Source organism: Sprattus sprattus, assembly GCF_963457725.1.
Source record: "Sprattus sprattus genome assembly, chromosome: 19".
Classification (NCBI taxonomy): domain Eukaryota; kingdom Metazoa; phylum Chordata; class Actinopteri; order Clupeiformes; family Clupeidae; genus Sprattus; species Sprattus sprattus.
The window spans coordinates 3,957,537-4,101,715 of NC_137917.1; the positions used below are offsets into that span (position 1 = coordinate 3,957,537).

Here is a 144,179-nt window from a genome sequence, read left to right on the forward strand (position 1 = left end):
AGCCCGACTCATTCATCAGAGATGGAAATTATTAGAGAAGGCCAGGCTTTATCTCTCGTGGGTTCTTCAAACTCAGAAAACTCAACATGACAAGCCAAACACAGTGGTTTCTGTGGCGCAGATCAATCAGATCCCATTCAACGACCAGCGAATGACTAATATATTTTTTGGGAAGATAGTTTGGTTCCAGTAAAAAACTTCAAACACTTATTTACTGTAATAAACAGATTTAAATCACTGGGTGAAAGATGGAGGTTGGTGACTCTTCACACACACAGCTCTGAAACATCCTAAACCACTATTAATCTCTGTGGGATAAATGGGCTGAATGGGATGTGACTGGGGTGGATCCCACAGTGTCAGGTGTTTTTTATGTCCCAGACTCCACACACACACACACACTGACTCACACGCTGCTGGAAGACTAGACTGGGCCACAGCGGAAGGAATACTGGCAGGGTTTGGGCGAAGTGGACTTAGTGTGGAAAGGGATAAAGCTCCTCAGAAATGAACATCCTAAATCATGACCTGAATGTTGAATGCAGAGTGTACGTGTGTGTGTGTGTGTGTGTGTGTGTGTGTGTGTGTGTGTGAGTGTGTGTATTGGTGTGTGCGTGTGTGTGTGTGTGTGTGTATGTGTGTGTGTGTGCAAGTGTGAGTGTGAGTGTGAAGTACTGTAAGCTAGTCCAGTAAGCTCTGGCTATCTATCCATGAGTCAGAATGCTTCCCAGAAGTCAAATAAAGACCTCCAGTTGCACAGGAAAATGTAATGCTAGGCTAACGCAGGCTAAAATACAGTGCTCCAAGGGCTGTTTGATAAAGAGAGAGGGAAAGACAGAGAGACAGAGAGAAGAGGGAGAGAATAGAGCGATAGCAAAAGTCAGCAGAGAAAAGAAATCAAAATCAATAATGAACATCTTCACAGCACTAGAATAATCAGAACAGCAGGCCAATATATTACTCAGGACTAATACACGCACCGCGGTGGGGTCGATTCAATTTACTCCCAAAACGGAAAAATAATAAATAAAACATGGAAAATAAATGGAGACGCTCATTCAGATTCATTAGAACCTGTCCCGCTGCGACGATATAATATTCCCCTTAAAACACAAACACACAACAACTTCATATTATTCACCTGTGCAGGAGGCAGACCCCAGCCGTGCTCTAACTCACACCAGATGAACCCCACGTGCCGCTGCCCCCCTCCCCTCCCCCAACACACACACACTCACACATGCTTCTCTGGCGCTGGGAGTCAACCGTTGAATGAACATATTAATCAAAATGATGATAATAACGTGGAAAAAAAATCAAATCAATGAAAAGCAGTGTTGTGTGAAACCACGAGCAATGACGCCTGCGTCCCGCAATGGTGTTTTTTTTATATATTTTGCGTAAGCTGGCTCGTGTAGTGAATTGATGTTGTAATAGGTGCAATTCTTCTCCCTCTTCTACACCTCTCCCAGTCTCCCTCTCCCCACCCTCTCTCTCTTTATTTCTCTCTTTCCCTCGCTTGCTTTTTCTGTGTAGATTACTTCATAATGCACGTGCCATTTTAGCGCTGGTGTTAATTGAAAGATGAATGAGTTTGTTGGGGTTTAATCCATCACGGTGGCACTGACGGCAGGAGGGAGAGGCGCGGGCAATCACCCTAGTGCCTTCCTGCCAGATCCACCGAGCGCCACGCCAGCTCCACTAAAGTGAACACTACAGTATGGTCAATGAACTAAGCATGGGCACAAACCCAGATGAACACACACATGACGCCGGTGTAAAGCCCTGGTAGTAAAGCCCTTGAAAATCAAACATTTGTGTGATTGATTTGTTGCATTCTGCTTTTATGGTTGTGTACGTAATCTCACTGGCTCACTCAAACTACTCGAACTTTTTTTGGTTCCATTGACATCATTTGCATGCAATGTCAAATAAATGTGCTGAAAAAGCTTGCACAAGGGCCTGTTATGAGTGTTTGTGTACACAAGGCCTGTTTCTGTGCAAACGGGAGCAGGTGCGCGTGGGTACATGTGTATATCAGTGTGTATCTGTGAGTATATGGGTGTGTGTGTGTGTATGTGTATGTGTATGCTTGCATACTTGTGTGTGTGTGTTTGTGTGTGTGTGTGCACGTTTTGAGTGCATGGGTGTATAAGTATGTCTGTGTGCTCACTGAAGGAAGTCGTGAGTAGTCTCACGACAGTCTCTGTGTGTGTGTGTCTCTGTTGAGCTCCCTTCAGCCCGCACTGACCGGCCAACTCCAGCAGCCAAGCGCATGCTCTACAGCAAATCATTTACTCACATTATCTCATCCCTCTCCTAGCAACGAGCCATAAAAAACACAAAGGCATATTGCCGGGCTGGTGCCAGAGCCAGACAGATATACAGGCCGACACACACTATGCTTCGCTCGCACACAGATAGAGACCAACTTCCCAGCACCGGCTTGCTAATTCGATTATTGAACCCCAGACAAGCATGAAAGCTTTAATCATGGAGAGCAGAGAGGAGAGACGGATGCACTCAGATAAGGTCTGAGGTTGGCGGAGGGTTGAAGGTGTGCTCCCCTCTGCTGAGATTCACAGACAATGGGGCATTATTCTCCTTTTGAAAATGGGGCATTAATTGAGGAGGGGATGGAAGAGCTCAGTGAAAAGAGCGAGTTCATGTGTGTCTTAAAAAAGTGAGTTAATTTGTGTGTGTGTGTGTGTGTGTGTGTGTGTGTGTGTGTGTGAGTGTGTGTATGTGTGTGTGTGTCGTGTGGTGTGTGTGTTTGTGTGTTAGTATGAGCCTGTGTACAGTCACCCGTTCCTCAAGCGTTACTTGACCTGCATCTCAGACAGCAGTGGTGCTGGATGGGTCCAACTCAGACAGAGTTCACATTTTCCACTCCACTCACACCCACTCATTAACAAGCATGCAGCACACTGTCTGCCTCCAGAGAGGCCCGCATTACTCACTGGGACTGCACCTGCCAGAGAATGTGACTGTGTGTGTGTGTGTGTGTGTGTGTGTGTGTGCGTGTGTGTGTGTGTGTGGAGGTGGTGGGCAGGGGGGATGCATGAGCATGCATTTGCCCAAAGACAGACACATTTATGTGTGTGTGTTTGTGTGTGTGCAAGAGAGAGAGAGACAGAAATGTGTGGGTGTGTGAGTAATAAAAAGATAATAAATAAAAAAGGGGTGTACAGTTTAAAGAATCCAGCAAGCAAAGTTATCCTGCAGAGACACAATGACTGCAGAATGTAATGAAGCAGAAAGTCAACCTGTTGAAGTCACTCACAGATTGCTCTGCTCTGCCAGGTCTTTGAGGTATCATTGCTGTGGAAATACTCTATAAGCTCACATTCAGACCCTGACTGGCAACCCACTGAGCCTTCACACGTCCTAAAATTCCCAGACGCTTGGCTCCACTGTGATTTTTTTCATACAGTCACAGATAAGAACGAATAAGCTGAGCAAGTCCATCCTCTTTTTTTTTTTTTTTTTTTTGATTTGTCAACAAGCTGTGTGAACATCACCCCACTCGTATTATTTTTGTGTCGGATAAACCAAGCTTGGATCTATGCGGTCCCCGAGCAACTGTCCTATTTGCACCGTGGCTACCCTGCATCTGACGGAGCCATTCCTGGACATTGGATTTTAATTGGTTTCCGACCGGCACGCTGAGGCATAAGCCTCCCTGATAGAACTGTTGCGTGAGTTTTATACCAAAACCACCGCCCATCCCCCAGACTAATTAACTTTTGTATTTCTTGTCTTCCCTTTCTCCCCTCCACACATCTTCCTCCCTTTTTGAATTCCCTTTAAAACATCTGATCTACTCCGACTTCCTTTAGCCCAGGGTTATTTCGTCCCTAACCCCCTTTTTTTAATCTAAATCCTTATCTGCCTCTCTAAAGACGTTGGATTTCTGGCGGAGTCACGGAGTGTGCAGGTGTTAAGCGCGTCTTCCCTGCTCCTCCCCCGTCCCCCGTCCCCCGGCAGCAACAAAAGAAAGGCGCTTCTTTAACTTAATTGCAATCAGGATATCAAAGAAAAGACCCGACGCGCTGCACTATATTTAATGTAGTTCGAAAATGGAGATCGAGAGGCTCTCCGAAAAAGAACGTGCTTTGTAATTATATCCAGTGACTGAAGAGATTGTGAAATCTGCTGTGGTCTGTAATTGCTCTCAATTAGACGGTGCCCGCGGGCTACCACTCTGCACGGTGACTGAAAGCTCCTTCACTGACAATCAACGCGGAGAGTGCGCCCATTCTGATTTTCCATTTCCTCTTGGCTTTTCTGACAGCTGTGCGTAGTGTGTGCCTGTCTGACATGAATAGGCATCACGGAACGTGTTAAATGGCTTTGTCATGTCAAACAGTGGAGTTAACAGCGGCTGAAAGGCATGAGGATGGGAATCGATGGAGCTGTGGTGTTTTGGTGGATGGGAATCGGTTGAGCTGTGGTGTATTGTATAGACTTTTCCACCTGAGGTTTGTGTGGCGAGGGTATCTAAGATGTTTAGACAGAGAAACAATGAGGTCCCCTATCCAAAAATTCCCCCATTGTTTTTTAAACTCCACCCCCTTCTGGGGGCCACAGGGTTGGAGGCTAGTTGACAGAGGTACTGGTCCTGCTGGCCTAAATGACCCAGAACTGTCACTGCAGATGGCCCGTACCAACACAAATAAATAAAATAAACAAGGCCAAATTATCTAATTCAGTGGTTGAGTTGTGGCGCAATGCCTGAGGTCCTTGGTACCCCATCCGTTTGCAGCGCCATCATCTATCTATTCAAACCCACAGTTGGCTCCTCGCTGTGCATTTGTGTCAGCACAGACAGACCTCACGCTCATAAACATGAACCCAGCCCAACATAAAGTGAACAGCCAGCCCAATTTGCCTGGGAGCCCTTAGCCCATGATTGTAACAATACACATTATAGACCGCATGATCCTATGCCACACTCATGAGTCAACATCCCATTTAAACAAAAACAAATGTCTGGCTAACACTCACTTCCTGAGTGTATAACAATCACTCTGCGTGTTAACCACTACCTTCTGCAGTGTAAGAGGCCGCTAATAGCATTGCTAATAGCAGTCAGCTAAGGTCCTGGCTGCCTGTTAGCCAACACAAGGCTAGCCACACCCTGCCTAAGAGAGCTAGGAAGATTTTATTGTACACATCATCGTCTTCTCACAATAGCACTTTCCATATGAAAGGCATTCCTGAGACGATTAGGCACATTGTACAGTCACCACAAGCGTTACTTGACCTGCATCTCAGACAGCAGAGGTGCTGGATGGGTCCAACTCAGAAAGAGTTCACATTTTCCACTCAACTCACACCCACTCATTAACAAGCATGCAGCACTAATGTCAAAATAAAACGCACTCATAACTTGCCCAGAAGCAGACGGCAATTAAAGTTCACCATAGATGACAGCTTCTCCTAGATGTCTGATAGACTTGCTTATGAGGATAGGAAAGCATAGATAAGAACGAGCATTAGAAGGATGCATAAGAGAGAGAGAGAGAGAAGCTAGAGACGAAAACTGGAATGAACTCTTGCTAAGGTGAACCTCGGTATTCCAAAATAAATAGGAGAAAAGGTCAGTCGAAGGAAACACATGGAAAGGAGTGGAATGTCGATGAAAACACTATTTAGGCGAAATTTGAGAGAAAAAAAAAACAATCAGAGGAGAGGAGGAAAGGGAGACTAATGAGAGAAAGGGTGGGAGAATAATGAACAGATGAGAGGGAGAAGAGAGGAAACTTCTGATAGAAAACAGACAGCTCGTGTTTCAACCAGGGGAAGGTTTGTCACAATGAGTGATCAGCACTGAGTTAATTAAATTTACACACATTGATACATGCCAGGAGTCACGGACACACACGTGTGCTCACACAGACACACAAAGGTTAACTGACACACGCACACACACAAAGGTTGACTGACTCCAGACACACACACACACACACACACACACACACACACACACACACACACACACACACACACACACACACACCCACACACACACACACACACACACACACAAACACACACACACACACACACACACACACACACACACACACACACACACACACACACACACACACAAACCCACACAAAGGTTGACTGACTCCAGAACAGTGTCTCACACACACACACACACACACACACAGTCTGCACTCTTACATACTATACCAACACATAGACACACACAGGTAGACTGACTCACAGACCGGCATATACACTCACACACACATGCAAATGCAACCACACACACACATGCACACATCAGTATATGCAAACATAAAACTCCAAAAACTGAAGTAAATAGACAGATACAGTATATGCATGAGCAGATCTTGTACACACACACACACACACACACACACACACACAGGTTGCGCTGAGAGCAGAGTCCTGTTAAGCAGCTGTTGAGTGTTTGTGCTGAGCTGGGTTCCACTGATGAAGTAACTGTGAGGGGCAGTTAAGAGACAGAAAGGCTCTCCAGAGGATCTGGGCTGCAATGGAGTCCATAGTGCTGCACATTTCACAATTATCAGAATGAGGTGAACATTCACTCACACACACAAACATTCACTCACACACTCACACATTCACTCACACACACAAACATTCACTCACACACTCACACATTCACTTACACACATTCACTCACACACACATATTCACAAGGGTCTCTTCCTGCTCCATTTGCCCGTTGAAAGAAAACAACCCTCAGCATTTCTGTAATGGAAGGAGTGTGTGTGTGTGTGTGTGTGTGTGTGTGTGTGTGTGTGTGTGTGTGTGTGTGTGTGTGTGTGTGTGTGTGAGAGCCTGTGTGTGTATGCCTGAGTGTGTGTGTGTGTGTGTGTGTGTGTGTGTGTGTGTGTGTGTGTGTAGGAGGAGGAGGAGGGGAAGGGATCTCCAGCTGGTCTTCAGAAACTAAACAAATGTACGCAATCACTGCATTGTTTCACCACACATAAACTCCTTACAACGAACACACACACGAACACGAACACACACACACACACACACACACACAATAGATTCACAACCCAAGATGCGCACATGCACATAGTCACATACATACACCCTCTGTTCCCTCTCTCTCCGCTAAGGGTCATCACATTCTAATGGTATTCTATCCTTTCCAATGAAATATGTCTCCTGTTCTATAAAATCCTTCTTGACCATTACACTGTGTCAGTGTTGTCTCTCCACTTTTTATTACAGTGTGCACAGACAAAGGTCACTGCTTTTATTACACAGGCCCTTGTTTTTTTGTTTTTTTTTACACTTAGTTGTAGAGTTATTGATTGGTCTGGACACTTTTAAAGGGCATATCTTGGTTATACCTACAGCCGCCCAGGTTGGACGTGACAGATGTCTGTGGAACAAGACAGGCACTGCTCTGAAAGCGAGTCCAGAATAGCTTCTGGAAAAACAGAGCTATCAGTTTAGTGACTTTGAAGACAGTGAAGTTGTGTGGTTAAAAGAGGGAAAGAATTCTGGGTCAATTGAAGAAATGAATATGTTGAGCGAAAGTACCCGAGAAATACAGCTGAATTTCTCCATTGAGATGGATGTGTTTCCCGGGGGCGACCCTGGCTGAGAGGGAGTATTCTCACCGGACGCAATCATCAGCATCAATAAATGTCAAGCATTAAACTCATATGAATGGCTTTTCTGCGCTCAGGGTATGAACAAATGTCACCATGCTTTCAGATTTCTCTTCCTAATTAACAAAGGCACAGAATCAGACTGAGTGAGGGGTGTGAAAGGAATTAATCCCCACGGCCTATCTCTGTCTCTCTCCTTCTGTCTCTCCCTTTCTTTCTCTCTCTCTCTCTCTCTCTCTCTCTCACTCAGAGGTTCTGATATGCACATCATTGAGTGAGGAGGGAAGAGAGAGACACTCTCCCACACAGCATAACAACTTCTCACTTGGGTGGAGAGCCCGTCTGACAATCTGCCTGGGATGGGGATGGAAATGGCTCTGTCAAAACCCTGCAACCCCCCCCCAACCTTTCTCTCTCTCCCCGCCTACACACACACACATACACACACACACCCAAGAGCAGCTCCAGAAATGCAAATCCTCCCGCTTAACAGTGTCTAATTGAAAATGCCTAAATGAAATATTTATGAAAGGAGAACACTCAGGGGGCATGCGTTTACTGTACGCTGTCAAAACACTTTGGTGCAAACTCATTTTCTTTCATACATTCACCCGATGTGACTTTGTTACATCACATTACCATCACGTGAAGACGCATTGCAGTTATGAGTGCAGGGCCCTCTGATTGCATTCTGAAGATTAAGGTGGCTTTGACAAGACTTTATCAAATTAACACTCTCACCACCAGCAGATTTCTCCTAGGGTTAGGTTTTTTTTTCATATGATGGTGTAAGGCCAACGTCTATGAGCTGCTCTATAGGCTTCTTTATGCAAACGCAAGCCATTCCTGGGCTCTTTTTCTACTGTATAAATGTGAGCGCCCTTGAAATAACCCAGGTCTCTATCCCTCAGCTTATTGAAGATGGCATGTGTGTGCCCGTGTCTAGTGTTGTGACCATGCAATCAAGCTGTGCATGACACCAGAGCACATCTACAGATTAATGCGCTCTACAATACGCATGAGCACACACACACACACACACACACGAACACACCTGCGCACACACACACCCCTTCAGACACACTGACCAAACTTCAGTGTTGGCAGACACCCAATTTAAAGAAATACCTTGACAGCCTTCTGGGTAGAGACTGAAAATTCAGAGGGGCTCATAAAAATGCAAATGGAGAAAATGCCTGATCATTGTGCTGTAGCCCCCATCTCATGAACTATCATAGACCTGAGAGTTGACAAAGTTAGAAATACGCATAAAAAGGCATGACACCATGCCTACAGTAAGTGTGCAAAATGTGACAATGTATAACACAGAGACACAGAACATACAGGGAAGAGATAGAGAACGAGAGAGAGAGAGTGATAGAGAATGAGAGAGAGAGGGTGAGAGAGAGAGAGAAACACACATATGGAAACAGTTGTGGCAACACCAGAAAAAAAAGGAAACATTTTTACCCCAAGCACAGCCTCAGGTCTGTGCTCCTGAATTGCCTCTGTGCTCATGGATTGGCAAATAATTCTCCTGCCTTGCGGATCTGCTGGATGGTGTGCAGTCGGCGGCTGTGGAGCGTCTGTCCGCAGTGAGGCCGTTATGGCCAAACACAGGCTCCTTGCAGGCTCAAGGGAACATTTCCTGCTCCTCATAACCGTCCTCTCCCAACAGCCCAGCAGCCATATCCACTAACATTACTCTTCATTAAGCCAGAGAGAGGGAGGAAGAGGTGGAAAGAAAGAGGAAAGGATGGATGGAAAGAGAATGAAATGGAAAAAGAAAACACCATCCGTCACAAAGGGTGTTTTCACAATAGAGCGTTTGGTTGGAGCAGTCCATCTAACCCTCAGTAGTTTGGTTCTTTTTGCTAGTGTGAAAGCTGTTCCTGACCTCGGAAGTAGACTCTGGTATATGTCTCGAGACTTGGACACCTGGAGGAGGTGGTCTTAGTCCGCTTGCAATTGAACTCAAGTGAGATCGCAGACCACACCCTGGCGTGGGCACATTCACACTTGAGGGTATGCATGTGTGCTCTGAAAGAAAAGGTGCAAATTCATCTCGTATTGTTGCCTATCGCTGAAAAAAAAAAAAAACGTATCTGAGCATCTCACATAATTTATCGCAGAGCGAAAATGCCCAAATTTCGGCAAAAAGTTTGGCTTTCCATTTTTTCTCCCTTTCTTTCCGTCGTTGCCTAGCGACATTGTAAATAAAAGCTAGTATAATGGAAAGTGCAAAAGACACCAGCAGGGGCAGAGGGAGGGGGCAATCGTCGCAATGAAGTTCGGACCAGCAGAACGGGCCGAGTGTGAAAACCGCCTAAAATGAGTCCCTTAAAAACAAACTCATGTAATAAATGTTCAAAACTCTACTAGTACTGTTAAAGCAGCAATAAGGAGTTCTGTTCCAAAACTAGCAAGCTAACTACCTAAAAGGTATGCAAATAAATTGCAAACACCACCAACAGCCTGGTTGACACTGGTAGAAGCAAAACTGGTGTCTTTTGGCAGTATAGCCTATAGTACAGCCTTACGTCCTGCTGTGAAAGCTTTTCTTCAATTTTTGCAGGGTATTCCAGCCTAGTATACAGAACTCAATAGGGAATATCCTGGATGACTAGTGGGAAAGACACAGGTGTTTATCTGTCCTTCAAAAGACCATATGCTATTCAAGTGTATTTTAAGTACCATTCTAGTACCAAAACTAGTTGCCTATAAAACCTTACCTCAAAAAGTGTCAAATTGTTGAAGTGTCACTTTAAGGTGAAGTCCATTTCTAAGTAGTCATGTAATGCTTTCATGCCGTCATACACACATAGATAAACAATTCAGTCTCAAGGGTTTTCAAGAGATAGCAAAGGATTAATAGGGAGCTGAAAGGGACGCCTCCAGGTCAGATATCTAGTTTTGCACTAAACTAATTTCAAAGTTAATGATGACGACAGTTTCCCTGACACACTCTGATGTATTGAAACAATAAGGCCTGCTCTCTGCTTTTTACGATGAGGAGGAAGGGGAGGTGGGTCGCGACTCAGGTGCTGGGCAGGGTAATCCCCCCCGACACTCACTCAGCCCTGGGAAATTCCACCACAACTAAAGCCAGTGATTCCTGTCTACACATTCCGTATTGATTCACCTTAATCCCTCACCATATTTCCCCCTGAGGGATTGTAATTAGCTGTAAACAAAAGCTTAAACAGGCACGCTGCTCGTAAATGTTTCTTGTGTCTGTGTGTATAAAAGTCCCTCGCGCATTACATGGCCATGACGTAGCTGACCTCAAACCAGACCACCTCACTGTCTTTGGAGTCATCTTTCAGCCAATCACTAGATGGAATTACTTCTTGTTAACAATATACAACAATGTCTCCAATATGTCACTAATCCTTACAACGAGGCCCAGTCACCAAAAATGAATCTTCCAATAATATGTCATAATTTGTTAGTTATCTGGTAGTAATTGAAGGTTGCAGTAATGTGCTGGTTACATGAAAGGTTCCACAGATTACAACACTCATGTCTCACCTAATTAGCTCTCCTGGTTGTCAGTCAGCATGTCGCCATTATAAAGCATCATATTGTGCATATTTAAATGCTATTAACATTGACAAAGACATTCATATCACCTCTCTGCGAAAGGCTTCCTCATATAAGCATAACAATGTGGTTTCGGAGAAGCTGCAGTTTCTCAGTCACTATATATGCACACACACACACACACACAAAATAGAGGAAGAGACTGAGAGAGAGAAATCATACTTTTTATCGCATTGCAGAAAGCCCCCTTTAAAATCCTCATTAAAAGATTGATTGATATTAGCATTCCAGTGATGGTAAACCTCAGAGCTGTATGCTGCCAGAAGCCTGAGCCATCTCCGTTTCTCTCTCCCTCCCTCTCTTTCTCTCACTCTCTCTCTCTCTCAGTCTTTCTCTTGCCCACTGACATCTCCCCCTGCATGCTAAGTCCACACTCCTTTACTGTCAGGCTCTGAAACACTGGGGGGAGAGGCAGAGAGGCCGTAAAGACAAGTCACACAGACACAACAACAGAGGGCAGGAGAAAAAACACAGGACTTGACAAGCAAAGGCACGCGGGATATCTAAGATCTGCAGAGTTCCGGGTTGATCCTCTGGTTTCTCTTCCTCCCAACCAACCGCCCCCCCCCCCCGAGCCTTCCACTGGGTCAGAGAGTTTAGAGGGTTGCCAAGAGATGACTTGCCTCCGGGCCCATATTTATTCCAGCATTGTCACAACATGATGCTTTGGGTACCCCTTGTTCCATTGCTAGCCAGATGCACTTGCCACTTTCAGAAGTGCTCTGTTCAGTGTGTATGTGAGATGATGTACTATATGTGTGAGGTGTGTGTCTATGTGAGGTTATGTACTGTATGTGGGTGTGCATCTATGCGTGTTATAGGAATGAACACAGTAAATCTCAAAATGTGGTTTGGGTACAAATGTTGTGGAGTATTGTTGCTATGTGGCGTGGTTTACCTCAGGATGGTTCTGTGGTAGATTTAGGAGTCTATGTGTGTTTGTGCAAGTTCAAGTGATGTGTGATCTCTCTCTGAGTGAGTGAGTGTGTGTGTGTGTGCATGTTCAAGTGATGTGTGATGTCTCTCTGAGCGAGTGTGTGTGTGTGTGCATGTTCAAGTGATGTGTGATGTCTCTCTGAGCGAGTGTGTGTTCAAAGAAGTTCAAGTATTTAGGATACAAAGATGCTCTAAAATGGGATCGCTAGATTTGCACATTTCAGGCCACACAGAGGTGGTGTGTTTGATCTCTGGCTGGTGCAGGTGTGGTGTGTGTGTGTGTGTGTGTGTGTATTTGTGCGTGTGTGTGTGTGTGTGTGTGTGTGTGTGAGTGTGAGAGAGAGAGAGAGAGGTGTTTCCTGTCAGCTCTGGGCAGCTGCATTCACCCGGTGGAGCCACGGCACCAAATGACGGCTCTTTTAATGAGTACTGATTCATGATGAATGTGGCCATATGGTTCGACAACCTGCTCAAGCCAGCAACATACTTATCTTTTAGCATTTGCCCAGCTAAGGGAATGATAAAAAAACTCCAAAGTTTTACAGCTGTGAGGAAAGGCCGTGTCCTTCAGGCTGTGATAGAAGCTTCCGGACTATGAGACGGGTTCTCCTGAGGGTCATAAACGCAAAATGAGATACTAACAAGATCCCCACTTCTGGGCACGCACAAATTATGGCTTAAGCTGCCAGAAACGCATTGATGTGGTCTATTGTTGCAGAGCCGATTCGGTTTCACAACTTTGGAATTTCACAACCAGTTTGGACAGCTACCGCCCATGGATCACTTCTACGCTCCATGTGGCCATCTGTTACTAGGATTAACTTTATAGTTAAACATGCTGCAATTTTTTTTTTCCAGAAGTACAGTTAGCATCCTCACAGATGTATATCAAACGCACCAGTCATAGATGAGCACTCAAAACCGCTCATTAGGAGCAGAATGACCTGACCCGACTTCACAGGACAGCATCCAAATCCTAACGGCTTGGAACGAGCAGCTCGTTCTTTTAGGGAGTGATTTGTTCACTCAGCCACAGCTGACCACACTAGCATGGCTAGCGGTGGCGGAGTGAGCCAGGGTATTTACCTTTTTCATTCATTCTGTGATTGATGGGCAAATTAGTGAAGTGATGAAATTAGCTGGCCAGATGCATGTGTTGAAAACGGCGCCTCTGAGGGCCACCGGATTGAAGGCTGAGTGATGACTGACAGGAGGGCCACGGAGCGGGGACACGGGGATGCTGGTACTCTCTTACCCACGAAGGCCGATTCAGCGAAATGTGACGCCCAAACGCAGACAGCAATTTGTTTGGTCCAGGGTCTTATTTTAAAGGCCTTGCTCTTATTTTCATACTTATTCTTAATACGTAAGTAAACAAAACAGTGGCCTGGGGCTGTCAGAAAAATACTGTGAATCTGTGAAATGTAGTGTGATGTACTAAAAAGAAGTCTGTCTTTTTACATGTGCAGCACATTACACCTGTTTCGTCAGTCCTCAGTGGCTAGTGCAGAGCACTACAGCAAACACTGACTGTACCACTGGAAGGTACACTAGCTGTGCATTTCACAATAATATCCAAGAGCTGACAAATGTGGCAACAAAGGTACACACACACCTATGTGTTTGTGTTTGTGTGTGTGTGTGAGCCTAAACTGCTTAACTTGTATCCACACGAATGGAGCCATATGCCATCCAAGCTTGTGTTTCACTGTATGCTTGCTCTGCTTCCCTCTGATTCAGGTGGAGAGAGACTACAAACACTCCGGGGATGTGAATGGAGCCGCATTGTCATCTCATACCAGATGTTATCGCACTCGCTAATTGGCTCAGCAAAAACAAAGGAAGGTCCTTAGATGCCCCTACCTTGTGCTGCAGGGGGAGCAGTGCACTTTACTGGACAAACACCATAACCTCTCTCCCTCTCTCACACACACACACAAACACACACATACACGCACACACACGCAAGCCGCTCTCTGTTTCTCTGTCTCCTTCCTTGTCTCACACTCAGAGCCAACACTTGTCATCGTCTTTGGTTTCGGAGCAAGCCCACTGTCCTGCGTGTGTTATTGCTGTCTGCCCGGAGCAGAGAGAGAGAGAGAGAGAGAGAGAGAGAGAGAGAAAGGTCCCGTACTGACAGGTCCTTCCAGTCCTGGAGAGAGCCGGATATACCGAGGCTGGGCTTTCTTTTCTCTCTCACATGTGCGCACACTTGACTACTGTTGTTTTTCCTTAATCAGGGCCACATTTTCACAGCCATCCTTTTTAGACTGACCTGTCAGGGCAATTAGTGACTTTAAAAAAAGGGTGAGGCGGGAGAGAGACAGAGGTGAACCTGTAATAAAAGATCATTTGCCAGTGGATCCACTTAACTTTCACACACAGAGCAAACATAAAGATCTGGACAATTTCTCAGCAATTACTGGCCATGGCTCTTTCATCACTCCAAAGTGCTTTCCTTTGCGCTATAGGTCTAGCAGCAGTCCATGTAGCAGCGGGAGATATATGGTTTCTCCTGCCCGTGTTTGGATAAGGAATAATTAGAACTTCAAAGGGTTCTTGGTATTTTGTCAGACGTGCACAGTACCTACCTTTCAGCACTGAGTGTTCCCAGATGTCAAGTTCAGTATGGTCCGCTTTAATTATAGCTATGTGAGGTCTGCCATAAGGCTGGTCACACCGACATTTTTAGTGGAGGATTCATGTTTGATTTAAAACGCATTAAAAAGAAGAGACAGCTATTCTCTGGCAAGAAGTGTGTGGATTATGAACCTGGAGCAGATTTATTGCTTATCATAACAGAGCAAACAGACTCCACTGATCTCACTCATCACTGTTTGGGCACGTGGCATCTCTGCCTATCCTGTGTTTTAGTATGATAGGGTGCAGGGGAATGTCTGGATTACAAGTACAGAGAAACCAGCAATAAAAGCAAAAACAAATGAACAATTTTGGATCAGGACAGTTTTTCCTCCGCAAGTGCTGGGAATGAATAGGTGAATGTGCTGATAAACAGGTTCATCAAGTGATACATTTCTCAATCACTTCTTTTTACCTCCAATTTCACATCTTATCAGGTGCAGTCCCTGGTGTCCCAAAGTCGATGAGTCATTACATCTTTAAAACATCACGATATATGTTTTCTTGCAGTTTAAAATCTCCAAAATATCATTATGCTGTCGTTTCAACCCCTTTCATGGGCTGGATACCAGAAGTGTGGATCAGAGCCAAACTAATTTCTGCACACACACACACACACACACACACACACACACACACACACACACACACACACACACACACACACACACCTCTTCCATTACTCCCCACCAATGACTTAACACACCAAACCCCCAAACATGGAAACACGTTAAAAAACATTACCCGACATAAAAAGCACCCATTAAAAAAAAAAGTTTCTCACGGTTCCCTTTAGCTCACTTTTGAGTGAGTGCTTATAGTTATGGCTAATTTTACATGGGACTTTTATATGACAGCAAGGCAGCGATGACAGGCAAGAGAGGGATGGTCATCACTCTTAAACACGGCGATCTCTGGCGGCGGGGTAATAAAGCTCGAGCAGCTGCCTGCAAGGGGCGGCCATTGATTTCCCCAGCATGCATAATGGACCAGGGGCACCCATGGGGACATTCATAAACACAGCTGTTGGGAGGGCTATTGATTAGTGAATATAGGAAAGACAGACAGAAAGACAGGGCCCCCTTGCTGGGCGTAATGTACATGCCGCTGGTGTGGGCGCCAAGGGGGGGATGAAAGGGACACTGATCGGGATGTAAAGACAGCCTGCAGATTGAGATAACAAAACGTGTGGGAATGACAGGAGGATAATCTAGAGAGAGAGAGACGGGAGAGAGGAGGAAGTGACACGCACAGAACAGAAATGCTGCGGTACTTAACACGCTTCAATAAAGTACATCTGCCACAAAATTGAATTGTGTGCGTGTTTGTGTGTGTGTCTTTCTGTCAATATGTTTCTTTGTCTATCTGTGTTTCTGTGTTCATGCGCATATGCATGTGAGAGGATATGACAGAACATGAGTGTGGAGTATGTTGGGGTGGTGGTATCAAAACAGATGGTATTACAATGTGGCGAAGCCGAAAGGAAGACCTGGCAGCTAATACAGAGAAAGTGGGGTGCACCGGCCAAGTCAAAGAAGGATGTTTTGTGAGGAGAGAGGGAGAGATGGAGAATGAATGACAGAGACAGCTGGACATGCCATGGAGGCAAGAAGAGGGCTTCTTGCCTAAAGTATCTGATCTCTTGTTTCTCACAAGTCAGGAATACAAAAACAGCACCACCACTACCAACCCCCACCCCCACCCCACCCACATACACACAAGAAAGAAAACACAGACTTGTTACAGGGTAACCATGACCCCTTTGCAGATTTGTACTTTTGAACTGAACAGAAGCCATTTTTTATGTGGGTGACATTTTCTTTAAGACACATGTGCTCTCTTGAAAATGAACACACGCAGCATGGCAAACTAGTAGTTTAGCGACAACTAAGAAATGCCTGAAAAACATTACCCCCATGAAGGCAGCAGATGACTCAGTCTTTCAATATAAGGGAGACAATTATGAAATGATGCACCCATGGTGAGAAGGACAAGCTGCTGAGCAAAGCACACATTTGGTGAGAACAACAACAACAGATTGAGCTGAAGTCTGACGAAGCGTGGAACGGGTGCAACAGACTGCGCTTCCATTGAAAAGCCAAACTTGCTCTTGGTATTGGTTGAAGTCACACACTTTTATTATGCATCACATGCTCATAAAGACTTGATGTATGGCCCACATTCATTAGAAGACCACGAGAGGCAAACAGAAGGACTCCAGGATTGCAGTACCTGTGCTTGACAGTACCACTTGGGACTACGGCGCCTCGACATCACTAGGGAAATACTGCCACCCTGTGGTACGTGGTGGGCAAGGGCCACTTATGTCAAAACCACAAGCTGTATTGATTGCAGTCATTTGTTTAAGCACAGAAAGCATGAAAAGAAAATTGTATATGGTGTGATTTCACATACTTAGTGTGACAGTGTGTATGCAAAAGAAAGGTTGGGGTAATGTAAAACTGCTGACATATGAGTAGACCACATGCTTATCAGATCCAAATCGATACCACTAAATGCAGCTTTAATGCCCTTATTAGGAAAACAGATACAGTGAGTCGGAGAACTCCAAAACAATGATGGTCTGATTCATTCCATTGCTTAACGCTTTCATCCCAAATGAACCAGAGGCCATCGAAATTAGAAACTGATTTTTTTCCAATACACCTCAACAAAGATAAGCAATATGTTTGGAGACCGAGGGAAACTGATTAAGGGCTGATTATTTCTGTGCCGGTGCCGTGTTCTCCAGAGCCTCCTAGGTGTTTTCCCCCCAGCTTCCTCCATTTTAATCAGCGGGGTCTGTTTACAAAGCCTGCGACGCATGAATTATTCAAAGAGCACTTCAGGTCAAAATCACCGAAAAATACTGCACTTCATCTTCGTTTGAGCGGGAGGCAGTGATTCGCCCTGATTTGACATGAGATGACTTTGTGATCACAAGGACATGTGATCCGCATGCAAGTCTTCCTTCATCATACTGTCCTGTGTTGTTTACAAGTGACTGATGAAATCGAGGTGCAGTACCGACAATCACGGGTATGTTTACGAATCCATAATACATACTTATTCTTCTGAAGGGCCTCTTCAAAAGGCTGAAGATTCAACACAGAAACACAAGAAGGCCTATCTGTTGACAAAAGGTTGTCTTTGCCTGACAAATGTGCCCTTTGTCAACATACACCTAAAGCTTCACAGCTGAAAATGCTTTGACAAAGCTGGTAGCCAAAATAAAAAAACTTTAAAAAAAGGTTACCTCTTTCATAGTGGTTTTACGTGCCACCTTTTGTGTATCTGTTGCCAATAGCCTGAGCCGCAACTTGGCTCTTTAGCGATGGCTTACACTGAGCCACTATTTGAGGACATTCACAGGAATGTAGTATTTGTAGTCATTAGTCATGCACACTTCTTGCAGGCTAATTTTAACATTCTCAGACAGCCACATACTCTGGTGTTAGGGAGGCATGTCAGAGCTAAACAGCACTGGGGAGATTATAAGTCCTCTCGTATTGTGTCTGCAAATTGCTGATTGCCATGTAAATTATTTTCTAATTTGTGTAGTAAACAGTACATAGATGGGCACGGAAAATAAATGGATGTTTAATCATTATTATTTTGGTAATTTGTAGTAATGAATGTCAGGGCTGCTACGACTGCCAGTGGTGCAAATGAGCACTTCATTTTGGGACTAAACAGGAAAGTGCATACTAATGACATAATTTGCATATTTTATGTCACTTAATTTAGCATCCTAACAAGTTGGCCATCCCTGAATAAATGGCTTAGGCTGACCTGTTCAACGGAAGTGTTCCAAATACGATTCCACTGAGACGTCTCATCATTCTTGACCAGAGCTCCTTAACCCTTGCTGACTGCTCTTCGTGACTTTATGAGTTTCCCATAACATCGGGGGAACAGGGGGTAAAAAAGGGACTGGTGTAATGAGGAGGGTCAATTACTTTCACACAATTATTTAATTTGCTTACTGGAGATATTTTAAATGGCTATTTTGGTAAATGTTTTGTTTGTTTGTTTTAAATAATAAATTACTATACTGAAACCTTACCATAAAATGTTAAAACTGTTTACCAGACAGAATGGTATGTCTGTTAGTGCTGAGGGAGCAAGGTGCTAGAGTAAAACGACTAAAATATAAAATGTGTGTCTCACTGTGTTGTGATTTGTTTGAGATAAAGTTGTATGCTGTAGGTAGATGTATGTAAGTATTATGCGTAATACATTTGTTGTTCAGTGAAAAATATGTACACTGCTTAGGTATGCTTCATATCCTGTACAATTTCCCTTGCAATCAGAAGCACAAAAAATATAATCTATGTTGAAATCAGATATGCGCCTCTGTATGCATGCTTCATTTGGCCTATAAAGGCACATTCGCATAATTTTCTAACTTACCATTACAGTTCCCGGCTGAAAAACCTCTCTGTGTCTCCCTCTGTCCCAAGGGTCCCTAAAAGAATGACCCGGGCTTACATTATTTACAAGACCAAGAAGAGAAACATGAACTCCAACCGCTAATGGCCTGGCCTCTAAGCATGGACATGCCAGATACCAAAAACACAACCTTAACTTGCCTTAAGAGGGCCTAAGGAAAGATGTAAAAGGCCCCAACACAGTTGAGGTTCACGCAAGTTTAAATGCTCAGTTATGAATGTAATTTCTAATTTGTGCTAGCATCTTCATCTATCATTTTCAGTGACAAACAATAGCAGGGAAATTAGCTGGAATTTGGAATTTCCACTGTGATGGCAGGGTAAACGTACCTATTAAGCCAAATAAGAGGCACAGTGAACAGATTGTTATCTGCCTTAATCTTAAAGGCAAAGGGGTTTGAATATGAGCAAGCAGTATATTTCAGTTTTTAATTTATTTATTTGTAATGTGAGTAGACAAATTCAATATATTGCCTTAATATATACTTAAAATATACTAGACCATAAATGTTCAAAATACAAATACTGATTAGGAAAAATGTGTGTAAGTATCTTCTGTAATTGTGAAAATGGTGATGATTTTGGATGAATGAATACTTTTGCAAGACACTGTATTTAAACAGCTTGTTACTTGATTTTGGTGGTTTGGTATTTGTTATTAACAACTTGTGATACAACAATGATTTCTAAATATGTTTTTGACACAAACAATTACTTTTAAAAAAAAAATATTGTTGTGAGCATATTTGGAACAGGGGTGTGCTTAAAGGGTACAAAATGTATCCATTAGGCACAGCCAGATTTTTAGTATTTAAAGACAAAAGCATTTTTTTTTAATAAAGTACAATATTGTATGTCTTTTTAACATCACTTCCTGCTGAAATCAATGTCTTGTGCTCTAAAATTGTCTCAAAGTAGATTTTGGTGAGCTTATTAGGTGCGTTAACCATAATCACACAGTTTACAGTAACTGATTAAAATACTGCACTTTATCCTCATATTAACTAACCCTGACCACTACATTTACCTTTTTATTCCCCTCTGTCTTTTTCTCTGTGTGTGTGTGTGTGTGTTTGTGTGTGTTTGTGTGTGTGTGTGTGTGTGTGTGTGTGTGTGTGGGTGGTATGAAGTTGTGTACAAGGCAGATGTCTAATCTGCATAATTACAACTGCCTCATAACGCAACACTTCCACATCAAATATAAACCATACCCAAATAAAGAGCAGCTTTAGGAAGAAATAACAACCACGGGAGGGATGCAAAATAATAATTCCCCAAAGGCTTTTAAACGTGCTCACTGAATAAAAATGTTTAATAGATCTACAGAAGGCCACAATAACTAAAAACGCCAGGCCCCAAGCTATGCTAGCATAAGCATACAACACTTCTCTTTGTCGTCACATTGTCATTAAAGTCAAAGCTGAAAAGCTCTTCTGCACAACCATGACTATGTTTTAAGTTAAAATAAATTCAACAGACTCCTACTTCATACAATATAATTTCTTTATGGATTCAAGCTACAGGCACTGACATCAATTGTTTTCATTTGACCCTCCAGTTACCACAATGAAACAAGAGCCTAGACAAACATTTCTCTGACTTGACCCAACACTACAACTCCCTACAGCACAGTATCAAGAGCTTACAGCAGACCGAGCCAACCAACAGTCACGTAAACTATTGTCAGATCAAAGTTTAAACTCACTCACCAGACATTCTCTATCTGTCTGGTTAATGGATTGCTCAAGGTTTTGTGATGATATTTCATGGTAAAATACTGCATGTGTTCCTTCTTTCATTACAAAAATCAACAATATTGAACATGGACAAAGTACAATAATTACGAGATACGAGATTTGGGATTGATCGAGCCAGTAGGATTGAAAGGGCCACTTTTGGTGCTTACTATCATGTTTCAAAATATACACATGATCAGTGTTGTACCTGAGCGCGTTCATTGAACGAAAGTTCATGAACTCGTTCATAATTTTGGTGAACGTACTGTGTTTCTGCCTGATGAACGATACTGTGATAGCGTTCATTCTGGTGTCTGTGAACGGCACGTTCACTCTTTTTAATTTCGTTCAATAAGGTGCCAGATTTATAGAGACTTCCAGGCTAAAAACACACCGTTAACAGTTCTGTATCCAATCGCTGCGTGTGCTTTCTTCTACTGTCTATGCCTGGCAAGTGTGAGAGCGCCGAAGTTGCATAGAGGCCGAGAGCGGTATTGCAGACATATAGAGATTTAGAAAAATTGTAGCTCGCAACTAGCCTGGATACCAGAGCAAATTTAGCCCCGCCCACAACATTTGAGGTCTGGAAGTTCGGTCTGGCATCGCTAGCAGGGGCGGCCCTAGCACATTTGGCCTCACTCCTGGCACTAAGACTAAATCTTAGAAGGTCTGGGTCCATTGAGGCACATATTATTCACTCACTTAAAGCCTATACACTATAGAATCAAATAAAACTTTCAACAAACAAAGCCTGACATTCTTTTTTCATTCTAAGATGCATAGCTCTTGATTAGTAAAATCATGTCTTATTAAACTGGCTAGCTCGCTCCACCAATCTAGCGTTGTTATGGTTACTCAAATAATTATTTTATGACACATTGAAAATGACGCAAACTGCGGTAGGCCTACAGCTGAACTTGAACTGATGTTTCGACTGAATGGCAATAGCAAGGAACGTAACAAGTCACTGGCTAGCTAGCGTTTGCTGACTAGCTGTCACGTCCGGGCATGATCGCCGTTCCTCTAGAGGGAGACGTCTCTCATAGAACAAAGCAGACTTTCACTTTTCACCTGCGCCGGGCTTTTCCGGTTTTGTCGCGGGGATTTTAAGTTCCTATTTAAACACGGAGTGTCTCTACACCTTTACTCCGTCATGAGTTTCCGGGAGTACGGATTCGTGATCGCTCAGATCTTTTCTCTAGGACCTGCGTGAGTAAGCCTCGTAATTATCTCCTTTGTGTTACGTGAGAACTCTACTGGCTTGGGCTAAGCGAGCCGTGTTATTGAATGACTTTGTATTTGTTTGTAACGTCGCTGACGTGAACATTCCTTTCTGTTGTTGGACTCAATTACCGTGGTGTATTATCTCGTGTCATAGTTCGTATCTGTCATTGAGAACCTGAGAACGTGAACAGGAGTAGTTACTGTGGGGTGAACACTTCCAGCTCTGCACTGTGAGACCCAGTACTACAGACATTTAACCCTTCCGTTTTTTCTCGTGGGATTTAATACAACTACTATAGCGCTTTTCTCACGGGAGTATATGTCCGTATTAAGACCAGCTCACTACCGTGTTTTCTCGTGGGAATTCTACCGTGCATCATATAACCTTTTGCTGTTTTGAGGAAAAACTCTGTGTTAATAAACGTGTCTGCATCTCCACCTGCTTTCTGCGCTTGTGCTTCAGACCTAGCCTGATAGCATGACGGAGTCAAACCAGGGCACAGCAGAAATGCAGGAAATTAAAGATGCCATCAATCAGCTGGGTGTGTTGATCAATGCTCACGGTCCTCGGCTGAGTCGTGTTGAAAAGGCAGTGGAGGAGCTGACCACCACTGTGCATGCTTTATGGGCACGACCCCCGCCGACGCCAGCAGATACACCGCCGAGCCACGGGGCAGGCTCCAGCACTCAGGCTACTCCCTCAGTTCCTCCTGCCTCTCTTGGTCTTGCCCTCTCTTCCCCCCAACCGTTCGCTGGGGGGCCCAATGCCTGTCGCGGCTTTGTGCTTCAGTGCACCGGGGTGTTCCGACACCAAGCACACCTCTTCGCCACCGAAGCGGCGAAGGTGGGCTATATCATCTCCCGTCTCTCAGGCCCAGCCTTGGAGTGGGCCACCGCGGTCTCAGAGCGGCAACTGCCTGAGATGAACGACAGCCCGCTGTTCCTGCAGCGATTGAGTCTGATCTTTGACACCGAGCAGACTCAGGATCAGGCGGCGCAGCGCATCCTCATTCTCAACCAGGGCAATCGCTCTGGGGGGTTTTCAGGCCCTGATTAACGATGTATTAAGGGAGTTCTTGGAGATCTTCGTGTTCGTCTACTTGGACGACATCCTGATTTTCTCCAAGTCTCTTAAAGATCATGTGGGCCACGTTCGAGCAGTGCTAGAAGCTCTCTTACGCAACAATCTGTTCTGCAAAGTGGAGAAGTGTGAGTTCCATTCCCCTTCCACTACCTTCCTAGGGTTTGTCGTCGGGCCTCAGGGCCTCTCCATGGACTCCGATAAGGTCCAGGTCATCCAGGACTGGCCGGTACCTACCACAGTCAAGAAGGTCCAGAGTTTCCTGGGTTTCGCCAACTTTTACCGGCGGTTCATTCGAAATTATAGTACTCTGGCAGCCCCCATCATCTCGCTGCTTCGGGGTGGCCCTCGTCGGCTGGTGTGGACCGAGGCTGCGCAGAAGACTTTCGAGGACCTCAAACAGAGGTTCTGTTCTGCGCCCATCCTCACGCTCCCGGACCCATCCAAGCCCTTTGTGCTCGAGGTAGACGCATCCGACTCTGGAGTAGGGGGTATACTCTCCCAGCGTGCAGCAGAGGATGGCAAGCTCCACCCCTGTGCCTTCTTTTCCAGGGCCCTCTCCCCGGCAGAGCGGAATTATGATGTGGGTAACCGAGAACTCCTGGCCATCAAGTTGGCAGTTGAGGAATGGAGGCACTGGCTAGAGGGGGCAGCTGACCCCTTCCTGATTTACACAGACCATAAGAACTTAGAATTTATCCGGCAGTCGAAGCGACTCAACCCCCGGCAGGCTCGCTGGGCTTTGTTCTTTAGTCGCTTCAATTATGTGGTGACTTATCGTCCAGGCTCGAAGAATGGGAAAGCCGATGCCCTGTCATGGCTCCACACATCCGAGACAGAGCCAGCGGCCCAAGAACCCATCATCCCTCCCTCAAGGGTCGTGGCATCGGTACGATGTCTTCTGGAGGAAGAGGTACGTCAAGCACAGGTGGCGACCCCGGCTCCTAGGGAGACTCCTCAGGGCCTGATGTTTGTGCCCGCGTCTTGTCGCACAAAAGCCTTAGAGTGGGCTCATTCCTCCAAGTTGGCCGGCCATCCGGGAGTCCGACGCACCCAGGAGCTACTGCGGAGACGGTTCTGGTGGCCAAGGATTCGCCAGGATGTGGCGGAGTATGTGGCAGCCTGTACCGTCTGCATAACTTCTAAACCTGACAACCGCAGACCAGCGGGACTCCTACAACCTCTCCCGATCCCACGGCGCCCTTGGACTCACATATCCCTGGACTTCGTCACCGGGCTTCCACCGTCACAAGGGAACACCACCATCCTGGTGGTCGTAGACCGCTTCTCCAAGGCTGCTCGGTTCATCGCCTTGACCAAACTTCCCACAGCGAAACAGACTGCCGAAGTAATGGTGAGGGAGATCGTGCGATATCACGGACCCCCGGAAGACCTGGTAAGCGACCGGGGCCCTCAGTTTGTGGCCTGTTTTTGGAAAGCCTTCTGGGGTCATCTGGGAGCCTCAGTCAGCCTAACTTCGGGTTACCACCCCCAGTCAAATGGGCAGACAGAGCGGGTGAACCAGGCCCTAGAGATCTACCTCCGGTGTTACACCTCCAGAGATCCCACCAAATGGAGCCAGAATCTTCTGTGGGCCGAGATTGCCCACAATCAGCAGTGGAGCGCAGCCACGGGGACCTCTCCCTTTGAGATCATGTGGGGCTACCCTCCACACTTGTTTCCGAGCTCTCTGGAGAAGGGAAATGTTCCCGCCGCGCGCGCGTGGTCCACCTCCGCACCCGCTGGCTGCAGGCTCGTCGGGTGTTACTTCAGTCACAGAAGCAGATGAAGCAACAGGCAGACCGGCGGCGAAGACCAGGTTCGCCTCTCCGGACAGGCCAGCGAGTCTGGCTGTCAACCAAGGGTCTGGCTCTGAAGGGAGAGAATCGGAAGCTAGCTCCACGTTATATGGGGCCTTTCCGGATCCTCAGGAGGATCTCACGAACGGCCTTCCTGTTAGAACTACCGCGTTCTTTGCGAATCCACCCAGTCTTCCATCGATCGACGCTACGCCCAGCCACCACCTCCCCCCTGTGCCCTGACCCACCAGCCCCACCACCGCCCAAGTTCATTGCCGGGGGCCCCACGTATACCGTCCAGCGGCTACTGGACAGGCGCAAGGTTGGGAGATCCACCCAGTACCTGGTAGACTGGGAAGGGTATGGGCCGGAGGAGCGCAGCTGGGTTCCGGCCAAGTTCATTGTGGACAAAGGCCTCATCCGTCAGCTACAGGACTCTCTCCCTGGGCCGTCAGGTGTCGGCCGTCGGAGGGGGGGTCCTGTCACGTCCGGGCATGATCGCCGTTCCTCTAGAGGGAGACGTCTCTCATAGAACAAAGCAGACTTTCACTTTTCACCTGCGGCGGGCTTTTCCGGTTTTGTCGCGGGGATTTTAAGTTCCTATTTAAACACGGAGTGTCTCTACACCTTTACTCCGTCATGAGTTTCCGGGAGTACGGATTCGTGATCGCTCAGATCTTTTCTCTAGGACCTGCGTGAGTAAGCCTCGTAATTATCTCCTTTGTGTTACGTGAGAACTCTACTGGCTTGGGCTAAGCGAGCCGTGTTATTGAATGACTTTGTATTTGTTTGTAACGTCGCTGACGTGAACATTCCTTTCTGTTGTTGGACTCAATTACCGTGGTGTATTATCTCGTGTCATAGTTCGTATCTGTCATTGAGAACCTGAGAACGTGAACAGGAGTAGTTACTGTGGGGTGAACACTTCCAGCTCTGCACTGTGAGACCCAGTACTACAGACATTTAACCCTTCCGTTTTTTCTCGTGGGATTTAATACAACTACTATAGCGCTTTTCTCGCGGGAGTATATGTCCGTATTAAGACCAGCTCACTACCGTGTTTTCTCGTGGGAATTCTACCGTGCATCATATAACCTTTTGCTGTTTTGAGGAAAAACTCTGTGTTAATAAACGTGTCTGCATCTCCACCTGCTTTCTGCGCTTGTGCTTCAGACCTAGCCTGATACTAGCAAGATTACATTCAATCCATTCGCTTAAATGACAATAAAACACTTGGATTTTCACCAGTATTCCTCACTTGTTGACAAGTTGCTGTGTTTGTCTTCCTTAATGGGTGCAACGAGTACGATTTTTGTAGCGTTGTTGCACTGCCTATTGGCTTTATATGCGCGCCCCTATTTTAATCATGTTTTTATCCAGTTTGGTCTGATATTTGAATATTCGTTCAGAATATGGCCAAGCTAGCTGATTTGTCCCTTCCATATGCACCACAGTGGGAAGGCTTCTCATTATCATAAACATGGCTGACGTGGAAGCCGAAACAAGTTCTAGCTTGATCGAGCAGGCGATTTCGTCTGTTCTTGCTGATTTAAACGGAATTTCACGTGCTGAAACGTGACCAAAATGAGGCACTGAAAGCTTTTCTTTCCGGGAAAGACGTTCTCGCCCTGCTACCAACTGGTTTTGGAAAGAGTTTGATTTACCAACTTGTGCCTCTCGTATGCAAGAAACTTGCGGCCATGTTTATGATAATGAGAAGCCTTCCCGCTGGGGCGCATATGGAAGGGACCAATCAGCGCGCTCGGCCATATTCTGACCGAATATTGAAATTCCAGACCAAACCCGGGTTGAACGATCCCAGACGTTTTTTTCAGCAAGAACGAATCAGTGGAGCGCGTACAAAACGGATGGCTCCCAGGCTATGGCATCGGTCCGTTGGGGAGAAATTATCAGATCTCAGAAAACTGACCTCAGCAATCAAATTGTCAGGGCGGGCTTTATACGATGATCGACAGATGATAAACAGTAACGTAATCAACCATGTCACCAAAGACTGCTTGATTTGAAATCGTTTTCAACAAAGATGGCTGCCGCTGGAGAGCTGAAATGTGTACGTAGGCTAGATTCTGCCATCAAATCTTTTTTAGAAGACATTGACAGCGCATTAATTCCAAAAGAGGAACAGAGAAACCTGATCATCAGCTGGCCCTGGTCACAAACTACGTTGCCCTGATTGGTTCTAGGTATATCCAATTGAGCGAAGAGGCATTTTCCCCCCCTGGTTCGTTGAAACACGCCCCATAATCAAAGCCCAATGGAGCAGTATCAGACTCATATTCATATTCTACTGAACTAGTTCATTTTTTGGAGCTGTGAACTTAGTTAAAAATGTTGAATTATGAACTATGAACTGAACTAGTTCATTTTAAAATGTATGAACTATGAACTGAACTAGTTCATGTAGAAAGTGAACTTTCCCAACACTGCACATGATAACTTATTCATATACAGTATGACTATTACATATTGTGGGAAAATAACTCTGTTGGGAAGATAAAGCAAGATTCATGTTTTATGCCATAGGCTTACCTTCTTACATGATCATTCCAATAAGGTTGTTCATTGCTCCACTGCACAGCAGAAACTTTTCAGGGAAATTCTCAGGTAACACCTCCTTTAGGTGTCATTCTTCCATTCTTAACACCAAGATTAAAGATTGAATAAATATGGTCAGACCTTCCATTTTGTTCTGAAGAAACATTGCTAACAGCCAATATCTTCAAAATGTTGGCCATGCTAGGCTCCGGTTTAAAGAGGTATGTCTTAGCTGTAAACTACACGATATGACTGAGATTAAACACATCAATGCTGGTGTAACATATTGACAAAATATGCAGCCCCATGAGGCAGCTTTAGTCAGGTATAGGCTGTTTGTTTAGTCAGTAACTTTGTGACAACATCAATTGAATAAATGTATAGTAGGCTACTCAGTAACTGTGTATTAAACCTGGGTATGCTGCTTGTAAGGCAACAATGTTATTCACCACACCAATTGGCATAAGTAAAAAGTGTGCACGGACTATTGATAAACTATTGACATGGATCTGGGCCAATCTTCCTTAGCAATAGTCACATTGTTTTTTTAAATGATGCCGTCTGTGTCTTAGAGCTGGGGGTAAAGATACACTTCAAACATGTACCAAGTCAGTGATGTAAAGCAATTCAGAATTGCTATGAACGTGAACGGAGCTCTTGAGAAATATACTAGGCCTGTACGACGAAGTGGGCCTTGCCTATTTGTCCGGTGACATAATGAATTTTAAAGTATTAGGCTACTAGACGGAATTGTGGATTCTGAGACAGGTAACTTTGTCCTAGTGCTTGTATCGAGGAAACCTACTGTAGTTTGACTGCCACCACGTCTAAAGATGGCGCTGTGAGCATAGTGTAACGAAGGGTCTAGTGCAGAGGAATTATAACAAGGCGTATTCAAGATGGCATCAAATGAAGATACCCCTGACACCACTTCATTAAATGTCGACAAAAGTAGTAATCCTCCAAACGAAGGATATGACAAAAATTGCATATTTTGTAAAATCGTTCACAAGGAGATGGCTACCGAGTTCCTGCACGCGGTAAGTGGCTAACACAATATCGTTTAACCAGCACTTTTATGCTAACTGACTTACTGTAGCTAGTTAATGAGCTGTCATATCGATAGTTCCTTTTAAATTAAATGCAGCGTAAATGTTGCGTGTAATCAAATGCCTGGACACTGCAATTTTACTATTATCATTATACCTTTTGACGCCACCTTTACCCTGCCATTGGAAATACAGGACGAAGAGGTATCCTGTTTTAGAGACATCAAACCTGGTGCACCTCATCACTACCTGGTTGTACCTAACAGACATGTAGGGAATTGCAAATCACTCGGCAAAGAACATGTTTCACTTGGTAAGTATGCTGCCTTGTTATTCGGCTTGGTTTTTACAAAATTATTTGGACGTTGTCCAAAGTCTGTGGTATCCCCAGAAATGATGTCAATGGCGAAGTAATTCTTGTTAACTTTACACAGACTTAAATGTTTGATTGTTCCACAATGCCAATTTTTGTTGTATCGTGTTTGATCAGTTGAAAAGATGGTGGAGACCGGGAAAGAAGTTCTCCAGAGGAACAGCATCACAGACCTCAGTGATGTCAGGTAGTGTCAAATTCAGACAGTCCTAACCATTTTTTGGATTTAACAAGAATTAATGTGACAGACTAAATTGTCATACTTTTTAGGTTTGGATTCCACTGGCCTCCATTTTGTTCAGTCACACACCTACATCTGCACGTGCTGGCCCCTGTAAGCCAGATGGGTTTCATGTCCAGAAAGTACCGCCTGGATTTTTATTGGTTCATAACAGTGAGTACCCTTATTGGAGGGGATACTTTATTTGTCTCCTGGTTCAAACACTGTAGACCAGGGGTGTCAAACTCATTTCAGTTAAGGGGCCACATACTGCCCACTTTGATCTCAAGTGGGCCGGACCAGTATAGCATAATAACGCATACATAATGACAATATTTCTCTATGTTTAAATCATTGGTGAAGGCTTTTGGATGATAAACCCAATTTTAAGGTCTTTCTAATATATCACAAACATAAAGACATCAGCCCACTGTTTATGGCTCTCCTCCGCATATTCCCTCGCCTTGCGACGCGTTTGACGTCTGCAGAGGAGCAGACATCGCATTTACGCTGTTTTTAAAGCCATTACTGGACCGTTTAAAAAAGTGACAAAACGTTGGTACTCATAAACTTCCATATTCTTAAGAGACATTCTGATTCACAACCCTTGACATTTATCAAGAAAACAAGTGCAATTTCATATTGCAAAAGAGACTGCAATATGCAGTTGAAGGATGTATCCAAAACATCAAGATAAACAACGAAGTGGACACATCAATAATCGACGCAAAAGCATACAGGTCTCAATCAAAAACATTAGAAACCCTACGACCTCTTCATTAAATGCAACCAGCTCCCCCTTGCATACTAGTCATGTTCTTTCACCGCTGGGTAAGATCTGTATATAATATTTCAAACTAGCTAATTACCTTCAAAGATTCTTTATGTTTAGTCTTCATTCCGTCTCTGGCGAGAAAATCTGGGGAGGTATCCATCTAGCATAAGTAGCTATGGTGGTGACAATCTGTACAGTGCAGTAACGAAGCAGTGTGGAGCAAGGTAGATAGGTGCTGGTAAAGTTATTGTTCAATGGATGTGTGTTCATGGTGCCATTAACAAAATGCTAAAAAGTTTCAAATACAAAAGTTCATAATGGCCTTTTGGGACGTTTTGATACACATTGATACAGTATTAAGCTCCTTGCAACTACCTGGCGTTTGCTAGGACAGCTCACCGTGCAATTTTAGACTTAAGATTAACATTTTATTTCAACATTAACACATTTGTTGGAGAGACTCGTTATATACTAGTAGTGGTAATAATACTAATTGACATGAACCATAACTGTTCAGGGATGTTCTCTCAACTAGATAGTTAGCTAGATAGCAAAGTTTCCTAGCTAGCTGCAAGCAGCTTAATTAACTGTTAGTTATGGTTCTCAGTGTAATGTTAGTTTAACAGTGCGGCCTCCAGTGGACTAATTAGGTATTGCAGCAACTTTTGCAATTTATGTCTTTCTTTTCACACTTAGCAAAGTCATCCGACGGGCCGAGCTGGATACCTAGGTGGGCCTGATCCGGCCCGCGGGCCGTATGTTTGACACCCCTGCTGTAGACTAAAGGTGAAGTCTACAAAATGGTTTGTTAATGTTGATGTTGGAGCAATGTAAGTTAATTTGTAGAGCACACTACATTTACATTTAGCAGATGCTTTTATCCTATGTCAAAGTCAAGTCAAGTGTACTTTATTGTCAAAAATCTATGTAACAGGGTTAGCACAGAAGTTTGAAATTGCGTTTGACCAGTCTCCAATGTGCAGTTTAAAACATTTCAATAAGACATTGACAAAATCTCTCTCTCTCTCACACACACACACACACACACACACAAACATTTAAATAAGACATTGACAATAATCTCTCTCTCTCACACACACACACACACATACACACACACACACACACACACACACACACACACACACACACATAGTAACCTGCAGTATTGTAGCCTATAGTTTTTAATAGTCGTTTTTATCAATATGTTTGCTCCTTTGGTATCAAATCCATGACCTTGCTGTCGTCACTCAGCACCTTGCTACACAGTAGTACCACCACGAAGGCCATGAGTTCACATCTTCCAAGCTGTTTGGATAAAATTGTCTGCAGTGTTATAACTTTGAGTTCTCTTATTGTTTTCCCTAATCTACTTTGCTTGAAGCTTCAAAATGAGTGTGGCTGGTCACTATGTCTAACAGTCACTGAGATGGATTTTGGCACAAATCATTTGACTGATTTGTGTGTGTTTTCTGAAAATGAGTGGCAGTGGCTGCAGTGACAAGGATGAAAACATTGATTGTTCTTGACCGCTGTGGCATGTTTTCCTGGCCAGCAGAGGCTGTAAATAGGTGCCATTGAAACAAACCATGTTGTCATCGGAATCAGCCTAGACAATGGAGAGTTGTAAGGTTCTCTGTTTAGTGGACAGACAGCTGAGACTGTCCACTGGGCATATAGACATGTTAGTCTATATAGCCAAAACTCCATGCGTCGTTCAAAATATCAAGTTAAGAGCTCTTGAAGCTAAACACCATTTGATATTCTCCATTATAGCTTGAGAAGAAACAGATAATTTCAGATCAGAGAATATGGTGTCCGTTAAGAAATTCAAAAAAATCTGACAGATATGGGCATTTTGGAAATGCGTTCCTAATCATCTGCCTTCACCACATTAGATTTGCTTGAGACTGCTGTCCCAAGTTGAACTGATGCATTATGTCACTGTATTCATATAGCTAGAGCAGTATGATGTCAACATTGTTGCCATAGAAACAGCCCTTGTGTAACCCTCTCTCCCTTTGTCTTCCACAGGCAGACCAGTTGATCCAGAGACTGAATTCCTTAGGCTAGGTCAACTGAAAAGGAGCGCTTGGTGCTGCTGCTAGATGTGGCTCTCTGAATCTGATGAGCAAACTGACTAGTATTTCTCCAACACTTCCTGATTGAGTCAAGGAAAGCAGGTGTGACTTTACAAGTGCCTCATGAAAACTCTCATTTGAGCCCTCACATCACTGGGTTGGTAGCTCAAGCCAATCAACTACATCAGATATGTAGCTGTGTTTTACCCTTTTTAATATAAAATGCATTACCTGTGAAACTACATAGCACGATTTCCTCAGTATTACAACAGCACTGATTTTATGGAAGGCTAATGATTCTAAAGGCACATAAGCATTATGAATGCATGAGTTATGAGCATATAACAATCAACACTGACAATCATCAATGGTTTTGGCTTATCCTTTACAAAACAGAACTTCCCAGCATGCATTATATGGTAGCAATCATCTGCAGTTGTCCAGAAGTTGGCCAGTCAGCAATCCTAGTTATTCTTGACAGCTATACTACTGATGATTAAGCTGCTTTAAACCCTTGAATAGTGATTTTGCATGTTTGTGAAATGTGAAGATTGAATTTGTATATATTGAGATTTATTTAATCTGATATTAATTATTAACTAGAAAATGCATTTCCTGAAGGAAATACCAGTGCATGAAATGCAAAAGTTAGGAAAGGAAGAAGAAAAGAAAGAAGAGTGAAAGAAGGAAAGAAGAAAGGAAAGAAGAGTGGAAGAAGGAAAGAAGAGTGAAGAAAGGAGAGAAGAGAGGAAGAAGGAAAGAAGAGTGAAAGAAGAAAAGAAAGAAGAGTGAGGAAAGGAAAGAAGAGTGGAAGAAGAAAAGAAAGAAATAAGGAATATATAAGAAATAAGGAAATCATAGTTGAAGAAGGAAAGAAGAAAGGAAAGAAGAGTGAAAGAAGAAAGGAGAGTGAAGAAAGGAAAGAAAAGTGAAAGAAGGAAAGAAGAGTGAACAAGAGTGAAAGAGAAAAAGAGAGTGAAAATATTGAAAAAAGGAGATAAAAATGGAGTGAAGAAGAGAGATTGAGTGTGAGAGAAAGTAGACTGAGAGGGATAGAGAGAAAGATGGAGAGATGGAGAGAGAAAAAAGTAGAGAATGGAAGGTGTCTTAATGTTCCTAGTTACAGTTAAATTGAGAGGGACAGAGAAAAGGTTCCTTGGATTTGGCGCAGGTGTCAGTGGAGCACAGGTGCAAGTCAGTTTAAAGACCCTATTATGATGTCATAATGGCCCAATGTAAGTCAATGGGAAAATTTTGATTCGTTTTTATTTAATATCTTAAAAAGTATAAAGTTTAGAAAAGTGAAAAATACATAGCATAAGTGTCCTTTACAAGACCTACGCGACAAAGTTTGAATTAAGTTTCTACGTTAAACGGTTCGGGCTGAATTAATCGCAGAAAAAGGTAAGAAGAAGAAAATGCCTAGGAATAACAATACAGGGCATTTCATGCACTGTAATTAATGATACTGTGTATTATTGCAGCAGAAATTGCACACAAAAATACTTTTTGCCATGTAAGGTTCCTTGATGCATACAATGAATGTTTGTCTTAATTAAAGAAATCTTTCTCGCTTTAACCTTTCATCTGTTTGGATGTACACCAAGAGACAACATAGTAATCCACACACATTACGTTTAACACGTTTAATTTAATCAGGCAACTTGAGAGAGAAAAAGAGAATGCATAATCCAACCTGAGTATACACACCATCTTCTATTCACACTTGTGGTTTAGTATCTGCTAATATTGCAATAACTGGATGCAGTGTGGAATTTCCCCGTTAGAGATTTGGCAATGCAATGAGTCCACAGAGTAAGAACTGTACACACTATGCTGTATTTTAGACATGGTTAATGAATTCCCTTATTCTAGATCAGTTAGACCATAATGACAACTCAAACATTAACTCATTACTACCGCTACAACAATGTTGGCGATGTATGGAAGAGTTCTCAAAAATATTTAGAAATGTTCCCATTGAACACTGCCCTTAAGAACAGAGGCGGATCTTCCATTAGGCAAACCTAGGCAAGTGCCTAGGGCCTCAACCAAATCTGTCTTTATTAGGGGCCCCCAAATCTGACCCCCCCAGCCATTACTTATGTAAAGTTAAAAAAAAAAAACACACACATTTCTAGTAGAAAAAAATAACAAAAATATCAACAAAACGCCGAACTAATGCCTAAATAATAATTTTCCAGCACACATGCTCCCCTCCATTGTGCATTGGACTAGTCCAGAATATGATCACGTAATAACGCACGCAGCGCGAAATAACGTTACTTCAAACCAAAGCAGAGGGATCCCTAGAAAGGTTGCCCCAGTTGCAAATCAATAAACCTCCAGAACAATAGGTAATTTGCTTGGCAGATAGAAAACAGTTTCCCTAACAGAAAGTCTGAAGCTTGAAGTTATTTTCAAACCTTTACTTGGGTAGCACTGTAAAACTGAGCAGACATGCAGAATACATTTTAGTAATCTCATCTCGTAACATTCGTTTCACATAGCTTTGCGTGTTTAAACTGTGATAGAAAATACGTTAGCTTAATACTAACGTATAGGGGAAATTACAGAGACTGCGCTAGGTATTAGCATCAATTAATTCACGTTAATGTTTTTGTATATGAGCCTGACATTTGCTCGGCAGATAGATAACAGGTTCTGTAACAGATACACTGCCGAAATTGAATGTATCAGCCTTCCTAAAAATGTATCAGCCTTCCTAAAAGAACACGAGAAGTCTGCTGATCACGTCGCAAATATGGCTGTTTGGCGAACGCTTCAGCAACGGCTCCAAACAGGTAAAGCCATAGATCATGTAAATCAAGAGCTGTTTGTGAACGAAGTAAACAAATGGAGAGAGATCTTGAAACGTCTGATCGCCATATTATACACTTGGCCGAGCGCAACTTAGCTTGTCACTCACTCACACTGAACCACTGCTTTGCCTGTCTCTCACTCACACACACAGCCACTGTTATTCCTGTCCACACACAAAATCTTTTCATTGGTCCTGTTGAAATGTAAATGGTGGTTTTCATAGACTCATATCCATTTTGTATTTTAGTTCTGTTAAGAGCAAGATCATTTTGTATCTCTGGCAGAGAATGGAAATTCTAATCTCTCTCTCTCTCTCTCTCTCTCTCTCTCTCTCGTTTGATCTGAGTAATAAACATGTAATTTTGGCAAAGGCTGGAGAAATCTGAAACTGATTTTACTGTGGAGAGTTGAGTGGCAGTGCACTATGGGTTTATTGCGATTCTAAGAGTATTGGGATGGTTATTTGTTTTGTGTACGTGTTTCAAAAATGAGGGCCCCATGTCTATATTTTGCCTAGGGCCCCAAAATGGCTAGATCCGCCCCTGCTTAAGAACACCATATTTGACATATAGCCTGTTCTGCTATCTTAAGCGTTTCATTACTCAACCATTTTGCTACGGCCTGTGCTGTGCAGTACCTATCACATGCTGTATTTCTATCACTTCTGTTCTATCCATCTATGAGATGTAAACGTGAAATTCCTCAAATCAGAATAACTTGTGCGTTTGAGAGCTTTAGGCAATACATATTCAGTTATTCGTATTCATTAAATAAGTGTTATGATTACGCGGTTATCTTGTCCTTGCCAAAGCATCTCCCCCTCGAAAAGTACCAACCCCTGTCTTCGTGCGCGCAGGAGGACGCCAACTAATTTATTTGAGATGGAAACATAATGCTCAAACAGCGTTCCAAACTCCACCGTAATCTTCCCGTCCCCTTCACGGGGGCGGCCAATATCCTTGATCACTGCACACAGTTCCTCCACCTCCCTGCAGATGTGAGACTGCGCGTCTTTGCCTCTCTGTTCCGTCTTGGAACCCTCTGGTGGTTTCCCATAGCCCTCCTGGCCACGGTGGAGTTGCATGGACACCGTAGCCATGTCATTGCTAAAAGGATTGTGTTTTTGGTATTGCTGGTGTTCGGTAGACCACTTTTGCCAGTTCTCAGGTAAGCCTTTCACAGAGACCACGCAAGCCTCCCCAGATAACAAGCAGAGGTTGGCCCAATGGTGTCACAGACGTTGGATCCACGTCACTTGCCAACGATGGAACCACGTCTTTTTGGCCGTCGGGGACACGTTGGGCCAACGTTGGCTAATAGGTGCGAGAGAGTGGGATTTTGGTTGGCTTATGACCAATTGCCGACGTTGGCTTATGACCAATTGCCAACGTTGGCTTATAACCAATTGCCAACTTTAGCCAATATTTTGCTTTTAGTTAAATATTTAATTTTAGTTAAATGCAAGCTACCCAGGCCTTCTATGGTCGTATAGAAGTCAATTCAATGTCATAACATTCATTAACAAACAGGAGTTACAATAGCCCATAATACATCAAAGTTGGGTCCTGCCAGATGATCACTAATGAAGGAAAATGACAATCGAGTGGAAGGACTCAGTCCGTCGTCCTGGACCACCTTCCATCGGCACCACATGCATCCAAATACACTCTTAAAAAACACTCTGTAGTTAGCCTGACGATGTCATACTCATGATTCTAGTCAGAATATGAGTCTGATACCGAACCTTTGGGCTGTGATTATGGGGCGTGTTTCAACGAACCAGGAAAGAAAATGCCTATTCGCTGAATTGGATACCTAGAACCAATCAGAGCAACGTAGTATTACCATCTCTGATAGATTAAACTTTTACCTGATCCCGTAGGAAGGACGGCAAAAACATCTTTTCAATCGACAAATGCCTTGATCGCGTTTCTCTGTTCCTCTTTCAAAATGAATGCGCTGTCAATGTCTGTTGAGATATGCCTGCTCACGTTTATTAATTAGCATTAAGGCTACAAGCTACAGTTTGTTTCAATGTTTTTTTTGTGTACGCGTTAGCAATGATCTAACAATAATGGTCTAGAGAGCTTTAGTTAAGACAAACAATACTCTGCAACATTCGTGTTGCACATGCACAACTAACCGATTCAATGTAGACATTAAAAAGTCGTGTAGATAGCTTAATTCACATAAAATATTCCCCACTAAGCACCCGAGACGCGGCCATCTTGGTCGGAGTTTGAATCTACCGGTTAATTCAACGCAAGCGTTGGTATCTGTCCATCAACGTATAAAGCCCGCCCTGACAATTTGATTGGTCCGGTTTTATCCGACCGATGAAACTCTCTCCCAATTAGCCCAGAGCCAGACCAAATCTCCCTGACCAAAAATGTTGTGGGCGGGGTTTGGGCTGGTATCCAGGCTACTCTGTAGTAGGCCGTCCATAAGGAATTAAAACAGACTGCAGTCACTTAAAGGTATAACAATAATGTATTGTGGGCTGCACAAACGAGCAAAGAAAAATAAATAAATGAATCACAGAGCAAAGAAAAATAAACAAACAAATGAATCACAGTCTAGTCCTCATCTTCCATGCTGCTGCTGTCGCTGGACACTTGATCATCCCCTGGAATAGAGAAGATGATGATTAGACATGCAGAATAGTAGACCAGATGATTTACGGCACCGCAAAAACATTTCGCGAGTTGTTTTCCCGGGCCTAATCAATAGCCTGCATGTGCAACTGTGGGCATTCCAGGCACACTCAGTTGACAAACCGCCTGTACATTTCCTGGACGGGAGCAGAATTATATTTGTTTTACAGACATTTTGCCGCTGCATTGAAGAAGTCAAGCGTAGAGAAAAGTCAACTCCTTGAGAATTTACAAGGTAACTATTCCTTACAGTTTCTTTGTAATGTTTCACTCATCAGAGGCAGGCTAGGCACAAAAACTGCTATGGGCTAAGCCCCTCGCTTTTCAGTCCTAGTGCTTGCAACACCATGTTGCGATCAACCATCAGAATTAGGGATGCAAATTATCGATTAATTCATTAATCATTAGTTGATAATCTTATCGATCGACTTTCGATTAATTGATAAGCGGCGTTTTTCACCTGAGTTTCAGTGCTTCAATAGGGCCTTTACAAATATCAGCTAAATAGTTCATATATTACATTACATTATGATAATTATATTCTATTCTATTCTATTATACATTCCTCAAGTAATTATGCATTAGGAAAAGAAAGCAGAAAAGTTTTTTTTATGGTATAACAAAATACATTCTTTAATTTAAAACAAAGAAATAAATTATGGACTGGCTCAGTTCTTGCATTTGAAACAGACATTTAAAAAAAAAGAATAGAAAAATTAAATAGAGAGCCAAACAGAAAATTATTGAGCCTATCTTGAAACTATATATGTAATCTTGTATCTAACTTGTGGATAGATTATGAAGAAACTGCATCTAGGCTATTACAAGCTAAATAGCCAACACAACTCTCTGAAGTTTAACTCGCGCTCACGTTAGTGAGGGATAGAGTAGTTACATTCTTAATGGCAAGCCATCAGGCAAAGGTAAGCTAGCCCGCTAACGAGCTAGGTATCTAATATCATTAAGCCTGAGTGAGCTAGTCCGCTATCAAGCTAAATAGCCAACTCAACTCTTACTTACTTACTAACTCTCATGAGCCAAACTCGCGGGCACACGTTAGCGCGGGAGTAGACAGAGATATTCATATTCATAGCAAGGTGAGCTAGCCCGCTAACGAGCTAGGTAGCTAACTCTATGAAGTCTAGATGAGCTAGCCCGCTAACGAACTAATAGCTAACCTGAGTTTTAAGACTACAGCCTTAACTCGCGGCAGTAACCAGGTGAACTGGTGGTGCCATGCAGGACAGCAGCATGCACAGTGTTCAAATGATAACTGAGTGAGCTAGTGGAACTATTGTATTTCAATACCGCATTACACAGAGAACATTTGACTTCTTTGCCTGAATTAACAATGTTGAAGTGGTCCCACACCGCACTTCTTTTCGCTCGCTTCATTTTGTTTTCAACCGGTCTCTCGCGCTAGCGCCCTCTAGCGATTAATCGTAATTAATACATTTTGATTGAGCAACCTCTTAATCGACAATTAATCTAAAGTCGATTAATCATTTGCATCCCTACTTCTTACATGATCATTCCAATAAGGTTGTTCATTGCTCCACTGCACAGTAGAAACTTTTCAGGGAAATTCTCAGGAGGTAACAGCAACTCTCGTCTCATTGTCCTCCTTTAGGTGTCATTCTTCCATTCTTAACACCAAGATTAAAGATTGAATAAATATGGTCAGACCTTCCATTTTGTTCTGAAGAAACATTGCTAACAGCCAATATCTTCAAAATGTTGGCCATGCTAGGCTCCGGTAAGAGGTATGTCTTAGCTGTAAACTACACGATATGACTGAGATTAAACACATCAGAATCAGAATTCTTTTAATGGCCAAGTATATTCACACATACAGGAAATTGACTTGGTGTGGTTGGTGCATAAGACATAAGACATAACATAACAACAAAAAAGCATGAACAAGAACAATGGACAAATGTTTTTTAAGATAATAATAAATAATTGGGCATAGAAGGGCAAGTTAGTTTGAGTACGTAAACCCAGAGTCAGTGAGATGCAGGGGGCTTGTTTGTGAGCCCAACTGCCGTGGGGAAAAAACTGTTCAGGTGGCGAGAGGTTCTGATCTTAATAGCCCGGAACCTTCTGCCGGATGGGAGACACAGAAATAGGTGGTGACCGGCTGTCGCCAGGCTGTCGACTTCATTTCTGTAGGCGGCCTCATCCCCATTTGAGATGAATCCAATGAGGGTGGTGTCATCCGCAAATTTTATGAGTTTGACAGAGGGGTGGCTGGAGGTGCAGTTGTTGGTGTAGAGGGAGAAAAGTAAAGGAGAGAGCACACAGCCTTGGGGGGCTCCAGTGCTGATGGTCCGAGGCTCCGAGACATGCTTGCCCAGCCTCACTCGCTGCTTCCTGTCTGACAGGAAGTCAGGCTCAGGCACGTTCAGCTGTGTTAGCTTGTCTTGGAGGAGAGCTGGGGCGATGGTGTTAAATGCCGAGCTGAAAATAAACAAACAGGATCCTGGCATAGGTGCCGGGGGAATCAAGGTGCTGGAGGATGTAGTGGAGTCCCATGTTGATTGCGTCATCAACAGACCTGTTGGCTCTGTAGGCAAACTGCAGTGGGTCAAGGAGATGGTTGGTGTAACATATTGACATCAATGCTGGTGTAACATATTGACAAAATATGCAGCCCCATGAGGCAGCTTTAGTCAGGTATAGGCTGTTTGTTTAGTCAGTAACTTTGTGACAACATCAATTGAATAAATGTATAGTAGGCTACTCAGTAACTGTGTATTAAACCTGGGTATGCTGCTTGTAAGGCAACAATGTTATTCACCACACCAATTGGCATGAGTCAAAAGTGTGCACGGACTATTGATAAACTATTGACATGGATCTGGGCCAATCTTCCATAGCAATAGTCACATTGTTTTTTTAAATTATGCCGTCTGTGGCTTAGAGCTGGGGGTAAAGATACACTTCAAACATGTACCAAGTCAGTGATGTAAAGCAATTCAGAATTGCTATGAACGTGAACGGAGCTCTTGAGAAATATACTAGGCCTGTACGACGAAGTGGGCCTTGCCTATTTGTCCGGTGACATAATGAATTTTAAAGTATTAGGCTACTAGACGGAATTGTGGATTCTGAGACAGGTAACTTTGTCCTAGTGCTTGTATCGAGGAAACCTACTGTAGTTTGACTGCCACCACGTCTAAAGATGGCGCTGTGAGCATAGTGTAACGAAGGGTCTAGTGCAGAGGAATTATAACAAGGCGTATTCAAGATGGCATCAAATGAAGATACCCCTGACACCACTTCATTAAATGTCGACAAAAGTAGTAATCCTCCAAACGAAGGATATGAGAAAAAATGCATATTTTGTAAAATCGTTCACAAGGAGATGGCTACCGAGTTCCTGCACGCGGTAAGTGGCTAACACAATATCGTTTAACCAGCACTTTTATGCTAACTGACTTACTGTAGCTAGTTAATTAGCTGTCATATCGATAGTTCCTTTTAAATTAAATGCAGAGCAAATGTTACAAAATTTTACTATTATCATTATACCTTTTGACGCCACCTTTACCCTGCCATTGGAAATACAGGACGAAGAGGTATCCTGTTTTAGAGACATCAGACCTGGTGCACCTCATCACTACCTGGTTGTACCTACCAGACATGTAGGGAATTGCAAATCACTCGGCAAAGAACATGTTTCACTTGGTAAGTATGCTGCCTTGTTATTCGGCTTGGTTTTTACAAAATTATTTGGACGTTGTCCAAAGTCTGTGGTATCCCCAGAAATGATGTCAATGGCGAAGTAATTCTTGTTAACTTTACACAGACTTAAATGTTTGATTGTTCCACAATGCCAATTGTTGTATCGTGTGTGATCAGTTGAAAAGATGGTGGAGACCGGGAAAGAAGTTCTCCAGAGGAACAGCATCACAGACCTCAGTGATGTCAGGTAGTGTCAAATTCAGACAGTCCTAACCATTTTTTGGATTTAACAAGAATTAATGTGACAGACTAAATTGTCATACTTTTTAGGTTTGGATTCCACTGGCCTCCATTTTGTTCAGTCACACACCTACATCTGCACGTGCTGGCCCCTGTAAGCCAGATGGGTTTCATGTCCAGAATCTTCTACCGCCTGGATTCTTATTGGTTCATAACAGTGAGTACCCTTATTGGAGGGGATACTTTATTTGTCTCCTGGTTCAAACACTGTAGACTAAAGGTGAAGTCTACAAAATGATTTGTTAATGTTGATGTTGGAGCAATGTAAGTTAATTTGTAGAGCACACTACATTTACATTTAGCAGATGCTTTTATCCTATGTAACCTGCAGTATTGTAGCCTATAGTTTTTAATAGTCGTTTTTATCAATATGTTTGCTCCTTTGGTATCAAATCCATGACCTTGCTGTCGTCACTCAGCACCTTGCTACACAGTAGTACCACCACGAAGGCCATGAGTTCACATCTTCCAAGCTGTTTGGATAAAATTGTCTGCAGTGTTATAACTTTGAGTTCTCTTATTGTTTTCCCTAATCTACTTTGCTTGAAGCTTCAAAATGAGTGTGGCTGGTCACTATGTCTAACAGTCACTGAGATGGATTTTTGTACAAATCATTTGACTGATTTGTGTGTGTTTTCTGAAAATGAGTGGCAGTGGCTGCAGTGACAAGGATGAAAACATTGATTGTTCTTGACCGCTGTGGCATGTTTTCCTGGCCAGCAGAGGCTGTAAATAGGTGCCATTGAAACAAACCATGTTGTCATCGGAATCAGCCTAGACAATGGAGAGTTGTAAGGTTCTCTGTTTAGTGGACAGACAGCTGAGACTGCCCACTGGGCATTTAGACATGTTAGTCTATATAGCCAAAACTCCATGCGTCGTTCAAAATATCAAGTTAAGAGCTCTTGAAGCTAAACACCATTTGATATTCTCCATTATAGCTTGAGAAGAAACAGATCATTTCAGATCAGAGAATATGGTGTCCGTTAAGAAATTCAAAAAAATCTGACAGATATGGGCATTTTGGAAATGCGTTCCTAATCATCTGCCTTCACCACATTATATTTGCTTGAGACTGCTGTCCCAAGTTGAGCTGATGCATTATGTCACTGTATTCATATAGCCAGAGCAGTATGATGTCAACATTGATGTAACCCTCTCTCCCTTTGTCTTCCACAGGCAGACCAGTTGATCCAGAGACTGAATTCCTTAGGCTAGGTCAACTGAAAAGGAGCGCTTGGTGCTGCTGCTAGATGTGGCTCTCTGAATCTGATGAGCAAACTGACTAGTATTTCTCCAACACTTCCTGATTGAGTCAAGGAAAGCAGGTGTGACTTTACAAGTGCCTCAGGAAAACTCTCATTTGAGCCCTCACATCACTGGGTTGGTAGCTCAAGCCAATCAACTACATCAGATATGTAGCTGTGTTTTACCCTTTTTAATATAAAATGCATTACCTGTGAAACTACATAGCACGATTTCCTCAGTATTACAACAGCACTGATTTTATGGAAGGCTAATGATTCTAAAGGCACATAAGCATTATGAATGCATGAGTTATGAGCATATAACAATCAACACTGACAACCATCAATGGTTTTGGCTTATCCTTTACAAAACAGAACTTCCCAGCATGCATTATATGGTAGCAATCATCTGCAGTTGTCCAGAAGTTGGCCAGTCAGCAATCCTAGTTATTCTTGACAGCTATACTACTGATGATTAAGCTGCTTTAAACCCTTGAATAGTGATTTTGCATGTTTGTGAAATGTGAAGATTGAATTTGTATATATTGAGATTTATTTAATCTGATATTAATGATTAATTAATGATACTGTGTATTATTGCAGCAGAAATTGCACACAAAAAAGCTGTTAGAGGGATTTAAAGTTATACTTTTTGCCATGTAAGGTTGTAAGATAGCTCCTTGATGCATACAATGAATGTTTGTCTTAATTAAAGAAATCTTTCTCGCTTTAACCTTTCATCTGTTTGGATGTTCACCAAGAGACAACATAGTAATCCACACACATTACGTTTAACACGTTTAATTTAATCAGGCAACTTGAGAGAGAAAAAGAGAATGCATAATCCAACCTGAGTATACACACCATCTTCTATTCACACTTGTGGTTTAGTATCAGCTAATATTGCAATAACTGGATGCAGTGTGGAATTTCCCCGTTAGAGATTTGGCAATGCAATGAGTCCACAGAGTAAGAACTGTACACACTATGCTGTATTTTAGACATGGTTAATGAATTCCCTTATTCTAGATCAGTTAGACCATAATGACAACTCAAACATTAACTCATTACTACCGCTACAACAATGTTGGCGATGTATGGAAGAGTTCTCAAAAATATTTAGAAATGTTCCCATTGAACACTGCCCTTAAGAACACCATATTTGACATATAGCCTGTTCTGCTATCTTAAGCGTTTCATTACTCAACCATTTTGCTACGGGCGGTTCTGTGCAGTACCTATCACATGCTGTATTTCTATCACTTCTGTTCTATCCATCTATGAGATGTAAACGTGAAATTCCTCAAATCAGAATAACTTGTGCGTTTGAGCGCTTTAGGCAATACATATTCAGTTATTCGTATTCATTAAATAAGTGTTATGATTACGCGGTTATCTTGTCCTTGCCAAAGCATCTCCCCCTCGAAAAGGACCAACCCCTGTCTTCGTGCGCGCAGGAGGACGCCAACTAATTTATTTGAGATGGAAACATAATGCTCAAACAGCGTTCCAAACTCCACCGTAATCTTCCCGTCCCCTTCACGGGGGCGGCCAATATCCTTGATCACTGCACACAGTTCCTCCACCTCCCTGCAGATGTGAGACTGCGCGTCTTTGCCTCTCTGTTCCGTCTTGGAACCCTCTGGTGGTTTCCCATAGCCCTCCTGGCCACGGTGGAGTTGCATGGACACCGTAGCCATGTCATTGCTAAAAGGATTGTGTTTTTGGTATTGCTGGTGTTCGGTAGACCACTTTTGCCAGTTTTCAGTTAAGCCTTTCACAGAGACCACGCAAGCCTCAGCTCTATCGTCGTATTGCACAGGTGCATCATTTGTTTCCATGGTAGCGCTTCCTCAGCTGTGCATCTTACCGAGACCACATGCCATTTGTTCACTTTTGCTCACATTTCTGTGGAGAAAACGGACAGTTCTATAATCAGCCCTAACTGTACAACCAACCTATAGGATACCGATGCATGGCTCTGCGTCCTAGAAAGTATACTTTCCTCGGACAACGATATCGTTTACAACATTGCTTGGCTGAAATAGTTAATAAAGTTTTTAAAAAAAAATGTTGTTCCTTACAAAACATTTAACATTGACTCAGCCAAATGTAAAGGAGTAAATGTTATGTGTTTAGTATCCTAACTCGAGTCTATAAATAACCACAAAGCTATTAACGTGCACTTGAGGTTGAGTAACCTATTCAGCTGAAAACTATACTGATAACTTGATTTGGTGCATAAAAGACAAAGGAATGCGGAGTAGGCCTTCAGTGCCCAGAGAGATCTTGTCGAAGGGTGTCGGAGCAAGTCAGCTGAACTTTTCTGTGCAGTCTACAGCCATAATTCGAACTGGTAGCGCTCCTTGGTGCATTCACTTGCATAGTAACAAACAGACAATTTTGAATTATGAATACATTTCAAAATGTAGCCTACCTTTTTAGATCTTTAGTTTTTCAACAACTCCCTAGCCTACTCGATGTCTTGCATACCATTTCTGCAGTGCTGTCCAGCGTACTCGAACGATCTGTGACTCAACCAGAGTGCTGAAGCGGATACTTTTGGCATCGGAAACAGAGCGACGCCTCAGTGAGCCAATCACAACATATGGATAATGGTCACATAAGTAAAGTGGATCCAATCCTTTTCCATGCGAGACTGGCGAGCTTTTCATGTAAATCAGCTTAAGGGATAACCTATATTTAGATGATGATGCTTGTCACTTATCAAAAATAAAATCGAAACCTCTTGTTTTCCTTTCTTTTTTCTACGTATCGTGTCAAATCAGTCCTTTAAATTATAGGAGACTAAGGCACTGTACATCAATATGTTAGATTACTTTAAAAATCCCTTTTAGATACCAGTGGTTCATGATGCGAATAAATAGTCTAGGAACCTTTTTTTTATGAAGGTGAGTGTCTGGTCGGGTCAATTTACAGTTACTCTTAAACATGGCGCTGCGCTGTAGTCGGACATGCCGACAATATTTATTACATGTAGCCCAAGACAATTTAGATTTTAGACTACCGGTATATATTCATATTGATATTATTTTCATACAGTTGTTTTTATGGTACCGTAGTGATGTCAGAAGTGCAGTTGGCTTTCTGATGCGCATGTTGCGCATGCACATGTTGTATATACATAATGTAGCGTAGGCTACTACTACTTCTACGACGACTACTACTACTTATGTTAATTATATTAATTGTGCAACCTTTTTTGTGTTTGTTTATTTTTTTTCTTTTACATTTCTCAGGAGATAACGTCGTTGCTGTCTATTCGAGGAAAGTCGTTCGACCCATCAGAGAACTTTGAAGAAATGGTTAGCTTGCTATTTGAATTCAACAGATGGCTATAGGAAATGTATAGTATACTTTGAAATCTACGTGGACTTCGTTGTATCGATAAGGTTGTGTGTGTTATCTCACAAATTTGTTGTCCAATGTTTGTCTTGTTAGTCTCCCTTCTGGCGATTGAACGGCTTGTCTGAGGATGACATACGGACAGTCATGGGGCGTACAGTATGTGCTAAGTAAGATAAGATACACTTTTATTGATCATGTGACGTGTACGGTTATACTGTTCCCAGTTCTTTTGAATGTGTAACACTTGCTTGGAGTAATGTGTCTATACCAGTTTCTGCCTGTCTCATGCTTTCAACATTAATGCGCGAAATTGGCACGTGACGTATGTGTCCAATTACATTGCTAACTTCTGATTGTGTTATAGATCAGCCTTTGAATTATGGGGTCATGGAAAAACGCCTAATGAACTAAAATCATCACTCCTAAAATATCCGACAGAGAACATGGTTTGTAAATGCAACATTTAGTCATCCAGATATTTTGTGTTGATTTGTTTTGATACAATTGATTTGATAGGGATCAATAAAGTATTCATCCATCCTTTGTTGCATTCTGATAGCCTAAGCCTTTTCGTGTCTTTCCCTATAGTTGCCCTTTCTTGGAGCAGAATCAACATACAAAATTAACGTTTACACATTCAACAAGACATTGATCTTCAAGGACAGGATAAATAAAATTGATGTAAGTATGTTAGAAAAAGAGACATGCAGAGAGTTGCTGCTCAGTGACTGTTGTCATCTAACTAGTTGCTACGTGATTGACATTGCCAAACTAAATTCAATTTAATTTGGTCACTGCCTGATTGAGCAGTGTGGAAAAGGCTCTTAAGTCTAAATAGCAGGTTCTTCATTGCCTTGCTACTAACAGCTAACTTCTGTCAATACTAAAGCCTACAAGCTAGCCTATTTCAATAGGATAAACTTTATGTTTCAAGTGTTTATGACCGTATGTTTGGAAAACAGATGCATCTACAATTTTTGTTATTTCAATAGTGTTCAGTCTTGTCTGAAAGCATCATTATAATGGTGTTATCTTTAAATAATCTTTTTACCATCAGGCTTTGGACTTTCTATCTTTTAAAGGGAAAGTTAACCTCAAAGACCCAGATCACGTGTTTTGCTTGCTAGAGGACTATGGCACTGACCCCAACAGCATCCCTGATGAACCTTTCCATGTGTACTTTGGCCGATGGGTGAGTGTCATCAATTATTGACTCACTACTGTTTTTCTGACTGCCACCCTTGAATCAGTATTATATGGAGGTAAACAATCATTAAATGGCAAATTAATGTCACCTAGGTTAGACTCTATGTCCATGCTCCTAGCAGGTTTAACTGATGCTTCAGCTACAAATGCTTTAAGCCAGATTCAGCTGCAGCTATCACAGATCCCCCATCGAGTCATATAACTAGATGTCACAAACTGTATTATCCCTTATGATCAGTGACCAGTGGTTTCTCCTCAGATTGCAGATGGTAAAAGAGAACTAATCCGCTCTCATAGCGTGAAGAAGAGGCACTTTATTGGGAACACCAGCATGGATGCAGGGCTGTCTTTCATCATGGCCAACCACGCCAGGGTCAAAGAGCATGACCTTGTATGTGACCCTTTCGTTGGAACAGGTGAGTCAGAATCTCCACGCCTACACAGTAAACCATGGTTGAGTGCAATAGTTCAGTGATGACCCAAAATAGCCTGGTGTCAGACCATAAAGCCTGAAGTTCTCCTCTGTGGCTGACTGACTGGCTGAGGTTTTTCAGAGAAGAGACTGGTTTCTCTTTTGACATAACCTTTCGTCTGATTGTCCTCTTCTCTGACTAGGAGGTTGAGGTTATGTTTTACCAGTTCCCCCCTTCTTTTTCCTTTTTGTTATGAGGGGGGAAAGTGAGTGTAAATGTTTACATAAAAGATGATCTTTATAGACATGGGTCTTAAAAAAAATCTCACCCAGTATGTTGCAAATTCAATGGTCATCTAAACCTGACTTTTTTTTCATACAATTATAGTGGGGGTGGGTGGTATTTGGGTTTTATAGTTGTCTAGTATAGTGTATAGATTAAGCATAAAATAAAACAAAGTTGGGCCTATAGTCAGTGGAGCGACTAAACCTTCACTGGAAATACTGCTTTTGGACCCATTTGATCAAATGCTGAACAACTTATTTTTTTTTGGGGGGGGGGGGGGCTCCTCTTATGACTGGGTTTCATCAGTCTGATATGTTGACTTCATTTATTCATGTTTAAAAAAAAAAAAATGATTTGGATAACAAAGTCTCTCTGCATATTTACTGTAATGCGATGGAATGTAGGCTTACTGGATTTACTGGAATTATTTATTGAACCACACCATAGACGGAAAAACAACACACTGGAATAATCATGCTGCAATGAAAACAATAGATTTATTTTTGATGCATTCCCAATGCTAAACTATGACTGTCTTTTTGTACCGTTCAACCAAAAGTGGTGACAACTTGATCCAGGAGAAAGTCTTTGAAAGCAAGTCATAAAAAGAATTACTACCCACAGAGTAGACAGCTTGCCAGCGAAGTCAAACAGTGGTCAGAAATTCATAGCAGTGTGATTGTTTGTTGACCTGTCAATCTCTCCCCCCCCCCCCCCCCCCAAATGTGGGCCATGTGTAGCAAGGGAACCTCTATGGTCACAGCACAGGTAGGGTCACAGGCATCAAGGGATACCTATATGGTCACAAGCATCAAGGGAACCTCTAGGGTCACAGCACAAGAAGGGTCACAGGCATCAAGGGATACCTCTATGGTCACAGGCATCAAGGGAACCTCTATGGTCACAGCACAAGAAGGGTCACAGGCATCAAGGGATACCTCTATGGTCACAGGCATCAAGGGAACCTCTATGGTCACAGCACAAGAAGGGTCACAGGCATCAAGGGTTACCTCTATGGTCACAGCAAGAGAAGGATCACAGGCATCAAGGGATACCTCTTTGGTCGCAGGGATCAACGGATACCTCTATGGGCACAGCACAAGAAGGGTCACATGCATCATGGGATACCTCTATGGTCACAGCACAAGTAGGATTTTTGGAAGCACGGACCTCAAAACTTTGCTGAGCCTGGCCTTGGTCAACTGGTAGCAGAGCCATCATTCAGTGACACATCAGTGCTGACACAATAGTATCTCTGAGTTTATCGTAGATCATGACTTTGTTAAGGAGAGAAAATGGGAACTAAGTGAAAAATGCCAGGTGAGCCTAAATGGTTTCACAGAGTCACTGGGCTGCACCGGTAGTAGATGGTTAAGGGATAGAAGATGTCAGATTGCCTTGTAATTTGTGACGTATGATGGTACTGTCATCTTGACAGACTACCGGTGGGTGTTTTCTAATAATCCATGACCCAAACCACAATATAAATAAGGCAATTCATTTATCAAAAAAAGGTCAGGACTGAAATATGTCCACATTAGTAAGTTTCATAAAGAAAATTATTGTTGGCACTGCCTTAATCTTTTAATTCTTTATTGGTCCTTAGTGGTACAATTCTCTTGGGAATGACTTATAACCAGTTTCATGGTAGGTTTGATTGTACCAACAGTAACACTTTATGGGATGCTGTTTGTAATGCTGTTGCTGACCACACACCTATAATTCTTAGTGAAATCAAGGTTGAAGCAAGCCGTAACAGTGGCCAGGATTACACTATTCTTCATACGGCTTCAGTGATCAGATTTCCCAGATCATATCAGACCTGATTCCCTCTCATCCAGGAACCAATCCACCCACCTTGTGTGGATTGACAGATCAGATTGTTCTGAGGCCAAGATGTAATATGAGAGCGTACACAATTGGCAGTGAATGCGTCCCACTATCAGACTCGCCCTCTGCTCACCCTTCTGCTGTATTAGGTCCGAATGATGTTTCGTCCTGAGATGGCAAAACTGATTCTCTCAACTCTGTTGAATTGCCTAATAGACCACACTGAAGCACGGGCTGAATTATATATTAGTTAACTGTCTGGAATGCAGTGTATGTGGATTATGTCATGCACAAGTGTCTCTACTCAACACTACTCTGACGGGTTAAAGGCTGGTTATCTTTTGCAATTTAGTTAAGGTCAAATCCCATTGGAGGGCAAAGATCCTGGTAGGGTTGTTTCTCCAGCGCTGTTTACTATACAGGTGAGATAAAGACACCACTGTCTATGTAAGTGCACTGATGACATGGTCCTATGTATGAACGAGAAGATTCAATTATTTAGTCATATTGTCAAACTCTGCCGGTGGTCAGACCACTTATTTTCATAAATGCCAGTTAAACTAAAGAATTAGTAATCAGTAGTAATAACGTAATGTGCTATCTAAAAGCTTATACAAAATGGTGATTTTACAGTTTCAGTCCAGGCCCTGTCTGCCAAACCCGTCTGATCTCGACATTGTGGTCTTCGTGAGTGGAACACACCTGATTGAGGTTCAGCAGAACGGAGAACCCCCTTTTAAAGTTGAGTTTAGTTTAGTTAAACATGGTATGGCAGTCTGAGTTGCATGTACTTTCTCTCAAGCAAAAAGCTTAGCAAATCCTGAGACCCCTTTCAACTCACCTGTAGTGAATTACTCATTTTGGTAGACACTGTAGAATCTGCAGAGCCACAAAATACATTTTCGGCTCCATATTTTTGATAAATTATTAATTTGATTCTCCCGCATTGGAAGCACTTTGATATCTGTGTTTTGAAGTGTGTGTCTTAATATGCAGCCATCATGAGGCCAAGGCAGATGTCCAGAAGTGGCCAATAAAGCCATCTTTTTATCTATCTATCTATCTATCTATCTATCTATCTGCTGAGCTGTCTCCTCATCAATCATCGTGTGCAGTTATGCATAGTAAAAACGGAGGTCAATTTAGGTGTGTCTGTAGTGTGCTATGTGCTCAGCCTTATCACGAATGTGTGCCGTCAGATCTATGGATGGTGTGAGAGCTGTTGGCCAGATGTGATCATTTATGACCCAGCTCAAGAGGAGAACCGGGGATAGTGTGTGTGTGTGTGTGTGTGTGTGTGTGTGTGTGTGTGTGTGTGTGTGTGTGTGTGTGTGTGTGTGTGTGTGTGTGTGTGTGTGTGTGTGTGTGTGTGTGTGTGTGTGTGTGTGTGTGTGTGTGTGTGTGTGTGTGTGTGTGTGCGCGCCCCCATGGTCTCAGGGGTGCAAAAACAACCTGTGATGGATTCACACTCTCACTTTGGTAACTGCTGCAGGGATATGCAGTGCTAGTGCTCTTTATGGTCGTGTCTGCCAAAAGATGAAATTGTGTGGTAGTCCGTGTGGTTGACTGCGCATGAGTTTGCGTATTTAGATGCCCTCGAGTTTGTCTTTTGACCCCAACTTAAGCCAACTACTTTCAAATACAGCCAGCTTACTGAAATAAATTTCAAGGGCTGATCAACAACACATTAAACAAATGGAAAACCATGTTTTCAATATAAACACAAAGTTGTTTAAAAACCATTATGTATTTACATTTACAGTTAGCTGACTCACTTCCACGAGATAACTTGCAGATAAGTGCATACAAATTATGCTTCCTTGCCAGGGGAATATCTTTTGTGGACTGCTTCAGATATGGTCTGCCAGGCAAAAGTAAATGGATGTCATGAGGAATATTTATTAGTGTTGGGGAGTTGAATATATTTGTTACTCCTCCTTCCAGGAAGCCTGTTGGTAGCCTGTTCCCACTATGGAGCTTATGTGTGTGGGACAGACATTGATTACAACACTATCCATGGAATAGGTACGAGTTTATTTGATTTCTGTCTTCACAAATGTAATATCTATAGAATACCATTAGTTAGCCCCTTATATCTATTCCTGTAATGTGTTTTGATGCGTGTGTCTGAACTTGAATGTAGGTAAATCCAGCCGGAAGAGTCAGAAGTGGAGGGGTCCAGATGAAAACATCCGGGCAAACCTTCGCCAGTACGGGAATGAGAAGCAGTATGTGGATGTCTTGGTGTCCGATGCTTCCAAGCCCATTTGGCGGAGGGGGTCCCTGTTCGATGCCGTTATCACAGACCGTATGTGAACCCTATAGGGTTTTATTTTTTCTTCACAGCCCACCTGTGCTTTCTCTACATGTTTAAAAAAAGGCTTACTGTCGTTTTCCTGGAGATCTTTCACTGCTGTTGTTCCTTCCATTTAGTTAATGAGCAGCATAGAATCATTAATATTTCCTCTATGATCATCTCTCTCCTCTGTTTTCTACCTTCTAGCTCCCTACGGTATCCGGGAATCCACAAGGAGGACGGGCTCCCATAAGGATATAATTAGGCCTCCAGAGGACTAGTGAGTTCATCGCCTCGCTCCTTGTTTTCATATCAAATGAAGTGGACCTCGGTTAGCTCCTCTAATGGGCTGTTCTTTGTATCTCAAACAGCAGAGGGCGCCATAGCTATTCTTTTGAAGTCCAGCCTCAAAAGCACCATCACTGAAAGGATGTCATGTTTTCATTTCTGTTCTTAAAAATACTAGAACAATTGGTGCGCGAGCTTCCCTCTGTAAAATGGTGTCCTACAGAATCAGTGTTTTCAATCTAGCTGTGAGTTTGTGGCACCAGTAACTAAGTTTGTGCTGTTGCTCAATGATTTCTCTTGTGTGTTTGTTCCACAGCTATGAAGGGAGCCATGTCCCAGTGACCCTGGAGTACCGCCTAAGTGACATCTTCACAGACCTCTTAAACTTTGCGGCTCATCATTTAGTAATGGGAGGCCGGCTAGTTTACTGGCTGCCAATCTACAGACCAGAGTAAGTAGCATCAACCTGCTCAGACCTTTTTCAGCCATGAGCCCTCCTCTCATCTGTAAGCTGTGAATTCTTTATATCAGTAACACTTCATCCGGTTATTGGATACAACTGTACTGTTTGAGTTAAATGGAATTGTGTGTTGTGAAACAGGGGGAAAAAATTGGCCTATGATGTAAATGGCTGGCCGGTTATATTTGGGATCTCGAAACTCATTTGACTTCAAGGATGAATGAAGTGGAAAGCTGACTGTGTAAATGCTTCACCAGAGCCAAATCTGGTTTGCTCCAGTTCTCTCCTGTTCTTTCCAGCTCTACCTCCAGGTCTTTGTAGTAGAGCAGTTTGGGATGTTACAGTGCAGCTCTTGTGTGTAGTTGTAGCTGCACGGGAGCGCAGGTGTCCCGCGGTGGGATATTCCAGACAGCCTCCACCACAGGCCTGTCCAGGCTGCAGGCTGCCCACATATTAGAGGGCTGCTGGAGGAACCACGCTAGAGGAGGAGACGGAGGAGGAGAGGCAGCCGTCTCAAGCCTCTGATCTTAATTACAGTCCGTAGAGAGTGTACAGTTCTTACATCATGTCTGTGACACACACACACACACACACACACACAGACCACTGTCATAAACCGAACTTCCCCAGCAGTGAAAATGGGAGACCCGCAGGCAGCGCCTGCTGTGCTTACTTGCTGATCATGACATCTGCTTTGAGGAAACAAAGCATCTCAGGCTTCCCGTATGCATCATAGGCAGAAGGCAAACAGCTCTGTTCATGAGAGAGCTTTTTGTCTGCACTTAAAGGGGCTACTTGTAAGCCTGATTAGATGTCAACTAGGGAGCAAAATGATTTCATACTCTTCCAACCCAAGCAGATTGGGGTTTGTGTATTACTACACTTACACCCCTACCTCCTCTCTCTCTCTCTCTCTCTATTTTGAAGTAAACAAAACATGTGGCCAAGGTGGCAGAGGCTGAAGGTTTCATGTAGCATGAAAACATGTATGATGAAAATATATCTTCGGCTGCCACCAGTGCCTCCATCATCATCAATTGATATTTATATGTTACATTCATGTAGTTGAGTAAAACAGACACCGGTAGGTTTTCATTTAAGCACTCAAGCTTTTGAGCTAGCTGATAGGCTAACCATTAATGTTAACATAAGGGTGTTTCTTCACATTATATTGGTTTTTCTAGTAAATTGTTAATGTTTGAAAATTCTTACATATAGCACCTTCAAATAAGCCCGTGTGTGTCTGAGTGTGTGTTTGGGCTTCCGGGAGGGGAACCTGACACTGCCGCGATGAACGGCGCAGAAACTCTTCACCCCGCGTCGCAGCTACGCTTGACCCCTGTCCTATCAGCCTCGACACATTCAGGGCACAGTGCCAGAATAAACCCCACAGTGACAAACTTAACGCACAGACTAAACACAGCGCTCCTCACACACCCACCGTCTCACAACCCCCCCACGACCACCCCTCGCCGCCTCCTCAGAACCCCACCATCACCCCAGGGCCTGCTTGTATTCCCCATACCATTGGTGTCTGGTTTCGGGCCGACCCAAGTGTGTGGGGTTCTGCTGACAGACAGCTGTGTGTATGTTAGGTGCCATGGCGTTTTGTGACAAGCCAAGCTATTGACATAGAGGGGAGACTGTTTGTGTTGTAACACTGTAATCTGCATTAGATTTTTCAGTTCTACATCTGCACTCCAGGGCCCAAACCAGTAGACTTAGGTACTAAGGGCGTGGGTTGTGCGAAGCAATACAAGTACACAATTGCCGGGATTTAGTGTACTGTTGTGGATGTCAGTTTGTATTAAGGCATATGTAAGGATGAAGTTGTAGAAAGGGAAAAAAGGAATTTAGTTGTCCGACTGCGAATAGGTTGTGCGAAGATGGAGATGTTAGTGGAGTGGATGACTAAATCTGCGGCCCATCAATGATTTTTTTTCCCAGCAACTTGCTTTCATTAAGAAAGCGTGTAAAGGGTTTTGGGATCTCTGCTCACACCTTTTTGCCTACACCTGAGGTGCCATATCGAAACCATGCCACCTGGAAGATCTGAGAGGTTTAACTTCAAACGCAGCCGTTTTATTGTCCAGCTACCGGCAGCCAAGTCATTTGCAGCTCAGTGCTGTACCGGTTCTTTCCATGTGGGGGTGTATTCCATTCGCTGCGACGGCCCCGAGAAGGGCTGTCCCCCGACTGGTGGCGGGGAGCCTTGACTGAGTGGATCTGGAGAGGCAGATTGTGTAGCAACAAAGTTGTTTATAAACACTGGTGTCAGAGGAGGGGAACGACTGCCGCAGGAATCCGGAGCAGTGGTGCCGCATGGTCCTTTTAACAGCCACCAGTGGAAGCGGCGCCTGCCTGGGTCCCCCAACACAGCGCACAGGCCTGGGGAATGAGGTCAGCCCCCCGAGTCCCCTGCCACTACCATTCTATGGTCCAATTAAAGGGGCTTCCGTCGCTGTGGGACCCACTGCCGCACCCGTCCCCAACCCCCACCTTCGCCCCACACACACACAGACACACACCCACACACACCCACCCACCCTCTCCCCACTCTGCTTTCAGACTCTGATCTGGGCTCTGTGGCTTTTTCTGCGCGTTAGCTTATATTCCCCACTGGCTTCTTTAAGTTTTGCGACGTGTTGCTGTTAAGTGTGTTTAAGGTGTTCCGACCGCCGTGGCCTTGTTTCCTTCTGTGTCAGCTGTTCTGGCAAAACCCAGAGTTTGCTTTTCAATCAGTGCGAAAGACATTAGCCAAATTGCAAAGCTCAGAGACTGTTGCATGTAGACCCCCCCAGTCTATACTGGCCCAGACCCTCAGGCAGATGGTAGTGCCAAACTTCACCTGTGGGGACTTCTCATCTTACTACAATACTTACTGCAACAACAACTATTCACAGGTGTCCACAAATGTTATGGCTGTCTGACTGTGAAACTGTCTAAGCCCCATCACACACACACACACACACACACACACACTCATATATAAGAAAAAGAAACATAGTCATAATTGCCATTTGAAACTTGGCCGTGCTGCTCCCACACATTACGGTGCAGCAGACACATATATTCCATTGTGTCCATGGCAACGCGGGCACAGACAAGACTGAGTGAAAATCTCCCACCAGCATCAGCTCACTGTTTCTTCAGAACATTGGCAAACGTGTGCGTATCAGCAACCCCGTAACACACCTCAGCCTTGACACGTTCCACCTCTGGGCCACCATCTCTGCAACCTGACAGTGGCAGTATATTACAGTGCACTCTGCAGAGGTGGTAATCATTTGCTCCTAGCGTAGGCTTGTGAAAGTCAAACTGCCATATGGACGTGCCTCTTCCCTGTCTGGGAGAGTGTGCTTATTTAACTGAGGCGTAGGGAAATGGCTGCTTCTTTATGGGTGTGCTTCTGAGAAATCTGAAGATGGGTATCGGATGGGCTTTTCTCTGCAACCGTTGCTTCTGACAATTGCCAGGCCCGAGTTTGGTCTGAACTTGGGGGTATTCCAAGTACGTGGTTTGGTGGCGAACCTGGATAAGTCAACTCAGAGTAAGTGACAAACCTCCTAATAGAAGAGCCCTCTGGCCTCTTTCTCCTAGCAAAACAAAGCCATAGGGCTCTTCTATTAGGAGGCTTATCACTAACTCTGAGTTAACTTGCCCAGGTGCCCAAGTGCTTTATCATGCACTTGGAATACCCCCGGTTTGTTAGACTGTTAATGTATACCCCCCTCTCATTCTTCAGTGTTGGAAGCCTGCAATGTTTACTGGAGAGGCTCTCAGTATGCATGGCTTTGGTTGTCAAAAACCAAATCTTACATTTCAACTGGGCTACCTTTCAAACATAATCAGACTGTTTTCCCCCATTCGTAAACATCAGAAACAAAATATTAAAGCAAACATGCTGAGGATTGATAGTTGGAGAAGTGGGTATTTGAGTTTTTGTGGAACCACTTGACAGTAATTAATGCGTTCAGTGGCTTTCAGCGCAACAGTGTTTATGGGCTTGTTTAATACATTTCCCTCCTCAGATTTCGTTGTGGCAGTGAAGCTATAACATTAATTCAATTTTATTTTATGAGTAAAGTATGCTTTTATTGTACCATTACTTTGCGAGGCAGGAAAAACCACTTGCGGTGACCGCTAGGAACAGCTTCAGAGTCCGATGCGTGTTCTGATCATTCGAATGACTCAGTGATGACCCATCAGCCTCCGGTTCCTTTGGATCAGGCAAAGTTCTTGAAACAGGCTCTGGTCCATGTCAAAGAACATAGAGAACTGAACATATAACAACATAAAAGTGAATGAACGTACACCTTTTAATTGCCAGATCAGATGCCCTTTGGTGTCCTCTGTAGTTTTTGAGGGGACTTCTTCCTGCTCTTTGCTCTGTGTGCTACATGGAGTAACTGACTGACATTAAGTGTGGCTGCTGCTGCTTGCTCTCCGTAGGTACTGTGAGGAGATGATTCCCATGAACCCCTGCCTGAGTCTCCTTAGCAACTGTGAGCAGGTCCTCTCCACTCACACATCACGAAGGCTCATCACCATGGAGAAGACCAAAGAACCAGAGGTGGGTGGGTGGGTGTGTGTGTGTGTGTGTGTGTACTGAATATGTGAATTTGTAATGTGTTTGTCTGTGCATGCGTGTACAGTCGTGGCCAAAAGTTTTGAGAATGACACAAATATGCATTTTCACAAAGTTTGCTGCTTCAGTGTCTTTAGATATTTTTGTCAGATGTTACTATGGAAGGCTGAAGTATAATTAAATATGTTTAATAAGTGTCAATGGCTTTTATTGGCAATTACATGAAGTTAATGCAAAAAGTCAATATGTGCAGTTTTGACCCTTTTTTTTCAAGACCTCTGCAATCCGCCCTGGCATGCTGTCAATTAACTTCTGGGCCACATCCTGACTGATGGCCGCCCATTCTTGCATAATCAATGCTTGGAGTTTGTCAGAAATAGTTTTTTTTTGTTTGTCCACCCGCCTCTTGAGGATTGACCACAAATTCTCAATGGGATAAAGGTCTGGGGAGTTTCCTGGCCAATGGACCCAAAATATCAATGTTTTGTTCCCCGAGCCACTTAGTTATCTTCTGCCTTATGGCAAGGTGCTCCATCATGCTGGGAAAGGCATTGTTCATCACCAAACTGTTCCTGGATGGTTGGGAGAAGTGGCTCTCGGAGGATGATTTGGTACCATTCTTTATTCATGGCTGTGTTCTTAGGCAAAATTATGAGCGAGCCCACTCCCTTGGCTGAGGAGCAACCCCACACATGAAGGATCTAAGGATGCTTTTCTGTTGGCTTGACACAGGACTGATGGTAGCTCTCACCTTGTCTTCTCCGGATAAGCTTATTTGCAGATGCCCCAAACAATCGGAAAGGGGATTCATCAGTGAAAATGACTTTACCCCAGTGGAGAGAATGGCTTCTTTGCTGCCCTTCTTGAAACCAGGCCATCCTCCAAAAGTATTCGCCTCACTGGGCGCGCAGATGCACTCAAACCTGCCTGCTGCCATTCCTGAGCAAGCTCTGTGCTGGAGGTGACCCGATCCCGCAGTTGAATCATGTTTAGGAGACGGTCGTGGCGCTTGCTGGACCAAAACATCCTCCGAGAGCCACTTCTCCCAACCATCCAGGAACAGTTTGGTGATGAACAATGCTTTTCCCAGCATGATTGGCCAGGAAACTCCCCAGACCTTTATCCCATTGAGAATTTGTGGTCAATCCTCAAGAGGCGGGTGGACAAACAAAAAAAAACTATTTCTGACAAACTCCAAGCATTGATTATGCAAGAATGGGCCGCCATCAGTCAGGATGTGGCCCAGAAGTTAATTGACAGCATGCCAGGGCGGATCGCAGAGGTCTTGAAAAAAAAGGGTCAAAACTGCACATATTGACTTTTTGCATTAACTTCATGTAATTGCCAATAAAAGCCATTGACACTTATTAAACATATTTAATTATACTTCAGCCTTCCATAGTAACATCTGACAAAAATATCTAAACACACTGAAGCAGCAAACTTTGTGAAAATGCATATTTGTGTCATTCTCAAAACTTTTGGCCACGACTGTATATGTGTATCTCTATCTCTGTGTGTGTGTGTGTGTGTGTGTGTGTTTGTGTTTGAGGATGTATGTGCTGGCGTCTATCTCTGCATCCATGTGTATGTGAATGCGTATATATGTACATCTCTATGTCTGTGTGTCTGCATGTGTATATGAATGCGTGTATATGTGCATCTCTATGTCTGTGTGTCTGCATGTGTATATGAATGCGTGTATATGTGCATCTCTATGTCTGTGTGTCTGCATGTGTATATGAATGTGTGTATATGTGCATCTCTATGTCTGTGTGTCTGTGAATGCGTATATATGTACATCTCTATGTCTGTGTGTCTGCATGTGTATATGAATGTGTGTATATGTGCATCTCTATGTCTGTGTGTCTGTGAATGCGTATATATGTACATCTCTATGTCTGTGTGTCTGCATGTGTATATGAATGTGTGTATATGTGCATCTCTATGTCTGTGTGTCTGCATGTGTATATGAATGTGTGTATATGTGCATCTCTATGTCTGTGCGTGTGAGTGGGTGTTAGTGCCCTGGGAGATGGATCCCCTCACATGATTCTGATTAATTTGTGTATGCCTGTGGTATGCACATTGCACACAGGAGATTATGTTAGTTTATGCATGCTGTACGGATGGTGTGTGCCTCAGAATATGTTTACTCTCTGTATGCAAGCATTTCACATTTACAAGTGTTTCAGTGTGTGTGTGTGTGTGTGTGTGTGTGTGTGTGTGTGTGTGTGTGTGTGTGTGTGTGTGTGTGTGTGTGTGTCAGTCAGTGTGTGTCAGCAGGGCATAGCCTGTGTGACTGAGCTGAAAAGTTACAGGGAGCTGTAGATAATGCTTACACGCAAGGCTTGGGAGGAAATCCTACCATCTGGCTGCGGTTGGCTCACTTTTTTTATACTAAACTTAATGACTTAATCACACATTGTATGGAAAATAATCCATCTTTGGATTTGACAACCTTCACCGCTTCACTTCACAAAACCCCAAATTGTTCCCATAAAGGCGTGTGTGAATCATATACACACACACTCTCTGTCACACACACGCACACAAACAAACAAACACACATACACACACTGCTACTGTTGTCTGTACTGACTGGCTTGTGTCTCAAGCTTCCTGTCCTTTAGACCTGGACTTCATGGGCTAGACATCCCATAACCCTCATGGAGCCTGGTTCTCTCTCTTTCTCTCTCTCCCTCTCTCTCTTTCTCTTTCTGTCTCTCTCTATCTTCTTTTTCTTTCCCCTTCTTTGTGCCTCTCCAGGGGCACCCTCAGAGAGAGCGGTGGTAAGGTTGAAATGATTGCAGCTCCAGGTTTGGCTCGTGAAGAGACTGGTCTGTCAGGGTTTCACCTTGGTCTCTGCTTTGGCTACTGGCTCAGCATTTGGCCCCAAAATATGATAAACGGATGTTTACCACAGACCCTTGCCTGTGCATCAGCAGTAGCCAAGCCACTCGAGATGTGAAGTTTGTTTGTTTAAAGTGTCTCGAGCTCCTCTCTTCAGTCATCGTCAAGTTTTGACATCAAGTTAATCATGATTCTGTTCTCTGTGGGGACTGATATCACAAGTGGCACTGTGCGATTTGAAGACTGCCAAGAGTACACTGCAACACTGCTATGTTATATTTTTACTGTGGGCCCCATATGGTCTCCGACATCAAACTGCTGACTGTACATGTAGCGTTATAGTCTGTAGCACATTAGCACACAGAGCAAGTCAACAGTTCTATTTATCGTGAACTGGTCCAAATACAAAGAAGGGCACAAATCCTGTTTTTCCTCTGGCACTGGACAGTCATAGAGCTTTGACGGGAAATTCAAAGTAAGCTTTTACCGTAAGAGTGACTCTTTACGTCTAAAAATGAGTCTTGTCATCACAGTTGGGGGAAATTAATATTTAGAACGGTGTGAGGTGGTCGTCAGCCAGCCCTGGACTGTCAAACAACACTCATCGTACCCTTCACCTCTGTCACCGTCTCTCTCTTTCTCTCTCTCTCTCTCTCTCTCTTTCTCTCCCTCTCTCTCGTCCGTGTCTTGGCTCTGAGCCTCGCTGTGTCCTTACCTCCCCCACTCTCTGTCGTCCTCAACCTCTCTCTTTCTACCCACACCCCCTCCCGCCACCCCCAAAAACATCTCCCGTCTACGTATTGTACCACCCTTCCCCTGAACTGGTCCGATTTCACCACACTTGGTCCGCCGTGGTCCCACTTGCCTTAAAAGTTCTCTTACGTCCCTCAACAACCTTAGTGCTTATTTGTTCTACTTCAGTGTGTTGGCCATATAGAGTTGGTTTGACTTTGGCACATGGTGGGTGTCTGCAGTGGTGTGCCACAGACATCAACGCTGCCCTGGTGAAGTGGGTATGCTCTTATTATTTTTTTAAGCAGCCCATACAGCACAGGATAAACAACCTGTTTTGAGAAGTGGGTATACGCAATGCTGAAAGTAGTGGGTATACTCCGTATGCCAGTGTATACCCTGGACTACACCACTGGCTGTTTGTTGCCAGTTAAGCCAGCAACACCAAGTCCTTGCGTAGAACACGCTGACTTGACAGTGAATGGCTATAGTCGAAAGCGTAACTAAACGGCAGCATAAAGCTGATAAATCTTTGGCATTTCCATGATACCCTCAAGGGAGTTCAAAGAGATGGATGCGAAGTGAATTGAGCTCAAGGGAGATCTGCAGGACGCTTATACATAGGAAAATATTTCCGTAGTTTCCATGTTCTGCTGGGACACGGAGCCTTACTTTCTAAACCACAGGCAGGTGTTCTTTTGGGCTCCTGCTCATCTTCTGCCAGCCCTTGATGTTACTTTTATCTAAATGGCTTCAGATGGTTTGTTGTTTGGACACACAGCTTTTGTTGTGGACAGGGGTGGCATCCTGGTCGTGCTACACGAGGGGCGGCCGGGCTGACGAGTTACCCAGCAGGGAGGCTGGGTGAAGGAGGACGGAGCAGGCGTGGCAGTGACGTCTCAAAGTCACTCGCAGCACCTTGAGCCTCGTAACTCCACGTGTGTCTGTTGGCCTGGCCGCGTGCTCTTGGCCCAGAGAGCAGCCAGAGCTCCCTACCAGCCCTCAGCCCCCTCACCAGAGAGGAAAATCTGAGCATGCTGAGTGTCAGCAAAACCTTTATTGCACGCCGCACGTCGAAGTTGTGAATGGATGGTACACAGGATCACTTTAGCGGCCAGTTTACTAGAGATGCGTGTGTGTGTGTGTGTGTGTGTGTGTGTGTGTGTGTGTGTGTGTGTGTGTGTGTGTGTTTATTTGTGTTAGAAGAGTTGTTAAGGTAAGGAGCAAGGGGCTCACCGCAGAGTGTTTGTTTCATCTCTCCTCTTCATCCCCGTCTCTTGTCTTTCCTGTCTCATAGTCAGTCTCTCTCTATCTCTCTATCTCTCTATCTCTCTATCCCTCTCTCTTTTGTGATACAACTTCCCTTTTTTTTGTGATCGCTTATCTTTCTCAAGGACTCTTATCCTCTCTCTCCTCTTCTCGCCAGGAGGAAGATGCTCTGGCTCAACTGACAGACCCGCGCTACGGCCCGTACGAGGGACTGGACTCCTTCAGAGATAAGTACTTCAGCGGCGTCACCAAGAGAAACAAGGAAGAAGAGCTCAGAACGCCCCCCGATGGAAGGGAGTAACACATCTGGCAGTGGAGCTGAAGGCCCCGATCTCACTAGCATTGCGTTTTTTTTATTTGTGGCGTCAATGACTTATTTCCAATAAATGATTTTTTTAATCTGTTTTAAACTCACTGGTTTCCATCTCTGTGTCATCATGTAAATCTGTAACCTGGGTACCAGCCGAACTTAGCCCCGCCCGCAACATTTGAGGTCTGGAAGTTTGGTTTGGCATTGCTCCGTTGGGGAGAAACTATCTCAGATCAAAAATAGGTTCGGACCAATCAAATTGAAAAGATGTTTTTACTGTCCTTCCTACGGGATTCAGCAAAAGTTTAATTTATCAGCTGGTCCCGATGACTACTACGTTGCTCTGATTGGTTGTAGCTCTATCCAATTGAGCGAAGAGGCTTTGGCCGGTTTAAACACGCTCCATAATCACAGCCCAATGGAGCAGTATCAGACAAATATTATTACTAGAATTATGGGTATGACATCGTCAGGCTAGTAAATCGGCTGAATCCGAGAGGAATGAGGTGTTTAAATTCTGTATTTTTATCATCATTACTGACGAAATGTGCATCACGATGATGATAAAGATGAAGTGTCAAAAGCCTTTCTAATGAGGGAGTTAGGCAAGTCAGGTATCAGTTTGTCAGATTCACAGACACACAGAGGTAGGGTTCATGCTGTTTCACATGGAACAGCGTCTCAAGAGGTCACCTGTGCACTTTGACCTTGTGAAATGAGCAGCACCTGGTGTCGAGCAGGGGCAGAGTTCTGAGAGAAGACTCAGTGGGTCATCGTATCCCAGAGCAACACACTGATTACAAAACACTCACAAACTATCCTCACGCCATCCGGAGGGCCCTGGTTTGAGATGCCTTATGAAAGAGGCCGCACAGAGTTCAAAGACCTGCCCATGACCATCCTGCCAATACACCTGATTTTCAAAACATAGTCCATAGTCTTATGCCGTGGCAGAGCCACGAAAGAGTGCATAGGGGATTATGATCTCCCTGAGCTGAAAGAAAATAATAATACTGGCTGGTTGAACTACGAGCTGTATCCACAGGATAGTAAAACAGATTCATGTGCCCTATAATGTCCGTATGGGACACAAGCACAAGCTATTTGTTTTTGGCAGAGCTGAGCACTCGTGAGCTGTGGGAGGCAGGCCTCATTTATCTATGTGCCAGCCCTCCGCGCAAATAAATATTCTTGTCGACCCTGCAACTGGTAAGCGCTTGGACCCAGAGACAAAGATTTCATGCCAAGGATATTTTTCTGTTGTTTTGCCGTTCTTGGACTTACTGTTGTTTTTGTCTTGAGGTTGAGTTATGAAAATCTGAAAACATCTTGCTCTTAAGTAACTTTACCTCATTGCCTGAATTGAATAACAAGTTGATGTTGATTGGCAACACTTTGCCATTTCTTTGTGTCAATAGCCCTGGTTGCTGGGTGTATAATATTCATTGAGCAGCCTGTAAAACTAATAAGCGTTAAAAACACTCCGGCTTTGCCATAAGCAAAGGTATTTTTGTGTATAAACTTTTCTTCATTTGATACAGATGGTGTCTAAAAATATGGCCCCTCCATCCCCACCAGAGGAGAAGAGACATGTTTAGGCGATGGAGGCACAAATCACAGGGCCTTCCTCATCTCCAGCGCACCGTCCCCCGCCTTTAGTCAGCAGCTCTTATGTTTTCCGACCACAGTTTAAATGCGGCCGGCCGTTTTTCATCTCCTATGTCTCCGACCACACTTTTTGTGTACGGTAAACTTTCAATGTGTTTATCAGTTTGGGGGCTTGCCATTCCAGCCATAATGTCCCAGAGAAGAAAAGGAAAGCCTTGATCACAAAACATTATTTCGTGCACGTCTTTTGCGGTGCTCTAGCGTCTGGCGTTCCCTTCCCGCTGCGCCTCCCCAGCGTGGAGTTATTCTTCCCCACCACATGCCATCCTGCCACCCACCAACCCACTCACCCACTCCTCATCCTCACCCTCTCACCCACTACCAGCCCCCTCCCTCATCCCTATTCCGTGTAAACAAACAATTCCTGCAGAGGAACAGATGAGTCCTTCCAGCTTGTTATTTTTACTAGTCCCTCCATGGAAGGCTGCCACCGTACAGTGAAAAAACATTCACTCACGCACTTCCAGAGTGACTGTGTCTCTTTAATTAGGTGCAGGATTCCTTCGGCCACGTGGCTTGCTGTCAAATGTTGACCAGACGCTGGTGTAGTGCGGCACAGTGTGGTTTGTTTTGATTATACCAGCAGGTAAGTCTAGAGGAGAGTTTAGTCATGGGGAAGGACCATTAAAAGATGCTGGATAACGTTTATCAGCAGCAGGTGGCTGATTTAGAAAACCTGTTCCAGGTCCCTTTTTATTTTGTTTTCATGCATGTTGCCACCATAATTCAGTTCCATGTGGTAGTGTGGATCACTGTGTGTGTGTGTGTGTCTGTGTGTGTGTGTGTGTGTGCGTTTGTGTGTGAGGGCAGGGTGTCCTCCCATGGAGCCAGTCTCCCAGTGGGAGGTACCGGGACAAGGCCAGTGTTGTGGAACGCTGGGCCCTGATTGCTTTATCCGTGTGAAAGTCTGCCCCAGAAGTGCTGAGTCAGGCCGGGACAGGCCACATTGACAGCATGCGCTAACCGTGTTCGAAACCACCCTGGGCACAAGCACAAGGGGACTGGCAAAGCTGCGTGGTCAACATACCCCTGAGAGTTAGGGAGTTCTGCTCATTGAAAAAAACGAATTAATCCAGATGGTCCAGCTCCATGGCCAGATAATGCCCCGCATCTGTTTGAAGTGATTGACGACATGTGTGAGGGAGTCTGTGTGGGGGTCTTACACAACGCTCTCTCTCACACACACACACACACACACACACACACACACACACACACACACACACACACACACACACACATAACCTAATTTACTTTGTGTTTCACTGAAGTATTTACACATGTGTGGCTGACTGCATCTGTGTGTTATTGGTACTTTTGCATGCTGGTGAGGATATACTGCATGTAAGCACAAGCAGTTGTCTATTTGCATGTATTGACATCCTGTGCCTGCCTATGTATGCCTGTATGAATGTGATTAAGCACTTGGGTGCGGTGCATGAGATGTACATATGAAATTACATGTCTGAGCATGCATTGATGTATTGAAGTCCTATGTGTGCATGCATGTCTGCCTGCCTGTCTGTGTGTGTTCACATATGTGTAGCAGGTGTGCTGCACCTGTCTGCTGTCAGCCCCTGTACACACACACACAAACACACACCTGCGTCCACCTCCCCTCCGAAGCGCTGACCCCGCTTCACCTCTAGCTTGCCTCCGCAGAGCGCTTGGCTGGTAAGGTGAGAACGCTTGTGTCAGGGGTGATGAGACTGTGCGCGATGGACGCGCTCATTACGGAGCGCCACAAATCACCGCAAGGACTCGGGGCCCGGCCGCTCGCACGTCTTCCCGTGAAACCCAAGGCCAGCTGGAGACACCTGACGCCTCTCCGGCTCACAAAGAACAAGCGCAGGCTCCGTGGTTCCCACCCTGACACAGAGGAGTCACAGGTGTGTGTGGATATACTCGCTGTCAAGTGCCTGTGTAATGTTACGTTCACGTAGGAATCTCACTTTACATCTCCCCCATCTCTCACAGCATTGTTCTTCATGTTTGAAGTAGTGAAGTAGTATTGCAATGCCTCTTGCTAAATGGATTCATTGTGGCCTTTAACAACAAAAATGATACAACGGCATTGGAAAGCAGTTACAAATGTATGATACTGTTTTATAGGACTGAGTCTAAGAATTATGATTACTATATCACAACAGTATAATCAAAATACCTTTCAGAGTCTGTCTAAAGCAGTAGGAAGAGTAAGGTGGCTTTCACACTAACAAACGTTAGTAAAGATAAAAACAGTAGATTTCTTTGTTTGCTATGGTTGACGTGGGAGCAGAGCATTGACGTTTCTTTTTCTTCTTTTTTTTTTCAGTTTGATCCCCACCTAAGCAAAATTCTATTCTAATTATCTTTAGGGTGTAAAAATGTACTTTGCCGCAATTACTTTGCTAGAAGTTATTATATTGGGCTCAAGCATCTAAGTATTATTGTAACAATGAGATTGTCCTGTTACAGATCATTGACACAAAAAAACGATTGTTTTGCGAAAATTTTAGTTGGTATTTAATGGGATAGGTCAACACATAAGGATTGGAAGCCTTTCCATTTTGAACAGAAATGAACAAATAAATAAATACAGGATGTACTCTGTTCAGCTCCGCAGTATCTAATGTTGTAGTCGTCCCCACATTGTGGGAACTCAAAGCAGAGCAAAACTTTAGAAGAATGGTTCCAATAGAAACAAGATGCCACTAGATGACAGGCTTGAGTAGTTAATAGTGCATCAAAAATATGTTTCAAAAAATAAAAAGCCCCACTTCTTGTCTGTTCTGCCTACGCTTGAGAAAGCCCAGATGAGCGCCCAACACACGACATGCTCCTCAAGATAAGCACCAAGAAGTGGCTCTAGTCAGTGACCTGGAAGCAGGGGGTGTCAGTGACCGGTCTGTCCCGACACTCAAACTTCCCCCACCCCCAGCCCTTATCGAAGGCTTGCTCAGAGTGGCCTTGTTCAACCTCGGCATTATCATTGCATAAGTGTCTTGCAATTGAAATTAGACCGCCATGTGGTATGGGCCCTGATGAGTAACGTGCTCAGAATTGCCGTTGTATAACACAGATGCAGCATCGGACCCTTTCATGTTGTAGAAATCAGGGCATTGCCCCAACATTCCATCATAGCTCCGCACACAGGCTGTACAGAGGAGTAGGAGCCATATTTCCTCTTGGAGCTGATGGGAACAAGAGGCACAGGCATGGATTTATGAGAGGAAAAAGCTTGTATTCTCTGGGTGATCTGCACAATTAGCCTGCTCAGCATTTCTCTGTTAATGAGATGAACTACCGGACGAGTTCAGACCACCCTTTTTTAATGAATGCGGGATGCCAAGTGGGCAAATGTGGCGACTATGACACCATCGCAACACTCCAAGCGGCCTGTCCCATTCTGAAAGGACAGGGGCAAAAAGTCTTGTTGCTCGCAAAGTTAGTGGGAGGGGTGTTTGCTCGGTGCAACCCCTGAAAGCTTGGATAGGGAACTTTTTACTCCAAAGCCATGAGTGCTTTGATCTTTGCTATGGCTTTCCGTTAATATTTTCGGGCACAAACGCCGTCATTATGCCAAATTATGTCCACTGTTAGAAAGTTAACGCATGCAGCTCCCCGATTAAAGTGCTCTTGGGAGAATGTCATCTTTCAGCTTGAAATAATTTGCTTGTCTAGGTGCTGAAGTATTTTTAAGTCGCCAGGTTTGGATTTCAGCAACAGGGCCCCATTGTACATTGGGAGGTGGTGCTGCGTATAAGATAGTGCTGCGTATAAGAGGGTGGCCGGGGCGGGGGTGGGGGCGGGGGGAATCATCAGTAGACCCAAGCCTCTCACGGCTGCCTTGCTCACTGGAATGCTCTGCCGATGGGGGTCTGCGTTAGCAGGGCCCAGGAAATGCGCACGCCGGCCCAGCATTGTTTTCTCTTTTCCCAGACCCTCAAAATCCCTCACCCCTATCCCGGTGGGCAGATCTGTGCAGGTAAGCATGGCCCATGGCGGCATTGCCCTGGTTGATACGGATTCACACCTGTCTGAGATGCACAGGTGTGGAGGAAGGGGGCATAGAGGGAGCTAAACAGGCCCCCGTTTTCTCTCTGTTTTCTCCTTTACCTGTCTGCTCGCTGTACAGCCGATGCCCAGGCCAGCCCAACTGCAAGGCTGCCAACCTGAGACCATGTCCTCTGTGAACTCTTACCGGCAGTTCTAGTCGTACCATCTGCGCTGTCGAGCGTGCTCAGCCACATGGTCTACAAACGAGGGGGAAAACCATGTTGTGCGTCTTCTCATGGGTAGCCATACCAATCAAAATAAATGGCCAAGAAAGACTAGTTGTTTTTACACCTCAAGTTGAGTAAAGGATTTGCTGAAGGTGAGACACTCATACATTAAAAGGTCAGGTGTAGTTCATTTTTATAATTCATACAGATAACAAATTCAGCAATTTTTTTTTATATCTAAAACAAGTATTTAAGCTTTTGAAATGCTGGATTGACCTGCCGATGTCCTCCGATGACAGGTGTCCTGTGTTACTGTGGTGGGAACCGCAGACAGGAGCAGACAGTTTTCAGCTTATTTTATCAGAACCCCCTCACTGCCACGAGCCTCAGGAAGACCACAGCCACAGCTCAAGGCGTGCCCCTCACAAGCCTACACTGAGGTAGTAGAGAAAGTGGGAACTATTAGCCAACACTATACCCAGTGTTTTTTTTGTTTTCTTATTATTAAAAAAGAATGTAAAAAGAATTAGAAGAAAAGAAATAGAGATAATAAGAGCCATCTCCATGGCACATTCTGTTTAATAAGTCTTTGGTTAAGTGTGAAAGCATTGACCATGTAGTTCTTTAGCGTCCGCGTCAGGTTACTGCAAGGGAGGTATTGATGTTTTTGTGTGCTGGTGGTTTCAGGACCAAACCAGGAGCAGGGGGAGACGTAATGCTTGGACCATCAGAGGCAGCTCTCTTGGTATGTGAGCCCAGGTGGGCATGGTCACGTGTTGTGGTGGAGCAGTAAATTCTAGAAATCCCCCTTTCTTGCCTTCCCTCTCTCTCTCTCTCTCGCTCAGTATATATACTGTATATATTTTTGTGATGCCATCGGACCAAGGTTTCTTAGAATCCTCAGAAACCTCAAGGGTATAAAACTACCTAAACAGACTGTGTTATGACCAGGTTAACAAGTCTCTTTTAAAACTGACGTCATTAAGCTGCCCACCGAAAATTCTGCTTATTTTTGCTCTGTTGAGTTTGACTCGTATTAAATAATGTTGCCACGCAACCCTATTATTTTTCTGTAATGTCAAGGGCATCCAGAGGACGCTTAACTTGAGATTGAGTGCAGCACAGTTCCAGTGCCTATGTATGCGGGGGTCGAATTTATGAGGGGGGAAATGCCGTTTGTGCACACCCTTTAACATCAGCAATTAACTAATCAGTGTCAGTTTTTGCAATCCAAAATGTTATGTTCCCTCAGCCTATAGTAACTTGCATTTCCATGCAACGTCAAGAATTTTGCACCTGTCTTCTTGACTTGACTTCTTGATGATGATAATTTTAAATAGTCAATCCAGACCCAACATGAACCCATGTAACACGCCATTTGCTTGTTGGTCCATGTTCAGCTCCTCAGTTCATTGGAAACTGCTGTGCGGTCAGCTCCTTGTCATGCTATATCATTATTCAGTCTGGTGTGGCTGGGTACAAGTGGATTTAAGCCCCCATTGGTTTGACAGTCTATTGTCCAATACAAGTTGTCACCATAGACAATCCAACAATAAATCAGGAGAAATTTGATACTCAATTAAGATGTCATCTCTTTGTGTTTTCACTTAGGTTTTAACAAGATGTCCTTCTTAAGCGGACTATAAAAGCTCTGGCTTTAAAGAGTGTTCTGAGAGGGAACAGCTCTGCAGAGGTGGAAACACACACAGGCCTTTAGCTGTTTTTATTGCTTCCTGGAATTTCCGAATGAAAATGAAATGGAAATAATTCCAGACCAAATGAAATCAATTAAAGTGACATGCACATTAAGAGAGAGCCACCAGTCCTGGGGCCTGGATGTTTGGTTAAGGAACTTTGGCTTTTTCAGTGGAGCAGTGAAACAGTGGAACAGTGGCCCATATCGATTCCTCTCTCTTTCGGCAGCCCATTTACACTAACTTAGAGTGCTGCCATCTGGGGGGCAGTAGGTTCTGCTTTGTCCCTTTGTTCTTATGAGAGATGTATTGACCCACGGAGGTTTAGTTATGTTGGCACTGGGCACGGGCATTCCACTACTCTTCCCTAAGGCGCCACTTTCCTTTTTCTAATTGCATATTTATATTCCTGCTCAGTTTAGGAAGAGGACTGCTCAGGTGCCCAGATTCTTTGAGCGCAATCGTTTTAAGTTTAGTTTCTTTGTTTTAGGGAGGTGAGGGGAGCTAAATTCCTTTAGAAATTCCGCTGAATGCACCTGTAACTGCCTAAGAAAATATGACCCCCCTCTTCATCACGAGGAAAATTAGTACTTTTCAGTCACTCCTTGTTGGCCATTCTCTACCATATGGACGGAGCATGGGTAGACTGGAATGTTTCTTCTGAAAGCAGAGACAGAACAACATCTACTGTTGGCTAGCTAACACTCTCCAAGAAACATTCTGATCGATGTAGGCAGGATTCATTAGACTTCAATGGGAGGTGAAATCCTTTTAGATGGTGGTGTTGGTCGGCTTTGAAAGGGCCGTCTGATTTAGTGAGTGTTGATCTGCCTTTGTGAGGCTCTTAGCACCTCATCACCATCTCCCACATGGAGCAGTTAAAATGGAGCTTGGAGCTCCACCAACCGCACACGCTGGGGTTTCTGTTGGTGGCCTGGCACATCAGACCACAGCCTGTGGTGATCATGATCGCAGCGTTCTTAGAGCTGAAACTGTTCCTAAAGTGCTTCAGTGGCCAGTGATTGGCAAGCACACATTCATGTTTAGTTTAGATCAGTGTGGGATCATGAGCGTTTCGAAAATCATGATACGACTTTGGAAGGAGAAGGTTGAGATGACTCCACATGGCAATCTTTTGGAATATGGTTCCATTTTTACTCTTTACAATGTCTATGGCAAGTAAAGTAAAGTGTTCTCTTAATGGACGATTCTGAATTCCAAACAGTCTTTTTGTTTGCGCAAATTCAATAGAGAAACACCTTGTGAACTGAAGATTGATAGAGTTTATTGTATTAGCAAATAGAAAAACCCCACATTGCTCATCAACAGAACCAGGTCTGGGGGCCTCACGCACCACATCAGGGCTAGATCTGTGCCAGCAGCCGTCTGCACTGTGTGCTTTCAAAAGTCACAACTGTATTCCACAAATATGCTCCTGCCCCCACCCGTCCGAAAAGGAGAGAACCATAAGGGTAATGAAACCACTCCAAAAATGGCTGTAATAAAAAGCAGGCAAAGATACCGTTTCATACCTTGCCAGTGTTTCCCCTGAGGTGGGGTTGGGGAATGTTGCATTATAAGGAACGAATTAAAGCTTGGACATTGGTAGGGTAGTAGGGTAGCGAGAAACACTTCAGGAGCCTGCCTTTTGTAAACCTAGTCTTTTATAAAGATATTATTGCATTACATTACGCAAAAGTTCACGATGCTCTGTGCAGTTTCGTTATTGAAACACATGTTCTGTTTGGAAAATGTCTTTGAGCTGGCTATCTTTAAATGTATCTTGAGAAAATGATGCTGGTGCTGGATAATAATAGAAAGACACTGAAGGGTTAGGTCAAATTTTTAACTATTGGATAGGACTTGAAGAATAGAGAAGGTGGGCAGTTTATATAGCACATACTAAAGCTATTCGGTTCATTCAGACCTGCAACCTTGTTGACCCAGATGGGGAAAACCTTAGAATCATTTGTGTAGTTTGGATTCTACAGCACTTGTTTTAACACAACAAGTTGTTGCTTTTTGATCATAATTTGGATACATTTTTTTAAATCTTAAAAGGCATTTTGCTATCTAAGATCTGTCTGATCACACAGGGATTTGAAAGAAATGTGAAAACGGTGTGTTTCATTGACATGATAGATGAGTAGACCGGGTTAGGAAACACCTTTTTCTACTAAAGGTACCAACAGCCTCCAAGCCTGCTGTCAGTGGCCTTTGAATTGTTGTTGACTTGACTGACACAAATGGATCATAATTGATTTTTCAGGTTATTTATTGCACATTAAATGTTATGAGTTGCAAACTCAACCTCACCCCATTTGTCTTCTCGTTTACCTCCCTCAGAATGTGCATAGGCAGATGTAACGCTTGTTAGGGTTTCTACTGCCTGGACTGCAGAGTCTTGGCTGGGCTTACTGGTGTTGGCCAGGGTTAAAAAGAAACGCATAAATTACAATTCTGGACTTTGGCGATTTTTACTTTTAAACGTCAAGAAAATCAAACTCAAGTTTAACAACTAAGATGTGTATATGTAGACTATTAAGGGAATTTTATTTTGCTTTTGGCTTTTTCTTCTAAAATGATCTTAATTACACACTGTGATATGGAGAAACTAAAGTTTTGGAACTGGAATAATGCACTTAGTGGACTTAAAGAGCATAAAGTAAACTTTAGGTATGAGATTTAGTTTTTTTATTGCTATTATTATTGAACAACATTTTGATTTTGTACTGTTGAGAAATACTATACAAACTATTTGTAATTTCCCTGTGGACCTCATACTTGGCATAATAACAGTACACTATGATTTAGACAGCCAGGAGAAAGAAAAGAAACCATGGAACACCACATTCCCAGAGTGTGTGCTGTGTTACTCCAAACTGCTCAGTGCAAAAGCAGGAGAAAACAAGCAGTGTCGTCTTGTAACTTTTCTCTTCCTCAATGAAATATATTAAAGTTACATTTATGGCCAGATCTAAATTCTAGTCTCTGTTCCAGGTCACTGTGACACATTTGCAGAACCAGATATACATGTTTCAAAAATATAAATAATTTGGATGAGGGTCACCGTGGTCCTTGCCTCCCCTGTGCTGTTTGCTCAGGTTTCATGGGGAGTCAATATGGTCATGCTCGGGCAGGTATTGCTAGGCAGAAACCACAGGCTCTAGATGTCCGCTGCGTGTTAATGAAAAGGGTAATGTGACGCTAACGAGACATACATTTAAATCTTAATGTCACTTGATATCAAAGTGGAGAGAAGTGGTGTGTGTGCACGTATTTGTATTAGTGATTTATGGGGACACTGACTTCTAGGTGGGGGTGAAGTGGGTTAAGGGGGGAGGCTTTCATGAAGCCCTCATGATGTACTATCACACAATCACCCTCCCCATTAAAAGCCCTCTTAGTCCTCTCTGCCCACCTAAGATGGAGTCCCCCACATCCATCTGTGTGCCAGATCAGCACAATCTGCACAGCTTTTATTGCACTGAAATAAATAAACCATAAGTAGCTTTCAAATGCACTTTCCTAAATAATCATCTGTGCACTATCCATCTTCATCTTCAGTATATTCTGAACTGTATTTTAGTACAAAAGTAACTCACTATTCCCAGTCAGTATTTGCAATGCTTCTCCTTTTGACACAAAGGCTCCAAGTGCATTAAGCCCTTGCTTAGTAGAGCAATTCAGGTTTGTACTCCACTCACCAATACATAAATACGTAAATACTTCTCCACCGCAACTCAACACCTGGTATTTTAGGAGTCATACGGTCAAAACAGGGAGCAGACGTGATCAAGAATGGATTTGGTTTATAGCTGTGACAAATCAGATCGTTATCACTGCCTTTATCATATCTACAACTTGTAAATCTCTTTTTGTGGGCTTCAACCATTTGGTAGGGTTTCACACCCAGGTCTGGTCTGTGAAGTCTGCAGGATATGTGCTAAAGAGGCTGTCAGTGTTTTATGAGTCTTGGACCGCTCACCTCTGCTCTAACAAGCCTTGACAGACTTCCTTCAAGTCCATCCAAAGCTTGGAATTCTCTCCTCAATTATGATAACTGGGTACAATTTCTGTCTCGCCTTTTTTTCTTTTTTTTTCTGGTTTTGCACATGAAGGAATACAATTCCTCCATGCTAAATTTCTCAAGTTCGTGTCCAGCAGCAGATGAAGTCATTTCCCTTTAGGTGATTCATGGTCAGCACACAGCACTTTGTAAATGAAGCCTGGTCAAAGTTTATTTCAAGGCCCCCAAACTCGCACTCAGGCACGCACAGTCACCCACTTCTGAGAAATCCTTCCACTGATTGATCATGAACCTATAGGCACTTCTACTGACAGCCATCCCATTCGCATCACTTGCCCATCAGCATCGGTCTCTTTTGAAGGCCTCGGCCTTCTAGACCTTCTTCCATTCATATTGATCTGTCTCTAAGGAGCCTATTGTGTTGTCTGACATGATACAGTTTGGAGTTTAAGCCCTTTTGAGAGGAGCCCGGGCCTCTGTGCTGGCAATTGAGTCTGAGGTCTGCAGGTATGTGGAGGTTAGAAGTGACGAGGCTTTTTAAGCTTCCAACCCCTTTGATGTCCCTCGTCTCTCTGGGGAGTTGAAAGGGTAACGTGAGAACCAGGGGAGCACAATGCAGCTCTCACCTGCGCCCTTTGAAGATCCAAGAGGGCCAAGTAGTCCCAGGACATCTCCATCATTAGAGCCACACACCAAAAGAGAGGTAGTGAGAGAGAGAACAAAAAAAAGAAAAAAACATGCACGCACAAACACTCACATGAAGCTTCTCTCTCTCTCTTTTTTTTGGGTTGTTTTGAGAGCACTCGTCAAACTACTCCAGAGAAGCTTTGTGTGTAAGTGCATGGTGCTGCTCTGGTTACAGCTCCTCTTGTTCAGCATGGAATGGATGTCATCCAGCTCTATGGCCGGGTCAGGCTCAATCATTCAGCTGCAGTGTGCCATTGAACCCCAAGGTTCACATCCCACACAGGCCACTCATCCCGCCCGCTTCTGTGTCCCCAGCGGTCCATCAGCACCCTCTGTGAGGGAATTAGTCCGGGTCAGTTGAACACAGTTTCCCTACTACTGCAGGCACCCAACAATGCAGCTTAGTTCACAGTAATCCACTGAAGAAAAGGTCGCCTTATTGGTTAACAGACAAATGGGTCCCTACGTTTGCCATTGTTGTTTGGAGATTGCACAAAGACAGTGCCTGATGCCAAATGCAAGGTTGCATGGTTAATGAGAGACACAGTATAACACTGAAGTCGAAGAGCACAAGTGATGAGTTCGCAAGAGTTTCCGTAGTCCAGCACTCAGTGCATAACTGACAGGTGGCAGGCGAGAAGGGCCTCCTCTCTGGAATACTTCCACTAAGTTGGCCACAGGAGGGAGTCAGTGGGTCAGCATCTCTCCCTTGTCACCCCGTCTGCAGCCGTAATAATTCATCCACATCCCGAGAGTCATCCTTCATTCTCTTACAGACAACTCTGGAATGAGGCTGATATGATCTAATCAGATGTTTGACATTCTTCAAGGTTTCACGTGGAGGGCAGTTCCAGTAACAGCAACGAAGAACACTGGTGGAGATTAGCACAGAGAAGCCCACAGACTTACAGGCCTGTCTCTGGATGCAGACAGCTGAACAAGATACTTGATGAGGTCAGTGCAAGGTCATCATGGAGGGGAAAGATGAGTAATTTGGTGTGAGCTAATACCCCCAAACAGATACACTCAAATGTGTTTACTCACACACACACACACACACACACACACACACACACACACACACACACACACACACACACAGATACAGACCTTTACAAATAAACAGCTACATAAACAGATAAGCTACTCACACACTCAGACAGTCGCACATGCATCAGTGGGATGACTCACTCACTCACATACACACACACACACACACACACACACACACACACACACACACACACACACACACACACACACACACATCAGTCAGCAGGAGCAGCTCATTGTCAGTGCAAGGAGGTGCTGATGGTTTCCATCCCTCTGACAGAGGGTCACAGAGGGCCTTGTCTGAAACACAATAGGCCTTACACCTGCTGCAGATCCCACTGCATCAAATATTAATCTGTGCTCACATAAATTCAGAGGTTGGACTAAGACACCACAACACACTTTATTTCTGCTCTCGGGTTTGCTGTGTGACAACTCTAAAGGCCGTTTTGGATTCCCGTTAATCAGATGTCTTTTTTTAAGTACTGGAAATCAAATATTTCCACTCATGCTGCCCAAACAGAGGTGTATTTCTGCAACTGTCCATCTCCCCGCTGACAGAAACAGACAGACAACGCCTCTCTGTCATGTCTCCCGTCTGGGGGTAATAATAACCACATTAATCTGCACAGCTCTTTCTTTATCTCCCATGACTCCCGGCTTTGACCTCCACGCCCTCGGGGATGACAGTCGTCCCGCGGCGGGGGCCCGCAGGCCGCTCCCCTCTCTCCCTCTCTCCTCTGTCCACGGTTCCGCCGGAGGGGCCTCACCTCTGAGTGACTCTGAGCCCTGGCAGGGTGACAGGCCCGGAGCCGCGGCTCCAGCACCAGCTCCAGCTCCAGCCTGTCTCTGGCCGACCAGCCTGAACCAACACGGCCCTAATCCCCAGGATCACCTTCCCCTGCCGGGACGCAGACGCGGATCAGCGCTGACAGAGCTCCAGGAATCCCTGCGTTTAATCTCGGGGGCCTCTGAACAGCCAAGCGGCCGCCACAGCACCGTCGAGTACACGTAATTACTCCGGCTGCTTTTTCTGGGATGATCTACTGAACATGTGTAAGGGACATGTGTGTCTACCAGAGTTGGTTGTACAAGTGTGTGTGTGTGTGTGTGTGTGTGTGTGTGTGTGTGTGTGTGTGTGTGTGGTCTTTTAGTTTTATCTTTGTCTGTGCTCAGAGCTAGGTAGATGAAAACTATACTAAACTGATACAAAGGTTGTGTGCCCATGCACACCTCTGGATCTCTGTGGGGGGGCAATTGGAGATGACAACTTTGAAGAGAGAGAGAGAGAGAGAGAGAGAGAGAGAGAACGAGAGAATCGGCTCATGGGAACATTTCCAAAATAGCTGACATTCTGCTTGTGACCTCTCTCCTGGGTGCTCCCACTACCCCTGTGTGTGATGTTCCATGGTATTCCACGGGACAGTTCTGCAGCGTCCTCCTCCCCCCTCTTACATACACAAAAGGGCTGAGGGGAGAGATTATCAGTGCACTCTTGCCCCTTCCCACATCCCATGCCGACTCAAACAAGGGCGCCTTTGGCCTTTGCTCTGTTCAGCACCAAGGGGGCATTCCAGAACATTCTCTTGCCACTGAAATGCTCTTGATCCTCATCCACGACCGATCAAGACTGTTCAGTGCCATGCCGGATAGATGTGCCTCCCAAACACCACACCTGATACTAATCCCTGGGAGTGGATACAAAGAGAGATTCATCCCTCTCTGTCTCTCTTTCTTTCACTTTACTTCCTCTCTCTCTTTCTTACACACACACACACACACACACACACACACATACACTCTCTCACACACACACACACACACACACACACACACACACGCACAAATAGAAACAAACCCTTAAATGCACTTTCTTTAAATGTACTTCTTTATACCCATGTAGCTTTTACGATTAGACATCTTGTGTTTCGCTTTTGTCCATAACTGCTCCTCTTCTCTGTTGTGTTTGTGGTCTTTTGTCTTCTGAGACACACTTAAAAAAAAATTTGTGGGTGCAGATTGCCTTGACCAATGCTGAACCCCTAGCTGTCAAAGACACACTAAATGGCTAAATTAGAGCAGGGGGGGCACTGCAATCAGTTTAGCGAGCCTGCACTAACAGGTGCCGTTAATCAGGCAACTGTGAAAGCAGACGGGAGCCACAATGGAGCAGCCTCCTCCGAGTCAGCAGTGTTCCCTTCAGTAGCCGCCTGACAATGATAAAATATGAACATCTGCACAATTTCACCACCCTGCCCCAAGTCAGAGGATGAATTACGGATGGGGAGTATTTAGTAGCCAAGTTGATTTAAGCTTATAAGTGATGGCTCTGCCTTTTCTCTTCCCAAAATGGGAACACTTGTCCTAGGCCGTGGCGTTCAGAGGGTCTCCACAACCTGCTGACTGGTAGGGCTAGGAAGACCCAATAGTGCAGGAATGCAATGACTTCAAGATGGATCACGACAGGAATGCCAGAAAGGCAAGGGATTGATGTGAAGGCGGTCTGTGTTATTTAAATAGCTCTGTTTTTTTCAGAGTGGTTTATCCCTGTAGCCTCCTACTTTCACAGACGAGGTTCAGTGAACCTGAAAACATCAAACCAACTGATGGACTCACAGAGGCCTCCATGCATCACCACCAGCGCTGCATTCTTCTCAGGAGGAGCGTAAGGTTTGAGGGAGGACGGTTCTGACTGAATGCATGGAGAAATTCATTACTGGAGAAAATGACATGACAATGCACACCAAGAGAGGAGGAAGAACCGGACTTTTTCATGAATGTTAGAAAAGAAAAAAATATGATGCTCAACTAAAAGTTGTTACTGCATCACTGCAAAGATGATATAAAGGCCATTATTCATAACAACAGCTGTACCCCAGTTTTATGTCCTTTGAGTTGAGGGTACAGTAGTTTTATTTCTCTGTCTTTTTCTCTCTTTCTCTCTCATCACTGTTCTGACAAGTCACTTGCCATGGTATCTGGGGCTGTTGCTGTTTTGACACCCAAAAGAGTCTGCATCTCAGGATGGCCCTTGTCTGTCCATGCGCTTCTGTTTGTCTCACTGTCCCCCCCTCCTCCTCCTCCTCCCAGCCGTCTCGTGCCCCCTCCACCCTGGTGCCCCGTGGTTAATTGGATATAGTCGGGGGGATTGTTGACGGGAGGAGAGAGTGTGGCTGCATTGTTATCAGAGGGCCCCCTGAGCGGCAGAGCATTCTGATAAACTCCAACCCCTCCATTCCTCCAGCGCTGCCCTTCTCTCAGGAGAGCGCTGCTCTTACACAAGAGATCCCGGAGCATGGCACAGCCCTTCGGCACTTTCACACACCAGCCAATGGACTCAGTGGACCCCACAGTGTGAAAGTACGCACATACATGCATGCATGCAAACTGGCTTCAGTTCAATTCCACTCATTTAGATAGCGCCGTCAACAATTGACATTCTCTCAAGGGCGCTTTAGAGAGGCCAAGACCTAAACCCCCTAAGGGCAGGCATGTAAATGTGTGTTCCCACATACACCCATATGCAGACATACAAACAGACGTACTCCGTACACCTGCAGAGAATGAGAGTTCAGAGGCGAGCTATAACTATTAGCAAGAGCGGTGTCTTACTATATTTGCAGAGAATCTGGATCTCTTGGGAGAAAAAGCCCCAGATTGCTATCATTTTATGAGGCGCTATCCTTTGCCTTAAAAGTCCTGGGGGAAGACCGACAGGAGAGGGGCAGAGAAGAAAACAAACATCTGTCCTTGTATATGTTTGTGTGTGGTTTACCTTGGCGGTAAATTAGGCTTTGGCAGTCTTATAAAGTGCAGTGCACTTAGAAAAAGTGCTGTAAATCTGTTTTATTTGCTGTTTGCACAGGTCACACATTTCTTAGCCTTTGACCTCTTTTACCAGGCAAATATTATTCTGTTTAGGGTGTTCCTGGGCAGCAGTACAGCTATATGTTTGGCTCAGCCGTGCACTGTCTCTGTTCCCTCGCTCGGGCCTCATCCACACACTGAGGGCTGTAGCCCTCCAGAAGAAGCCAGTCCCAGGCATCCCGTCTCTGGGATGAAATCAAAATACATCGAGATGAAGAACTGGCCCCCGTGTGCAAAAACCTTTACAAACTTTACATGCACACGCCAGCACTCTGTTTTTCACAAAGGTCTTGGTGTGCATCACGTCTAATGGTGAAATTCTGCTGAAATGATACAGTTTTGCTTGTTGTTGGTGGGAGCTCGCGATGAGCCGATAACAGAGCACGCTCTTGCAATACCCGTTGCGTCTCTGACACACCGGAATGTCATCTGATAACCGGCTGTGTAAGATGAGGCAGGGGCGGTTAGTCACCCTGAATGATGCATCACGGGAAGCCTCTTGGGGGAGAGCCACACAACTTGAGGAGGGTGGAGAGATGTGCTTCCAAGAAGCTTCTGTGCTCGCAGAAGACCAGATGACTCTTCTGGAAGCCTTTAAAAACATCTATCCAAAGGGTATTTCTGTGTGTGGCTATCTAATGGATACTGTAAAAGAAAAATGAAGTTGTTTGAGCGGAAGAACCAGCACATGCTTCATTCCACAATCATGCCTGTATGGTATTGTTGAGGCCTCTACATTTTTCAGGCTGACTGGCATGCCAGCTACATTTCTCTAACAAGGATACACAGCGTCCAGTTTTGACAGCTGTTATTAGGCGTTCTTTTTTTTAATGACAATTTTCCTTTGGTTTCATTTTCTGTTTGAAGCTCAAGAGGATTTGTCATTAAGGTGGGGAAGTTTACAGCACTAGAATATTGAACCGTTGGTCTTGTTCAGTGAGCGCAGGAACACACAGGGGAGACTCCGTCACTGGGAATCAGTAGGCATAAACACAGCGTGGGAATGCAAATAAACTCTCCTCCTCTCCCTTTACCGCGCCTGCTCTCCCTCCTAGCCTGTTTTCTCGGGCTCGTTTCCGCACTGACTCCATATCAAAGGCCAGTGGCCGGAGCTCTCTTTAACCTCCACCAATCTGGAGCGCTGGTTAAATAATCACAGAGGTGATGGATTAAGCCTGCAATTAGATAAAGTAATAATTCTAATAGCATGTAAGGCGACCCCTGCTCTGTGAATAACAATGGGCCCTGGAACTCCCAGATGGACGGTTTGAAAAATTGAGTTATGTCCTCCTCATGGTACATGTGTGGGGTGGAAGCTGTTAATTGAAAGCTGCCCTCAAGCTTCTGATCCTACTGGAGTTAGCGAGTTCACAACTCACAAATGTGTGGTGTGCTTTTAGCAGAAAAAGTTAACCATTTCAGACATTACTGTTCCATGGCTGAGTGTCCGTCCCCCCCATTGTAACACAAACCAGTGTGCAACACTGCCAACAAAACATTTCTGATAAATACAAACTCTGGGTTTGTTATGTAATTCCTTTAAGTTTAAATGTTGCAAACACGCAAAAGCAAAAAGCACAGACGGAATGTTCTCAAGCGTGTTGTGAAACTTGTTCCCCTTGCTCCCTCTCCACTGCCTCTCTGATGAAACTGGGAGATTTGATAAGAGCTGCGGCCTCAGACAAGAGGAGGAATAACTCCGTGCGGAGGACACGGTACCAGCCGAACCCTCCTCCCATACGGCTCCTAACACAACAACAGCGCCCCTTGCAGCTCTCATTCTCCCTCTTTCTCCTTTAATGTGTCAGGCGCTGCTGTGCGTCCAGCTGCAGGGTGGACTGAAGCCACATCTTCAGAGCATTGCCTACATTGCACCCTACTGAGATGAGAGCCTGGTGCTAGATAAATGTGAGGTTTGAAGTCTTGCTCAAGGGCAGGCGTGTGTAGTAGTAGTAGTAGCCGCCGTCCAGCAGTATGGGATCCAAGTCCAGTCGTCTTCAGATTAGTTCACCTCTGCTTGGGGGCTTTAGCGTCTTAAAAGAGCCTCTTACGCAAAAACGAATGTGTACTGATATATGAATACACTGGGTGGCCTTTGAACCCTCGATGAACCTGCAGAGAAGTTTGGCTAATTTAAAAAAAAAAAAAAAAAATGCTTTTGAAGTCTCGCTTATGGCAGCACTCCATCTTGACTGAACCCATGACGGATTGCTCAGGATTCTGAGATTACCTGTCTCCACTGCCCAGGGCAATATTCTCCGCAGGAGTTCTCTGATCAAAACATACATGCACACATCTACTCCTCTCTTTCCATCTGTGAGCCACAGGCAGAATACAGATCAGTTCAAAACAAGCCGTGGACAATTTGATACAGCTTCTTCCGAGTAGCTCTCATCCAATCCGAGAACGGTCACCTCACAGCTTGATACGCTCTTAGCAGAGATGGGATTTATGACATCCCACCACAGGCGGCCAGAGTTTACTCTGAGCCATGCCCTACAAGCAGAGGTAGTGTTACTTTAACGACATTGCCCAGCCATCTCGACAATGTCTCTGTTTTCTTTGGTGGTAAGATGTCGAAGGAAACAAATGCCAGTACCCATTAGTTAAAAATATGCTCTGTGTGTTTATGCCAATGACCTTCCTCAGACCATGTAGATGTATTTGAAAAGTGTATAATTCAGCCACACTATACCATAACAATAAAGCAACAGCCCATTTGTTAAATGTGTTGAGACATGGGTGGGTGAGGTTAGTAAGCCTTCCGTCATTCACTTCCTCTTTCCTGTTTCAATTGAAATGACATTAAATAATTAAATGATATTAAAGGATTTAATGCAATGTAAAATTCCTTTAGAGATTTCTAAAGAACAAACAGGCCCTTATTGTCCTTATCATTGGAGAAACACCCTTCTTCTGCCATACCCAGAGCTGCACATGGGTTTTTGTGCCTTTACATGCAACAGAAAGGAAACCTAAAAACTGTCCGCTGTGAATATGGGTGCAGCATTGCCCTCTCCAATGCACCTGTTTAAAGTCTGAATTCGATGCTGGAGGTCTTCACACTGCCTTTGACCCATTCATTGACATCTGTCTCTCAAGAGTTACATCCTGAGAATAAGGGTTGCGGAGGAGATATATTTCCTCTGGAGACCTGCACTTTAAAAGATATATACTTGGTCAAACCTTAAACCAATCGCCTTGTACAAATGAGTTATGCAGCCCAGAAATGTTTGAGCCCATAGAACCATTTGGTGAAATGTTTTGAAATTTGGCACACTGATAAGGGTACCGTCCCATGATTCCTTTCACCATGTTAGATGTCAGCACCTCAAACGCTCTAGGACCACCAACAGGTCAAATTGGGAGGTGCTTTTATGCACGTGGCTTTGAACCGTATGCCAGATTAAAAAAAAATGATGTTCCATTGGTTTCCTTGGATCAAGCCGAGTTTAATACACCCCATGACGTCATTTTCTGCCATATTGGATTTTATCCAGATCTCGAAAAAAAAAGAATCACAAATTTTGTCCAATTTGTCACAGACACTGTTTTGACCAAGCCTCACAAAACTTAATTTGTTGGCTTTTCGTTTCACCAAACCGGCAGACAAGTTATGCTCAACAATGATCAGATGATCTTTGGACCAAGTCTCACAAAAGTTATCATTTGGATTTTAAATTTTTGAGACTGTTACAGCCTATCAAAATTGATGAAGTGAGATCATATCTCAGCAACTGTCTCATGTATTTCCACCAAACTTGGTATATGGACTCTGGACCCCTTTCTGGGGTTGTGCAAAAAGGAATTGACCACTTGGGGCACTGGCATACAGCATATCAAATTCAGTGGTGAAGCTAAACAGGAAGTGAGGTCTATGTCCTATGGGCTACTTGGCATCTTCATTGCTGCTTGCAGCTATATTTATCAAAGACTTTTATTACAAGATATCAAAGGCCCCCTTCAGATTTTAAAGCCTCTGTACTGGTCCCAGTGTCATAAATTACCCCACCAGAACATGATGGAGCCAAACCATACCCTTTGATGACCATGAATAAATACTTCACATAGGCCTATTTCATCGCTAATCACAAATGCATGAGTGCCAGTGAGAATATGGTCTACACCATGTGTTGCATTCAGAATATAGATTACGAGCCTATAGATCTGCAACATCAACATGACCTCAAACACTGCGGCAGACGACACCTGGAATGACTTTTCAAAGAGAAATGGGAATGACCTTCAATGGCCTGTCGCAGAAAGGTATCCTGCGGTCAGCATGGATGAAGTCATTGTGCTGGTGCAGAGATGGGGCCAGGTGGAGAGGAACGAATACTTGGCATTTGGTGAGACAGAGCAGAGCGCAGTCCCCCAGGCGGTGGGCCCTCCTCCCCTGGCCGTTCTGCAGATGGATTAGATGCAGATTGGGACAGTGTTTGGACAAAGGTAATTCAGCACTCTGAATCTATGGTTGCCGCCAGTCTCTCTATATCCATCTGTCATTTTTACTTGATTTATGGAGATGGCAATTTCCACAGGGGTAAAATAAATCTGTGGGCCCCCCTAAATGGTTTTGAGTGATTACACTGCACATCTAAAACGTAAGTATTTCACCGATGACAGTTTGCTTGTGTATAATGTTGTATCTGTCAGCCACTGAAACATATGTTGGGTCCACCCTGTTGCCTGTGAATCAGTGAGAACAAAGGCTGTTGCATGGAACCAAGCGCTTGTGGAGCATGAGGTATTTGTTGAGATCTGGTTACTTCCTCTTTCTACACTTGCTGTGATAAACAAATAGAATGAAAAAAAGTAAATGTATAAAATAAGAGTTTATAAACACAATATGAAATGTTCGCACCATTCCATTTTTTTTGGTCAGCTTACTCAAAATAGACATGAAAGTAGAGTTTCCATAATGAAATCAAGCTGATTTGGAGAAACAGGGTAAGTGTCAACTGAAAGAATTTCTTTCTTTTCTTGACTCAAATAAATATTTTGGACGGTATAGAAAATGTTAGGAAATGAAGGAATTGAAAACAGAGCATGAAGATGAGGGCGATAAAACTTTATTGCCCAAAGTCGTTGTAGCTGCACTTCCCAGTTAATGATGTATGAAGGTGCTTTGATCGTGTTAGTGAGCTGAAAGCTGGGATTATGTCGACACAGAAAGTGGAAAAATGTGTTTCTGCCTGCGGATGACATACTAATTATGAATGGGCTTTCAGGCAGCTGTACACAAAAACACTGTGAAACATCCACAAAACAAAGTCCAACTTTTATATCCGTGGTTCTCTAATTAACTTCATATATTCCCATACACATGTGTAAATTATTATAAGTAAAAGAATCAATGACACTAGGAACTGTTAACGTAATCAAAATGGAAGTGGGGAGTCACATTTTCCCAATTTGTTTAAATTTGGTATTGCTAATTAAAAAGTACAATTGTCAATGTGACTAAAATATCAAATTGCAATAACATGAAAACACTCCAGTGATATAAATAGATAATAAAGGCAATAAATGTTGTGTGAAACTGTTTTGTTTACTTTTAAATATATCCACTCCCACATTGAAATTCATCTCAATGAAATCTAATTATTTTAAAATGAAAAGAATGACCTCAGTGCTTGCCATCATCTCTACTGCTATTTCAGACTAGTCATCATGCCATTGCTTTCTATTTCCATAGCATTTAAGTTGAAATATCTGATGCCATGTGCAGTGCTTAAATTGCCTTCATGAAAGGGCAGGTCTACCTCTCTACTAGCCTATAAAATATCTACCCACATGAAAAGCTATAGAACAAAAAGCCTCTAATTGTTACCGTGCAATAAAGGCATATAACTAAACCTAATGCACAAAATATTTGCAAATAAAATAAAAATGAAGTCATTTTTAAGTCATTTTGGAACAATTGTACTCCCAGCCATTACAAATTTGAAAGGTAATATGTTTGTATTACCATGAAAGAGATCTGTTCTGCTGTGTCACCCCTTATCGGACAAGATCTTGAGCCTCAGTCTGTTTATTAATTATGCCGATATGTTTCAGAAACACATGTTCATGGTCCAATTATTCTCTCCCCAGCCACATTTGCACTTCAAAACCTTTAATTGATCACTGAACAAACTGGAACTATTCAGCTAATATTTTATAAGTAGATATGGTGGACATACCCCAAGGCTACCCTCTTTCATTTCCAAACTATGTCAAATGCCAAAGCCCTGAGAAACTAATAGAAACCATGAACATGCAACATTTACATGGACTCTGGCATGGTTTCAGCTCAATATTATTTATTTATGTATTTCTAATTCAGAAAATGATTTGCAGATGTCCCACATATTTAGTATTTGCTGCTTACATATACTATACAAGCAACAAGAGGGCTGCTTTCCCTTCTTTTTAATTAGAATGCATATTTTAGAAAAATACTTTTGTAAATGCATTAAGTCTTGAATTGAAACATTGCATCTATAGATGGCTGCTAGTGGTGTGTAGACATAGACATGTTTTCTTCAATTAACCATGACTTTATTGAACTTTCCCCCATTCCCACTTTCCCCCACCTTTCAAATGTGAAACATGAGAGATTTTCAGCTGACTATTCTATGCTCCCAGCACACCCTCAAAAGTGTTTCCAAAGATTTTAGAAACAGCCTAACTTACATTCTATGAGCTTGTCAGTTTTCATTTTGTGACGACATATGCATGGGACGTGCTACGTCATAAACACGAGCCGGTAGTGAATGCGCGGCAGATTGAAAAATTGAAACCTTTGGATTTTGTTTTCAATTTACTCGGAGTTTTATTTGATTTCCAACGATCCCGAAAGTAAAGACAAAATGCCGAATAAAATACCAAGAAAAACTATCAAAGATATTCTGAAAAAGAACACCAACATGCGTATTGGTGCTAATGCAGATTTGATGGTGAGTTTTGTTTTTAGCTACACTAGCTAGTGTGAAAAGGCTAGAAAATAACTTACGAATGTTTGATCGATAGCCACGTCTAGCTTATCTCATTTAATGAATACTAATAGCCGAGTGTTTCGTCCAAAGGTTCGAATGTCAAAAAAGTAGACGATTCAAAAACCGTCGTTTGCATTTAAAAAAAAAACATTAGCGAGTGCTGACGTTACATATCTTTGAAGCAGCCAGTGTTAAGTGGCTAATGATGAAACCTAATTTTGCTATGTCAAATTGTGTATTCGGAATGCCACCTTAAAACATGACTGTAAAAGCGATGTCCTCATTCAATGAAATGTGACTCGCAAATCGCAAACCCGGACATGATCTTAAATCCATTGGTATTCGTCTCTGTCGACAGGACTGAGATTTACTCGCAGCACAACTCTGCTTCCACAGCTGCAGTTGGATAGCTGCACCATTTTCACAGCACAAATACAGTAACGTTATAATAGTACACACCATTCGGAATGTGTACTAAACATCTGTTTGTGATTGTTTGGCAATGAGTATTCTAATGAACTTTTATGTCCTCAGACAGGTTATTCTATACGTTTGTGTTGAATGAGTATGCCCTATTGGAAGCAACAGTTGTGTGTCTTGATCACGTTGCGGTTGTGGTGGATGTGTGGTACATAATTGCCTGTTGTCTTTTCATCTGTGACGTGTTTCTTCTTTATATTTTAAAGAAAACTTCCCTAAAGAATTTTCTGCTGTTATAACTCAACTTAACCCCAATTTGTCACAGCAGAATGTTAGTGAAGAGAAGGAATTGGCCACATTTCACCCCTTCAGTATATAAATGCAATTTGGAGATAATTACTTGTTTTGGGTACCAGAACATGTAGTTAATGTCATAACAGGTTTTACAGAAAATGGTAACCACTTTACTCCCGCAGACAGTTTTGTCTGCTCATCAGTGCAATGTAGGCTAATGGGGCTGTGTCATAGAGAATTTGCTTTGTCATTAATAAACAGACGTTTAAACATGGATACCAGCCAACTCTCCCGTTCTTTTCCTGGTTGCACTTGTTTTAAACAAATTGTTTTTCAACCAATTTCTTTATTGGATTGTATTTTCTCAGAATTACTACTGACTCTTTGCTATATGCTCATTAGTAAAATGTTACCCCATCGTTTGGAGTCAATATGTAGGCTACAACTGTATTTGAGTTATTGAGTTGCAGCCCAGTCCGAGTTAGAAATTGTTCTTCCTCCGGCTCACTCATTTGTGCTCTTGACATTTTAGATTTTTGTTTTACTCTTTTTCTCATCTTGGTATAATCCTGTGTGATGACGGGAAAGTACTGTAAGCATCCACTCAAACCAGTCACTAAGAGACCAGTCTTCAAAGCAGTTCAAAGTGCCACGACTCCAGACATTAATGTAGCACACACTGTACTGATGTGGCCTTATAACAAGCTTGATGCATCAGTTGCTAAGAGACTTTTGTGTATGTAAAATTAACAGAATTGTGGGTAAGACCGACCTGAGCAGGGCTGCCTTAATGTATCTTGTGTGAAGTGGCCATCGCAGATGTCACAGGAAGGCGTGGTGTGTGAGAGTCGGTTGCCACTCTTTTGATTGCTGCCTTATGCCAACCACTTCACAGCCTCACAGGAATGCACAGTAGTCAGCTGCCACACCAAAATAGGCAGATCAGGACCACAAGCCTTCCCATTCACCATAGGGGAAAGCAAGTAAATAAAAAAAGTATGGGTTTTTCTCATTTACGGTCAAGGCTAGATCTTTTTTGTTTTATGGTTTATTCGCCCAGTTGTTATTGGAAACAGTCACAGGAAGACAGGCAGACATTATAAAGAAATCACCGGGTTTTAAAGTGGTCACTGAACCAGCCCCCAGATGCCACTGTAGAAAGTAGCCTAACCACTTAACAGAATGTGTTGTTCTTTAATTTTGGGAGTTAACAGATGGCATTGATCATTAGAGCGAAACATGTTTTTAAATGTTGTGGTCTCCCCTCCATTTCGACGGTGTGTGGATGTGTACAGTCTGTTTAATGTGTGTTAAGAGGCCATGGTTCAAACGGCTAATCACAGCACTGATTGTTAAAGGTTTTTGTATGTGTGTGTGAGTGTGTAATACCCGTGAGTTGGTACTAACAGGCTCAAAATCAGAGGCTCGGGCAGCTGGACTGGGCTTTATGGGGAGTGAAGGTGGAGGCCCGCCAGAAATGTAAAAACCCACCTGCAAGGTGTGCAGCTTTACAGGGGTCTAATCCAGCAATTAGGCAAATGCTAAGAAGGAGGTACAGAAGGGAAAAGGGAGTCTATTTCAGCCTCCTTCTCTATATTTCCTGCATGTTTTTTCTCTCTCTCTTTGCAATTAATTTTGGCCTACACCATTTGGCCGGAGTTCTACCGCATATATTTCCACTTTGTTTAATTTAATTGGATTCTATAGGTGGTGACTGGGCAATGCCTCCCACGCACAGCAGTGTTAATGCCTCTTGATCTAACATAAGGATGTAATATGCAGACATGTGTAGCCTAATCTCTGTTCATAACATTTCCTCTCACCATCCATTATCAAAGGTGATTCAGGTAGCTTGTAAAGCTTCTAGTGTTGATGTATTTCCTGCTAAATGAGAAACAATCGTTGACTAGGGCTGGGTATTGGCACAGATGTCCCGATTGGATTTACGATTCACAAGATGACTATTAAATTAAATTCTATTTTGATTAAATATTTAAACGATGGTATGAAATACTATAGAGCAGCTTTCCCTATTTGGAGAAATTTTAAAAACCCTAAAGGGAATACAAATGTTCAAATGCAGTCACTGAAAACAAATTGTGAAAACCACTAAAGAGCTAAAGGCTAAAGGCTTGTATACCTAGTTCAGTTTATTTGAGGCACACATGGGTGTAGCTGCTTTAACAAACAAAGCCAGCCCGTCTCTTTCAAAGCACAAAAATTACTCGCGAAGCATTTGGCTGAAATTTTTTTTTGCCAAGTCAAAAGTCCAATGCCTTGTTTTTTCTAATGATCAGGTTACTGTAGCTTAAAGATATGTGCCAAAACATAAAATCTCAGTGTGTTTAAAAAAATAAAAATAAATGTTTTTTTGGACATACACACACAGAGAGTGAGTCGGCACGGAGAGACCCCTTTGTGAATGCCTGGGGAAACCCTGTATTGCTAAACATGTTGGCTCCATGGCCGGTTGTCCTGCCCTGCACTATTTAAGAGCCAATCAGCTGTTTGTAGAGACATAACTGTGTCTGAAAGTACATCTTATTAAACTGAAACAAAACATCCGACTATTTTGTTAAATTAGAAAATGTGCAGTGGGCAGAACAACCTTTAATATATAAACGTTTCTGATGCTGATTAGACTGCTGTTTTCCATAACTAAATATCTGTCCAAGATGGCACTGAGTTGACTAGACAGACGTGTCTATAAGATCCTCTCTTTTTACAGGTTCCACTTTTGTTGTTTAAAACAGCGTACAATCAATATTATTTTGGACTGTGCTTAGCGGTCTCAAGTCTGCTGGTCTGGTATTCTGTTCCAGTCCCACAGCTAGCAGGCAGTGGAAGCAACTCTGTCACATCCTCCAGCAGTGGAACGACTGATGAGTTTTCTCCCTCACAGGCCGAGATTGGTCCGTACCTCTCCAGGAGCCCGTAGCAGACCCGGCGGGTCACCGTGCTGGTGTTTATGAGGCGACCCAAAGGGCAGGGAGGGGTGCGCGTTCTGTGGCGGCTTTGTTCTGCTGCTCAACCACGATGGCCCCGGCAGCATTTGATGGTCGATTGAACGCAAAAACAATCAGCCGCATCCTGCGAGGAAGCTGTGAAAGTGTTTTTTCCCCCCTTTGACTCAAGCGCGCCTGCTAGGTCCCTTGGAGATGAGAGTGAAGCCTGAGTGGCCTGATGGAACTGTCCCACACACACACACACACAGACCCCGATACTGCAGGTGCAGTGAACAGCACTCCAGTGCTCCTGGGGCCATTTCTCACACCAGCTTAATGAGAGTTTACTTAAGGCACCCTGCTTATTTAACTTTCAGTTTTTGGGAGACTCTGAAAAGCATTTGAGTAAGTCACTTTTCTGTTTAGACAGGTAGCTATGTCTGACCCTCAGGGAGGGAAGGTTTCCAAGGTGCTCCTAGGGGCCAGGTCATACTGTATGTTTCAGAGCAGTTTCATCTGCTTCACACAGTGTACCCAGCGGGGGAATTTTCATGAGCTTGGCAATGGTAGCACTACGTTCTCTACTGTGCTTTATTTATTCTTAAGTTCTTGAACTGCATTGGAACCTTCCAGGGTTCAATTTAGATGACTCGCTGCAAGTGTGTAGGGCCCTTTTTTTTTTTGCCAGATTCAGTTTAATCAAATTGATTATCAACAAATCATATGTCCAATCAACAAATGTACACAGAACATTTGAATCATATTTCTATTAGTCTAGGGGGTGATACCTGTATTGTAGTAGGGGATGGAGTGTAGGGTTGCGATGCTAGAATAACCCCCAAAGACTAAAAGTGTAGTTCTATTTACACATTTCTATTTCATTTTGTAGAATAAATAAAGGGGACAAAAAAGGGGAGATTACCTTCCAGTTACAAGACTTGTACTGAGTCAGTAAGTTATGTGTTATGATGGTCTACTACATGCACATTGTTAATTCTATGGTCATTCTAGAAATATATTTAGATGCTGGCCCAATGACTAGTTTAGCTCTCCTGTGTCAGTCTACAACAAGTAGAGGGATGCCATCAGTGTGGCAAACTTCTAAAACCAGCAAGAGGGGGATTTAATGGGATGTGTTGTTGTTTCATTAACTTTGGCTGGTTTTCTCTGTAAACATCTTTGACAAAGCCTGTGTCACTCATGCGGGCTAATGCAAAATGTTGCCTACAACGCTCTCAAATGTATTTCTCTCTGATCTGAAAATGTCTATTTCTGCAATTTTCTCACAGAATTCTGCGATTCCGCCCACATTTTCTGCTTTGAGGAAAACATAGGCCCCTATAAGTGATCGTTACCGAGAAACATGTAAGCTCTTCATTTGTGTCTGTGGCCAGAGCAGCCTTCAGCTTCTCACTGTTCTTTATTTTCTTGTTGTTGTTTTAAACAATTGTAATGCCAGGTTTTAAATTGTCTTTGGATGATATTTGAAGTCCAACTGCCGGTTTATTTAACTTTGCTGGGCTTTGTGTACGGCTTGAATGTTCTGAAGGCTAGAGGTGAAGTGGTAACAAATGTGCTTGGCTGGATACAGGTCCAACATGAAGCCCAGCGAAACACGAGGATTGGGGAAAGGTGACCCTCCTCTATTCACAAACTCTTGATTCACCTCTCTCTCTCACTATCTCTCTCTCTGCGTTTCATTCCCTCGCTTTCTCCCATTGTGAAGTTTCCATGCGCGACCGTGTCTGAGAGGCAGTCGGTGGAGGGGAGACCCTCTCCTTTAATCAGTTCAGTCGGATCGTTATGTTTTGGCAAGGGTTCTGGCACGCTGCGAGGTCCGTGCCTTTCGGCTCTCGTTCCGCCCAAGACACTAGCGGGGCCAGCTGTTGGGGGGGAAATATTCAGACGGCCCAGAGATGACCTACAATTATGAAAATGAGGTATTAATAGATTTAAATTGCATCCAAATGGCTATCATGTAGATGCACGGGGAAAAGCGGCTTGTTTTTTTCCGTTGAAATCATTAGCAGTGTTTGGAAAACTTGCTGGATGGGGTTCAGAGGGATTGCGGACACGTGTGTGTGTGTCTCTGTGTGTGTGTGTGTGTGTCTCTGTGTGTGTGTGTGTGTGTGCATGCATGCGCATATGAATGCCCCACTGGCTTGTTGTGTGTTTACTTCCACACAGACAGGAGCTCCGTTTCTTTAAGGAAGAGTTGTGTTCCTGAAAGTGTTGAGTTGTGTGTGTGTGTGTGTGTGTGTGTGTGTGTGTGTACACATGTCCACTCTTTGCATGCATGTATGTTCTGCAGGTGTGGGCTTTATGCATTTGGCTCTTCTGCAAGTCCTGTACTGCATAGGCTGCGTGTTTGCATGCGGGGGAGCGCAATCTTGGACACGTTATTAAAACGCATATTCAGGCCAACCTCTTGAGCAACTCCTGAGATAATTGAACCAAAGCAAGGAGCTTTAGTTTGCATGCAGAGGAATAAAACAGAGATAGACAGTAGGAAGGGAGGAAGGAAGAAAGAAAGATGGCGATAGAAAAAGAAATGGAGAGCAAGGCAAGTAGAAATGTAGAGGGAGAAACTGAAAGGGAGAAATAAGGAGAGAGACGGAGAGAGAAAGATTGGAACAAAAAGAGGGAGGAAAAAGAATGATCGCGAGGAAGTGGGGGGAAAAAATGGCGAGAGCTAAGGGGCATTTGGGGGTATTTGTTTCCTCGAAAGCAATTCTTAGACTGAGTGCTCAGGATTACTAGGCAGCCCCGTGTTCTCTGCGTGCCTACCAGACATTGAGAACATTAAAATGGACTTTCAGGGTAACGCTCCATTTAAGCAACCATCAGTTTGAGGGCAGATCTCCCACCTCTGCTAAGGAGTTACACTGCTGGATAAAGGCAAATAATTCAAACAGACAAAAAGATTAAAGCGTTTAGTTTAGATTGTCGGAGCGCCAGGTCTCTTGTGGCCTCTTTTGATTTTCCATTGGGAAAACAAAACCATGCAGTGCTTGGCGTGTTCTTCCATTTCTCCATAAACAGCACATTTCTTTTTCCACCGTGGTCAAGGGTCAGATATGCTAAGCTGTGGCCTGTCATCAGCAACTTGTGAAGATTCAAGGCCCAGTACTCAATCCACTGGTGGTGAAAGATGGCCAATGAGAACGAGCTACAGCTCTGGAGAGATGGAATAGAGAGAGAGAGAGAGAGATGTGGGGTGAAAGATGGGAAAAGAGTGACATCAAGAGATGCAGAGAAGGACGAGAGACGTAGATTAATAGAGTGATGAGAGGAGGGGGTGGACAGAAGACGAACCCATAACAGAGTGAGGGGCAGAGGGAGAGACATTGAGACAAACAGGGAGGTGGCAGAGCGGGGGGAGCAGTGAGGGGAGACACAGGGAGGTGGCAGAGCGGGGGGAGCAGTGAGGGGAGACACAGGGAGGTGGCAGAGCGGGGGGAGCTGTGAGGGGAGACACACAAGGAGGTGGCAGTGAGGGGAGACACACAGGGAGGTGGCAGAGCGGGGGGAGCAGTGAGGGGAGACACACAGGGAGGTGGCAGAGTGAGGGGAGACACACAGGGAGGTGGCAGAGTGAGGGGAGACACACAGGAAGGTGGCAGAGTGAGGGGAGACACACAGGGAGGTGGCAGAGTGAGGGGAGACACACAGGGAGGTGGCAGAGTGAGGGGAGACACACAGGGAGGTGGCAGAGTGAGGGGAGACGCACAGGGAGGTGGCAGAGTGAGGGGAGACACACAGGGAGGTGGCAGAGCGGGGGAGCAGTGGCCCTGGCAAGGTGATCCGTGGATGAGCCAAAGGCCTGGTTGCTCGGGCAGCCAGCAGAGACCTCCCGTGCAGCACCGAACCCCCCCTGTGCCCTGCATCTCGTGACAAAGTGGAGTAAGATGGATGAACCGCTGAAAAGGAGACAATTTCCTGGTGTAATCCGGGCCTAAATGTGAGGAATGGCCGTGCACATAGGGGGTCTGCCTCGTGGGAGGTGCGGCTACAACATGGAGGGTGGGGAGAGATTGATGGATTTATAGTTCCTCTCACAGACCCCCTGCTCCCTTTTGGACGGACCATCACCAGAGTGCCGAAATTGTTGATGGGGTTCATGTTCGGTTGTGATTTATTATTAAATTAAATTAAAGGTCGCTGTGCTAAAAAAAAAACCAATATGACTACAGCAATCCCTCAGATATAGAAGCTGCTGATCAGTTCCATGATGTTGGCCTGATGGAACATATCAAATGTATTCCACAATAATTGGCCCAGATGTGCCAATGAGGGAAGTCAGGAGTGGGAACGCATAGGATAGGCAAGGAATGTTGCCTCTATCCATGACCTCATGAAGTTCATTCCATACTCTCTAATATGGCAGGCTCTATACTGAGTATTTCTATAGTGGAGAGGGTGTAGGTCAGCATATTGAGATCTCCTCAGGCCAGCACTCCTAACCCACAACTTTCCCCTTTGTCTTTTCAGTACAACTTGAACATCATGCCTATTTATTCATTCATGGTTTATATGCAAAGTACTGGTTGTCTAGCTCTGTGCTCTCCAGTTCACCTGCTGCTCCTTTAATGCCTTTCCTTGTGTGTCCTGTAGGTGCAGCTTGACCTGCTGCTGTTTCTCCACCGGCTGACCGAGGAGGCGCGGGCCAAAGCCTTCGAGGAGAAATCAGCCACCATCAAGGCTCACCACGTCCAAGCCGTCGCTAAGGTTTCAAGTCTATTATCACTCACTCGGCTTCCTGTCAGTGTTCTCCATCTGTGATGCCTTATTAGCTTCAAGTATGGTCTCAGGCATGCTGTGAGCCATGTCTGTAAAGGTCTTGGAGCAGGGCCCTGATCTCGGAGTGCATGCATGCATAAAATTAGCGTACTTTGTGTTTCCTGTAAGGAACTTTTAAGCAGTTCACACATCAGTGACGGCTTTGTTGCGGTTTCTTCATTCCTGTTAACATGCAGCATTTAAAACCATTATCTGAGGGAAATTTCTCTTTCCCTTCTCACACTCTCTGTGTGTGTCTCTCTCTTTTTATTTTTCTCTCTCTCTCTCTTTCTCTTTCCGTCTTGCATCTTGAAAATCCAAGTATAGTTTTTGAGGCCGAGGCAGCATGCCCCTCTCCCAAAGCCGTATGTGCCCCCTGATTAGTGGGCTAGGGTTTCCAGTGCATATTAATTTAATCACGCCCTATTGCAAACAGATGTCACCCGCAGCCGCTCCTTCATTGGTCCCCTTCATCAGTATGTGTTGCTGCAATCAATACAGTCATTAGGCCAGCTGTCAAACCCCAATGGTAGGGCCTTCTTTTTTTAACGTCCAAATGTACAGTTCTGGGTGTGTGGTTGTATGCTCTGGCGGAGGAGTGTGTAAAACATGCTTTGCCACCCAGTTGCATGAAGAGTTCATACGCATATGGTAGACAGCTCTCCGGCTCGGTTTGGTCCCTTCGGCTTGACATGGCGGCCCCGGTCTCACCTCCCGCACTGATTACGATAGATTCCCAGCAGCACTTGACTTCTCTCTGGTCCGTCAGAGTCGGGGAATACGGTCAGCGGAGGGCTGCCTTATAATGGCCGTGTGCCGTGAAGATGAATGATGGTGGTGTGAAACCAAGACATTCTTTCACAGCACAGATTCATGGTGTCCATAGACTCTCTCTCTCTCTCTCTCTCTCTCTCTCTCTCTCGCTCTCTCCCTCTCATGCTAACAGCTGCACCATTTCCGAGCACTCTTGGTTTCCTTTCTCCTTCTATCTACTTCAGTCCAGTGTAGGAAGAGGTGAGCGTTTCTGTACATATGGGCCTCTCCGCCTCTGGCTGACTGGCTGGCAGGGCTGGGAAGCAGCTCCCGGCGGCATTGCTAGTAGCCGGAGTGTAAAAACGCCCCCGAGCTCTCTGAGGAGCACGGATCAGCGTGCCCAAGAGCCAGGCCAGTCAGTGTAATGCTGAGCAGAGATCCGGCCTGTAAAAGTCAACACGCCACGTTTATTTTATGACTTATTTGATTATTTGATTAAAAGGTAATTCACTGCAGGGCCTCAAGGCTTCTTTGCACAGATGCGGTGGTGCCCGAGCGAGTGAAGAATGGTCCGGTTGTTTCATTAAAGCAAGGGTCCGTGACGGCCTGTCACAACCAAAACGCTTGAAATTACACACTTTGTGCAGTTCAAACAGGCCCGTCAAAAGTAGGAACTCCAGAAAAACAAGTGTGTAATATTTCACCGGAATAAGAAAAAAATAAACTTTCAAACCAACATGCAGTCAAATGAGAAGGAAATGGTCTGGGAACAGAGAAGGGGAGAAGGCAAGAGGCTGAAGTGAGGTTAGCATCCAGTTTGAGTAGATGCTCAAGATCTCTCCAAAGGGTTACTTGAACATCTGATTTAATCATGTAGCATTAACAGAAGCTTGTTCAATTCATGTGCATTCAAAGGAAGCTTTTTCTCCAGTAGTTTTGTATGTGCATTATTGTGCATATTAGGACTGAAAAATAATGTAGAGGCCTGAACAATGTTTTGTTTTTCTGACCTCTGTTTTCAGAAAGTTCTCAAGAGTGTCCGGGGATGACTGCGAAGGGAGGAACCTCCTCTTCATCTTCTGTTGGCCCGTTTAAGTCCCCTGTAATGTTCTGCTTTGATCATACAATCCTAGTAACACAGCTTTGACATTTATTATTTAAAGTTTGCTTTATAGGGAACTGTTTTGTTTGTGTATTTTTATTCATCAGTAATCTTCAATATGACAGGAAACGAAGGCAATGGCTGATACCATTATTACAACACTCAATTGAAGACTTTTCTGTATTCTATGATTATTTCGTGCTTGTAAATAAACAATTTCTTTCAATTCACATGGCTAATGCATCACGCCCTGATATAGTTGACTACCCGTGCTACATTTCTCTCCCCCTTTTCCTTGTGAAAAACTAAATACTTGGCTCTGGGCCATAGACAACAGTGGGGCCATTATCGCTGGCTGCTCACGAAAGCAGGTTTCGTTGTAGGAAAGTTCATTCAGATGATATTTCATTTTCTCCCTGTTGTAATGAGATGGCTATCTCTCAGCTGTGCTTTAATAATCGCTTGCTAACATTGCTATTTTAGGACCTAATATATCTGTCAGCCCAGAAACTTGAAGAACTGCTAATCAGAAGGGAGAAAATACTAACACGAACCTAATTACGGCTCTTTGGCTGAATGTGTTCCCTTGGTCCCAGTCGGGAGGCTCCTGAAGTGATAATCTGACCAACTTGGACCCTCTAGCTCTGAGTTTGGGGCTTACTACAGATGAAAGGGAGCTTGAACTCCACAACACTGAGAAAGCATGAGGGTGCGTGTGGAAGAGTGTGGCTATCATCTCTCTGGACGAACCAGATCACCCAGCGGTGATCACATGACTGAGGAGTAACCCCACCCTAATCCTACTGTCAGAATTAATTGGCCTGCAAGGGATTGATCTGGGAGTTTCCTCTGCACTTTGCTTACAGGAACGGGTTCAAGGTTACAAAAAGCAATCTTTGATAACAGGCTCCTGAAAGGACGAAAAAAAAAACTAGAATGTTCTCCAGACCGCTAGCACCACCTTCCTTATCTCCATCCTTCAAGTTTGCCGTCTTCATCATTACTTGCCCACAACAGCCTCCCTCCATCATGAGGGTGTTTATCATAGCACCACAACTGCCCAGTCATTACAACGCTGTGTGGCTGTGTGAATGATCGCCAAGAAGACAGATGTCCTATCCAGAGGCATACTGACAGTCTGGAGGGTGTCAAACACACATGACCTCCCACTTCCAGATCATAATGATGGAAAATCTAAAGCAGAACCAAGGTTTTGTATATTAAGTAGTCTTAGTAAGATTAAATAAGACTAAGTTCAGATATAAAGCTATATATTGAGAGATTCAAATGGTGAATTGATATAATAGTGTGAAAGACCATGCTGTGCAGGTCACCGAGGTAGGCTCTGTGTACCAGTTATCTGTAATTATCTGGTCCTAGTGGTAGATTGAAAAGGCAGTTAGAATTTTGAAGGGTCTCATCATTGCCCAGGAAGCAGGGGCATCATTGTCCAGAAAGTGGCATACAGGCAACCATAAACATAAATGCATACCAATATAGCTTGTGTTTCAGTGTTACTATAGGGAATACTCCCACTGATGAAGGGTATGAACAAGCGATCACTAAAATATGAGAACTCAACCAATGTCAGTTGAAGCCATATCTGACCCATTTTCTGATTTCTGCAGATGAAAGTGGGAGGGTGCTGGGAACGCCTGTGAGGAAGAAAGAGGAGCGAGTCAGAACTTTCAGGGTGATGGACACTGTCTCCATGCTTTTCATCCATTACAAGGGGGGTTGTATGGAAGGGAATGTGTGTGGTGAAATATGTGTTTGGAACGATGAGACGCGATACCCAGAGAGGAGGATTGAAGTTGACAAGCTCTCTGAGAAGGAGCAGGCAAAGCACAGAGATCGCCAAAGATATTTGTCAAGAAAGAGCGAAGCAAAAGAAAAATAACTGTGGTGCCTCACATCCACCCGCCGTTTCACTGAGAGAAAATGTCCATTTCAAGTTTTTGTGACTCATGCACAGGACTGAGGTAACGGAACCATTGCCGCCACTTCAACAGGGTTATGCCCATTTACGCTGCCACTTACGGTAGCATTATGGGAAAAGCTGTGCTTCCTGCTTGCTCAACACAATATGTTGAAGCATATTTGGCTGCCAGATGCAGGCCCCGTCCTGACAGTGGTGTGGTGTTGTATGGTGTCGCCTTGGAGACGGCCCCCTTGTGGGTTTTAGACGGCCATTTCAGGATTCTGCCACTCCACCTGTTTAGCGCGCTGCTCGGAGCACATTGTGACTCAGAGGGCAAGTGCCCTCATGGAAAATCAGCCTTTAACAGGCCCCTGGACCCCCTGATCTCATGCAGCCTCACAAGCACTGGGGTGTTACAGCTACAAGCTATTGACTTGGCTCTACCCTTCGCAACATAGCATGCCACTTTCAGTTGTGGTAGGAAAGCTTACCGTTATGTTCACTTTGGCTTTCTTGGGAAACCTTGGCAATAGTTGAAGGTCTAGGTGATGTTTCCGTTATTTGATGGGGTTTCGTTAGGCATTGCTGTACCCTCACTCCCTGTCCTGTTAATCACTCTTGGCAGTTGCCATGTTCTAGGGCTAGGCAACAACCTGTGAGGGTTTCCATATTTGCCGCCGATTTTCTGCCCTCATTTTATCTTTCCATTTTTTTATATATCACAATATTCTCCTCCATCCTACTCAATAGGCCTCATTGAAATTAATTTAATTTTCCTCCACACTAAAATTGAATCAAACCGTCAATAATTGAGCCCAATGTTGCCAACCGTCACTAGCTTAATGAGGAGGGACGTAGGGGTCTGTTTCTGTGTCTCAGTGTGCTTTTGTGTAATTGTGTAACTGAAGCAGTCTTTCTCAAATTAAACTGAACCAGGCATCCACTTTCAGAATTCTCTGAATTGGGATTAGCTCTATCCATGTGTTGAGAAACCGCTGCTAAGTACCTTCCCTAGCGTATTGCATTGTTTCCAATTGCTAATTTTGTAATGCTAACATAAATATCTAAACACTACTAGTTCAAGTGGTGGAAATTGGACCCTTGTGGCTTTTTACATGAACTGCTGAAGTCGTGTAATGGGATGTGTAAGAGCAAATTAACATAAAAGACAACTACAGAGCTGATTTCATCGCTGCCTGTACAGAGTCCTTACTTTTTAAACAGCTCTGCGTTTGTTTGTTTGCTTGTTTAACAGATACCCTCATGCGGGGTGCTTGGCCCATGCTACTCACCGACACAGATGTATTTACACAGCTGGGTATTTACAGATGCTGATCCAGGTGAAGCTTCTTAACACAGACCGGGCACAGTGGCAGCAGGGTTTAACCCTCACTGAGATGGTCGCTAGTTCACCAGCCACCTGTCCGCATGGAAAGTTTTACAAATACCCTCAGCTTTCTGACAAAGATGAGCCATGGCAAAGCACCAGTGGAGACCTCAAGTCATAGCTGAATCATCCACTGTTCCCGTAACACACACACACACACACACACAAATACAGTTTTCTCTCTCTCTCACTCACTCTCCCTGTACAAAAGGCACATGGTGGGTCTGCTTCTAATCTCGCTTTTCTGGGGTCTCGATTTGTTTTGCTTGTCCAAAAACCCACATTGCTCCAACAGTGCCTGGGACCAACTCGGCGCAGATTTAATTAGATAACCGAATAAAACGCTGAAGGATTGAAATTGGACATGGTGTTGCTGGGACTGGCCCTTGGCACAGCTTCTTCAAGCTGCAGTGCAGTTCGGGAAAAGCCTGTGGGGAAGAAACTGTATTTTTTCGAAGGAGATGAGCTAAACACTGGCTTATCACCCTCACTGGCTTCTGTGCGAGAATCTCAAACAGCATGTGATTTTAGTGCAGTCTTCGTACAATATCCTTTCCTAAAAATGGTGGATAAATTCGTATTTTCACTTTCTCAAAGATATAGAATATAGTTGAGATTATAGATATAAACTTAAAGTTACATAAGTAGTTGTGCTTTGTTGTGGCTGTGCCAGTTGTGCCAACTCCTTCCTATATAGTACAAAATGTCTATAGGCAGCAGAAGGAGCCCAGCTTTGCTGTTTGAGTGGCTGGTGATTGTGAAATGAAGATCATTTGAGATCAGACACTGCTTAACCCTGATCTGGCTTGGCTGATGTCCCAGTGTGATTAAGCAGGGGCCCTTACCAAGCAGAAGTTGGGCTCAAGCTCTCATAGATCAAACACAGGTGAAGTAGAACAGCACTCTCAGTTTTTCATGTCTCTTGTTTCTGTCTGATTTTTTCCACTCCAAGCACTAAGGATGTAGCCACATAAACAACCACTTTCCTGGGATTTTCTGTAATCTTTTCAGTTGTCAAGAGACATGGGGTATGGATTAACCCAGGAAAGAAGTGATCCCGGATTCATTGATGTTTGAGCCTAGCAGAGAGGGTACGAGCAGTTGAGCTATGTTGGAAAGCAATAACAACTGTTTACATCAGCTTGACCTTGCGCAGTCTCTGGTGACGTAACCACAACTGGTGAATTCTTTTGGACAAGGTCTTATAACAACAGGGGGATGTAATATTAACATGATCTTTCGGAGGGGAATTAGAATATGCACGATTCAGGTGCATTTGATTACGGGCAGTCATAGATATTCAATGGGAACTGTTGCCGCTACTAAAGACGTCTTAATGTTACCTTGTCTTTCATGTCGGCTCCCTTTCTTTAAGGCTAAGGCTGTTTTTAAGGGCATGCATTCTCAGCCTGCTCATGGGACCCTCCTGCATTAACCCTCTATTGCATGATATATGAAATAATAGAGGGAAAAAATATTTGCACTCATGTTGCTGCCTGTCATTTAGCACATTTAACAATTCAACAAATAATTTACAAAAATAATCATAATAGGGGGTAGATTTATGTATGTTACTTTGGCGCAACAACATGCAATAATGGTAACATACAAAAAGTGCAGTTTATGTAAAATGTATCTCTTTATTTTATAAAAAAAAACACATTTTATGAAAGACCTTCAATACCAACTTCATTTCAAAGATCATTTTGTAGTCAAAAAGTTATTTAAAAAATATTTATATAAAGTTATATAGATACTGTCAGTTATCATTTAAGTTGAGGTTTGTTACCTCGAAGCAACAATGCACAACAAAGAAACGTAAAACCACTGTCACACACACACACACACACACCATCTCTCACAGAGTAATGCAGCGCTGGAAGCACCCACTCCAAGTGCAGCACCATCCATCAAACAGGCTTTCTGGTCTTCTGCAAGGCCCTCATCAGATTAAGCTTTTTATCAGGGTTTTCTGGCATTGCACGCTGTGTGTTATGCATCATCTTATGGATGTCATCTCTCTCTCTCTCTCTCTCTCTTCTCTCCCTCGCTCTCTCATTTTCCAGATGTCATGACGCTTACAGGTTTGAGAAGCTTACACACGGTCTAATTGAGTTTGTTCCCTGTGCCGGTTTTCCACACAAAACAAAAGAAAGCCTGTTGGAATCTCTCGCTTGGCACCTGAAAACTGGAAGGCTTGGAGTTCATTTTCAGCGTCATGTATTTTGTATGAGTTTTGAACAAGTGCTCCTGGCAGGATGTGGTGGTCTACATAAATACGGTTGATCATGAGGTTTGGTCTAAACAATGCTAAGGCATGGGAATCTCTAATCTCTAGACTTCAGTGTTTCAGATTTCATATCCATACCTCATGTGCTGTCATTTTGACATGAACAACGGTTATGTAATTGAACGTCAGACTCTGTCTCTCCATCCATCCTAAATCTCTGTGCTGAACAGCTGTCACCGGTGTTTACAGACATTTTTAACTCCTCACTGAAGTCATGCCACGTACCAGCCTGTTTCAAAACCTCTACCATCATCCCTGTCCCCAAAAAAACAAAGGTCACAGGACTAAATGATTACAGACCAGTAGCTCTGACCTCTGTTGTGATGAAGTCATTCGAGCGGCTTGTGTTGCGGCATCTCAAAGCCATCACTGACCCTCTACTGTATCCCCTGCAGTTTGCCTAGAGCTAACAGGTCTGTAGACGATGCAGTTAATATGGCCCTTCACTCCATCCTCCAGCACCTGGACACCTCAGGAACCTATGCCAGCATCCTGTTTGTGGACTTTAGCTCTGCCTTTAATACTATCATCCCGGCTCTGCTACAGGACAAGCTTCTCCGGCTGAGTGTGCCTGACTCCATCTGCAGGTGGATTACAGACTTCCTCTCTGACCGGAGGCAGCACATGTCTCTGACACCCGGACCATCAGTACAGGTTCCCCTCAAGGCTGCGTTCTTTCCCCTCTTCTATTCTTCCTGTACACCAACAGCTGCACCTCCAGTCACCAGTCCGTCAAGCTCCTCAAGTTTGCGTACAACACCACCCTCATTGGGCTCATCTCTGGTGGGGATGAGTCTGCCTACAGGTGGGAGATTGGCCATCTGGTGACCTGGTGTGGACAGAACAATCTGGAGCTCAATGCGCTGAAAACAGTGGAGATGATAGTAGATTTCAGGAAGAACCCAGCCTCACCCACCCCCCATCACCCTGAGAGACGCGCCAGTTGACAGTGTTGAGTCCATCCGCTTCTTGGGCACCATCATCTCCCAGGACCTCAAGTGGGAGCAAAACATCATCTTCCTCACCAAAAAGGCACATCAGAGGATGTACTTCCTGCGGCAGCTGAAGAAATTCAACCTGCCAAAGGCAATGATGTTGAACTTTTACACCTCCATCATTGAGTCCATCCTCACCTCCTCCATTACCATCTGGTACGCTGCTGCCACTGCCAAGGACAAAGGCAGACTGCAGCATGTCATTCGTTCAGCGGAGAAGGTGATTGGCTGCAATTTGCCATCTTTCCAGGACCCTGAGGCGTGCGGGAAAGATTATGGCCGACCCCTCCCACCCTGGTCACAAACTCTTTGTGACCCTCCCCTCCGGCAGAAGGCTGCGGTCCATCAGGACCAAAACCTCACGCCACCAGAGCAGCTTCTTCCCGTCTGGGCTGGCCTCATTAACAAGGCCCTGGACCCCAGCCCCCCAACACGGACTCTAATCCTGAACTCTTTATTGCACACTAGTCCTGCATTTTCCATTTAACATATTCTGTACATTTTTTAATATATTTTATACTTAGTTTTTCCTATGATTAATAACTTAATATGTGTATAAAAACGTAATATGTGTATTGTTTATTGTGTATGTTTATTGTTTGCACCAACGTCCCACAAAGAATTCCTGGTAGGTGAAAACCTACTTGGCATTTAAAACTGATTCTGATAGTAAGACAGCTGCTAGTCAGAGGCCATGTATCAGATGGTACAACAGTGGGCAGATTTGATCCCATAGTTCAAAATTGTAGTCCAATGCCGATTTTTTCAGCAACGTACATTTCAGCCTGTATATTGGAAGTAAACGTGAAATCTGCTTTTGATTAAAGATCTTTTTTATCTTGGTATGAAGGGGGACCACATTATCAATCAACCATTTAGACGTAGAGGTTGAACTGATGTCTCTTCAACGTAGCTACCCGTTTCTCATATGTGTGGCCGTGTACACATGAGCACATCTGCATCTGAGGACTGGTTGGACACGTTTCGGTGTGAAGCCAGCCTGTCACTCCTCTCCATACTGAAAAATCACATGGCTTGGAGAAGGAAGAAAAGAAGACTAAGGCCGAATCTCGATTCTCCACCTTGCCCCTTTTGCTTTGCCTTTGTCTTTGTCTTAACCCTGGCACTTGGAAGTGTAAGGGCCAAGGGCTGAAAATTTTCCCCTATGAAATGAGACGCCACCTAGTCCTAGCAAGCTACCATATAATCCAATCAAGTGGTGGCATACGCGCTAACTGTAACCTAAAACTACTGTTTGAAAGCTTCAGTTAAGACCTACAATACTCTGCATCGTTCGTGTAGCACATTTCAGATCAAACAGAGTCATTATAAACAAATAAAAAGTTGTGTAGATAGCTTTATTCATGTAAAATATTCCTCGCTTCAAGCAGCCATGTTTTTTTGAAAATTCCCGAGCTGGTTTCGCTGTGTGCTCTGGGATAGCCCTTGGAGGAGCAAGTAAGGTCTCCGATCATCTTAAATCCAAGGGGTATGTAGCCCTCAATCTTATCCCTTAATCTTGATCAAATTGGGTATTGAGACACCACTAGCTCTCACATGAACGCGCAACTTCAAGGGTAAGGGGGAAGATAAGGGGCAAGGGGAAGTATTGAGATTGGGCCTAAGACCCACTACCTTGGCACAGTTCTGACAGTCTGATAAAGCTGATGAGGTATTAGACATTTCGTCATGGAACTTCTGCCAACAGTCTGTGGATTAGCTACAGCACAAATAAAGCACAGATGATAGCTACAGCCTACCGAACTGCAACTCATCACAGGAGACTGTCAAGATGAAGATACTTGAACTTTGACCAAAGCACTCTGCTGTGATTTTCACTGGCACACTAAGGAGACACTGTCAAAGTTTTTTTATATACTAACTGATCATCTTGACCGAGGGAGTAATGTACTTTTTATCTATGGAAAACATTTGAACTAGTCATGAAAAAAGCAGTGTGGGCAAATGGAATAAGGCTAACTGTGAAGCCATATTTATGGAGCCATAATCACATGGTAATAACATAAATACAGGGTGAGGTGGGATCATATCAATCCTAAGTTATCTTCTTTCATCCCAAGATACATTAAAAACATGCTTAGCTGGCTTCTTTTTTCCCCTCCAGTTGCCAACGTGTGGTTTGGTCATGGATCTCATTAACTGGCTCTCTTGTGTTTTACATCAGAACTCATACCATACCTCTTGTATGCTGTGTGTCCAAAACCATTTTCTCTTCCCCCGTCATCATGACATAAAACACCTGCAGCTCGTCCAGTTTTCTGACCCAAATCCAACACAGAGAATTCTTTATCTTGGTAAGGAGTCAAGGACATTGTGAAAGTGAGATGGTAACAATGAAGATGTTTTCGAAAGCCAGGCCTCCCTCTCCCCCACAAACTGTGCGAGGGAAAAAGCACAGCAGATAGCAGATGGAAGCACAATACTATAGATCCACAGACTACATCTACCCCTTAATGCATTAAAGGAATGGAATGAAAAAGTCAATCTGTTGTAAGATTCCTAAAAAAAACACAAAATAATACAGGTACAATTTACTAACAAGGCTTGGCTTTTATGGGTTTTTTTTCTCTGGCTGTAGACCCCAGCAGGTTTGTGTTTGAGCAGATGGGAGAGAATTGGCTGCCGCTCCTAGAGGATGAAATCTACTCAGCCATGGAGCCTGGTCCGTGTTTATCTTTGGGCTTTATTGGATGTTGATGTTGGCTTGGCCAGAGAACCTTTTGTTTAACGGCTATTTTTAAGGGAAGAAGCGAAGACTATGCTTGCAGCTTTTTAGTTACTGTAGCTAAGTGCAAACCAGGGACTGACTTACTGTCCTAAATCTGGTGCAAAGGTGAACAGGTTACTGGTGCCTTTCTTCTCCAAATGGACCAGCTTGCATGTGGGTATCGTCTGCCCATAGCCCAAGTATCTCCTTTTGTTGAAGGAAGGACAGAACACACGCCGTGTGGTGGTCCTGAGCTTGTATAGTTACATATACTTCTGTAGTGTAAATCTGAGATGTCATCATTACATTTATAATGTGTGTAATTTTCCCAAACAGTATTTAGTATTCCAGTAAAATGGACTCTAAGGTCAATTAAGGTCAATTTTTTATGAATACTTGCATTGTTACTATCCTCCAGACTAATGAGTTTATTTCACTTTATGAACCTCTGTCTTAAGAATAGGGTAAGGGTAAGCATGTACGTTACTCTTTCCAGTCAGTTCTTTCTCTATTGCAGTACAGCTGTTATAGCCATATGGAAAGAGGTATTACTGTTATATGGAAAACACTAACAGAAATAAGAAAGTTGTTGCTCTCCGTGTAGTAGTTTCTCACTTTTGTAAGTATTTTGCAAGAAACCATGGAAACAACCTAAACTATGTTTCTGCTGCTCTGGGCATTTTTCATCACTCTGACATCATTGTGGAGCATGTGTGTGTGTGTGTGTGTGTCTTTGTGTGCGTGAGTGTCTGTGTCTGTGTGTGTGTGTCTGTGTGTGTGTGTGTGTGTGTGTGTGTGTGACTGTGTGTGCGTAAAATGCACGAGTACGGAGAGCACCTGAGCCGTGTTTACAGTTGAATCATGGGAAAACAAACCCCTAGGCCCAATGGTCCCTGACCGCCCCTGGCAGGCCCCACTCTGCCAGCTATTTGGCAGAAAGCAAAACGGACATGGAGCCTCCCTCCTCCCCTGACTCGGTCCAGCAGGGTCTCACTCGACTGATGTGCTTAGTGTGCATTACCATAAGCAACAGGTACAACACTGACCCTGACGTATTACATTTATGTATGTCATATTGTATGTATGTATATTTTAATGTATTGTATTGATTTTAAGTATTGTACATCTTCCATGTGGGCCTTGAGCCTGTCATAAAGTTTATTATTTACTTTTAGTCATTTGGAAGATGTTGTTATCCATAGCAACTCAAAAGTGAAGAAGGCTAAAAAAACAAGAACAGAGAAAGTTAAGCAAAAAGTACTAAAGAATGGCATGTCTGTGCCATGGCTAAACCTAATGTGACTGTACTGCAGTGATTTCTGTTGACATGTGCAGCCACCGATTATCTTACCCGTTGCCCTCTCCTTTGTGGAGCAGGTTCCATGACTGTGATGTGCTCTTACAGTAAATATGGTGATATGTGCTTCACACTCCTGCTGTGAAAATAATTTGTACGGCAGGGTGCATTTACAGGTGAAGGGCAGGGAAGCCGCTCTTGCAGAAAGAATGAGAGCCTTCTTGACAAGGCCCCGTCCAGAACATGCTGTGCCACGGCTTGGCAATGCTTTCACTTGCCAAACAAAACAAAGTGTTGTGTGAGCATTCGCAGAGAGAGAGAGAGAGAGAGAGAGAGAGAGAAAAGTACTCTGCAGTAACCCAGTGTCCGTTTGCTTAGTCTGCGTAAAAACATGCTGGGAGAAGTAAGAGGAAGACATGATGGAAGACATTAAGTGACCCCTTAGTTTTCCCAAAAGCTAATCTCTCTCCCACCACACTCAATGTGTTTCTGAATTCAGTGCCCTCAGTCGCAAGCTCGGGCTCGGAGTCCTCCCCCTGCACAAGGGCATACGCAAATATTCTGCCCGCGATGCCCACTTTCATACACTTCATAAATTCTGCAGGGGTGAAAGAGGGCAATCCTGCTGCCATAGAAGGACCCTAAAATGTACAATTTAATGAATGTTTGAGGGTTCATTGCTCTCTGACAGTATTTCTTATCTGTGAAGATCTTCTTTCAGCCTTGGAAATGATTCTTGCTGACCAAGGGGACTTCAGAAACGTTTCTATATGGGATCATTGAAAACACTCATCTCCTCAACATGCACAGCATTTTGTGGATATACAATATTAGCAAGGGTTCCACTTTGTTTAAAAGAAGTCTGGGAACAAAAGGGGGTATCACTTCTGTTGTCACTGTACCCCAGCATTGGAGGGACATGCCATCATACTTTTATCACTTTTCCATTTAAAGCAGCACAGTTCCAGACTGCAATAGTCACAACTTGCAAGCATATAGCGGTCCACCTGTGAATTTTGGTCTGCACCCTATTGGCTCTTGGACCACCATCATCTTTAATTTAACTGGGCATGGATATTAAGAAACTAACATAAAATCAGTAATCTACTTTCCTATTGTCATTTGGGTAGGTGATTGTAGGCCTTGTACCCATTTGCCACTGTTACAAGATGTAGGTAACTATGGTAACGTAACTATGGTAACTCTGGTAACTCTACTAAGTCCGGTAAAGTTGGTTTCATAAACATTCTTAGAAGTTCCTAAAAACAATACATAGAGCCTGTTTAGAATAACACATTACCTAAGAGTAAAGACCATGCTTCAGCTAAAAGCTAGATTACCAGCAATGGAATTCAAACACCTAACCTTTAGCATAGATAGCTAGCCCATCTTGCTAATTAGGTAGGCCAATCTCTGTATATAAATATTCACTGTTCTCGCAAATGCCATTCCCGCGTTCTATTCGCTCTCAACCACAGCTGTTTCTTCTTTTGTTGAGCCGAGGAGGAGGGGCCAACTTTGAATCGGGTTATTACTAACAGCAACTGACAAATCCTACTCATTCTGCCTTTAAGAAACCTATCCCGCCAACTTCTACAACTTGTGACTGGCTGGTTCTCACCGTTCACATAAGGTGGAGTAAAGAGGATTTAGGACAGGCAGTGAAATTTGGGTACAATGATGAAACTCGGTCGACTCGGTTCCTTTTGTTTGTAGCAAAGACCTACGTAAAGAATCGGATTGTCCTGAAAGGTAACTTCACTCACTGCTGTTACTGTAAAGCTTGAGCAGCACATGCTGCACTTATCTCAGAAGACGCTAGGGGAAAATACTTTGTCTTTTCCCTTTGAACTCACATCTATGTCAATATGACAGAGCTTGCTGAACAAGTGATAGCCTATTTAGTGTGCTTGCCCGAAGGGAAGCACAGTATTGTTATCGTCAAGTTTTCTTTATTTCTTTATTTATTTATTTATTCCGTACGTTTTTCTTGCAGCTAACTACTCCTCGCCCGATTGAGCTAGAGACGCCATTCAAACACCAAAACGTCCGGCCCGATCCGGTGCAAGCTGCTATGACTTTTCGTGGCGGTACTCCTTGTCACTCCTTTTTTATTCCATTTTTTCATCCCCCTTTTCTCTCATTGACTAACATGGGGAAGGTTGAGCCATTGTGACGTCACCCGCTCTATCAGTCGTTCTCCATTCAACTGTAGGAATATTAAGAGACACCTTCCAGGGCTCTACAGTGCGAGTATTTCACTCGCATAAATAGGTACGTGCAAACTTGAAAAATAATTTACAAGCACAGTGTGCGAGTGACAGACAGTTGTCAATACGGCGCCAAAAAGTGAAGCATTCCATTGATTTCACATGGAAACAACTGACAGGGTCGCGACTCCAGGGTTTTCGACGGGACCTGCGACGGGACCAACAGCAGCAGCAGCAGCATAATCATCATCTGGATTTACTGACATTTTTGGTATATATAAACACATAATATCAATTGGTAACTGGTGTGTTGTATCCTGTTTATGTCTGATACTTTATAAACATTTATGTTTTACGTTAACTTATTACACTAGGCAGCAGTATTGTGAAGTAGAGATAGAAATGGCTTTGCTAGCTCCCATATTGTAGCTCACACCAGCAACTGCTCAATTTAGGACAGAAAGGAGTTTGGTAAATTAGCTTGTAACTGTCAATGATAACTAGTTATTAGAATATATTAGCCAACGTTAAGTTGACTTCAAAGGGGCAGTCGAGTGTTTAGGTTGTGTCAGCTAGCTTGGAAAGCTAGCTAATAATTTTTGATTGAAGCTTCACGTTAGCCTCTGTAAACGTTTAGCTAGCTAACGTTAGCTAACTATGAGGTATCATATCCCAAGTAACTTGTTGTGACCGATAGCGTGAGTTAACATTAACCCGTGTCCTGGGAGTAATGATTCATGAGAGACCTTGAATCATTAGGTTAACTGAAAAACGTTTGAGGATGTACACACAGCGTAGCTGTTGTAGTGTGCTCAGTTTTCGAAAACTAGACTGAAACTAAGAAGGATAACTATGACTAAATGTGACTAAAACTAATATGCACTGAATCTAAAATAGCTGCTGAATCTAAAATAGCTGCCAAAATGAACACTGAGATGTATTAATTTTGGCAGCTATTTTAGATTCAGTCTTAAGACAAAAATGCATATTAGTTTTAGTCACATTTAGTCATAGTTATCCTTCTTAGTTTCAGAAGAGGTTTTTCATGGTTGCTAGCTCTAATCAGATGTACTATAGGCTTATAAGAGAAGACTAACTTTGTATGCCAACGAACACCAATAACTAGAACTAATTTGACAGACTATAAACCAATGTGATACACGTGCTCTCTAGCTATACAGTAAAAGTGTTGCTTACGTTTGATACTAGACCTACAGTCTAACTCTAACTGCATTAAGTCTAACATATAGGCCTATCTTACAATAAACTTTAAGTAAAGCTGGCTATGTAACCGCATTCATTCCAATATTGTTGCAGAGATGTTTCCTTTTACCAAGATAACAATTTCAACAATTCACTTAGCTCAGTAAGTCAGTATAACGAAACTCTGAGATACCCTCATATGTCTAAACGTCAGTGGAGCCAAAATATAATGGTTGAGCTTGGTTGCTTGCTAAAATATATTGGAAGAAGGCCCCACTACACTGATTGAGTAGATGTAAATACATGTTAATTCATTGGCACTTGTTCTCTCTGTCACAGAGCAAGCACACTCTCGCAGTTCGTTCACGAAACGCATTCTAGTTATAATTGCTGCTTTTAGAAACAAATGTATGTTCTATGTGAACTGAGGATTAAACAAAGTTTTGCTTTTAGGTATTTTCACACCTTTGAAGGCACTGCAACCCAACTCGCACAATCTTGTAATGAGGAAAGTGAGAGAACTTGAGCTTTTGCAGTATAAATATGGCTGATGTCAAACTTAGGTGTACACCTAGACATGCATGAGGACAGATACATTCCAATGCAAACTGCCATTAGAAGTAAATTCCTCCTAACAAATGCCTGAATAGTGAAGTTGCACATGTTTATTGAATACGCAATAAGATAAGATGCCATGTGCGAGCCATTTAAAGCCACCACGCTAGGCAACAATGCTATCACAAAAGTCAAATAAAGCATTACATGGCATTAGCCTAAAACTGGTGTGCCATACTCATTATAGTCTACTGCGTTCGCTATATTGGCTTTCCAGTGGAATTTTGCATTGGAATGTGTCTGTCCAGGCTCAAGCTTTACAACATGAGGTTCTTCATGTCTCTTGTATAGCCAGGGATATCTGTTAACTGAGGAAATCAGAGCAACCATGAAAAACAATAGCAAGTAAATTAGCATGGTTGTTTCAGAGCCACTTGTTTGATCCTCTCTTTCTTGTGCAGCGTCTGAGTTGCCAAGGTGAAACCAATTATAGACCACCTACATTTGTAAGAGGACCTCAAGGACTATGCAGAGAGGCTGGTGGTATGGATGGCCACATATTTTATTTTTGACTGATCTGTGTGCAGCGTCTCCATATCGCCAGGCAGATTACTTTTTGTTGAATCATGACACATCGCCATGAAAAGCTGTGGTGGGAGAAGCTGAGTTTTTTCCCCTCTTCCTCTTCAAAATGAGTGATGCAGCACTCACTGGCGGCTGGTCTTCCATCATCCACTAAAATCCAACTGCAAGCCTATTCCAAAGGAATCCCTCTTGGCAGGAGACTATGTATGTTTTCTTTATTCCCCTCGGCCTTGTCAATCTATCAGTTGGACGTTATTGATGGTCTCCGCCCTCTCTCTCCCGTGGGTTTATTTGAACATGCTTTACACACTGTTTGAGACTGCAAGAGATGAGGTCACAAGTGCCCCCCACCCCCACCCCCCCTTACATCCAGTATAGGGCGTTGTGTACCCCCACCCCCCAACACAAGCACACACACACAAGCCGACAACACATAACCGTCACACACCCCCCTCGTTGGCCCACCATAGTCCCCCACTTCAGCCGGGAAGAGGAACGTGATGATGAATATCCCTCTATCAGTGGATGCCATCTCTGCCTCTGTCAACGGTGGCTTGCATGGTCGGAGAGAGGCTGAACACTCAATGGCTCTTTTTCAAAGCCACGCCAGAAGCTCCAAGCAAATTCCTTTCTTCTCAATCTCTTCATGTTTATGACTTGCACTTAGATGATATGCTGTATAATCGTCTGAGTGTGATTCTTTCATGGCCTGATGAGGTCAAATTGCAGTGACTCTAAAACCACCATGCTTTGGAATAAGGAGCGTGTTGAAAACCACACTTCACCTTCTATGACAACATTTTTCATGTTGATTTTTTTCTCTCTCCCTTTCGATGTTTTGGATATGTGGTAGAAGAGCAGTGTTCACAAAATCACTACATGTGTGTCAATCTCTGTGAAACTTATACACAATTACCTACTGGTACGGTTGTGATGTTCTGATAAGTGCATGACAACCCTGGCCCTGCTTCATCAGAAGAAAAATCTACCAAGTTTTTGGGTTATTGTTTGAACTTCTCGTAGCCCAAAAACATGAAGGAAGGTATTCCCCACACAGTCATAACACAAGGCCTGTATCTGGATAGAAGTTAATTTAGTCTCCTCACTCTCCTATGAAATGTACATGTCGAGTAAGGCCTATATGACTCTTGTTACAGCCTGAGAAAGAACCTGTTTTGCACTTGTTTGGTCACGCTGAGGTTCGGAAAAAAGAAACAGATTAAGTGTTCTTGGAAAAGCAAAGTGGGCTGTGGTGCTGTCTTTCGGAATCCCTCTGTGGATATTCCGCTCATTAATGGCTCTGGAGATTGGATGCAGGTCTCTCCTGATATCCAGGTCCAGACTTTGATGTGTAACGCCTCTGGTGGTTTCATCAGGGAAGACTGCCATGATAATCGTCTGGACAAAAGCATCTGTTTTCAAATTTGTCAGACAACCTGATTCACAGCAGATCTAAGTTTAACTGGAGACTCAGAGCCCTATGGATTTTGTTTGATTATTTATTCCCTTTTTTTTCTTGACTGAGTTTATGAGCTTTCTTATCCGATTTGTCCTGTTGATGTAATGTGCAGCAGTCCGATCCTAGGCAGTCATTTCACGCTCACACTTTAATGAACTTCACATTGATTCTGAACAGCTTTGTGATAGTGATAACAGCTGAGAGAGCGAGAGGGGGGGAGATTTGAGAACGAGTCTGCTTTGATAGCAGAGTCTGGAGTCCCCAGGCACTCCTGTCCTCCATCCACGCTTGTCAGCAGTTCCAGCGTGGAGGCCACACACACGCACTCCCCCAAGGATGCAGCACCACGTCCGGGGTTAAAGACCACTGCCGTAGCCCACAGAGGGGAAGGAAACTTCAGCCTCCCTTTCGTCTCGCTCTGGGTTAAATCAGAGCGGGCAGGGTGCACCAGGCAAATATTTAGTCACTCCCTCGAAGAAGGATAGACACAGTAATCGCATTATATACCATGTTTACAGATGGAAAAGGTTCAGGGGATGTGTCCATTTCCTCCGTGGTTCACTAAGAAATGTGGCAAGGGAGGATACAAAAAAAAGAGTGCTGGGAGTGTGCGTGTGTGCATATCCCTCTTTCCAATATGGATCAGCATCTACTGTATATCCAGCCAGCAGCACCCCCCACCCCCCAAACAGCATGACCCTGTGGGTTGCAATACGGAGGGGTGGGTGCAACCCCACGCCATGAGAATAATGTAGGATTGGTTGTAAGGAGGTTAAACCCATATGTGAGGTTGTAAGGGAGACTGAGTGAGTGGATGAAGGTCTCACTAATATCCGGTGGTAAAGACCAGTCTCAGGGTGGATGTGGGTGACTTCGCTACTGTATACTACGCAGAGAACAAGGATAACAGCTGCTAGAGAATGCTGGAGTGAATTTGTTTAGTGGAGATGTTGTGTATCTCAGTCTTCCACACATGTTAAATACCTGTACCAATATAAATGATGATCTTCCTCTCATATCCAGCCCTAGATGTTGTCGATGTGTAAAGCTTCATTGGATTACCAGTCTGTTTCCAGGGCTGAACATTTAGGTCTCTCTCTCTTACTCTCTCTCTCACTCACTCTTTCTGTCTCTCTCCATCTCTCTCACTCAGTACCCCCATTCGGGGAAGAGGAGCGAGCCTGTCTTCTGCGGGGGGTTGCGTTCCATTCCTGACAGGAAACTCGGCTAAGCAGGACAAATTCCGTGCGTAATGCTGTGAAAATAAAGTGTAACTCTCCAAATCCACCCCCCAGAGAGCCGGCAACACTCTCTGGAGGCTGTCTGAGTCTGTGCCCTCAACCTAAATCACCCCTTCCATACACACACACACACACACACACCCTTCCATACACACACTCAAGAATAACGCCTCAACTGTTGTAACAGGGCCTCTCGACTGTCTTCTGGGACACTATATTGCAGTTTAACACAATTCTAACTGTCGGTTTCTCTTGCAAAAACAACGTATTTCATTTATTTTGACTTAATTCAGTATATATATATATATATATATATATTTTTAACACAATCTTTTGTCAAAAATATACGTTACAGAGACCTGGATTCCATGGGCCAAATGAACAGATTGAAAAATGTCTGACCTCTGATCATCACACACCAGACATGCACACATGTGCTCTCTCTTACACACACGCACACACACACAATGAATTCTCAGATGCCTGGAATGGCTGGCTTGCCCTGTGCGCAATCTGAGTTAATGGCTCTCATATGAAAGCGATTGCAGCCATTTTGAATGTGTGTAATTGGCTCTTTTTGTATTTCTGTCAGAGAGACTTGAGGATAATCAACAGTTTGGAGAGGGGGAAAAAGGTGTGTGTGTGTGTGTGGGGGGGGGGGGGGGGGGTCAGGCAGGGAGAGCTAAAGCTTCTCCCTGCTTTTCTGTGTCTCCATGGGGCATCCTCACATCCTCCTCGGGGGGGTTAACAGCCCGGGAACCACCGCAGAGACCGTTATTAACTTTCGTTAGCGCCCCATCTTTGGCCAACTGTGACCTGCTACAGCCCACCCCTGGAGAGTGGCATGTTAGCGCAACATTAGCTTTAATGAGTTTTTATATGTTGGGGTGAGCACCTAAAGTGGGACCCCCCCCCCCACACACACACACACACACACACACATTCCAGCACCCCCAAGGTCTGCTGCAGTCTCAGGTTGTATGTTGATGGAAGTTTAACTGAGGAATAACTGTGAAGAAATCCACTTGGGGGGTGTTAGGAAAGTTTAACTGTATGTGAGATGGATGGGTGTTTGAATAGAAGTGTGTGTGTGGATGGGAGTTTGAGGAGAAGTGTCTGTGTGTGTGTGTGTGTGTGTGTGTGTGTGTGTGTGTGTGTGTGTGTGTGTGTGTGTGTGTGTGCCTTATGGCTCTCCTCTGTGTTTTGGTTAGATGGTGGTATCTACACAGTGATGCGTGTGAATGATCTCCAGCAGATGAGAGAGACAGGGAAGTGGAAGAATTTGAAGACAGGCAGGGACAGGAAATGAGGGGAGGAGAAAGAAATGAAACACAGTGGGGGGGTTATGGCATTATTGGGGGGGGGGGGGGGGGGTGTCAGATGAATTAACTTAATGCCAAAAGGTACAGCAAGAATAATGTAATTTAACTAAAAGTGGAAGGTGACACAAGTAGATGAACACACTCAAACAAGCAGAAACTAAGAACTGAAATGTAGGGTGAATGGGTAGAGAGAGAGAGAAGGAGAGAAAATGTAGTTAAGTTGGTCAAGAAGAGAGGTAGCAACAGCGTTGGAATAAAAACCCACCACCATGACTGGCATGGTCACCAGAGGAATAGGGTTAGCCAGGTCTGGAATCTCAGGCCTCCAGGCGTTCCCAGTGTTCCAGGAGCTGCCCTGTGGAGCGCCGAGAAAGCCCCTCTCCACAGTGCCTGCATGGAATCCCGGCCCCAGCGTCCCCAGCTCATTACTTTCTGGGGACCCTGCTGGGGGGAAGAGAGGGAGGGACACGATGGAGAAGAGAATGGAGAGAAGAGGAACACACAGAGGGAGAGGGAGGGGTAATGGAGCTTTATCTGTTGCCCCCAGGGGGGGTGAGGGGATGGCTGGTATTTACATCCCTCGTCTTGGCACAGAAAGGAAAACCCTCCACCACTCAAGCGCTCTCACACTTCTCTGCTCATTGTAGTGGAGGGGAGGTGTGTGTGTCTGTGTGTTTGGGGGTGGACAGAAGTGGGAGTTGAGGATATCAGGGTGGTGGGAGAGCGAGCCGGTTGGGGAACATACAGAGAGGGAAAATGAAGCTCGCGTCTGAGGGTCTGGGGGCTTTGGGTCGGCCGGGCGGGGCCTTTGGAGGCTCCTCTCAGGGGTCTGCTCTCTGTGGAGATGCTGCGCAGCACGGCCCTGGGAAAAGTCTGCTCACACTTGCCTGCGCTCTCTCTCTCTCTCGCTCCCCTTTTTCTTCAGGCACTCACTGTACTCCGTGGCTCTTTCCCTCTCTTGCTGCCGCTCTCCCCAGGTGACTGGCTCTTTCATTTCTTACAGACTCTCCCAGTCTCTCCCTCATCTATCTCCTCTTCCTCTCCTATTTCTGTTTCTGTGCTTTCCCTCTAATCCTCACCTCCTCTGTCAGTTAGTCTCCTTTCTTCCACTCTCCTTATTCTTCTTCATGCATTCTCTTTTCAATTCTTCACAAGTTAGAGATCCATCTGGAGTCCATCACTGAATTACAAAATTACACAGTTCAAATGGACAGAATGACACGACACCAAAGCAGTAGCGGCTGGTGCTTTTAAACACAGGGGAAGCACAATTGAGCTGGTTTTCTAACAGCAAAATGCATAAACTGTTGTTATCTGTGTCAGCAGCCAACTCCATCAAACCTAGTCTACCTATTTTGAGCTAAACCGATTGTGTCTGGCATTCTCTGTAAGCTGTGTAGCCAGTAAAACAAACGTAGCTAACCAAACTTAACAGTAAATTATGAGAAAAACACACAATTGAATTCAAAGCCCAATGTCCAATAAACACTGATCTTTTCTGCATTTAAATGAAGTGCACTTTGAGCTGCCATAGAATTCCACTGATGCCCGCCTGGTGTCCTATGGGCCATACTCCCTCAGCATCATGGTCAAGGGAACGAAAAATTAGACGACGATGTTTATGTGAAAGCAAAATTAGTTAAACTATCAAACAGTGCAGCAGGTATTGCACTTGTCTATTCTCCAAACTTATTTTTTTACTTTATTATTCATTTAAACAACAGCGATGATTAATATTGATGTCTAAATACATGTTATACTGACGCATTTCACAAAAACTATATGAAGCCGTGCTACCCATGCATGTCTTAAAGCACTTCCCACTGCGCCACAGTCCTTGACATGTAGCTGTCATACCAGGGTGATCTCTCATTCCAGTCTTTTCTGTTGGCGCTTTGCTCTCTTCCTCTGCCTGTGTTGTTTAGGCTTTCAACAGAGTGTGCCACACATAATTGGAAAAATCACTTCAGTTCTTCTGAGTCCATTATGTCCCTTTGTGACAGTTAAGTTATCCTTGTGTCAAAGTGGATTTATCAGGAGAGGGGAAACAAGGCAATGTGATTTGTTTTTGCCAGTAATCTGGGAATTTTTTATGGAAGTAATCTGGGAATTACGTGCATTTATTGGGAGTGATTTTCATTTGATTTTATGAAATGTCTACCTAAGTTCTTTTCTCACATGGACCTCACAGTGAGAGTTTATGAGTGTGTGTGTGTGTGTCTATGTGTGTTTCTTCTGTCAGAGAGAGAGGAAATGAGAAAGAGAATGCATTCATGTCTGTGTACCTCTAAATGCGTACGGCAACTATGCTGTGCACTGCACAGGCCCATAAAAAAGCACTTCCCCACTAATTGAGCACAGGTATCACTCTGTGTGCTTAAAACAAACAGAGGAGAGGGCCTGTAGCCTAAACCATACACTAATCCCTTCTTCCCTTCCCCTCTCCTTCTCTCTCTCTCTCTCTCTCTCTCTATCTTTCTCTCTCATGCAGAGAGACGTGTGTTCTCTTTCTCACACATCATTCAAAGATACTGCATATCTCTCCCTTTTTGCTGTCTATCCATCTCTCTCATTTCTCACCCATTTTCTCTCTGTCTTTCTTTCGCTCTCTCTCTCTGTCTCTCTTTCCCTCAATCTGCTTGCCCAGCTTCTGTCCATGCGTGCTACTCCACTGCATGTGGATAAACACATACCCTGGCTGAGGTTTGCAGGGGCCGCACCTGGTCCCGCTTTCTCGTGAGGTCTCGGAGATGCAGCCAGGTCAAACTCAGCAAGTCTGCACTGTTGCCTCCAAGCCATCCCTTCACACAGAGGCTTGAGTGTGTGCCCAGAGTGTTTGGCTTTTTGTCGTCCGTCTCTCTTTATCCTTAGGTAGGCTGTGATTCTGCTGTTAGCTGAAAAATTTAGAAAAATTGAGCATTGCTTATATCCTTACAAGAATGACAGCACTCATTAGTGTGTGTGTGTGTGTGTGTGTGTGTGTGTGTGTGTGTGTGTGTGTGTGTGTGTGTGTGTGTGTGTGTGTGTGTGTGTGTGTGTGTGTGTGTGTGTGTGTTTGTGTGTGTGTGTGTGTGTGTGTGTTTGTGTGTGTGTGTGTGTCTGTCTGTCTGTCTGTCTGTCTGTCTGTCTGTCTGTCTGTCTGTCTGTCTGTCTCTGTTTGTTTGTCTGTCTGTCTCTGTTTGTTTGTCTGTCTGTCTGTGTGTGTGTGTGTATGTGTACGTGAGAGAGAAAATGTGTTTGTGTTAATGTATACATGTACTGGAATGATTGTCTGTAACTGCTCCTGAACAGTATAAGGTCTCTGCCCAGAGTGTTGGCTTTTTGTCATCCGTCTTTCTCTCTCCTTAGGAAGGCCTCGATTCTGCAGTTAGCTGCTCTTGACTATGTCTGTCATTAATTACAGGAACAACTGGAACTGTTATTCCTGAAATACTTAGGCAATAATGAGTATTTCCCCATTCATTGGATACTTTAGGATGCTGTGCATCTTATCCTCCATGAGCTCTGTAAACTCGTTTGTCTTTCAAATGGAGACAATCAAAACAAAACAACATAACATGCCCCTGAGGCTCGTTATATTTTAGAGAAAAAGTGAGCATTGCTTATATCCTTACAAGAATGACAGCACTTATTAGTGTGTGTGTGTGTGTGTGTGTGTGTGTGTGTGTGTGTGTGTGTGTGCAGGGGCGGCCTTTCCTACAGAAGGGGGCACCAAAAAGTTTATGGGCAGAGTTTTTTTGCGCCCCCTTCTATATCTCCAACCAATATTACACAACCAATACTAACATTAGTATGTGTGTGTCTAACGAAGAGCCATCCGAGGCTCAATTTAAGAAGAAAAGAAAGGAAGAAGAAAAACGTGCCAAGGATAAAGGTAAACACTTAAAAAAGTTAATGAATGGCACTTTAGTGGAGACAAGAAGAAAAGATGTACCTTTTCATTGAAAGTTACCTAACTAATGCTAGCTAAACAGTCACTCGTGACGTTCCTTGTTATTGCCATTCAGTCTAAAGTAAACATCAGTTCAAGTTCATCTGTACCGCAATTTGCGTAATTACAGTGCATGAAATGCCCTGCATTGTTATTCCTAGGCATTTTCTTCTTCTTATTCGTCTTACCTTTTTCTGCGATTAATTCAGCTCGAACCGCTTAACTTACAAACTTCGTTCAAACTTTGTCGCGTAGGTCTTGTGAAGGACACTTATGCTATGTATTTTTCACTTTTCTAAACTTTATACTTTTTAAGATATTAAAGAAAAACTAATATCAATTTTCCCATTGACTTACATTGGGCCATTATGACATCATAATAGGTTCTTTAAACTGGCATGCACCTGTGCTTCACTGACACCTGCGCCAAATCCAAGGAACCTCTTCTCTCTGTCCCTCTCAATTTAATTGTAACTAGGAACATTAAGACACCTTCCATTCTCTTCTTTTTTTTCTCCATTTTTCTCTCTATCCCTCTCACTCTACTTTCTCTCACACTCCATCTCTCTTCTTCACTTTATTTGATCTCCTTTTTTCAATATTTTCACTCTCTCTTTATCTCTTTATACAGAGGACTCTTGTTCCCATTTTTCTTTCCTTCTTCCACTCTTCTTTCCTTCTCCCATTTTTCTTTCCTTCTTCCACTCTTCTTTCCGTTCTTTTTTCCTTCTTCCACTCTTCTTTCCTTCTTCCACTTTTCTTTCCTTTTTTCACTCTTTCCTTTTTTCTTTCCTTCTTCCACTCTTCTTTCCTTCTTTCACTCTTCTTTCCTTCTGTCTTCTCTTCTTTCCTTCTTTCACTCTTCTTTCTTTTCTTCTTTCCTTCTTCCACTCTTCTATCCTTTCTTCACTCTTCTTTCCTTTCTTCTTTCCATCTTCCACTCATCTTTCCTTCTATCACTCTTCATTCCTTTCTTCTTTCCTTATTCCACTCTTCTTTCCTTCTTTCACTCTTCTTTCCTTCTTCAACTCTTCTTTTCTATTTTCTATCCTTCTTTCACTCTTCTTTCTTTTCTTCTTTCCTTCTTCCACTCTTCTTTCCTTTCTTCACTCTTCTTTCTTTTTTCCTTTCCTTCTTTCACTCTTCTTTCCTTCGTCCACTCTTCTTTCCTTTTTTCACTCTTCTTTCTTTTCTTCCCTTCTTTTTATCTTATTTCCTTGTTTCGCTCCTTCTTTCAAATTCTTTCTTTTCTTCTTCCTTTCTTAACTTTTGCATTTTATGCACTGGTATTTCCTTCAGGAAATGCATTTTCTAGTTTTCGATATGAAATACAAATTTAAGTAATCATAACAAAGTTAGTTTTGGTCGAGCGAGCTAGCCAGTTTAATTTGACATGACTGAACTAATCAAGAGCTATGCATCTTTGAATGAAAAAAGTACGTCAGGCTGTCCAAATACACCAAAATGCTTAATAACTACATAATAGCTACTTTTAACAAATAATGATAATACATACTGCGACGTGCCGGCATAGTCGCCCCATAATGCAGTGCAGCGGGCGCATACTTATCTATTTTCGATGCACTAGCGCTCAACGATGTTCGCTTACAACAAAAATAACGTACTGTTCTTATTGCATGTCATTGTTCTGTGTTGGGACTGAGTTTATACAGGTGTGTGACGGTAACACAATCTGTTTGAGATAACTTGTACCAGGGCATAAAGCCCGTGCCATTTTGACACTGAGTTATGTTTAGTATTTAGTAATAAAAAGCCAAAACAAATATTACGCCTTCCGTGATTTGTTATAATACCTTTGTAATATTATTTTAGATTCACGTTTAGAAGACTAAGAAAACATTATTTGCAGGCGATTGGGAAGATGACGTGGAGGTGTGCGTGTGTGTCCCGGAGCGTATTCAGCACAGGCCTGACATTTTCTCAGTGATTTTGTTCTTCAATTAATGTTTGTTCATCGTTGCGATCGTTGTTGTGTTTATGTAAAAGAAATTCAGTCTTACAGGGCAAAATAGCGTTTGAAAGTTGCGTTTTCGTGGAAAATAAAATAAATAATAATAATCATTTTTTGGGGGGGGCTCCAGGAGTGAAGCTCGCCTAGAGCGCCAAATGTGCTAGGGCCGCCCCTGTGTGTGTGTGTGTGTGTGTGTGTGTGTGTGTGTGTGTGTACATGAGAGAGAAAATGTGTGTTCATTTACATGTCCTGGAATGATTGTCTGTAACTGCTCCTACTGAGTATATGGTCTCATCACTGATGGACCACATGCAGATGAGTTGTAATGAAAAGGCAAAAGGCTACAGTGCTGTGCTTCCTCTATCCTGACCCTCAAATGCCCTCTACCCTCACAACAAGACTGCCCTGACAGGCCATCCATCTATGTCCTTTTGCTTACCACAACCTTCTGTGCTCTAAACCTCCCACTCATGCATCACGCTTTAACATGGTTGCTTCATTATTTCAAACCAAAACCATGTTGAGGTGATCCCAACCAATCCCACCACCCACAGCCCTAACCCTCACTCTTCACTGTCCGTCCAACAGATGCCGGTACCTCTGATAGAAATAACAACTGACACCTGGATCAAATTTGCTTTACCTGAGAGCTGCCATCACAGTCTATTTAATGCTTCATAAACGTGAGTCGCCACACTGTGTTTATATCAATATAACGTCCCTGGGCCTCAGTGACTGAAACCCGAAGAGGTAGTTACCACGGCCTGAGTGGCCCATTATCTTAATGGCCATCTTAGGTTTCACTCAGGATGTATTACTGTTATGGCTAAGAGGTTTGCGTTTCCCTTTTTACGGCTCCTTCGGATCCACAACACCCAGAAATAATTGAGGAGCCGGCGGGGTGGGGTTGTGTGTGGGGGATAGCGACAAAAACAAAACAAAACAAGCGCCCCGGTAAGCGGACACTCAGGAGGGTACGGCTGAGGTCTGCCCAAGGGAGAGCGGGCTCAGATCGAGACTTTGATGCATGTAGAGGAGCAGAGATGGGGTTCACTCGCTCTCTCTCTCTCTCTCTCTCTCTTTAAGTCTGGTCCCTTAGCAACTGGTCATTGACTGCCATGGTGATCATGGCCCCGACTGTGTGTGAACTTTGATCTCAGGGATCCAGTGGGTGTTATGGCGAAGGGGAACGAGGGGCGGGATTGACACCCTTCAGCTGTAACCTACGATCATCATTATCATTATCATCATCATCATCACCAATGCATAGGGTGAAATGTGGAGGCGTGGTGATACGTTACATGTATACGTTGTAAAGTTTGCACATTGTCCATTGCCTTGAAACAAAGCAATGAAATGTCAGTCCGAACTGTCATGCGTTGTGTTTGGCTAGTGGGATAACACATCTATTTTAGGGTAATTTAGTTTTCACATCATCTCATTGCCAGTTCTGTGGTGTGTACAAATATGGAATTGTTACTTTAAGATCAAATTTATTTTTTACAGAAACCCAGAAATGTTTGTCATGGTGAATCTGTAAGAGGCAGACATCGAGACGAATCCAATTGCCGTGATGGAAAGGCCAAACCCCAATAAAACACCACTGACCAGTGCAGGGTGACATCATGCAGCTGCTGGCATATGGACCCTTCCGTGATTGTGTTTGTCCTGATGACTCATCATTGTGCCAGGCACAGCTCTCATCCAATTATTCAAGTCGCTGCAGATGCTGATCTGATTTGTTGGTCTGTGCCGTCTTTTTGAGCCTCCAGTGTTTCCATTTCCATAAGACAACCCCCCTCTCAGTGAAGACACCAACAAAAACACTGACTCACGCTGGCTCGCATTTCCAACACAGGAGACGCTGGACAGGACATTTACAGGACGGATGACTCAGAAGGACCCCAGCAGCCACAGTGGGCAGGGGTGTCCCCGGTCTGAGGGGAAGGCCTGGTGCCTACAGTCCTCAAGGGCCCCCACAGTTCATAGAGATCAGTATTAATAAGTGACCAGGAGTGCGGGCACGACCCCCTCTGGGTCGGCTTCTCTGCTGGTGGTGTAGGTCAGCACCTCAGCATCTGTGCCCATGCTGGGAAACAGGGGGTCCCCCTGCATCTGATACCCCACTAAAAGATCTACATGACTCCATAGTAAGCACTTGAACTTTTAAACTTTGTCTCCTCCGAGCTTCCTCTTTTTTCCTGTTTGAATGCAACTAATGGACCCTTGGTGCCTCTGTCTCAAGCTGTGGTGAGTAGCTGATGCTTTCCCTCCACCATGACTGAGTCAGTGGTTTTCCAGTAGGCAATTTGTCAACGCTTATGTATACTGCCAAAACCCAACTTACAGAATAAAGTTCCTCTTTGCCAATTTCAGCATTTTACGGTCAACTCCATAAAAAGGACACACTTAATCCTGAGACACTCTCACTAAGTTCATTTGTGACTAAATACAGTGAGTCTTATGAGCTGTTTGTGGGGAGAAGAGTGTGAGTGTTTGAAAAGGCTGAAATGAAAAGATAAAATAACATTTGGACAGGTAATGCAGTGGGGCTGGAGAACCAGCAGTCAGAAATGGCGTCTCTCTACACACACACATCTATTTTTATGGCAATGTGATTCAGTTTCTTGACATATTTCATAATAAGGCAACTAATATAGTTTTGACTTGCGAGAAACGGATTCCAGTACTCGGATCTGATTGTTCATCGTGTCATTGAGCTGTTTGAAAAAAAGGCACAATTATGCTGCCATAACAGGCAGAGCCGCAACAGAAAGTGTCCCTGTGATAATGTGCATGTTCTAAGATGCCCTAAAACTGGTGCCAAAAAAATCCATTAAAATTAGTGGGTTGTTATGGTCACGCGGCAGCTGTTGTTTGTCCTCAAAGGAACTCAAACACAAATCACCACCAAAAACAACAGTTAACGGTCTGAACAAAAGAAGTTTCCCTCGGAATCCTGGACCATGTGTCCCAAACACATGACTGCGCTGATACAAGCAGCCCACATGATACTAATGGAGACGAACAGTCCTAATGACTTGTACTGACTCTGGATATGGTATTCTGCCGAACAACCAATAGGGATGTTGGAAATGCTATAGTTGCAAATATTGTGATGCATCAAACCACTGTCAGAGCAGGAACAAGGACCAAAAATGATAGTGCTTCTTTCCGGTGCAATCTTTTTTTCAAGTTAAATGGCTCAATACAATCACAGTTTATCACCCTTTGCTACTGGTCCTATGGCTGAGTTATGTCCTTGAAGATGATTTAAGTTTCCTTAATTTGGTCCTCCAAATGCCTTGAATTATACTCTGATGAACAGAACACTCACTGTATCATGCTATGTAATGTGAATAGGTACGTTTAATGCTACATGCTGTGAAACAAACACTAGCAGGAGAATGTGTCAGCCTTTTGTTCTATGCCAGCTCCAGGGGACAATTCACTGAAGCTAGTCACCCTTATAAAATGCTCTGACTTTGTTACCAAACAGGTTCCACAACAAAATGCAGGCACTGACCAGGGCCATAATAAAATGCAGGCACTGGTCATTTTGTTCATAATTATTTCTTGTATTTCTGTAACTAATTTGGTACAGCAGAATGCCGGGCAACATCAATGTGGGTCTGGTTCCTTAAGAGCCAACAGACGTCATGACTTTGTTCCACTGTAACTTTCTGTGTAGAAAGACCTCTGTAAGGTGACACATCAGATAAGCAAAAATAGTCTGTCTGTCTGTCTGTCTATCTTTTATTCTTTCTATCTGACAATCTCTTTACCTTTCTTTCTCTTTGTCTCACGTATTAATGTGTCTGACTGTGAGGGCCTGTGCTTCCTTCCAGCAGCAGAGGGAAAGAGCTTGAGCGGAGGGTGGAGATGGGAAGGACTCCCGCTCAGCCGGACAGATGGCAGGCTCACTGGGGAAGGGAACACTTATCTCCCGGTCAGACCCCTAGCGGGAGGCCATGCTGCACCCCCTCCCGGGCTCTCTTGACCCCCCTTGACACCTCCCGGGCCCCTTGAACCTGGGGGCCACTTCAGCGGACTAGCCGGCCCTGCGGGGCTATTTCCAGTTGGCAGAAGAGGTTAGTGAGTGTGAGGGGAATCTGAATCTTTAACCACGGTCACTCACCCAGACACACTGAGACATTCACACACATGCTCTCTCGCTTTAACACACACACACGGACACACACACACACACACACACATACGCAAAATGCTACAGGACTGCTAGCAGTATAACACATTGACATACATACACATACAAGTCATGTACTGAAATACATACATGACAACTGTACATACACACTCACACAAACATGTATACACACGTATAGCCACCCACCCATACACATGTCACTGCGGGACCCTCTGTGTGTGGTGTGTGAGGGCAGGGAGGCTGGAGGATGCTCACCACTCTGGTTTCCCTCCAATGAGCCTGATCCAGGGACACCTCTGCTGGCTGAGAGGAGCCTCTCTAATCTCTCTCACCCCCTTCCAGTCGTCAGCCCTCCCCTTGCCTCACACCGTGCTATCAGCGTCTCTTCCTGTCTTGCCCATCCCTATGTGAAAATGTGTGTGTGTGTGTTTTTGTGATGGCTGGGCCCGTGCATGTGGGGGGTGAATACATGTGTGTTTGCATGGTTGAGTTAAGCAAATACGTACTGTGCTGTGAGTGTGTACTCTATGTCTCTGTGGGTGTTTGTGTGTGTGTGTGTGTGTGTGTGTGTGTGTGTGTGTGTGTGTGTGTGTGTGTGTGTGTGTGTGTGTCCTGTCTGGGCCTCTCAGTTCACGGAAGTTACCGAGTGCCTAGTTATCACCTCAGTCACACTTTGTGCATCACGTTGTACGTACACTGAAAAACAATTCGGAATCCACACCACACACACACACACACCCCACACCCCCCTCTCAAAATGTTCTGTAGATCTCTGTCCGGTAATCTGTGCTGCAGATGTGTGTGTTGCTGCTGCTGCTGCTGCCGCTGTATTGATGGTCTGGAGCGACTGGAATTCCACGTCTGGCGTACAGAGGGCACATTCTCACAGCGTCACCTTCCCTCCCTCACAGCTCTGCCCAGTCTCATTAGATAACACCAAAAGTGTTTGTCTCTCCACCTCCAGTTTGTTATGTCTGTAATGAGTGTGTCTCACGGCTTCACAAGCTGTCCTTGAGATGCTTCACATAAAGGGGCTTCAGCCACTCGCTTCATCCGTAACGAATAACACTAGAACCTAGAGAAGGAATGTAAATGATAATAAACTGTGTGTTATTATAAATAACATAATGGAATATGAATACTCAAGAATGAGCTGTATGAGAATTACATGAACACATGAGAAAAAGGTCATTAAATGGTCCTGTATGTATTCGGGGGGTACAAAAACTATGTCAAATAATTTCCTTGAACAGCAAGACCTCCGCTGAAACACTGTGGGATCTGTTTGCCCAAGGAGCGATTCAAAGAGTCAGGTCTCACATGTGTGTGTTTCATATGGCACACATACTAATGATGTCAGTGCGTGTTCAAATAATCCACACTTTGGGAAGATGCCACCATCACCATATTCAGGACTTTACAGATGACATCATTACATGATGATTGGAACGCAATGTACTCTAATGAAAAGCATCTGGTGTGAAATCCTGCTGTTCACACTCGGCCTTAAACAAGCAGTACCCTACCATTCTTTAACTCCAGTGTGCCCCGTCACGACATGCACACACACACATACACAGACACAGACACACACATACACAGAAACCACACACACACACACACACACACACACAAGACCCCACAGCCTAACCTGGTCAGAGTCCACAGTGACAGGCGCTTGCCACGACTCCTCTCCAACACGCCTCAAGGTCAGAGGTCTAATCAGCAGTGTGAAGAGTGGACACGGGGGGGGTCACACAGTTTTAAGAATACTTGTGATAATGAAGCTATTCCGACCGGGGCTGCAGCTGAGCTGGGGTCTGCTCACCAGCTGCCAACACTGAGGCAGGAGGGCAAGCATTGATAAATGGTATCGCTGGGAGCTCTGGCTCTGTGCATACCAACTGCCGTCTGCGGAGGAACTCAGTGATTGATTGGAAATATTGGTATTTTTCAGCATGCATTTGGAGAGTGATCAAACCCAGGAAGAAGGATGAGTCTAAAGAACTGTTCTTTGTCAAGCCAATTTCAGGTTAATAAAATGTTGAATTTTACAGGTGAACAATTCAGTCTGCTAAATGAGTACCATGGGCCACCTACAACTTTAAACAAAGCGTTCAACTAAGTGTGTGTAATCTAAGCATTTATCTTAATAATGTAGTATGTAGCACTTGCAAATTCAAGTGTGTGATCTTTATTCACCTCATCATTATTTTTCTAATCTTTACTTTTTGCATTGGTGGCCTGTGACTCCATTTTCAATCATGTGAAGCTCACCTCAACATAATTCAAACACACACACACACACACACACACACACACACACACACACACACACACTAGTCAGTATCTGCAAATGGTTGCACATTACACCCATTATACTTCATTACGTTCACACCATGGAGAGGTGGAGAGTATGCTTATATAAGCACACCACGTTTCTGTGTTCCCTCCTGCTATGTTTCACTGGACCTCTGAAATGAGATGTTTTCTTGGGGTAAGGTTGAAAGGGTGTGGGTGTCGGTGTGTGGTGGTCCTTACCAGTGCTACTTCTAAAAGAAAGACCCCACTAGCACAGTTTGTTATTACATAACTCATTCAGGCCAGCCCACCCCCACCCGATCCCCAACATCTGCAACCCGGTAGAAACCAGCAGCACCATCCGGAGGGGTGCCGGGGAGTGAGTAAGGGCGGCGGAAGACGGAGTGAGAAAGTTCTCATGATCCTGCTGTCGCGTTTGTCTGCACTGAGACCATAATGTACAGTACATACATGTGGCTGCCATTATCGCCATTGTCCCCCGTGGTCACTGCTAAGGAGCAGCCTGTGGGTGGGCCACTTACTGGGGGAGAGTGAGATGGGGGGGGGCATACCTGATGTGTGACACCTGGGAGAGAGATGAGGTTAGAACAGGCCGGCGACTCATATTTATGTTTATGTATGTTATGTATTTTACTATGTTCACAATTTTCTATTTACACATTTCTGTGTATTTCCACTTGGAATCCTCTGTGTGTAATCATCTGACACAGTGCCCTGGTTCTTGGGGCAAATCTCAAGGAAGAACTTACCAGTGGCCCTTAAATCACATCTTTGCTGTTTCAGCAAAGCTGTGTACAACAGTTAGAACATCTAGCGGAGACTTTATGCTTCCAGACAGACTCAACACTCCCATCTCAGCTTCAGTAATAACCAAATTAATTTGACCCATAAAAAAACAAATAGAATCCAGCTGCCAATGATGCTCGGCCTGCCTTAGGCCACACTTGTTGGTCTAGTTCTGCACAATCACCCATCCTCAGATTGATTTTTTTCTTTGAAGAATGACGTATGGAACTCAAGGATCCTAGTCTCTAAAATCATTAAGGGAATTCCAAAGGCTTTGAAAAGTTTAGCAGTTGCAGTTGCCGTTATGTGTCTCAAACCACCACCACCCATAGAAAAGAGAGGAAACCGCACTCCGTCTTTAAACTGAGGGCAGAAGCTGCCATAGAGAGAATGACATATTAATATGGATCAGATGACATGAGGTGGGAGAGTACGAACGTGTGCAGTGGCCCTGACAGTTTTACTACTGAAAGCCAAGGCCTATGGGGAGGCATCTACATGCCAGCTCCTAGTGAAGGAAGGCAGGAAGAGAAAGAGAGAGGACATCAAAACGTCACAATCAAGGTTTCATTTGGAGGATCATTCAAGCTGTAAAGGTGACTAAGCTCTGGAAAATCAGCAGTCGGCTGCAGACAAATAAAGGGGTGACCTTACTTGACTGGCGTGGGCCATTTCCTTTTGTGAGACAGTCACAGCTTTAAAACGCAAGCACCGCTCTCTTGCTTGTGTGTGTGTGTATGTGTGTGTGTGTCTGTGTGTGTGTGTTTGTGTGTGTGTGTCTGTATGTGTGTGTGTGTGTGTGTGTGTGTCTGTGTCAGTGTCTGTGTCTGTGTGTGTATGTATTGGGCAGGTCAACCTGAGTCTCAGCAGCATAGAGGAGATCACACCGCAGCAGCCAGCAGTCTGTCTGAGTATCCCTGCTCTGCTCAATGTGTGTATATTGTGATTTGACTTTATTTATTCCTCAACTAATTATTTCCATATCCAGCAAGAGAGGAACATAGCACACCGTGCACACTTTCACACACACACACACACACACACACACACACACACACACACACACAAGTCTAGCTCAGACTTTCAATCCTTGATGTCGTTTCCTGTTATTCATTACGGCGAGGAGAGCAGGCAGTTGCCACACAGCAAGATGGATGAGTGTCTGATTGTGACATTTTAAACCTGTTACCCTCAAAGACACTGTTTATTTGAACTCTCCCTGTCGTGATATCATATTCGGGGGAATTCTCTTGAAGTGCACCTACAGGAGTGTAAATATTATGGAAAAGCCACTGAGACATGAAATGAAGTTTTAATTAGAACATTGATATACTGAGGTCAGAACAGACCAGACCTGCTTTTTTTCCTTTTCAAGATCTGTTTATACAAGACATTTACATCAGTAACGAGCAGTGCATAGTGCATTTTCGATGTTACTTACATCATGGTTGGTGCTGTTTTGGTGCACCCAAATTACCCCTTCGACTGCCAAAGGCTTGATAGCATCTCCATGGCAATGGTACAGCAGCTGAATATTAGGTTAACGACCCGTACGGGGAGGCAGCAATCAGGGCCGATCTCAAAGCCTGAGCACCTTGTGCGTGAAGAGGAAGCGCATTCTTACATGACATTATTTCGGGAAACTAGCTTTTCTTGGACACATTTGTGTTTTGTGTTTGTCTTAAGTCTTGGAAAGCAGAAACCTTCCAAATGTTCTCCTGAAAATATTCAATCCTGCAGGAATCACAATGTTGAAACATCTGGGTGATGAAATGAAGAACCAAAGCAAAGGTTTAAATCTCATAGCAAAAACAAGAGAGGGTATTGGGTAAACTTACCTGAGTGTCAAAAGTTCTGTTTTGGATACCTGATGACTTATTTGCATGAAAGCAGATGTGTTTCTCTGTCTCTCAGGTAGGGTGAACCATCTATGTGAGGCCACATGAGTCTGGGATTGAGGTCCTGATGGCACACAGCGCACTTAACCTGGGTATTTTTGTCCAGAGGGAAGAACAACACATGAATGCTCTCCACTTAGTGAACATCATTCCTCCCTGTGTTTTTCTAAATGAAAACAATATAAACTTGGGGGGAAAACATGTCTGACATACCTGTTATTACCCTGCCTGGTCCATAATTTAATAAGGCATAAACCAAATGGATGAGCTGCAATAAAGCGGGTATTTACTTTCCCCGCTACGAGGCCGTAATCCAATACTGCACAGCCCAGGAATTTAAGAGTAGGTCTGGGCCCGTCGCAGGATATACTGCCCTGTGGCCTGGACTAATGGGTTACAACACACAGGGAAATTCCCATCGTGCACCTCTGCGAGGCCCATGGTCTGATCTTTAAACAGCAGCAAGCCCATTCGAAAAGACATTATAAATTTGAACAGATGCAGACGTTAGCATTTGGCAAAAGGTTATTCAAATTTGTTTGTTTGCATGATTTGTTTGTCCCTTTGGCATATGGAACATTCGGCAGTCAAGCCTGTGAGGTTGAGGGATCAAGAAAACAGAAGGAAAATAAAAGGCAGGAGGCACCATCGAAGAGAGCCATTTGTCTACCGCAAGAACCTAAACAAAACATCATAACGAACCAGCAACAAATTCAACTCAGGCTCGATTCGAAAAGTACTTAAGGAATGATGTGACTTGTCAAGCCACATGTGCAATCAAAACCCCGGTGTAGCCTGGGCACAGCAGGCCACAACGGAAAACAGTGGAATCAAAATCACCCCACACATGAACAAAAAGCAATTTGCGGCTCTTTGTTAGGAAACATTTTCTTTTCGTTACTATTGAGGAAAATATGGAGAGGATTTAATGGAGGGGAACGACAATCTACACAGCGTATTGATTTACCGTGTGCAGCATGCAGAAACTGTGCCATGTGGAAATGCTATGCATTGCTTTTGACTCTGTGACGTGAAGAGAATGTGCCACAATGAAAAGCAAAATAATCATTTAATTGATTTGCATCTTGTTTAACTACCATCCAGACAAACAATGAGAAGAGTTTACATTACACCCAATTTAATGATGAAATCGTGCCATACCACACCAAAATGGAATGGGCATCTTTGCTTCGCCTCCTAATGCTGGGCTCATTTTCTTTTTAGAAAAGTACACGCTAAAAAACACGGCACCAGGGCCAAGTCAATGTAAGTGCCTGGGTTACTAAGGTAACCAGAGTTTATTTTTCCCCAAAGGTATACGCTTGCTGACCTATTTGCTAGAGGACTGTGATTGGACAGTGATTAGACTTTTCAAAATGAAAATTAGTTGTAAGGAGAAAAGTAGGGTCATCAAATGAAATGAATAAATCACATGCTTTGTAATCAATCAATCTAAATTAATTACAGATACAAACATCTGTCAGATTTGCCATTGACGTGAAGTGACAAAGTAAACAAGCTTTGGAAGTGTGATGTTCACCAGATACTTCAACAACAGATACTTCAATGAACTTCATTTAATGAAGAACACATTTTCTTTATTCTTGATGAACCCATCTCATAGTCTGTCTAAAACTAGCAAGCTAATGGTAATGTCAGACTACACCAACAACTAAAACACTGATCAAATCTTGCTAGCTTGCAAATTTATGTTAAAAAACAAACTGCGTCTTACAAGGTTGCTTCACCTTGGTCAAATGCAATGGTTTTTTTTATTGTATAGTTGAAGCTACATTTGTTTTTATGCTTATATATAAAAAAATGACCTACAGGGATTTCTAGAAGGTTTTTGCATGAGCGTTTCTAAAGTTCTGGAATTTTTCATTTCTTACTCGAAAACAAGGTGATGTATACAAATAATTCTAAGATGAAGCTTTAGACCTAACATCCAACTACCAACACAGCCCAAAACATTGATGCTAGCACCCAATCAAAACACAGTGGGAAAAATAAGAACTATTAGCACAATGCATATAAGCCACTATATCCATCCATGTGGCATTAATCAAATCATTTATAAATTAATCAAATGTATTATATGGCTATTCAGAATGTTCCAAAAAGTACCGTTGATTTGAATGGGCCATCCCAATGTTCTACCCTACATTAATTCCTGATAACAGACCGCTGCGAAAAGATAATGACCGCTGTCCTTGCCAACGAGTTTTGTGCTTCTAATTCACATCTTTCATATCATTCCACAAGAAGTCGGGTCATTTTAACGTAACAGACTCAGCAAGTAATGGGTTACTTCGCAACACCTGAAACTTCAAAGGTCTATTTGCTTGAAGAACTATTATTTATTTCTAAACGGGACTCATGAAACGGCAACTAAATCATTAAAAAGAGGTATGTTGGAGGAATGTCTTCTATCGTTTTTGGCAAGTTACCGTATAATAAGCGGGATAATGACCTCTGGACAATACATTATCCCTTACATAATATTCTATATTTAATATTCTTTAATTAATTTAATTAAAAATCCATTTTTGGACAACCTTAGAAAGGTAAAAGATGCCTTATTCATTTTCAACAAACATCTCCATAGCAAACTAAGTAGCAGACACCTATTTTATTTCCTTATATGACTTCTCCTCACTAATATCCTTATTTTTAAGTCAGTTAGTGGACAGTGGTGGGTGCTCTGGCATACCAATGGTTTTTCTTCTACAAGAAAAGCATGTGCCCAGGTCCACGTTTGTTTAAGAATAGAAGCAGATACTGTTGCATTTCTGGTTTATTGTCCAGCCTGTCAATGTTAAGTGACAGAGAAGCAGTCGTCTTGTTTATGTGCTCAGTCGCGCTGGTGGAAGGCTGTGTTTGAAGGAGGAGTGCAGTGACTCCCATCAGTGAACCCAACCCTGCACGGTCACTGCACTCCTAAAGAAGCTCATAGGCAAGGTCCTTACTTCTGACAGACAGCATCCCACAGATCAGGGGGTGGCGGGACAGCCCCGAACAACTACCCCCCCTCTCCGCCCCCAAAGATTTAGTTACTGTCACCCAGACACTGCAGAGGCCAGCAGGGCGCTGAAAAAGGGGACCCCCGATTTCCCCCAAAACTTCAAGTCGAATTAGGACATGAGTAAGCATGCCAGGGGGTTCCATCCTAATTTCCTTTGGAACAGATGTTATCTGCTTGCAATTAGACAGCCCCGTCATCGCTGGCAAAATCGATGCGGACAAGCCCTCTCGAATATTCCATTTCTCTCATCCCATCTTTGTCTTTGAGGTTTTGGAGAGGAGAGTGCGCGTTTTCTAGGGAAATTTTGTTTTGTCTTTGCGAGCTGTTGGCATGTGCTGAAGGGCTTTTTATTCCACACATCTTTGCTAAGTTATCCAAGGTCTAGGCCTGTCCAGTTGAGCAGTGAAGCAAGCTTTGCAGCAGACTTGCAACCAGGCTAGGCCAGTATCCATGGGGGTATGGCCTGACAAGGTCCATAAAACTTCCTTCTTCAGTATCAACAAACCTCACACCTAGCGTTATCACAACGGTTTGATTTTGCCTGTGCTTTTGGAGAGACCTGCAGTTATGCTTGTATAATTTTTTGCTGGCAGGACAGTGTGAGTATGTTTAAAATTCCATTTTTTTATGCGCAAACCAATCCCTCAACGTCAGTGAATATTACACCAACAAGAGCATGTTTTAAACCCAGTAACCTTTCAAATCTTATGCAATCACACGTCACAAAAACTTTGCTGGGATTTTAGTGACTATCTGATCAACTCAAAAGAAGGTTTTAGATCTATCCTCTCCCTCCCTCTCTCTCTCTCTCTCTGTCTCTCTGTCTCCTCTGGTAACTCTATCTGGGTGAATCATCAGGTGATAAATGATGATTTCTTCCCAGGAGTGCGGGTGGCTTTTAAGACTATGCCCCATGACCTCGCAACAGACAGGACAACAAGCCATCAGTGTCTTTCATGGCCATCAGTATCTCTTTCTCTCTCTCACCCTGTAGTACTGCCCTATAGTCTTCAGTGTCTCTCTCTCACCCTGTAGTACTGCCCTATAGTCTTCAGTGTCTCTCTCTCACCCTGTAGTACTGCCCTATAGTCTTCAGTGTCTCTCTCTCACCCTGTAGTACTGCCCTATAGTCTTCAGTGTCTCTCTCTCACCCCGTAGTACTGCCCTATAGTCTTCAGGGGGGCATTAACAGGTTCTCCTGTAACAGGTTTTGGTCTTGTTTTAGTTTTTTATATAGACATAAAACTACACACGAGGAAGCATATTTTCTAAATACTACATCCATTATTATTTATGCCACACTTATGATAACATTTCCTTTTCCACTCTTCTTTGGAATAGTTGTAAACAATATTAATGTTCTTTATGTGTGCATTGTGCACCAAAGGGTAGACCAGAGCAGAGTTAGGGCATCACTGAAAAGCAACAATTATTTTATGATGAATACAAACAAAAAAGTGCATATTCCAAACTTAAACAGTAATCTAACGGATGCCAATTACAGCACGTTTCAAAACTGGCCTTGTAGAGAAAGATTACCTGAACTGATACCAAAACACAGACCTTTTTTATTATGGCATATGGGCTACATTTCTAGTTAACAACAGGACCTGGCTGGGGTCACCAGACTTGCTTTTCGTGGCCATGCATTCTCCCCAGGCCAGACAACAAGTGTCGGCAGTATTTTTGGATAAATCGAGCTCTGCTAATTGCATCTGTCAAAGTCGTTTAAGATAACCTGGCTCCTGTCTGGTACTTATTTTCCTCCTCCTGTCCCCTTCCCGTCATCCCCCTGCACCGTATCCACAATGGCAAATGAAGCACTGTCATAAGCCATCACCATAATCACATCTGACACAAGTGCACTCACTTCATGCCGAGGCGCTTTACCCGGCTTGGGTAATTACATCAGTTCAAAGTGATATCGGGTATTCCTATCTGCAACGCGACGGGGCACACACTGGGAACACAAAAACAAAGGGATGTGAACTCAAGCCATGTGCCACTGATGCCTCTCATGGATGGAGTCATGTCTATTCTGCGTCAAAAACCAAGCACAGAACACACAACACCCCTCCCCAAATTAGATGAATGTCCTCTGAGTCGGTTGACTGCAAGTCAAAGTTAAGGGAGGAGGGTAGTTGTCTCATAAAACCTCAACTGCATCTAAGATTTTTTTTAGCTGATTGTAGACAGCTATAATTTTGCGGCCACTGGTAACTTGATTTGTATGTTAGGCAGTGAAAGTAGCTCAGATCCCAAGGGGATCTATGAAGAACAAATAGGTTAAAGAAATTTCTTAGAGATTACACCCAGAAAATCTCTGTAAGACCAAACTTCCCCAAACCTTCCTGTTGTCACTTCTTTTTTTTTGATGGGTGTGGGGGGGGGGCTGACCCATCTGACATAGACAGGGAAACATTTTGATTCTAGGAGGTCTTGTTCAGTAGGCAGAGTGGGGCTCAACTGTGGGAAGCTGTGATCCATGGGCCATCACACATTCCTCCCCCACCCACCTGGATTATATGACCCCCTAAACGGCTCCAATTACTCACCCACTGACGGACAGACAGATTAGGCTCTGCAGTGGGGGTCCACAGATGGGCCTGTTCTAGACAGGTATGAAGGGAGGGAGGGAAGATCAGATAGCGGGAAGAGAGAGGAGAGTGATGGAATGAGGAGGAATGCCAGTGGGGAAAGGAGCGGTGCGGCTGGGCCAGCGCATCCTCAGTCATTCAACTTCAGCCTAGCAGGCTAACCAGTTTGACATTGGCAGGCTAACCAGTCTGACTTTAGCAGGTTAACCAGTTTGACATTGGCAGGCTAACCAGTCTGACTTTAGCAGGTTAACCAGTTTGACATTGGCAGGCTAACCAGTCTGACTTTAGCAGGCTAACCAGTTTGACATTGGCAGGCTAACCAGTCTGACTTTAGCAGGTTAACCAGTTTGACATGAGCAAGCTAACCAGTTTGACATTAGCAAGCTAGCCAGTTTGACATTAGCAGGCTAACCAGTTTGACATTGGTTTCAGCCTAGCAAGCTCACCAGTTTGACATTAGCAAGCTAGCCAGTTTGACATTGGTTGTGCTGCTATAAAGGTTAATTGTGCCCTCACATCTTTAAACTATAGGCTACCGTAGCTGTATGTGTCTAAGCAACGAAAGGGACCCTGATTGTTTTTATGCAAGTCAATTATTGTGGTCTTTTTATTACATTACAAAATTCGTTATTTATGAGGATGGCTCTCAAGTGTTTATAACACCTTGATGTACAGAACACTTGATGTACAGAAAGAATGATTCCTAATTGATCCTCGGCTTGTTAGCCACCTCTTCCACTCTTGATTCATGTCTGCCATGGCCTGTGGTCTGAGAAGGCAAAGCTTCTACTCCCGCCAGGAGTTTTCCTGCTGACTTTTCCCTTGTCTACAGCAACACACTGTTGAGTTGTGGCAACTGAGCTCCATTAAAAATTCTGCCCAGTCACCTATGAGCCAGACTGGCAGGCCGGCCACTGCTGCTGCTGCTGCTGCTGTACAGTAAATCGTTCTTATTTATGAAAGCGCTGTTTGAACAAGAGGAAGAGGGAAAACAAACTTGCATGGTTTAATGCATGAGCCTCGAGGCATTGTGTGGGAATTTTGTAGGGTTTAGGTTTAGAGCGACCAGTAAATTGTGCCTGAACCGCAAACGCAGCAAGTAGGAACTGCAGATTTTGTAGGATGATTTATTATTCCCTGAATTTATGACTTTTTTAAACACGCTTTCCGGGAAATATTCCTAGCAGTCTCTTTTTTTTTTCTTCAAATTGGTTGTGAAAGAATTTGTTTCAATTAAGTCAGTGTTTGAGTCCGGTTTGGATAAGTCGTTGAAAGAGTAGTGCATGTGTTGGGACAAGAGGGGGGGGGGGGGGGGGGGGGGCGGGGGGGGACGACAGAAAGCTCATAAGTCTTTGAGTCGATTAAAACAGTGACTCTATTGTCCAGCATCCATACATGATTCCTCTGCCACGCCTCCCTATTCCCCTCAGATCCCGTATAGGGTACCAGCGCTACCCCGGCCCATCGTCTCTGATCATCTATGTGAATCTCCCAGAACTCCAGAAAATCCCACAAAGCCATTCATAGGGGACGAGCTCTGGCACGGGGCGGAGAGGATCGGAGCACAAGTGAAAATGCTTAAGTGTAAAATTACATTTCTCTTGAACAAACACATGTGTGACTGTTTTTTGTTTTATTCATGTGGTCTTTCGCTTCCTCTTGGTTGTCTAACCCAGGACAGTGGTAGTAAATTACTTGTCGGAACACGTCCTGCTCTACCCCTTGTCATGCTTATGTCTGCCTGTAATCTCTGGAACTGGCTATGCAACACTTCAGTCATGACAGTCAGATTCTCCCCCCACACACCCCCCACCAACTCAAATAGCTTGAAGCTAGCGTTTCGATTTGGTTGTACTCTCACTCTTTTTCATCCCAGAGCGCCTTCCCATGTAACACAAGGTTTTTTTTTAATGATGTTATGTGTTGCTCCAAATTTATGGGGAACTGTTTGTTTTCAAGAGCAGCAGGACCCCAAATGGGTTCCAACCTGCCTTGTTGAAAATGATGGAGGGATGGAACAGGGGGGCCGTGCCTGTAATGATCCAGCCAGTGCAGCCCAGCCCCTGCGAAGCGTCTGGTTACAAGTTTCTCTCTTCCTGTTTATGTAGTCGGGGGGCGCGAGAGAATGAGGGTTCAGCCCGGACAGCCCCTCAACAAGTTCAACAATCGCAGAGCCTCCTCATTGAAAGCAGATGAGGGATCCTCGTGTGTGTGTGTGTGTGTGTGTGTGTGTGTGTGTGTGTGTGTGTGTGTGTGTGTGTGTGTATGTGAGTGAGGGGTTGGGGTGATAAGGGGAAGAATAGGGTGTTGTGGGTACAAAAGGATTGTTAAAGTTAAACATTGAATTTCTAGTTTAACCAAATGTTTCTTTTTGGCTCTTCTTTAATTTGGCCTATAAAACATAGTAAATAAACTAAGTGGCACACAAAGCATTTCAAGTTGTTTCAGTTATTTTAGGAGTTCTAGGAGTTCCTTCTAAGAATTATTTGATAGAGGTTTCGCTGCCAATTCACAGAAGAACTATAAGGAGAGGTCTGTCTCATTCTCCACTTATTATCATTTGCAGAAATGTTGTACGTCAGAATGAGTCGTTGGTAAGCCGCTACCTGATTTATCATGTGTTAAAACTTAGGTTTTAGTCACTGACAGATGAGCAAAACTGTTTGGAGACTGTGAGTCTCTCTCTCTCTCCTCTGGCATTCCTTATTACTGTGGTCCAGAAGATGACCATGTCTATGTCACACTACTCAATATACTCAAGAACATGTCACAAATTCACGGCTATGTACAAGTAATTTTTTTCATCTGTTTTCTTTTCGCTGATTCAAAAATGAGGAACCAAATTAGCCAAGGATTTTTATGCGTGGGAGCGTCATCCTCTTTTCCCCCTTTGTATTTTCCAGTGAGTGTCTGTGGCTGGTCCTTCACACAAAGGAAGAAAAAGAAAAGAGAGAATTCTCTTCAGCATGACAGGTTATTAGAACCTATTAATTACACTATATATCCGCTTTCCTTCAGCAGTACAGAGAACGCTTGGCTAAAAGTAATTGATTTCAGCTGGGGTGTCTGGGGGGAGAACAGACGTGTGGATAATGTGTTCATAGTAGATGAGTAGGCTCGCCTCCTTGATACAGGGCTGCTTGTGGTGCCCCCAGACGGCTCTGTTTCCTGGGCCACCGTAACTGGGTTCATCTGCACCTGATGGCCGTGCTGACAAGCACGTTAAATGCCGTGGCGGAGCGAGCCGGGATGGAATGCTCGCTCATGCCCACAAGTTCATGGGATGCTGCCAACCTGGACAGGCTCTCCACACACCATAACGGATCATTCATTCACACCAAATCTTCGGTGTTGTTTTTTCCACGCAGATATAGCTTCAGCACCTACAGGTAGAAACGACACTTAGGAGGAAGATAAGGCCAGAAGAATGTGAAGCCAGACTGCCAGCTGGTCATGTGGTACTTGGTCCTGTGGTACATAGACCATACATACAATTCAAGTACCTTCCATTCCAAATGTGTGTGTTTTAGAATTTTCTTAGTGGACAAAGCTTGGATACTTATTCAAGGCCACAAGAACACAGTGATTATTGGCAGCTTGCAGAGTATTAATATCTTAGTAACAATCCTTAGAGACACAGAGCATTATGTAAACATAGATGTACTCACATTCACACACACACATCTCTGGAGTTTCCTTGTTGGAGTTGCATGTCTAAAACAAATGAAACATCTGCTTTTACTTCATGCTTTGTTTGTTACAAAAAAGTGAGCAGAAAATAGTGGCCTTCCTTAAATAATTATCCTGGTTTCTCCTGGATCGCATGAGGAGGCTCCGAGGCTAGGATTTGAGCGGAATGAGACCAAGAGAGCCGGCGAGGGAAATGGAGAATGAGAAAGAGAAGGAAAGAGAGAATGAAAGAGAGAGATAGCGGGATTGAGTTTCTCCATGAGTGGAAACATCCTCTCGTCCATGCCTCTGCACGACTGGAATGCATTGAGGTTGACAGATCTGGACGACAGCGGTAAAGCACAGAGTCTTTTCCCTCTTCTTACCCTTGTTTTTTCCCCTTCTTGTAAGTCATGCCTTGTGACAACCGGCACACAGCAGTAGGCTACTCCCTCGAAAGGCCTGACCTTTTCCCTGACCAAGTCGGTGACTCGGCTAATCATCTCCGTGTCGTCTAGGAACGCCAGGAAAGGATGAATGGACCATTTTCCATCATCCCCTCTCCATTCTCCTCCCCGCTAATTAGTCACTCAACCCTCCTGAAAAAGAAAGAAAGAAACGAAAACAAGATTTTCAAATACAGCATCATTAACAGATCTGGGATGGTTGTGCATGGCACAGTCCTTTTAGCATCCTCAGCCAGTGTGGCTTTGCATGAACTTTAGTGTGGTGAACTTTTGACTCCTGGAGTTCACTGAGGGTGATTGAGGGACTCTTAGAACCAGCTGTTGCTATGTGTGTGTGGTGGGAATAGGGGGGGCAAGGAGGCCTTAATTACCCGGCTGACATTCAGACCAGCCCTAAAAATAGGAAACATAATAACCCTGGTGATGATGATGGGGACGTGTTGATGCTGGGCCTGACACAGAGTGAAGAAACGGTGCACTGTTTCTACCCAGTTGCACGGCGACAGTCGCCCGGGCAACAGCATGACCTGCTCCGCCTTGGAGGGATGCCCCAGGGCACAGGTGTGGAGGAGAGGGTGTTTGTTTTGGGAGGCCTCAACACCTTTCACTCCTCTCTTTCTCTGTCTTTCCCATTCTCTCTCTCTCTCCCTTTCTCTCACGCTCTTTCCTCCTCCCTTCCACCCTCTCACATCTCCTTCCACCATTCCTCTGGAACGCCTGGAATGTGTTGCTCCTTGCAGTGTCATATTTTTTCTCTCTTTCTCCTGCATATACAAGTGCAAACCCAGAATCTGAAGGATGAAAAACCATTACACCCTCTAACCCACTAACAGTGCAAGGGAGAGTGAGAGCACAAACACTAAACAAGATGTCCATTGTTTGAAAACGAGAGAAATCCCAAATCCAGACATGCCTGGGGTAGTCGTGTTCAAGCACCCTGCACTGAGGAACGCAGATATTGCACGCTGTACGGATGGGTGCTGTCGATGAAGATAACCCTTCATAATCTTCCCCCAAAGTCTTCTGACAGGGGCGAAGGTTGGATATGCCACGCAGGCCTAGACCTAGACCTTGCGCCCAAGGCTTGTCTGTCAAACGGTGAAGCATGGCTGCTTCTCAATCAACCAGCTCTGTTTTGTCTTGCTGCCCGAGTGAGAGGTGGATGATACATCACCCAATGCCACTGAGTTTACCCAAGGCTTGGGTCTCTCACTGGAAGAGACTGAGCCCAATAGGTTCACCCACTGAAAGGTTTTGTAGACTTTGATCTAACAGCTGGGGAGAGCAGTTGTCCTTTACTATTCAGGTACCACATGCTGCGTAATACACAGAGAAATGGTACCATTTAGATTTAATGTAGAACGTGGTCCTTGACTGAAAGCAAATCCTGTCAAGCAACCTGTGATCACTTAATCTCAGTGAGTGCCCTAGTGTCTGTATCTTTTGACGTGTTCTTACCTGTTTATATTTAACCCAGGTCATGGGAACCCTTTGTATTCCCTTCTCTTCTGGATGAGCTGAGGCGTTAACTTACGGAGTAAACCTAATCACATGATTTTTGATGTTTACTCCTTCTTGTCTTTTACATTTCACCAAGAAGTAATCAGCTCTGAAATTCGGAGGAATTTGAGAAATTTGAACGGAAATTAGTTCCCTAGTAGTAGATGATCCATAACAAACAACCATATTGTCATTTCAAATAAACTTTCATCTTTTTCAAAGAGATATTAGTTGGGCATTTTCCTTTAAACATCCTTACTAGACTTCATCCTCTGGCAAAGAGAGGTAACCCTAAATTCAATGCAATATGCCTTTTAGTTCACACACAAGTTCATGTAAACGCTAAATATAGCATTTTTGGAGATAGCGGCAAACCACATACATATCCTTCCCTAAAGCCTTTGATGCTTTTTAATGATACAAGTATACCCAGAGCCCAAAAGACAAAAAGAAGAAAAGAAAAGAAGTCCACACAAATCAAACTAATTAAAGGGCACAAACAGGTTAAATAAAGGCAGCTTTGTGGAGGCATCTGTAATAGGTTTGTAATGCCCGGTTACCAAAGCCAGTGAAATAAAATGTTATTACCTTGGTATTAAGTACTGAATTAAAGGGATACACTCTCATGACAAACTGCACGTCACTGTATGGAAATCAAAATGGGCCACTCTATTTAATAAAGAGAGCAGCATTTTTAAGATATGAAGACAAAATAAAAACTCCATATTTGTTCTAACCACTTACAAACCCGACCAACCTCCACACCTACCACATACTGTACATATCCACAGGCTGAAGTGGGCTACCTCAAACCACACTAGAAAATGTGTTGAGAATAGAAGCACAAAGGAAAGTGAGTTGGCTGCTTTCGGTACCAAATTGCACCGGTAGTGAGCCTGCAGATGCCTTTTTTCCGCCTTCACTCTGAAGAAATGAAACCCATTTGTGTTTGTTTGAATTAAGCCTGATGTGAAGCAGGCACAAAAAAATTGGCACAACAACGGACCACTTTTCACAGAATGAAATATTTAAATTCTAACTTCACATTGGTTGGGAGTGCGAGTACACTTTCTCAATTTGACATGAGTATGCACACAATCTGACACTGCACTTATTACAATCCGGACCTGCCAAATCGACCAAAGGTTCTCAAATGGTGTTTCGAGTGAACAATTAAAAAAAAAAAAAAAGATGGGATGGAGATTTTTCAGGCAGAGAGGTGAAGAGAGAGAGAACGACTCCGGGAAAGGGAGAAGGTGGGAGACATGCCTTTCCAGACCAGAGCCTTGAAACCCTGAAACCTGACCCTGTCTAAATTGTGATGCTAATGCACTAAATCAAAGCTATTGCACCTTTTCCCACTCTTTACGACTTTCTGTTGTATTTCTGCAAAGCACTCGTTCTAA

At 43.9% G+C, this 144,179-nt stretch overlaps 5 protein-coding genes across 5 annotated transcripts; 4 read left to right on the forward strand and 1 right to left on the reverse strand.

The window, feature by feature from the left end:
• Window positions 1-28,567: 28,567 nt before the first annotated feature.
• LOC308380071 (adenosine 5'-monophosphoramidase HINT3-like) lies at window positions 28,568-32,121 on the forward strand (the record flags this gene model as incomplete). The annotated part of the gene is made up of 6 exons (XM_080857351.1): window positions 28,568-28,697; window positions 28,902-29,019; window positions 29,197-29,266; window positions 29,350-29,473; window positions 30,771-30,829; window positions 32,109-32,121. The coding sequence occupies exons 1-6, from the start codon at window positions 28,674-28,676 to the stop codon at window positions 32,119-32,121; spliced, it is 408 nt and encodes a 135-aa protein (XP_080713477.1). The 5' UTR covers window positions 28,568-28,673.
• An 8,761-nt stretch (window positions 32,122-40,882) lies between these two features.
• On the forward strand, window positions 40,883-43,540 carry LOC308380885 (adenosine 5'-monophosphoramidase HINT3-like; the record flags this gene model as incomplete). Its single annotated transcript, XM_080858330.1, has 5 exons — window positions 40,883-41,023; window positions 41,205-41,322; window positions 41,497-41,566; window positions 41,650-41,776; window positions 42,799-43,540. 5 exons carry the CDS (start codon window positions 40,883-40,885, stop codon window positions 42,835-42,837), a joined length of 495 nt encoding a protein of 164 aa, XP_080714456.1. The 3' UTR covers window positions 42,838-43,540.
• A 693-nt stretch (window positions 43,541-44,233) lies between these two features.
• Window positions 44,234-44,707, reverse strand: LOC308380072 (actin-binding Rho-activating protein; the record flags this gene model as incomplete). The annotated part of the gene is made up of 1 exon (XM_080857352.1): window positions 44,234-44,707. The coding sequence occupies one exon, from the start codon at window positions 44,705-44,707 to the stop codon at window positions 44,234-44,236; it is 474 nt and encodes a 157-aa protein (XP_080713478.1).
• A 1,129-nt stretch (window positions 44,708-45,836) lies between these two features.
• trmt11 (tRNA methyltransferase 11 homolog) lies at window positions 45,837-62,779 on the forward strand. Its single transcript, XM_080857946.1, has 13 exons — window positions 45,837-45,896; window positions 46,127-46,192; window positions 46,329-46,402; window positions 46,600-46,681; window positions 46,824-46,916; window positions 47,293-47,427; window positions 47,701-47,857; window positions 51,914-51,994; window positions 52,113-52,277; window positions 52,473-52,545; window positions 52,870-53,004; window positions 57,466-57,586; window positions 62,613-62,779. The coding sequence occupies exons 2-13, from the start codon at window positions 46,190-46,192 to the stop codon at window positions 62,754-62,756; spliced, it is 1,263 nt and encodes a 420-aa protein (XP_080714072.1). The 5' UTR covers window positions 45,837-45,896; window positions 46,127-46,189; the 3' UTR covers window positions 62,757-62,779.
• Window positions 62,780-86,747: 23,968 nt separating this feature from the next.
• cenpw (centromere protein W) lies at window positions 86,748-97,339 on the forward strand. Its single transcript, XM_080858454.1, has 3 exons — window positions 86,748-86,910; window positions 95,223-95,336; window positions 97,163-97,339. Exons 1-3 carry the CDS (start codon window positions 86,824-86,826, stop codon window positions 97,187-97,189), a joined length of 228 nt encoding a protein of 75 aa, XP_080714580.1. The 5' UTR covers window positions 86,748-86,823; the 3' UTR covers window positions 97,190-97,339.
• The last annotated feature ends 46,840 nt before the right edge of the window (window positions 97,340-144,179 follow it).

Bases quoted from the DNA above. Each gene is read 5' to 3' on its own strand.
- cenpw (XM_080858454.1), top strand. From the start codon at position 86,824: ATGCCGAATAAAATACCAAGAAAAACTATCAAAGATATTCTGAAAAAG. The intron at 86,911-95,222 runs GTGAGTTTTGTT...TGTGTCCTGTAG, and splicing joins GTGCTAATGCAGATTTGATG to GTGCAGCTTGACCTGCTGCT. The intron at 95,337-97,162 runs GTTTCAAGTCTA...CTCTGTTTTCAG, and splicing joins ACGTCCAAGCCGTCGCTAAG to AAAGTTCTCAAGAGTGTCCG.
- trmt11 (XM_080857946.1), top strand. The intron at 47,428-47,700 runs GTGAGTGTCATC...GTTTCTCCTCAG, and splicing joins ATGTGTACTTTGGCCGATGG to ATTGCAGATGGTAAAAGAGA. The intron at 52,278-52,472 runs GTATGTGAACCC...TCTACCTTCTAG, and splicing joins CGATGCCGTTATCACAGACC to CTCCCTACGGTATCCGGGAA.